The sequence below is a fragment of the Chiroxiphia lanceolata genome, chromosome 3 (genome assembly GCF_009829145.1).
Source record: "Chiroxiphia lanceolata isolate bChiLan1 chromosome 3, bChiLan1.pri, whole genome shotgun sequence".
NCBI lineage: Eukaryota > Metazoa > Chordata > Aves > Passeriformes > Pipridae > Chiroxiphia > Chiroxiphia lanceolata.
Genome location: NC_045639.1, coordinates 32,182,269 through 32,304,164, shown reverse-complemented (window position 1 = coordinate 32,304,164; position 121,896 = coordinate 32,182,269). Strand labels below are relative to the sequence as shown.

The 121,896-nt window shown below is 46.1% G+C and overlaps 3 protein-coding genes and 1 long non-coding RNA gene across 6 annotated transcripts; 2 read left to right on the top strand and 2 right to left on the bottom strand.

The window, feature by feature from the left end:
* The first annotated feature begins 938 nt into the window (after positions 1-938).
* RSPH9 (radial spoke head component 9) lies at positions 939-19,403 on the top strand. 2 transcript variants are annotated; one of them, XM_032682516.1, is made up of 5 exons: positions 939-1,178; positions 1,345-1,507; positions 2,060-2,189; positions 2,685-2,831; positions 19,138-19,403. In XM_032682516.1, exons 1-5 carry the CDS (start codon positions 952-954, stop codon positions 19,296-19,298), a joined length of 828 nt encoding a protein of 275 aa, XP_032538407.1. In that variant the 5' UTR covers positions 939-951; the 3' UTR covers positions 19,299-19,403. The 2 variants fall into 2 exon arrangements, with proteins under 2 accessions (XP_032538407.1, XP_032538408.1); XM_032682517.1 differs by lacking the exon at positions 19,138-19,403 and adding an exon at positions 5,294-5,391 and having other exon boundaries at positions 942-1,178.
* A 1,981-nt stretch (positions 19,404-21,384) lies between these two features.
* On the bottom strand, positions 21,385-44,426 carry MRPS18A (mitochondrial ribosomal protein S18A). 2 transcript variants are annotated; one of them, XM_032682518.1, is made up of 6 exons: positions 44,298-44,426; positions 44,100-44,131; positions 40,501-40,605; positions 31,727-31,850; positions 30,840-30,906; positions 21,385-22,118 (listed from the first exon to the last, which is right to left on the bottom strand). In XM_032682518.1, the coding sequence occupies exons 1-6, from the start codon at positions 44,395-44,397 to the stop codon at positions 21,974-21,976; spliced, it is 573 nt and encodes a 190-aa protein (XP_032538409.1). In that variant the 5' UTR covers positions 44,398-44,426; the 3' UTR covers positions 21,385-21,973. The 2 variants fall into 2 exon arrangements, with proteins under 2 accessions (XP_032538409.1, XP_032538411.1); XM_032682520.1 differs by lacking the exon at positions 21,385-22,118 and adding an exon at positions 27,457-28,021 and having other exon boundaries at positions 44,298-44,419.
* Positions 44,419-45,088, bottom strand: LOC116784033. The gene is given in 4 exon segments (XM_032682211.1): positions 44,419-44,813; positions 44,815-44,955; positions 44,957-45,010; positions 45,012-45,088. Coding segments are annotated over 4 exon segments (666 nt in total). The 3' UTR covers position 44,419.
* Positions 45,089-56,065: 10,977 nt separating this feature from the next.
* On the top strand, positions 56,066-61,398 carry LOC116784198. The gene is made up of 3 exons (XR_004355994.1): positions 56,066-56,132; positions 60,514-60,694; positions 61,008-61,398. It is a non-coding gene; the product is annotated as an uncharacterized LOC116784198 (long non-coding RNA).
* Positions 61,399-121,896: the final 60,498 nt, after the last annotated feature.

Here is a 121,896-nt window from a genome sequence, read left to right as displayed (position 1 = left end):
AAGTCATTTATTTATAGATGTATATGAGGTAGATAAGATCACAGAATCATAGAATGTTAAGGGATTGGAATGGACCTTAAAGATCATCTAGTCCCAACTCCCCTTGCCATGGGCAGGGACACCTCCCACTAGACCAGGTTGCTCAAGGCCTTATCCAACCTGGCTTTGAACACTGCCAGGTTTAGGGCATCCACAACCTCCCTGGGCAACCCGTTTTAGTGTCTCACCACCCTCATAGTAAAAAATGTCCTCCTACTATCTAATCGAAATTTCCCCTCTTTCACTTTGTACCCATTACTCCTGGTCGTATCACTGCAGTTCCTGATGAAGCATCCCTCTCTGGCTGCCCCGTAGACCCCATTCAAATACTGGAAGGTTGCTACGAGGTCTCCAGGCAACCTTCTCTTCTCCAGGCTGAACAGCCCCTGTCTTTGCTGGGAAGGTGCTGCAGTCCTCTTATCAACTTCGTAGCCCTCCTCTGGATCTGTAAGAATGACGCGGTAAGCAGTGAACTTCAGGAGTTTTTGTTTTGTTTTATTTGTATTTTTTTTTGTTGGTGGCGGTTTTTTGTTTGTTTTTGGTTTTTTCTGGTTGTTTTTTTTTCCTGTTGTTCATGTAAGAAATGAGGAAAATGTGGTATCCTAGCGAAGGTGCAATGCAATTGTATGCCCTCCTGCTTTTTGGACTCTGCTTTGGGTTTAGGCCTCTTGAAACTGAGGAACACGTGTGCAGCCTGCCATCCCTAGCTGCGTCCTTATTGTGCTCAGCATCATCTCTGGCTGCCGGGCGGGGTTAGCTGTGCACGGGGCCGGCACAGGCAGCTGCCCGCAGGCTCCCAGGGCGCTGCCTGCTTTCTCCTCGTTGGCGGAGGCCCGGCGTGACCCGCAGCCGGCGCTCGGCCTCCTCGCCGTGACCCGGGGCGGGCGCCGGTCGCCCGGCAACGGGGCGGCGATGGAGGCGCAGTCGCTGCCCGCGGCGCTGGCGCTGGTGGCGGGCGGCGGCGCGGGGCTCAGCCCGGAGAAGCGGGCGGCGCTGGGGGTATCGCTGCCGCTGCTGCAGCACAACTACCGCTTCGAGCGGGTCTGGTTCTGGGGCTGCATCCAGGGCGTGCGCGGCGCCTACTACATCGCCGAGGGGCTGCGCCCCGACCGCGCCGCGCCCCGCATCCGCCTCTACAGGTGCGGGGGCCGCCCTGGGCAGCTGGGGCCGGGGGGCCGGTTTGGGGCGGTGGGGAGATAAGGGAATCGAGGGGTGCTGTCCGGATCTCCCGGAGGGTGCCTCTCCGTGCCCTGAGGGGCCTGTTCTTTAACGGGCTCGGCCCTGCGTCCTGCTTGTCGTTGGCAGCTTGAACTGCTTGGATTGGAACCTCCTGATACCGGCGACCAAGGAGATGGTTGCGCAGGCCGAGCAGCTGAAGGGCCGCTTTCAGGGTGATCCTTCTTTTGAGTACAACTTCGCTGAGATAAACCCACAAGCTGCTGAGACATTGTTTGAAGGTGGTAAGGAGGTAAATACAGCAAAACACTTTCGAACTCTTGTCTACAGTCGTGCCACTCGCACTGGACAGGTGGTGGCTCCTCCTCCTTGTTGTAATTAGCAGCCCGAGTCTGTAGTCAGGCAGAAGATACACAATTTCCTCTTCTTTGTCATTGTGTAGCAACAACTTCTTGATTGTCCTCTTCAGTTATTTCTGGAGTTATACGGGGCTCAGAAACAGTATATATTTCTTATGCTTTATTGTGCACAATTGGTACAGATTCTCACTTCAGTTTCTGAAGCAGGTAACTGCAGGCACCATTCTTTATAAATGAATAGAGAAGTCGTAAGTAGCTTAATTGTGAGGGATAGTTATCTCTCTGGTGAATCTAAACTCTCTACCCCTAGTCAAATTTTCTGTCATATCTTATGAGAAAAAAATCTGATTTGTGGTTCTCCTCTTAGTTCCATTGGGTTTCAAGCTGATGAGTCCATTGTGGTTTCTACTGTCACCTCCAGTTTATTTTCAGAAACAAAAACAAGGAAATTCCTGCCTTTAAAGTTTCCCTATTTTTCCTTAAAGCCCGTGATCAAGGAGGAGGCCCGCCTCATAGCTACGATAGAACAGATAGACAGAGAAGTTGGTATCGTCCCCCGGGGGGCATTTGTGAAGACTCCTCTTGGGTCTGTGCATGAAAACAGACACTTTGAAGGTAAATTCTCGTGTTCTTTATCTGTATCAACTGTGCTTTGATCACAAAGGCTGTAAATTAAGACAACTTTCTCTAACTGATGTTTTGATTTCAGTTTTTTTTTCCCTTGAGTAAGATGAACAGGGAGGAGAGAATCCAGTGCCACTTATGTTCAGGTGCATGATCCAACTATGGACGGGGAGAGAAGAATCAGTAATGGCTCTGATGTTTAAACCTGTAGTTTCATATGTCTTTATAAACTGTAGTTTGGGTCAGTGTTTAGCAATTTGGTGTCCATTGCTTATCTGGACTACAGTCAGTATGGTCCGCAATGCACAACATCAGGGAGTGCTGACATCTCTTTCTGAGAAGACTGTAGTCTTCTGCAGAGTCTACAGGAGAAAGATTGTGATTCTGCCCTATGCTGTGGGAATTAGAGAAACAAAGTTATACTTGACTGTATAATGAATGTTACCCTAGTTCAATGCATTAATGGTCACCAATGGCTCTTTGCAGGTCTGTCTTTGGCGGAGGCAAAAAAGTTAAGTTCCTATTTCCATTTCACTGAACCTGTTAACCTGAAGAATAAAACCCTGCTGGAAAAGGCTAACCTGGACCCATCCACTGACTTTCTGGATTCTCTGGAGCATGATATCCCACAAGGTAAAGGGAAGAAAATCAACAGATACAGTAAAAGGGAAGGCAGTTTGAGTAGTCTAGGAAACACTGAGGTTACTGGTTTGGATTACTGTAGAGGCGGTATGCTTGGGAGAAGCTTCTGTGAATCTGTAAAAGAACTTTATCCTTTACTAAATATTGTAATTAAGTCTCATTTTAAGCAATTCTAATTGCTTACAATAGTAAGATGTAAGTGTACTAGGGCTGTCACGTCCTCGCAACAGGTCTGACCACACCAGCAGTTAACCCCTCTGCCTAAATGTCATATTCTCTCCTGACTTCTGTAAAGCCTGTGGCAAACTGGTATCCCTATGGGGAGAAATAACTCCACCTCTGATAGCAGGGAATTTATGTGGTTTGAAGTATTTCACACCTCCTGTCCCACCCAGCACCGCTCTTCTTTATCTTAATGGGCTCTCATTAACACCAGGCTGGTATCTCTGAGAGGCTGCATTCAAAAGTTCATTTGATAAACTATGTTAGAAATGCTGGAGTGTGGAATAGTCTGTACTCTGGTAGGATTATAAATTGTGGAAGGAGAAAAAAAGATAGCATACTGGAATGTATTTTCAGTTCACAACTCTACTGTTCTGCTGGACAACCACGAAATATATTTAAAGCCTCTTCCAGGGATTCCTCTGGTAGGATATTTCTCTGAAGAGATGGGAATGACTTGTTATTTGTTTCTAATTGCTTTTTGTTGATGTGCCATACTTTTTTTTTTGATTGGACCAAGTGCTTGTACATCTTGCTGTCTAGGAGGATTCTATGGACACAATCAGAACTTTAGGTTTGCTATTTTATTCCTACCCTGGAGTAGTAGAATAGGATAGCAGATGACCTGTGCCAGATGGAACTGAGTGGAGGGACAGTGAATTGCCAGTACTGTAAATAGGTTTTCAGGCACTCTCTCTCCTCCTCTCTCTCTTCCCCACTTCCCCCCCCCCCCCCCCCCCCCCCCCCCGCTTGTAATCTTCCCTTTGGCAAAAAAGAATTGAGAATAAACCTAGTGAGCTTCTGCCTGTATTCTGAACATTTTTGACTGTACAGAGCATAAACTGCTAAAATCTAAACCACTATTCAACTTACTGGGAGTGTTCTTGATGCAATCGTTTTCCAGAGGTGTAGTCTGGAGAGACTGCACATTTTTACATACACTGGCTCATTGAGGTGACCTTTTTGGCTCAAAAGATTATTGCAAGGGGGGATTAGTTCCTAGATATTTCCAAAGAAAATTTTAGCTGCTGTTTTGCACAGTAGTTCAGGTGTTGCTATTGTTTGCCTCCTCCCTGCTCCCTCCTTTATTTTCTCCCTCTCTTGTCATAGGGAGACATGCTGTGTGTTAGATGCGAAAATGGCAGTTTTGTTGAAGTCTTTAAATCAAATTTGCCTTGTAGCTTTATTTTACCCAGTGGCAGATAGAAAGTGGGGCTCAACTGTGCCGTTGCTGCGTTTGTCTTCCTGTGGCAATGCAAGGTCTGTGTAAGCGTGAACCTTCGCCCCCTTCCCAGGAGGGTGTTGCTGTTAGCACAAATCCCTCAGTCTCCCCCAAAAAAGTTACCTCTCAGAGACTACCTGAACTCAAGTGTAGGTGAGTGCTTCTTAATGGAAAAGATTCATCATGGTGCCAGTGCAGCTCTGGTTGTTCTGTCCTGCTCTTTTTTGGGCTAGGAATTGATGGAATGAGCTTGTCAGGTGAAGGAAATAAGACAGGAATTTGTTACAGCAAGGCATGTAGCCTCTCTAATTGCACTCTATCACATGCAGATAGGAGCTCTGACACTAAAGATCAACTCACCCTCCTTTAACAAGCATTCAGATTGCCTAAAAGTACTGGTTGCTTGTGAAAATGTGTGTGTGGGGAAAGAACAGCGGGCAGACACAACCTTTCTGCTGATTTTATCAGCATGGCTCTGCCAAAGTCACTCGCTCCTGGTTGTGAGGCACTCAGATTCTGGTTCTTGGATTACTTTCCTTCGTCTGTGACAGTGCATGTTGGTTCCGACAGAGCAGAAAAAGCAGACAGTGCTTTTTCTATTTTGTGATGTGTTGTTCATAGCTCTGGCAAATCTCATTTTGACCTGAAGTTTTTCTTGCCTTTCCTGGTTAGATCCTCTCTTGAGCAGTTACTGTCAGAGCAGAAGTAGGAATTGTCAAATGGCATCTAGAATTGTGACTGAAGCCAGAATTGTCTCTGCCCTCAACAAATACACAAGAAGTGGACTGCGGATACGCAACATGGGAGTGATGTTCCCAGCCTCTAATAGCTAGAATTCCCCTAGCATCCTAAAAGACCTAAAGAACAGGACTGAGAGATTAAGGGCTGATTTTAACCTGTCTAAAAGTAATAACTCTGTTGAATAGTTTTCTCTATTAATTGGAGACTTAGCATCTGTGATGGCTGTCAAGGGGGTAACTGTCATAAAATGTATGGTGTGTCATTATAGGAGAGCAGAGGTGTCTTACAGAATGGAAAGTTGGAGGCAGAAAGAACGTTTTATATGACAGCTGAGAGGTGGGAAGAAAGGAAGTTAAAAGTGGATTGAATAAAGGCAACAATGGTAAAAGCAGAGTTTAGTGCAAAATTGGAAAACCTGGAGTTTTGTAACAAAACTGTCTGCCATCCTTATCTTTGCCAGTGATATCTGTGGTGTTTGCAGGTTCCAAATTCTGTCTGTGTGTCTATCTATGAGGTTATCTGTGCACTTTTAAGAGTGCAGAACATATTGATGCTCCTCCTTTAATCGTTCTGTGGGTCTGTCTGTTTATTCTTGATGTCTCAGCTTCCACAGACAAGTGACTGTGTGACTGAGCTTTTATTAAAAAAATACATTTTTAAAAATGATTGTAGAGAAAAGTGTCTTGCCTCAAAAGCATGAACATGGAGGGGTTGCAATGCTGATCTTCTGACACTGCAGTATTAGATCATGTAAAGCTTTATTCTGATCCAAGTGGCCAGCTGGTCAGAACGTTGCATGCTGGGATCTGTAGGTTTTGCTGGCCATATGTCTGCATTAAAGATAAGCTTGTTTGCTCTGGTCTAAGCAGACAATCTGCTCAACTTTATGCACAATTAGATGTGGCCTTTCAGCTGCTGGCACACTGCCAGCCTGGTCCTTTCTGCTGCATGCAGTTTGGAACCCTAAACTTACTATTTCAGGAACTAGGGTTGTGGCAGTTTTACATATGCTTATAGATAATGGAATGGCAAAGCAAATAGCAATAATTCCTAGCATGCCTACAGCATTTTCACTTGATGATCTAATGTTGTAGAGATATGAAATAATAGTCACTTGTCAGGCATTGATATGATGGGGAAAGTGAAAACAGAGGGTGAAGGTTGATTTTACTGTGACCGCGGTATCAGATCAGACTGTGCTCCACTCTGCAAGGGTAAAGAAAGGGGGCGAGAGAAAGTCTAAGGTACTGGTGTAAAGCGGAAAGCTTGGGAGGATGTGAGACGGGTGGAGAATGCAGTTCTTTGGCGCTTTCAAACTGCAGTTCAGAAAAACACTAACTTGACTCTGGGGGTTTGTTACAGATTACTGACTCAGATCACTTTGATATGGAGAGAAGGGACACTGACAGGACACTGTTAAAAACTGACAAACTGATGTAGGTGGGGAGGTATGTCTAGATAGGAAAAGATATGAGTAGAATTAGGTTTTATATGAGAAGACTTTCTTCAAAAGTCATGGCTCCCAGTCAATAAATAGCTGCTTTTGGCTGAAAGCCTACCACAGTTCACTTGCGGAATAGGAACAGAAATTAGAATTTAAAAAGACACATAAAAGGAAATGCAGAAAGTTTGGAACAATTAATGACTTATATAAATTGGAATTTATAATGAGTAGAAAATGACAAAGGGAGCCAGAATAACCTGGAGTAGTCCATGACAACGGTAAGGCAGATTTATTTCAACTATACTGAGAAGAAAAGAAAGCGTAGTAATGCTATTGGAAACTGTCACTAAATGGTGATGGTAAAAAGGCTGGTAAGAATGTGCAAGGGCAGCAGTGCTCAATATTTTTTTCTGGTTTGTTTTTGGAAAGAATATGGACTCACATTAAACAAAGACAATAAAATACTCTTTCAGACAGCTTTCTGTTTGCTAAGAGAGGGAAGAGTTAAACAACCTTGTCTGTGAGTCAAAAGAATTCAAATGGCAGTCAAATAAGTTACTTCTGAAATCATTATCTCAGGAGACTTGGGGCCAACTAACCTTTAATAAATCCCAGCATTGCAGAATTTTCCCCCTAAACTTAATCTTCATTAGTAGTTGAGATTCAGAAATTGCCAAATGGATGTATTTCTGGAAGGGGTCAGAAGGGGCTTCAGGTGGGACCAGTGCTAGTATTGATATTCTTCAACTTACTTATAAATGATCTAGAAGTAAAGGATTGGTGGAGAGACAAATAATGACAAGGGCAGGATAGATACAGAGATCTGGAAAACTTGGCTTACTTAAATACAGTACATTTTGATGTAGCTACCTGCAAAGTCACATATCTACAAGTAAGGATTAGAAGCCAGACTTTTAAATTTGTATTCTGGAAGCTGTAGCTCTGAAAAGAAATCCAGGCACAACCCACTGAATATCAGGTCCCAGTCTGATTCTGAAACATAAATGGCTAATTTGATCTGCAGATACATAAACAAGGGTGTAGCAAATAGGAACAGGGAGGTGACTGTATTTTTGCATATACTGTTAGTGGAATCAGGATTGGATTACTGCACATTGCAAAATTGGAGAGTTGCAGAAAAGAGACACAAAATGATTCAAGGGCTGGTGAGATACATAAACAGTTCAATCTGTTTATCTTGCGGAAAACACCATGAGAATGGCTGTATTACACTGTGTAAATACTCTGTGGAGTTTAAGTATTAGGTACTGAAGATCTATTTATTATAGCAGAGAAAGGCATAACAGGGATCAGCAGCTAAATATTATAGCCAGAAAACCTAAAATGGACAATGAAATGATTACGAGCTAGCAAGGGTAATGGATGTGCCTCTGTCTCTTGGTAGCTTAACATCATGCTGGATATCTTCCTGGAAACAGTGTTTCATCCAAATGCAAATATAAGTTGGTAGTCCCAGACGCGAGCAACTGAGTTCAGTTTAATGGGCAGTGGTATGGAGGAGTCCAGATTCCTGGTATGTCCGGCCATAAACTTCATGACAACCATGGAGGGTGATGTTTAGCTTGGGCTTCTTCATTGTCAGTGACAATAACACAAAGGTGAGAATGGGTTCCTGAAACAGTGACTGTAAGTGCAGGTCAGCTGGCTTGCTTTCTGAATTATGATTCATGAGGGCTCAAGAGAGGACTAAAAAGATTCCTGATTTGCTGCTGTCAATTGTGAACGATAATCTGGGGAGCTGAGACCTCTCAGATGTAATTGCTGACTCTAATGCCAGGAGAAATTTTATAGCATCAATCTAAATGGGTATAGAGTGGCAGGATGCATCATAGTGAGTCTTGTCTACTTGCTGTTTAAGATTAAAGTAGAGGAAAAGTGCCTAGACAGAAGATCATTTCAGCTCCTTTACCATTTTGACTGTGGAGGAAGTGACAGCCACTTGGTCTGTAGCTCTATTTCTTCATCTGAAAGTACAGTGGTTTTGGAGCATTCCTTATATAGTATTACAGACAAAGGGATCTGTGGCTATTTCTTTGGCTGAATACTTTGGGCACTAGCCTTTCTGCAAACTCGCTGAACAGTAGCGTGGGTTAGAACGCTAACCTCCTGTCCTCTAAGCTTCATTGGCACACTCTTTATCGGTTTAGCAAAAGCTGGTGCTTAATGGGCCCTTGAAGATAGAGGGGTTGCATTTCTAAGTGAGAGATAGTCTCTGTGGACACTCTCAAGGGCCATTTTGGTAGCCCCACTTGGCTGTCCCAAAAGCCCGGGTGCAGGAAAGAACAAGACCAGGAGGCACAAACCTGCTTTATCTCCATGCATTAACACACCTATTTAACTCCCTTTCGGCCCTCCCCCCTTCCTCCCCTCCCCAGCCTTCAAGGCTATTAATCCCCTATCAGCCTCGGACTTCAGCCATTTGAAGAGCCTGTGTCTGCAGAGGTATTTACAGCCCCAGGCCGCCAGCAGAGCGCAAGGGCCCGTTATCAGGGCTGTAAGACAAATGGCTGCCTATCTCCCCAGTGGCCTTGCAAAATCCAGCAAAGTGCTATGCTGTGCTGGCCACCTACTTTCACCCAGCCTCCCTTCTCTGCTAACATTTCACAGATGTGACCTGAGCCCTCCCCTTTCATTGCTTAACAATAAGCAGCACCTCCCCAGCTCTGTGAAAGCCGAGAGCAAGAGCACTTTACTTCTTAGCCTGCCAAGAGCCACACGGGGACAAGGCTTTTCAAGCTGTCTCACTGAAATCCAAACTAAAAGACTCATAATAAATGAGAGGGCAGTGCTTCATGTTCATAAGGATAAAAACAGGTAGCCAAAATGTAGACTGAAATATCTAGCATGGCCCACAGCTATCCTCATTCCTCGTTGGATTTATCCTAAGGCTTGGTTTATGTGTGAAACTGAACTACAGTATCCCGTGGAGTTACCTGACATTTATACGAGTGGTTTTGACAAACAAGCCTTAGAACAGTGTTAGAGGAGTAGAACAGATTAGTGTGCATCAAAACAGTCGAATTTCAGATTTGAAAACTGGACCCAGAAGCTGGCCCAGTGGGTTGTTAGTAAAAGCATTGGTACCTGAAGTTCTCTATTAAAACTGAAATCGGCCATCCCCAGAAATTTCAGGATGGCTCTAGCTGCTGTCTTCCAGCAGGGTGCACTATGGTGCCAGCAATGTCAGTGAGCACAGAAAGGAAACCACAGAAAAGTAAAACAGAAAGAAAAGCACCAAGAGCAGCATCAAATCGAGAAGGTATGGCCTGAGTTTCTGGACTGTGTATGATATACTGACCTCCTGAACTGCAGGTATAGAGAAGATACTCTCTCCCTTCCAAGGAGGCAACTTCTGGAATTGTCACTGGGTTTTTCAATAGCTTTCTTATTATCATTAGCGATCATAAGCATGCAATGGACATACACAAATACATAATTGTGTCCCCTACATCCTTCAAAAGTAGAGGCACTCTTCATTTTTGCTAGTGATGTGTGGACTGGGAAGCTTTAGAGGCCGTTAAAGCCATTGCTGCAGTGACCCAGGAGAGTTACCTGGGAACAAGAAAATATGTCACTCCTACAAGCTGGGGTGCTGCCAGCTCAGGAGTTCAAGATCAGATTGGAACCTCTCATGTGGGAGCACAGCAGGAGGACTCCAGAACCAGTCAGTATTATAGCTTTTGACTGCCTTGATTTCTGGAAAGGAGACTGTTCTCCTTGGGCTTTGTATCTATGGTTAATAAAGCAGTGCATTCACTGCTTTTGGGTCCTAGATCTATATCACCTCAGGGGTCTTGTTTAATCAGAGATCTTGGATGAGTTTATACTGGAGCAGGGCTGCCCATCAACTGAGAGCTGTGGTGGAGTCCTTTGCCCTCCTGACTGCTGTAGTGAAAGAATGAGGACAGAAGCAAAGTCTTCATAGCTACTATCCAGGGTTTGTATTTAAAGTTTCTTTTCCCCTCAGTGAAAGAAATCATGACCCACCCTGTCTCCACCTCAGCTCCTGGTTCGCTGGATATGAAAAGGAGATGAACTTCTTGCTGAACTGCTGGGAAATGCTGGTAAAGCCTTATAGAACCAGAAGTTGTAGTTTTATCACCACATCAGTCAGCCTTGGCCTAACCCTTTCTCTGGGGAACGATGAAAAATTACTTGTGGGGGAAATCCTAGGACATGCTGTGTGTCACTGAAGTCAAAACGAGGTCAGCTTTTCCTAGGAGTGATCAGTCTCTGAAGGGGCTCCATGTAATGAGTGGCAGCTCCTGCCTGCGCAGCCGTTGGCATTGGTGCCAGCCCTAAATACAGTTTTGCTTTGCTGTTTGCTGCTCCTTTGGCCATGGAGCTCTTGCAAGGAGGAAGTCAATGGGCATTGTCTTGTTTCACTGTACACAAACATCATATGGATGGAAATTGTGCACACTGAAGGGGTGCAAGGCTGTGTGTGGAAGGAGAAGGACAAGGGACAATATACCTATGGGTATATTTGTAAAGCAGTTGTGCTGTGCAGAGATGGCTAGGCTATCCCAGGCACTGAAAGATGCTCAGCCATCTTTAGTGTTCAAAATTAGCTTGAGTATCAACACTGCACTGTGCTGTGTGGATATGCTCCATGGGACAGTCTTCTCAGAAAACTGTAAACTCTTTGAGTAATTTGGTCCAGAATTCATACCTAGTTTAGTACAAAAACATCAACAGTTTGTAATCCATGCCATCTGTTCCTCATCTCAAGCTCTTTTAACTAGCCCTGTTAATTTGATGATGAGGTAGGAAGTACGACTGGGGGACTGACAGGGTTTGTGGCCTTGCCCCTCCTGCAGGAGAGCAAATTGGATGTGCTCTAAGCATTCAGTGGGTTTTGAATACCAGCATGGACTGCTTTGTGTTCTCTCAGAATTCAGAGATCAATGTGAGGTTCTTTGCCCCTAATCCAGCCCCTGTTCATCATTATCACCTCCTCAAAGTGGCCAGTGCTTTGTTACCAGGAAAGGAAAAATCTTACAAGGTGGCCATAATCTCTTCTGAGAGTCAGACAGATATTCTCCCGTGGGTAAGAAAGTGACAGTGACCGAAAGCTCTAGGGGGAAGCAGGCTAGAACAAAGCTGTCCATTGCATCCTTTCATCAAACTGTTAATCTTTCTTTCAAAGACATCACATTTGTTTGGTGACAAAAGCCCCAAAGAAGCTGAATTGAGCCTGAAATCCTGTAGCAAGATTTAGAGGAAGCGTCTTTCATTTGGAGCAGGGAGGGGCGAGAGACTCCTTTTTCTTCTTACCAGCCAATGGGCTCAGAGAAGCCCACGAAGGTGACGGATTAATGCAGGGGCTCCCCAGGTAGATGCTACGTGACTCCTGGCACGCTCCAAAAACGTTTCCACAGCGACCAGCTGAACAAGAAATATGGAGTGTGATGAGATCCAGCATAAACTTGCTTTGGAAGGAGGGTGATTTGCCACTGAGCAATTTCTAAATTTACTACAGAAGACCCAAGACACAATGATCTGTACTGTAGTTGTCAGAATACAAATAGCAGGGATTTTAATCAGTTTTTCCTACTCCTTATAAGTTTTGATTGCTTATTGTCTTGCTGTTTCCTCCAGTGCACAGCCCCATTCCAAATCTTTGTTCTGGATGCTTTCTGTGCAGCCTGCATCTTTTTCTTAATTAGAATCTTTTTTTTTCTTTTGTTTTATCAGGTGGATTTAGGACTAAGGGGCAAACTAACAGGGCTATAAGGGAGGCTGTAATTTGATGTGTATTCTGTGCTAGCTTTTTCAGTCCTTCCCATCCTCTGCTGCTCATTTATATCTGTGTATTGTCCCTTCTTTTGTGTTGGCATTGCTGGCTGTGCAGCCAGATTCCAGCTGGAAAAACATTATTTTTGTCTAATATATTTTTTAGTCAGATCATTTCACTGACCTGGCTCACTGAGCAGTAAATAAACACTTTTGTGGTCTCTGTGATGGAAGAGTGATGAGGGCGGGAATAAGGGTTTGAGGGCAGAGGCTGCTTCAACTGGATTAAGCAGCACTGTTGTCAGATTTCTAAGAATGGCCTGAATTTCACCCAGTACTTGAAGGTACCTGAATGCTGTGCATCTAGGACAGCACTGCAATCTTTAGTCTTCCTTGTCAGCAGAAAACGGGTTCTTCATGTATAAATGGCAGGTCCAGGCCAGTCTTAATCATTTCTACTGCAGACATGTTCCCAGTGGGAGAGAATAATGGAGAGGAAAAGCCTCTGAAGTAAGATCATTTTACTTTGAGGTTTGGGAATGGTTGTATTTGTGTGTCAAGGACACGGCAGGCATTAGGACCATGCAAGAGCCACTTGGCAGCATTTGACTGTTTGTAAGCTGTGCTTTTCTGGCTCTGGAGGCTTTTAAAAATAGTACTGAACCTGCAACCAGTCTGTGTTTTTATTTAATTATTATTAAATAGTTATACGGGGAATTGGAAATATTGACAGCAGTGTTAACATATGGGGTGCAGGTGGTGTGTCAAGCAAATGAAGGAGATTTAGTTTGCAGCCAGTAAGTGGCACGAAGGAGTTTGGGCCCCACATAGGAGTGTTTGGATGTGTCCTTATGGCTGATAGGCTGTGCGTGAAACGTCCGTGTGGCACAATTTGTTGAGAGCCAAAGCACGGTGACCTTTTCTCACAGCTGCTCTGCTTTGCAATTTGTCTTTGTTTGTTACAGACAGCAAATTAGAAGTAGGAAGCTCTTCCCAGCTTAGGATTTTATGCTGAAGTGAAATGGAAGCTAAATCCTATGGGTGTAGTGAGGCTTTGTCAGAGCTAAGTGCTTGGGGTCACACAGCCAAGAGGAGCTGCTTTTGCAGAGTGAAATGGTTATGTCCTTCTCTGGGTGTTAAAATTTGTCTATAACTCCGTACTTGACTCTCTCTCAGGAGTAACTGCAGGAACATACGTTGTAACTTGCTCTTGTGGCAGCATATTGTGTTAACAGTAAGTGCAACCACGCTGTAGCTGCTTTTCCTTTGAGACTTTTCCTCCTTTGAAGAGGAATTGATAATGTCACTTTTATGACCCTCTGTGAGCTTTTGTGATGTGGAGCCTCTCTATCAGGCTGTCTAGCTCTTAAGGCTGTTTCTTCTCAAGCTTGCACTGAAATGAGGCATTGCTGAATCACTTCCAAAGCAGCAACCGTTATAAGAGGTCACACTGAAAGTGGACCAGTTACGGCAGGAAAGTTCTTCTGCAAACAGCCCTCCTAAATGGATTTTGTTTAAAAGCTCATGTCTCACGCACCCTATTGCCTCTGTGGATTACAAGATTCAGCCCATAGCTGAGGCAGACATGGGGGATGAGACAGGGATTTCTATTAGTGACTGGAAAGGAAGAAGCAGCTGAGGAGGTTGACTTTTGAAATTCAGCCCTGGTGTCCTGGCAGCTGTTGAAGGGCCATAAAAAAGGCAGTGGTTTAACACTGGGTGAGCATCAGGATCTTCAAAGTATTTTCTTGTTTGGGAAAGATGTAAGGAACTCCTCAGAATTCCTGCCTGTGTTTGGAGGGGTGGAGGCTGTAGCCTGGTCCAAACAGGGAATAGGAAGCTCCAGATCTTCATCCAGCAAATGCTTTTCCCATGCTCTTTCCTCCCACACAGCAGCTCCCTCCCTTCCCTTCTGGAGCAGCAACAGGCAATAGTTTCAGCACAGACAGTGCTTGGCTTTCTTAGGTTTGCTGGGTGCAGCTTAAGAATTAACTTGCTCTTTTAAAAAAATGTATTTTGAAGATTGGGAAACTCAACCAGAGCAGTTACTGGTAGAAATCTCTAGCATGAGAGCAATGACCTCCAGTTCCCTGCACCTCACTGAACTTTGCATGATGAGTTAACTATGCTGCCTGATTTAGGGGCAGCACAGGCTATAGCTTACACGTAGATAAAAGTTAAAATCAGTACTTAACTCTAGGAAATTGAGATTTTACTTGCTGGCTTCTAGTTCTAGTTGTATTCCTTCCAATGCAAATAACAGAGCTTTAAAATCTTTTTTTCTAGACAATTTTTATCTAGGAGTATTGGTGTACCTTACAGATTGATGCTTTGAGCTTCCCAGCCTCCCATCCCAGTAAGAGACTTATTGTCTGACATAGGGACTGCCATGGGATATTCTCAGCCAATGTTAGAAGGGATTTGAACCCAGCAGCCTGCTTCTGCATTTTTATAGTAATACGGACCTACAGCTACCTATGCAATGATTTTACTCCAAGAACTATTTGCAATAGCAGGGAAGTTTAAAAAAAAAGAGAAAGAAAAAAAGAAGGATAAACCTAGCATTTAATTTTTATAATTCTCCTAATCTCTTTTTATATTGTATTATTAAATGCATTTTTAAGACTTTCTCTTGAAGGAGAAAAAAGGTATATTCATTTTGAGCCATTATTTCATATTGTTCATTAGATAGTGATTAAAGTGCTTTTAGAGTGATTTATGACATCTGTATTTCAAACTCCTACAAGAAAGGTGGGCCTGAAAAAGCATCTTGTTTGAATATTGTGAGATTTGAGCTGTGATGGAGAGAATACAGTTGCTTTGGATCTTTCCAAGAGAACAACTTTCTCCATGTCTCGTGAGTTCAAATTTTGTTTTCTGCACCATTTCCTCAAATACAGTTAATATGGTGAGGTATGGGGGGAAAAAAGCATGGAGATAACAGGCTATAATTTCTTCCTTTAAAGAAAAGGACCAAAGAATCCAGATAAGTTCCAGAACTTTAATGTGATGTCTTCTAAGAAGACACACCAGCATTTTGTATCAAATGCAGTTTCTGAATGGGTTTTGTGCGTTGTAAAATCCAGTTTAGAAAAAGTACGTTGAATAAATCATCTTTGATAACTGGGTTAGAAAAATGTCTCCAATGGTCTGGTTAGTAAAAGGTGGAAGGTGGCACTGCTGCTACTCTTTTGCTCTGCAGAATAAAGAGCAGCTCTAGGACTAATGATCATTCTGGCTGAAAACAGGAACTGAGTGAAAATGACATTACAGTTCGCAGCAGTCTCTTGTAATTTTTTCCTGTTCTCAACCTTTGTTGTGCCAGTCCAGTTGGAACTGGCCTTAAGTAACCTGCTTGCTTTGTTCAGGTCCTCATTTCACAGAAAGACCTATGCAGCATCAGCAAAACTTTATTGTCCATATTTGCGTAGAATTAGATGCAGAATGAAGGGCCAGAGAAGAGCTAGAAAGTTTAACAATAATAATATTCCCCAAAGGTCTCACATTTATGAAATGACAAATATGAGCCCTTTGAGAGTTTGCAGCTTGGACAGATGCTGGGGAAATACAGCAGCTGCACATGACAGCCATCAGAGATCTAGAACGAAAGTGAATGGAGATGTCTTCAATTACATCTGTCCACTTCTGCCAGGTGTGAAGGTGCATGGGAAGTTCCTTTGATCAGCAGAGTTAACTGCTGATGAATATTCCACTGAGATTGATAAGCCTGTGTGTCACTGGGTAAGTGCTCTGAGAAAATCATGGATCCACGTACTCTATTGCCTCAGAGCACAGATATGGGAATTTAATCATGCTGAACTTGATTTACTCTATCTCCTCTGTGAACTTGTCCAACAAAAAGATGTTTGAATCTAGATATAATTCTAAGAGCATTAATATCCCTGTTTACCCTCTCACCTTTCCCATTTGTCATGCTCCAGGCATCTCTTTCTGTTCTTTGTAAATAGTTTGGGGCACAGGGTTCATGTGTGTACATGAACACATATATACATATACAAGCTATCACACGTACACAGGCTGTTGGATGCTTCCGGTATGTTGGGAGGCATTAGCAAATTAGATAATCCCTAAAGGCCTTCACCACCTAGCAAGGCAAGGCACAGTCCTATTCTCGACAGACTTGCTTCTCAGAGGACTGGTCCTAAATCAAAGACAATGAGAGTTCCTCATTGCATTATCTTTTTGTCAGAGAAACTTTTCCCAAAGTTTACAGTGTGTCATCCTCCCCTTTCTCGCAAACTAACCTGCAGCAAGAACTACCAGTATTTAGATAAAGGGCTTGCAGATCATTTCTCCAAGTTAAAGCTGCAAGAACCCTGTACTGGGAGCAAAGTCAATTCAAAGGAGAAATTGAGAAAGTTATTGGTCACTATTACATTTAGATCTATTTGCTTGCCACTTGTTACTAAATACCCCTATACATTGTCATGCTACTACCACTGGCAAATGCTGAAAACTTCTAGAAACAAAGTTCAAGAAACTGAAAGATTGTCCTTTTGACAGCAGATGGCTGTTAGTGCTTCAGTCACCGAATAATGTCTTGTAGTGAAGTATTCTTCATCTGGGTTTCCATGCTATCCAAGTGGTGAAGTTTCTCAAGAACATGCAGATTTTGTTGGAGACCCATTCAATCAGAATTTGTAATCCCAGTGGCTGAACCATAATATGTATTTTTACTCCAGGTATGAAAAAGATCCAGACTAGTTTGTGTGGCACTGGAGAGACTGGATGGGAGATTCGGGTTGCCTTGTATGTGAAACCACTGCTTGTGAAGACAGCTTGTGTTTTAACTAGGACCTGCTCAAAGAATGTCACAGTGCAAATAATGTTGAAAGATGGCACACACCTGTATTGACCCTCCCATATTAAGTAGTGCTCTGCTTTACTGGGATCCTAGCTGTTTGTCTTTAGTGGAAACGTGGAGTGGAGTGAGTGAGTGAGTTCTCCAGAGCAGAACTCTCCTGAGTCAAAAGACTGTGAAAGTCTCTTCTGTACTTCTGTCTGGCAGCTAGAGTCAGTCTGTCAGAAAGGAGGTAGGCATTCTTGCTCTTCACTGAGTTCCGTGTTTGCACATGACTGAAGAGGGTACTTTGAGAGGTAACATAAAAGATGACACAGGACTTGGGCATATTATAGTATAACAAATCTGTGGAACTTCCTACTGAAGGAGACATGGGAAACAATGGTCCAAGAAACTTTTGAAAAGTACACAAATACAAAGAAAAGAGACAGAGTAACAGGTGAGCAGCACAAATCACAAGACCTGCTATTACAGTGCTTTGAATTGTGTTGTTCTTTTCTGATTCTGCAGCTACCATGTAAACATTTCCACTCAACTTCTTCCCTCAAGCCGTCACCTACTGTAGTTTGCCATGAACTGTGTAAGAGACTACATGTACCACAAGCAAGTATGCAAGAGCCCAGCACTACACAAACATGGATTGCCCAGCTAGCTGCTGCCTTGTGGCTGCCAGGCAAGCCTAATAGCCTGTGCTTCCTTGCTGGCAGACCAAACAAATACCTTCAGGAGCTGCAGTCAACCCTTGGACCTCCTGGGGGAGACCTGTTGTAGGAACTTGCGGTGTTAAAGCCTTTCAGCCCTTTGTCAGATGTGACTAAAATTGGCCAAGAGTCACAAGTGAGTGGGAAGGGGAGAACTGGCAGCTGACAGCAATCACAGAAGCCCTTCTCCAGGCTAACCATGACATGAGTAAGCATGAGTCATAGCACAAATTGATGAGCCTAAAATTATCTACAAGGATGAATATCGCCTAACTGGCCCGGCACATTATGGGCTTTCTGCTTACTCTGGAATTGGCAGATTTTGGCGTTGGGTGCAGATAGGCTGACTGCTTGACTCCAGGCCAGTAGTAGCCTGACAGCTCCAACTCCAATTTTTTAAAAAAATTGGGCGTGCTCCTTTTTCTTTTAAATGGAGATTCAGCAGGAACCTTCTTCCCTATATTGTAGCCTCTAGGCACTACCGATTTGGTGCTGAAGCTGGTATTTTCTTCTCTTGGAAGCTCCTAGCCCTCCAGCATTGAATCCAAGCCAATTCTTCATCCCCCTCCCCTCTGGCATAGTTCCCAGGCTGTCATGTCAGATGCAAAATAAATACTCAGTGGCTCAGAGCTCCTTGTATCCAGAAAAAACTGCATTTTCACACTGGCTCTGAACCTCCTCTGCAGAGCCAAAGCAAAACTAATGTGGAAACTAATCCCTTTGCCCCTACCACGCACATCCTCTTCAATGGTGGAGCCAAGAAAGACTGAAGAGAATTAAACTTTTCTGTAAATTTCTCAGAGATAGGAAATACCCTGCTTTTCACTTTCTCCCTCTTTCCCAGTCACTGTATCAGGAAAGCACCTCTCCCCACTACTAATGCTAAAAGTTTATTTTAAGGACAAATTTCATACCTATGTAGGATTGCTATAGCTCATCTTGGATCTCTATAGCTATTAGCCAGACCAAGTAGGTGGCAGAGCTTGTTAAGAGTAACTGCTGCCCACTCAGAAACAGCCAAGAATAGCTGGAGCCTCTCCTGGGGATCAACTATACAAGTCTGGAGCTCAAGGGGTCCCTTCCTGTGACGCATATGACATTACCATCATAGCCATGGAAATATGCTACTATGTGAACTGAGACACAGACATCTGGAAACAAGGGCAGCCTGTAGTGCTGAAGTGACAAAAGAAAAGAAGAGCATCGAGGTTGCTGGTCTCCCTGACTTCCCTCTTTTCAGGTGTCAGAAACGCCAGTGCAGCCTTGCGCACTGTTAACTGGTCAAGCAGAACCCATGGCAGTCCTTCTTTCAGCTTAGGGATAGCTTGTTCCAGGAACGCTGCCTCTTTCTCTTGTCCAGTGATTCACTTGCACATCTTCTCGCACAGGCTCCTGGAGTGTCCAGCTAGAGAAGGGAGGTGCTGTGGTGGTGCTGCGGAGCCTGCTGTGGCTGGGACTGACGTTCTACCATGTCCCAATGACCAAGCAATACGGCTACATCTACTTTGGCACTGGTGAGAAGAATGTGGATCTGCCCTTCATGCTGTGACTCTCCTGTCTGCCACAAGGACTCAAGAACTAAAGAACATTTTGATTTTATTGTTAGGAGATTTTTGTTTACTGCTTGTTCTAATAAATGTGTGAAACCTCTGCACTTCGAGCAGGATTCTTTTGTACCTGGACTCTGGCCCTGATTCTTTTGTTGGGACTTCACTGAATGCAATCTTCCCCCAACTCCAGATTGAATTCCCTGTAATGTGTCACTGCAGATCCTTTAGATGGTAACAAATGGCATTTTCTTCCATGACAGGTGAAGCTCTAGGTCAGAAATCAAAACTAGGTCATCTGTCTGATTACAAAGACACCTTGTTTACACAAGAACTAATTTGGAGACAACATGAATGAATACCTGCTGTCACGCACAAATGACAAAACCAGAGTTGGAGTCAGAGTAGAAAGCAGATGGATATTGTAAGGGATCTGTACTAAACCCTGAACTCTGGAAAGGCATATTGAAGAGAGGACAGTATTTAGTTTTTCAGATATTAGGTTTCACCAAAATTAGAGGGGTCATGGAATCATAGAATATGCTGAGTTGGAAATGACCCACAAGGATCACTGAGTCCAACCCTTAGCCCTGCTCAGGACCATCCCCAAGAGTCACACTGTGTGCCTGAGAGTATGATCCAAATGCTTCTTGAACTCTGTCAGGCTTTGTGCCATGACCATTTCCCTGGGGAGCCTGTTCCAGCACCCAAACACCCTCTGGGTGCAGAACCTTTTTCTAATATCCAACCTAAACCTCCCCTGACACAAATTCAGGTCATTCCCTCAGGTCCTGTCACTGGTCACCACAGAGAAGAGATCAGTGCCTGCCCCTCCTCTTCCCCTCATGAGGAAGTTGTCAACTGCAACGAGGTTTCCTCTCAGTCTCCTCCAGGCTGAACAGACCAAGTGCCCTCAGCCGCTCCTCATACGGCTTTCCCTCAAGGCCCTTCACCATCTTCATTGCCCTCCTTTGGACGCTAACAGCTTAATATCTTTTTTATATTGCAGTGACCAAAACTGCACACGATATCCAAGGTGAGTCTGCCCCAGTGCAGAGTAGAGTGGGACAATCCCTCAACCAGCTGGTGATGCTTTGCCTGATGCCCCAAAGGACATGGTTGGCCCTCCTGGCTGCCAGGGCACTGCTGACTCATATTGTCAGCGACCAGGACCCCGAGCTCCCTTTCTGTGGCACTGTGTTCCAGCATCTCATTCCCCAGTCTGTCTGTACATCCAGGGTTGCCCCATTCCAGGTGCAGAATCCAGCACTTTCCCTTGTTGAACTTCATATGGTTGGATTTCTCCAGCTCATGGCACTGAACTGTAGAAAAAAAAAATAGCTGTGGGCATCACCTGGTCTTTTGTAACATGTGCTCGTTTAAGTTCATCTCAAGGCAATGATTTAATCCAGTGACTTTTCCATTAGCAAAGCTTGCTGAGCAGAGCTAGAAGACATAGAAACTTCTGTAGGTAGGAGAATAAAGAAGAATCTTTTCCTTTCTGAAGGGCTGTAGGTTTCAAAGCTTTATAAAACAGAGACAGTCAGCCACAGATTTTATCTCAATATAGTTAATGAAGTCTTGGCCCTGTCTCCCAAAGCGCAAGGTCTTGGCCAGCTCAAGGGGCTGAATCTAGGGCTTCCATTTTGCAAAATAAGGCTAAAAAGAATAATTTTATTCTAATTTGATTTCCTGGACAATATGGGTTTATCCTTACCTTTTGTTCCTGCCCATGCTGTAAGGTATTAACAGATGATTCTGATAAAAGCAATTCAAGGTTAAGTGGTGTAGTACATAAAAAGCTGTGTTTTGTAGCCCCCAGAAAAATACTGAAGAAATGGAACCAAATCAATAATGACCCTGATAAATTTAATGAGCCTTTCATACCAGGCCCATAAGCAGCAGTGGACAGTAGGTGGAAGGTGCATATGTGTACTATACAGGGAGAGAAATGGTGCCACCTTTTATTACAAGATGGACAATAAGGCACATCTATCAACTCCAAGCTATCCTAGGAAGCAACCATATCACTGACATGGAAGACTTATGACAAATGTATTTGCAAAGCGGAAAAAACAGGCCAAGTCATCAAGGATGTCAACACCGTGTATTTCTCAGATCCAGGAGTGAAGCACAAGCCAGGAATCCTTAAGGGGATATGTAAGACACATATGCCTGTCTGCCACAGCCACAGGTGTTCTGCTGCAAATGATGGATAGTACAGATAATAATAATAATTATAAAAAAATTAATGTCAGTAGTCATGAACAATTTCTGTTCCTGCCAAGGAAACCTAGTGCTGAGGGGACTTTTTCTTCCATCAGCGTTACAGCCCAAATGGTGCAAATCTGAGTTGAAACACATGTTAATTGGGAAACACCATTCACTGAACATCCTTTCCCAAACCCATACGTGGAACATAAAGAAACAAAAGCCTTCAGATCCTTTCTGGCTTTGAGGCAGAAGTCTTTGCCCTTTGCTTTCTTCAAATCATTCTGCACACTGAACTTTGCTTTGATGGATCTTGTATTCTAGAGGAACAGATCACAGCTGGACACAATATAGAGTACTAAGGACAATTTTGGAATAAGAAAATTGGAGATATTGACAAACTTGGAAAAATAAAAAAGCAGACCAGTGCAAAACATGTGCTTACTAACTATGCCAGTTCCGGCCACTAGTGGTTTAAATAGAGAGGCTTTCGTGTATATTTTACATTATCCTTCAGCAAAGGGTGTCCGATTGGAAAGGGCTTTTTGCACCACTTAGGGCCCCTCTTCCAGATGGGCTTTGCGGATCTGATGGACCAGCGGGTCAGGTACCTGTCAAAACAACACAAACATGTTTCAGTTGGAGACTGATCACTGAGAAAGGGTTTCAACTGAAGCAGGAGCAGGCCTATTTATAAAAGGAATAACCATGAGCAGAGCTCTCTTAATTCAGAAGGGACTACTGGAAAGCAATTTTTGTTTGTTTTGGAATTTCTAAGCTCACCTCTGTACTGAACCCACTGGCACCTGCTTGACTTTCAGTCTCACAAAGCAAATCAGGTGTAGTCTCCAGGCTGCTGGCAAGTTGTCCACCTGCAGCTAAACTAGAGTGCCAAATCCCATCATTGCAACTAAGTCCAAGATTAAATGCGTTCAACCTCTAGGGGAAGTGTTATTTCAACAGCTGGTCTCAATAAGGTAAACTAATTACAAAGGCTAAATGCTGTGAGAAATAAAGTCTTCAAAAAGGGAATAATTTACTTTTGGGGGATAATTGGTTATTTCTTATGCATGGAATGGATTTCTGGCCTAGTCTTGTATTTTCATATGTCCAAATTTGCTCTAGTGTTCTCTGTACAATAGTATTGTTGCAGCTTGCTGGTGCAGGAAGTCAACACCAACAGTGTAAGAGGTATTAAAATGGAATTATCGTCACAACTACAAATCTCTGTGAAGAGTAATGTCTGGCAAATATCCTCTGTTTTTTACCATTTGAAGTTTTAGACCTGGCTTTGCAAACGGGCAGGGGATTTGAGATCCAGAATCAGTTACTGGAAATCTTACCCTGTGACTGGGTGGCCTGGAGTTTTGTTAGGCTTTAAATCTTTTGCTACCAGTAGAGAGGGGAACAGAGGTCCTTAGAGAAAGAGGAGTCTTTTCAGACAATAAAGATCCAAAGTAAAACCCTAGCATAATCTGCACAAACAATGCTCCAACAAATTAGAATTTGGAACAGACTGATAAACTTTATCCAGAGATGTTTGCATGCCTCTGTTGAGTAATCCCATGGTCTTAATGTAACCTCAATCAGTCATCCTCTCCCAAAACAGCTTTGTTACCTTTTATTTGCATTGTGCAAATCTGAGATATTAAGAACTTTGGATAGAGACCATGTAATGCATTTGTTTGAAGGCATTTGGGACATTCCTAAGAACTACAAAGGAAGCTTGCTATGCCAGGCAGCTACAGAGTATGTAACAGCCCATCTTCCTAGCCCTTTTATTCCTCAGCACTCCCAAACAGCACAAACTGAAAAATTAATCACATGTGGAGCTTCCTGTCTCTGAAATGAAGCCACTTCCAAGATGCTTTGCTTTTGCTTTGAGGAGTTTACCATAGTTAAAACACGTAGAAGCAACAGCAGGAGGGGTCTGGGTGACGACACAGAGCAAGATCCAGCTACTTCTTCTCCTATTTGTGCCTTCAATTAGTCCCTTTTGACCTGTAATGCTATGCTCATGCATTAGTGGAATCCCTTACATAACAACTTTGGGACAGGAAGTAGGAGAGAGTCTCCTGTCTCTAATTTCACATGCAAGGAGAGTTCAGAGAGACCAAACGCAGGTCCCTAGTTCGGAATCTGGCAAAGAACCACAGCAAGGCAACTCCTCTGGGAGAAGCTGTGGGGGTATTAGACGGGCACATGGGCTAGGTCCTTCTTTTCATATTCCCCTTGCTGCAGGGGGACAGCTGTAGCACAAGTTTTGGTATTGCAAGACTGCACTTACAGCAAAGGAGGAAAAAAAAAAATCCCGAACTATTTTAATGCATCAGTGTGCCAAGTGCAGTTCTGGTCATGTGTCCACACGATTACGGGAAAGTGTTCCCGTGATAATAAATGATCTCACTGGGAGAGAAGTGAATGTGTGAATGTGAGATACACATCAATGCTGTGTGCAGGTTTAGACAGACAGTGGCTTTTTAAGAAATCCCTCTGTTTCTGTGTGGGGGCTGGAAGTGCACACCCCAATTCTGCATAGGAAGGAGGATTTAGTAATGGCCTGATTTTAAAGCTTTTGTTATTTCTCTTTTGAGCAGGTCTAATCCAGCCCTCTGGTCCAGGCTTTTGGCTTCCTTTGGGGACTGCAGGCTGGGGCTTTTCATTGTTAACTGAAACAGACATTTGGACGCTTTCCCTTCCTGGAGCACATTTGGTTTTAGGGCTTTTAATACTTGCTTTGTCCCAAACTCAAACTTGTCCTATTTTGTTTGCTGGCTTTTTTTTTTTTTTTTTTTTTTTACCTTGATTCAGCAGTGCAAAAGCCTGATCCCTGGGAGCAGTCAGTCTACAAACTTCCTTTTCCTCTCTGACTAACTCCAGTTCCTACTGTCTCACAGACTTTTTTTTCCAGAGAGTGAAAACAATCCACAAAACTCACATACGAGAGCTTCAAAGGCCAGCACATGGGACTTTTTTGCAAACTCTGCCATTCATGTAAGGTAGGGTACCCCCTTTTCTAGCCAAGTCTCCCAACTTCTCATTGTATCCAACAACATGGTTTGTCTTGGTGAGTTTTTATAACCACCTATAAACACACATTGATGGATGGTCTGAGTATTGTCAGAACAGACTCTCCACGTGGATGCCAAATGTGGCTGGTCCGCTGTCTCCTAACCCGTTAGCTCGGTGTGCAGAGCTCCCACTCTGGGCGCAGGGGGACAGAACTGCCAGTCTTGGGAATGGTGACTCACCTCAGGGCTCTGCTTGCCCCTGAGTATGGTAGGGTCCTGAGCAACAACAAGAATCCCTACACTCCAGCTGCAAAAATGAGTAGTTTGGATGAACTGTGATGGAAATCCTGATGGGATTTCCCTGATGGGAAAAGGCAAGATATAAGCAGGATGGAAACAACTGTGGTTAGTCTCCTGCAGTCATTCTAATAGCCTAAAATCTCTGTAGCATGTGGAAGTCTGTTTCCATGGATTTTATTTAGTGGGCAGGAGGGCCCCGAAGTCTTCCTCCTGAAGGTTGCTACTTAACTCCCAGGAGTAGGCACAGGGCTTCCATGTTCTGGGTAAGGGAAATGGTGCAACTGCAGTCCTGCACACAGCCCAAGCAAAGGCCATGTTGGTGCAGTTCAAGGCTGAACTTCTGAACCCTCACTGAACTTTTTCAATATGGCTTTTGTTTGGATTAAGAGCAGAAGGCAGAGGGCTACAGACTGCAGGAAGCACTCGATCAAAGTGCTGGCAAAACTGCCTCTTCCCTGCCACATCCCTTCCCACGACACCTCTTGGCTTTGCTCACCTGCAACCTTTCTGGCTCTTTGCTTTTGAATTCACATGCTATGCACAACACAGTTTCCACGCAGATGAGAGAAACCACATGCTGCTGGAGCAAAATGCTGATAGCAGTGAAACCAGATTCTGCTCCCAGGGATGAGAGGTGTCCACAGAGCCTGAGAACCTTGTAATTCATAAAGAATTCACATGGAACCTGCTTCTTTCCTAACACACAGCAACTCCTCCAGCTCAGGTGATGGAGGAGGGATTAACTTGGATATTACCTGTGCCAAGTTATGCTCTTCCAGCAGGAAATTGAAAATGGAGTGGCAGCTGAGCACTCAAAATCAAGTACTCCATAATCTTACAGCACCTCTTGCTGACAGAGCTCAGACTCAGGGAACCTGTAAAATCCCCTAGTCCTTTTGGAAAGGGTGTGTGCAACAACTTTAGAGTGTTGTGCTTTAATCAATATTTTGGACCTGCCAGAAGAAAATGAGTGCTATATTCACATTAAGAGAGCATCTAGATACTGTCTTGAATTCAGGGACTGTTCTGCATTGAATGTTAGTCCACATTACCCACGTGACAACCTCCATGGTGAAAAGAAAATCACTGAGCTATTCAGGTTTCCATTACTTAAAGGAAGAAGTTTGACCTACAGCTGAGCTTGGCTGTTTCCCAATTGGTTCTAGCGTGTAGTGTCCTGCACACACAAGACTCTGGACTATGCGAACAGTCTGTCACCCTGCACAGTGCTGGTGAGACCACTGAGAACTCCCTCAGCCTCTTGGGCTAGTGAAAATATTTTGTTGCTGCAGCACTTAACTGGAACATATCAGGCTGGAGCATGAATGGATGCAGAAGTAACAGCAGGAAGTTATAAAAGGGAGAATTCAGGCTGAGGATGAGGGGTCAATCCTTGGCAAGACAAATTTGCTTGTGGAACCATCCCTTGGAAAACAGTGAAAGCCCAATACTGCAGAGAAATCTAAGGTATGCAGAAGGGAATGTCCAAAGTTCCTACAATTGAGACAATAAAACCACTTCAGAAAATAGAACAGGAATTATGCTTTTTGGAAAACATCATTCAATAAGCACCAGAAGAGCACCTTCTTGAGAGGAAGAGGGGTTCTGTATGATAAATCCACACTTCACAACACTAAATCAACGACAGGTCAGCATGCCTGACCCTTGTTAAAACAAGGCAGTTTGCTGATAGTTCCATATGGTGGTATGATACCTTTTAATCCCAGCTAGGTGCTAGCCAGTGCATGCCAGATTTGAAGCAGGTTCACTTTAATCAGGGTGACCATGACATGGGCCAAACATCCTGGCCAAGACAGCCACAAATGCAGCAAATTAATAGCTGAGGAGTAGCTTTTCTGGTGCTTTCTGGTGCTGCATACATTAACACAGCTCCTCAGTCCTTCTTTGTGTACTTCCTTAGCATCTTTGCCCAGGAACCATAGGGTTCCTCCTGTGCAGATGGCCTGTACGTTGCCTCAGGGACAAATCAATTTTTCATCAGGCTGGTTTGTCTCTCTTTTAGCAACAAATGAAGCTGCTCTCAAAAATACTGACACAGCCCTGGAAGAAGCCTGGCCAAAGGGAGGACCAACCAGAACTTTGCAAGACTGGAGAGAAATGAAAGGGATTGCTCATCCAAATGAAGTATTCTGCCAGACTTCAGGCAAGCAGGGGTTGCTGCTGTGAGTCTACATGCAGTAAGTGAATGCTGAGGTCTGCATTACAGTAGAGGTACTGGGCTTTTGACTCCCACTCCAAGTTACATTTCCCATGATGAATCGCCTTCAGTCTCAGGTGGTGTGAGTGGAATCAGTCCTGAAGGTTATCTTAGGCTTTCATCTTTGTCCTGGCATGCTAGCAGCTGATGCTGCAGTCTACCATCAGCAAGACATTCTTCAGCTCAGTGTAACTGTAAGGCAGGCAGTCCCCAGACGGTAGGAATACTCACAGAATTATGTGGGGTAACATCTGGAGCAGACAGTGACTTCTCAGAAGTCCCTCCCTTACAAAAGTGAAAGATTTCTCAATTCAGAGCAAAGAGACAAACAATGGATTGCTTATGGGGTAGGGCAATGAGAGGAATTTCAGGGGAGAAGGGTGAGCACACAAAAGTACAGGTAAGACTGAAACACTGCCCTTCAGCAGCACAAAGTTTATTGTCCCAGTCTTGACACAGAATACACCTTTACAGTGTTTTATCTATTCTTTTCAACTTGCACTTCCTTATTTTAGAATGGTATAGCAGGAAATGTGTCTTCTGTATGTAAAGCTTTCCTCCATGTGCAATGCAAGCTCTGATGGCAAGAGAATAAGTGCAGATGAGAGATGGAGAGCAGAAGGGAGGCCATGTGTCTGGGAATGGCCTAAATTCACAGTATATTAGATATTAGTAGCCACCTGTGAGGACTATCCGTCTCAGTTTGCCACCTTGATCCTAGTTTATCTTCCCCTCTGTTTGCTGGCTTGGTGCTTCATGACTACTTTTGCCTAAGTAGGACCAGTCTCCTGTAGAGCCAAGGAAGTGATGTCTTTTTTTTACCTTTGAGAGCACCAGTGCACAGCACTGGGCAAACTGTTGTTCCAGGATCCCTGGCTCCCTCAGAGATCAGGTAAAAGATTCCTCAAGCAGCTGGTGGCAATTCAACAGTTCCAGCATCTACAGCATGGGCACTTCCATCTGCTCCTAACTGGTGAGAGTTATTCTGGAGGGGGAGGGGTGTAAAGAGCATATTTCAACACCACACACAGAGTAGACACACTAGTGGAGTGAGAAAAAAGCCATCACTGCAGGAAGAGATGGAAAGTGTAAGGGCTGGATAAACTGATGTTAAGGAATGTACATTACCTGTGTTCCCATCTTGGAAAAGCTTTAACAAGGGGCCCAAGTGTATTATGAGGCCCCTCTGTTTCTCCCTGTTGGCATTCCCAGGGCTACAGCAGCAGTGCAAAATGGCACTGCTACCTCTCATCTAAGCACAGTGGTAAAGATGGTTAGAACAGCCCATATAGCAATCTCAAAAAGAGATGAAACTCAAGGATTTGGAAAATACATCACTTTGTGTAATAGCTGCTATTACTCTATAGCCTACTACAGCTATTCCTATAGCCTACCTGCTATAGTAGGCTCTCTGTAGATCCTGCTGATCCCTTCTTGAACTGGTACTTAAAAATCCAGCAGACACAAACACAATGAAGGAACAAGCTAAGTTCGGTGAGCAGCTCGATATTATGCCAAACAGGTTTAGAGGATGACCCAGTCATGTTCTCATGGCATTGAACAAAGCAGCTTGTTCTACTCCAAAGTCCATACCCAATTCTGCCCCTGTTCTTCTCTGTCAGCTCACCTGCATTTGGCAGCACCACAGGTTGGGTGCTTCCCAAGTTTACTACAGACTTACAGGAAGCTTTAGAAACAAGTACAGAAGTAATGACAAGGTAAGCTTGGACAAGTCATTTATGTGGGAAACTTTTGATAAGAGCTCTGGCCTCATTCCCAAAATAAGTACTGGTTGTATGACTTCAGCATGTAGGTACCCTTCAGGCTAGAGGAAGGAAGCAATTTGTAACTCCTGCCTTATGTGGTGCCAGCTACTGCTCCAGAGAGCAATGAGGGAAATAGAGGTGGGGGTACACACAATCAAAACTCTTACAGAACCGCAATGGCAAGATTTTGCAAGGCTCTAACACACAGAGCTTTTCCCTTCCGTCTGGCTCAGAAGAATTATGAGGGACCAGGAGAGCACTCCTGAAGTACACCTGCACTCTATCCTGGTTTTTTGACTTGTTTGTTTAGTTTCAGGCTCACCACCAAAACTTTCAGTTTGATTTCTTGATCCTATTCTCTTGTCTCCATCCAGACCCCAAAGCCTGCCTATTTCAATGCTGTTCCATATCCTCTGCAACAGCTCTGCTCTTTTTTTCTAAACTCTGCTTCCACCCTGCTTCCTACATTCCCTCACTGGGAAGAGAAAAACAAGGGTGGTGTAGGGAGGGACTAGCAATGCAACAGGAAGAGCTTGGATACTAATTTCCAATTTAAATCTCTTAATTTAAGAGGTGTAGCACACCTACTTGCATGTAGAATGTATCCGGAGGTATTAATTCCTTGTTCTCACTAGAAGTCTATGGAACAATTTGTAAGAGTCAGGGAATCAGACGTGGAGTCCAGCAAGTTACTGCACTTACCATTTCCAGTCTCAGCCTGCTAAGCAGGGTTGCAGTGTGAATGCTAACAAGATAATGTGCTCTACCCCACAGCTACAAGACAGACAACAGCTACTAAAGAATCCCCAAGGCTCATAAGACACAGGAAAGAAGTTATCACAGTTGAAATATCTGATGGCTACATTATGCAGCATGCCAGCATCTAAGGGACATTTCCAAGAACCTCTCTCAAATCTCCACTGCAGAGAGTCAGACCTGAAGTGCAGGAGTCTCCAGCCATCCTCAGCCCTGCGCTCCAAGCTCTCCCAGTAATGGACCCACGGCCTCTGGTAACCCCATGGCTTGCTAATGTGAGGTTCATACACCGCTCTGGCATCCCCTTGGAAACCAAGTGTGAGGTTATAAACAGGGGATCAGCACCTCCAAGTGCCCAGCACAGAGCAGGAGGCAGCCACAGGCTTTCCCTTTGCCCACTAAAGGCCAGGGGCCATTGAGGCTGGGGAGGGGAAAGAGATCCTGTTGCATAGGAAGGGCAGACAGAGGGTGAATTGCTGACTGCAGGAAACGGGGATGGGGCAGAAGGCAACAGGCTTGTGATGGGCCCCTGCTGGCTGCTCGGTCCCCCACTCACTGCTGTTACTCTGCCTGGGTACCCTCCTGCTGTTGGGGGGCTAAAAAGGCTAAGAGAGAAGGCACTGCTCAATCTGGAGAAAAGAAGGTTCAGGCATGCCTTACCAATGTTCATAGTACCTGAAGGAAGGGTGTAAAGAAGACAGAGGCAGGTGTCAGTGACAGGACAAGAGGAAACAGGCACAAACTGAAATGAGAAATTCTCCTTGAACATAAGAAAACACTCTCTCACTATGAGGGTGGTTCTCTGGAACAAGCTGCCTGGAGAAACTGTGGAAGGTCTATCCTTGGATATACTCAAAACCTGACCGGACACAGTCTTGAGTAACCTGCTCTATGTGACTCTGCTTGAGTCACATAGCTTGGACTAGACAACCTCCAGAGGCCCCTTCCAGCCTCAGCTAAGCTGTAGTGCTGTGACTCCATCTCTGTGGTGTCCTCCTGTGACTGTCTTACTGATTGTTAGTGATGAGGAGGTGAGCACGGCTGAGGAAGGGTGGGCAGACCCTAACATGTGTGGCAGTTTTAATCCTGTTTGGATAAATGGTTTGTATGAGATGTGGCTTGTCCTTAAAAGACTGGCTAAAGAATATTGTGACAGATCTTACTTCTCCAAAATGCTATGAGTACTCTTTGTAAACCCTGTTGCCTGAGGCATGTTTTACCCCATTTCCTCTTCCAATCTATTCCTGAAAAAAGGAAATGTGGAAAGACAAGACTACTCGCCTGTTGAGCTTGGGTCTCTTGGGAATATGCCCTTCAGGAAGTGGAGGTCTGTGGTTTGGCAACAAACCTGAAACAGAAAAAGAAAGGTGTGAGAATATTTTGCAGCGCCTCCTTGCTTCTACAGCATTCAGAAGTCACATTACACCTCGTAAGCCAGGAAACCCAGATTGCTACTGTGACAGCACAGCAAAAGTTCAAGTACAGTAGAAAAGGTATTTTGTCTTTAGTCACTGCTGAACCTGCACCTCAGCCAAGACAAAGCTGGGAGGTTCTGCTGGGTATAGGAAGGAAATACAACCAAAGACACTGTCACTTGGGCTCACTGCAGAGGATTTTTCAGAGGACATAGGGCACTGGTGTCCAATTAGGTTTCATTTCCAGGATGGAAAATCTGACTATTAACATTCTCAGTCCATTTAACTTGGATACAACTCAAGTACCAGTAATAAAGATCAGCACGATATTCTGACTGTGACAACCTGCGTCCCAGTCCCAGGGAAAAGTAAAAAAGCCGTCACACGGCAGATGGTAGAGAGCTGTATGTTACTAAAGGGGTAGGTAAGCTTACACTAAATCACGTCATTTCAGAAGCAGGTGTTTAATCATTAGTTAACAGAGACTGAGCCACTTTCCAGATCTTTCTGCAATGGTAGTTTCAGGTACAGGGATAAATGTCTGCTGCCATGGTAGGAGTCAAGACACACTAAGTAAGCAGAACAAGTAGTCTCTGCTCCATCACCCTGTCCCAGTATTTGGACAGTAATGAGTTTGCTGGGTGACTGGACAATGACATCTCACTGAGCTATACCTACTGGGCAGGAGACGCCTCTCAAGGGGTTCTGTAGGTACTCCACAGTAAAGGGTTGTCTCAGGTGGAGGTTAGGTACCTGCACGGTGAGCCATCTGCACACAGACAGCAACCTTCTTGTGCTCCTCCAAACAGAGGCCTGTGATCCTTCGTGGCAGCATCCCTCCATCAGAACGGATAAACTGACTCAGCAGCAAGACATCCTGACGGAGGAAGAGAAGGGCAAACCATCAGTGCTACAGCTACCTTAACTGCTGGTACTCAAGGTGTTGTGCTGACCCTTGTGCTGTGTAAAGAATTCAAAACAATTCAAAACAAAACAGTGATTCTTTCCTACGCATTTTGTCTGCAGCTTGACAATAAGTGGCTTTTGCTTGCTGTCACTTGCTGCCTGCCAGCTTAGCTCAGTAAGGTCACTCAGATGGCTTGAGTCTTCCCCTGACTTCATTAGTGTAAACACATGATGTCAGCTGCAATCCCTGCTCCTTCACTGTTTCACTACTTGCTCCAAGATTCTTGCTAAGATAATGTGTCCTAGGTACTCAGGCACAGTTACACAAGACCCACAGGTGGACACTGTTTACACAACTTGAAATGCCATCACAGCTGCTATCCTAAAGGTCACAGATACGTTAGACCACTTCTGGTCCCCTCCTTGTTCCCTCAAAGCAGGACTGTTCTCTGCTATCTACTCCTCAAACTTCTATCCAGTTTCCCATAGTGGAACTTCCCTCACGTCTCTCTGGAAGGGTGTAGAGCAGGGCAATGATCCAATATCTTGCATGAGGAAGTTTTTTGTAAGAAAAGAATGTGTGCTGATGAGAAAGGCCTAATAGGATAAATTGCTGCCTTCAGTCCTTCAACTGTGCATGCATCTTAATAAGATGGGGCTGTGACAGCCATGCTGGATGGAAGGAGCACTCAAAGCATGCTGAGGGTTCATCTGTGATTAGACTACACTGCTGTTGACCTTTCCAATTCCTTCATTCATGGCTAGGCTTCGCAAACGAAGATTTGGGAAGGACTCTACCCACATTTGCTGCAAGCACGCTGGTGGCTAAAAAGGCCAATGCGAGATAGACAAGTCCGGTTGCAAAAGGCACAGCAGAAAGACTCCTTAGGTGGTATTGGCAAGACATGGTTCTTTCTACGTTGTCTTTTCTCCTCGAGAGTGATCCTGCGTGCTTTCTCAAAAGAAGCAGCAGCGTTATAGATAGTGTGTCTCCAGACCTCCTGATTGCAGGCCAGAGTAGACCAATGATCTAGAAATGTAAAGCATTCTTAATAAAAACAAAATTAAAGGGATCTCTAGGATCAGATAGTATCACAGGGCTGGAATGACAAACTTTTAAACACAGCAGCACCAGCTGTTGCACGAGTGTCCCATTAAATGTACATAGTACAACAGCCCAGGATTCAGATATGTGCTCTCCATTTCCACACACAGCACCAGTGCAAAGGTACCTCTCAGGCCAATATAAGAAGCCCCCCTTGACATACTGATGTCAGCATAAGTTGTCCCAAAGGGCCTCTGGAGACTCTCTGCTTGTTTTTTCCCCTTCTGTTGACAGACTTGTTGCTGGTGAGAGTTTACTTCTCCATCGCTGCTGTAAATATGTTCATAGTTGAGGCAGCAGAACCATGCAGAGGCTGCCCGCAGTCTGAGGGGACCTGCCACTGAGCACTCAGACAGAACAAGATTTCAAATGAGGCATGTCAGAACTCTACACCCCCCTGTCTAGGGCAACAGGCAAGAACAAAGAGTACTTGTTGCTTTTCACGTTGGGTGAGCCTGTTCACAGACTCACAGACCTGCTCTCACCCCCCATCTTTGCTCTTTTACAAAGAGCTCCCTGGAGCATTCCTAGCTTCATTTACTGCCCTTGCAAAAGCAAACAATCACAAGTGAATATAAAATGAGTATTCAGAAATCTAGCTAACTAGGAATTATTCATCCACCTCCACAGCACCAGACCACCTCAGCTGTGAAGGGGGCTGGAATTTAGGATGGCCTTCTGGTAATGGCCAATTCTGACAGACGCTGTCATAGAATCATCGAATTGTTTGAGTTGGAAGGGACCTTAAAGATCATCAAGTTCCACCCCCCTGCCATGGGCAGGAACATCTTCCACTAGACCAGGTTGGTCCAAGCCCTGTGCAACATGGCCTTGAATACTTTGAGGGATGGGGCATCCACAGCTTCTCTGGGCAACCTATTCCAGTGCCTCACCAACCTCACAGTAAAGAATTTCTTCCTGACATCTAATCTAAATCTTCTCTCCTTCAGTTTGAAGCCATTACCCCTTGTCCTATCACTACATGCCCTTGCAAATAGTCTCTCTCTGTCTTTCTTGTAGGCTCCCTTCAGGCACCGGAAGGCCACAATTAGGTCACCCTGAAGCCTTCTCCTCTCCAGACTGAACAATTCCAATTTTCTCAGCCTTTCCTCACAGGAGAGGTGCTCCATCCTTCTAATCATGCTGGTGTTTCTCCTCTGGACTGACTCAAAAGGTTGATGTCTTTCCTGTGCTGGGGACCCCAGAGCTGGATGCAGTGCTCCAGGTGGTGTCTCATAGGAGAAAGGTAGAGGGGCAGAATCACCTTCCTCCACCTGCTGGCCACACCGCCTTTGATGCAGCCCAGGACACAACTGGCTTTCTGGGCTGTGCACACACATTGCCAGCTCATGTCCAGCCTCTCATCCACCAGCACCCCTGATTCCCTCTTGGCAGGGCTGTTCTCAATCTGTTTATTCCCCAGCCTGTACTGATACCAGAGGTTGCCCTGACCCAGGTGCAGCACCTTACTCTTATTAAACCTCATGAGTTTCCCATGGGCCCCCTTCTTGAGCTTGTCCATGTCCCTCTGCATTGCATCCTGTCCTTCAGGTGTGTCAGCTGCACCACTCAGCTTGGTGTCATCTTCAGGCTTGCTGAGGGTGAATTTGATCCCTTTGTCTATGTCATTAATGAAGGTATTAAATAGCACTGGTCCTAGTATGGACCCCTGAGGGACACCACTTGACACTGATGTCCATCAGACTCTGAGCAGCTGACTACTACCTTCTGGATGCAACGGTCCAACCAACTCCTTATCCATCTAACAGTCCACCAATCAAATCTCTCTCTCTCCAATTTAGAGAGAAGGATGTTGTGGGGGACAGCATCAAAGGCTTTATAGAAGTCCAGATAAATGAAATCTGTAACCCTTCCCTTGTCCAGTGATGGGAGTCACTCCATCATAGAAAGTCACCAGGTTGGTCAGGCAGGACTTGCCCTTGTGAAGCCCTGCTGGCTGTCTTGAATCACCTCCCTGTCCTCCATGTGCCTTAGCACAACTTATAGGAGGATCTGTTCCATGACCTTCCTAGGCATGGAGGTGAGCCTGACAGGTAGTAGTTCCCAGGGTTCTCCCTTCAATCCTTTTTAAGATGGATATAACGTTTCCCTTTTTATAGTCACCTGGGACAATTGTTGCATTACAAGTGTTACAGACACAATTTAGAGGGGTTTTGTTTGTTTTGGTTTTTGCTTTGTTTTTGTCCTTCCCCCCTCCCCTCATTCAATAACACCCTCACTAATACCATCATGACACATAATTTCCCTCTTCCCTCACCTGGCTTCCTTTCTGCTTCTACTTGTTTACAGTGAAATGTGTTCAGGCTGATTTTCAGATCTAGCTCCTTTGAAAACATGGCACATTATGAAGGCTCACTGACATTTAGACCCTGACTTTAGTGTCTCACTGACATCAAATGACTTATCGGGCACCCTACAGAGTGATGCTGTATCCAAAGAACGAGAAAAGCACAGCTGAGCAACAAGCAAAAAGCTCCTGGGAGGCCGTCGATGGTTAAAATGGAAGTGGAGTGTCCTCAGCCCAGCTGACACATGGCCTTGCCAAGGAGAACAGTAACCAGGGAACCAGATAGTGCCAGCTGCATTGGTAGAAACCGGATGGAGGCCAGCCAAACAGTCCAAGGTCACTGACTTTCAACCACTCCTGAAATACACTGGATTGGATTCAGGAAAACAGGGCAAAACTTAATTCCCTTTTTTAGCCATCTGGTTCTTTAAATGACCAACAGCTCAATTTGCCATTTAGGACATACCACTTCCCTGAATGAAAAACGGATGTTCAGCTCCAAGTGCCTAGAAAGAAAAAACCTGCTAGACTTTGCTACTAGCCTGCTACATTACTCTGTGGAGAGGAGGCAAAAAGGAGCTAATGGCAAGTTGGAGGCAGTTCCAGTTTTTGCACTCCTGAAAGCCTAAGTAGGCCACAGGCTATTGTGAAGGGCGTGTGTGTGGTCCAAGTGATTTCTCAATATTACTACCACACCTCATGGAGTCACAGGCTTGTTATCAACTGTTTCCATGCAAAGGGGAGAGGTGGGAAGCAAAGGGAGATAGTCTTTCCTTTTCTCTCTGTGGGAGAAAAAAAAAATCAAGAAAATCTGTTCTCTGTTATGATCTCTGACCAACAGTGTCACCAACTGACCAACACCCTGGTGTGGCAGTCATTTCTTGACTGAAATCATCTATGTCCCAGCTGCTACAGCTCCAAATCAGAGTCATGCCATTCGGCTTAAAATGCTGCACACTGGACCGAAGGTTTGTCCATTTCTGAAGATCCCCACAGTTAACAGGGCAGGTGCTCTCCCAAAGTACTTGCACAGATGTATCTTACCACTGGGAGAAAGCACACAGGTACAGCCAACTTCACTGGGCAGCTGTGGAGGGAAGTGAACAAATATGTGGAGCGGTCAAAGAAAAAAATGTCTGGCAAGTTCTCATGGTGCCGTCATGTTCCATGAAAATCACATTTTGTGCTAGTGGACAGCCAAGCCTGTAACCACGGATTTGCTTTAATCACTGGACAGCTTCCATGAGGCTGGACTCAGATTCCCACCCCTGTGATCTGCAGCATTTGATGAAAACAACTTGGATTGAATTAATAATAGGCTAATAGGCAAAGCTTAAAGTTTGGTTTCCCCTAATTGTTGCCAAAGCAAGATGACATATTTACTGCCTACTCCAACTAATGATGTCTGAAGTGGATAAGGGGGGAAATGAAAAACAAGTTTAGCCTTCACTTCTAACAGGACAAACTTGCTAAATGGAATGCTATATACCGCATGTTCTTGTGAATGGATGGCAACCAAAATGCGAGGCATCTCTGCATTTCAATGTCTGCAGACACTTTGAAAAGCAGGATCCTTAACTGCTTATATGTGATTTATTAAAACCTTAATTTACCATGAGAACAGTTCTGTCTGTGCAGACAAATTACTACTGTACTGGACAAGTCCACCAGTCATTATTTCCAGTTATACAAGAGTCTAGTTTTGCCTTTCTCTCTTACTCCTGGGAGCTGTACACCATTCTCCAGGCATTTCAAAACTAGATGGCAGTTTTCAATCCAGTTGCATCCTTATAATGACCAAAATAATTTTTTTATCTCCAATGGATGTGAAAAAAAAAATCAACTGAGATCTCAGTTTCACTGGACGGACACACACAGACCACAAACTGTGGGAATTTATATCTTAAGCTCTGTTATCCTGAGCCACAGGAGAGGCTAAGGATTGAACTGGCAAAGACAACTGCGGCCCTCCACACCACAGCTGAGGCAGGTTGGAATCATGACCTGCTAGTGCTCACAATGCCTGTTCAGTTGATTAATAACTTTGGAGACACTGGTCCCCCAGTTCTCTGACAGCCGGAGTAACTCATTATGCCACTACTTTAGACTGTGCTAGTTGCACATGACAAAAGGAAAGTCCTGTGAGGTCATATTACTCAGCTCCCTCAGGGGCTAATTCAACACTTCCCTTTTCATAGTGCCTCATTCAGTCCAATTACAAGCGTCTCAAGCAAAAAAGCTCACACTTTCCCTTCTGTGCAACCGACTGATCTCAGTTTATCAATCTCAAAGGAACCACTGTGATCCATCCATTCTGATCTCTTACCAAGCACAGCTTATAGGTTATGCTCTATGAACTAGGCTATATCTTTAACAAAAATAGCTGTTCTCAATTTACAGACATTTAGGACAATTAACCACCAGTGAGTAAATTGTGCCACTGCTTAACAGCCCACACAGTTAAATGCCTGCACTTTAGGATTTAAGCATTTCAAGATTCTGCTGCTCATCACTGCTGCAGCAAAGAAAATAGCAGAGACCACTTTTAGTGCAGAAAAGGGAGATTTTTATTCACCTTTACATTTAAAATCCTGAAAATCTGTAACCGGTACAAAGCATTCAAAACCATAAGGGACTTATGCAAGCAAAAGAAGTGGTCTGCTCCAGAACTGAAATTTCTCCTAGTTCTCACCAGCCCCACAGAGGGATGCTCCTAAATATGAGGGAAGAAACTTCTAGAGTTACAAAATACTAGTTCACACTGCTCTCTTTAACTTTTCATCCAGGTTCTCCTCTGCTCTACTGGAGTAGTACTGGATAATATATACACTAGATGCATATGCGTTCAAAAATTGTATGACAGCTGAGATGGACACGTTCCTAGATTGTCTCTCAGGACCACAATTTCTTAGAAATGATCTTAGCAATGATTCACAAGACTCTGGCTGCAGGATTTCTCCTCACATTTGGTTTTCTCTTGCCTCCATACTGAACAGTAAGAATCAGGATCTAAGAATCAAAGTGAAGTGTGGAAGAAAACTTGTAACCTTAGTTCACTCTACAAACACACGTAAAACTCATGTTTTACTGTGTCTGTTGGGACCCATTTCTAATCCTGGAATTCAGACTCTACAGCATCACACTGTCTAAAACCGTTTCTTTGGTTCTTCATGGCACGATTATCTCTACATGCAACAGTCTTCTACCACATACAGCATTAGAAACTGAGTCTATATATTAATTTCCAACTTTAATCCACTGCCACAGCTCATTTTACTCCTGAACATCAGTTTATAGTTTCTCTTGAGTTGTTAATATGTGGTTCATAGAATGCTTTCTGTAAATCTCTAGTTTAATGATGCTGTTGACTTCTTGCATATAAAAGTCACGTAAAGCTGCAGTAACCTTAACAAAGTATTTTCCAGTGTGATTGGTTGGTTTTGATTACACCACCATTCAGCAAACATGAAGAAGAAATGAGTTCCAAGAAAATGCTGTGTTCAAACACGGGCGACACAAAATAAACACAATCTTTTTGTAGTACTTTCCAAACCTTAATGGTATTTGCCATTTAACCTAATTTATTATAATCTGCAAATTCATTGTGTTTTAAGTTTCCCAGGTTGCTGAGAAACCAGACCAGAGAACACTAAATACTCTCCTGCCCACAACTAATTTCCCTGTTTAAAATTGCACCCAGCCTGAGTCAGAATCACTGACAATACTCAGATCTTAAAGCCTTGATTTCTGCAACACAGGCTTTTAAAGATACTAAACATATTTCATTTACATCTCATATCTGCTGTTTCACCTGTCTGGAGTAATTGCAAGTATTTTGTCTGGCACTTATTGTTGTACTCATGTTCTTCATAACTCATGAGTCATAATTAGTCCTGCTCAATCCATTATTTGTTTTTACTCCTAGCTGATACCATTTTACTTGGAATTTGCAACATTTTATTTACCAACCGGTAATCATCAGCATCATTCTCCTTCCTCTTTCAACTACTTATTATTTTGCTTGCTATTTTCAAACCATTTGGTGATTCCTTAGGTTTTTTTTTTCATGCTTTAAAAAAATCCTGTGAGTGAAGTAATATATTTGTTAGTAATTCCTTTAAGATCCTTCAAGATCTTGGGGCAACATGCAATCCAGACCTGTTGTTCTGTACCTAATTCAATGTTTAAGTAATTTCTACACCTGTTTTTTCCTGTTGTTTTACATTTTCAACATTGCCATTACTACACAGATATTAAAACATGATTTTTCTTTTCTGTGTGTGCACTAGGACTACATGCTTAGTCTTTCTGCAACAAATGTGGCTTTCAGTCCCCTTCTCTCATTAGTGGAATTTCTTTCTCACAAACATTTCTTTTCCTCCAATGTATTTATATCTCTCTAATCCTATTGACATTAACTTATTCTGAGTTTTTTTAGCTTGCAAGGGGGGAACTTATTCCCTTTGTAAACTCTGTGTTTGAATGACCTCTTGTAAAGTTACATTCTGCATCTTCTATCTCACGTTTCTTATTCTAAAGTGTTCTTAACTGTTGTACTTCTGTTTTAAAGTACTACAGGATTTCCTTCCCATAGTCTAGATATAGTGTTAGTTATCCCCTCATTAGTTAATGAACCTCTCATTAGCATTTCCTGCAAAAAGCTTGAATAAAACCTGTTTTTTCTGTTGCAAGGTATGCAAAAAATGTCTGCTCTCCTTTGTACTCATCAACACTTTTAAAGGTTATATGAAACAGTTATTAACTTAGTGGACAATGACCCAATGAGAAATCGTAGTGCTTGAAGTCATATAATTGATCTAGCCAGGTCTTTTGGCCTCTCTGGAGTTAGAACACACCTGTATCCATTGACTTACTGCTGCATCCCAGTTTGATTCTCCTGGAAGTGCAATGCTGAAAGGCAGCTGGGCACAGAAGAAATACATGGCCTTCCCAGAGCAGATGGCCATTTGTATAATTCCAAATCTCCTATTTGATACGAGCTCATCGGTTTTTTTCCCAGGAACACCATCAGCCAAGGCAAACAATTACTCCATAGAAAGCTCTTGTTACACCCAAGAGAAGCAGAGATGCAATTAAGTATCTTTACTACACCCAGCAAAAGATGAGAGGGGCAGGTTGTGCAGTATGTAGATCTGAGGGCCATCTGATCTAGCTATGAGGTTGGAGGAATTCCTTCATTAAACTTACCACATAATCGTACTTGTGCTTCAGGTTCCAGCGACAGATGGGACACTGGCCAGAGGGGTTTGGAGGAGTTGGTGCTTCAGCATCCTCTATAATTTTCCCTTCAATCTAGGAAGAAATTTAAAGGATATAGTGATCAGGCATAGCTTAGACCTCTACCTGCACCTGTGACTAAAGGAATACTTTTCGTGAAGCCCACAATATGTTGATCAGTTCTCTGAAGATGTAAGGAAAAGAGTATCTGCATTCAACTCACTTTTATATAGGTACACCAAGCACTTTGGTACATCTATGCCACAGACTACGGGGAGAAGAGCAAACCCAGAGGGCACAGAAAAACCTTTAGTAAATTCTTGAGTAAAGGTTACTAAACGTAACCTAGTTGACAGTCAGTGTGAAGTTATCATATTCACCCGAATTCAGTTTATTGCAGTACTCTTTTGAAACACCATGCCTTGAAGTTGTAGTGTCCCTTTAGCCAAAACCTTGAAAACAATTTTCTTCTGTGAATACAAGAATATCACAGACTAGCAGATGCACACTATAGACAAAAACATGCAGGGGCTTGCTAGATTATAAATCAGAAAGAGGGCAAATTCTGAGCAAAAGTTAAACTTAAGAAAGCACTGCTAGGAGACATCTGTGGAGTTTGTGGTTTTTTCTTTTTTTTTACATACATCAATATTTTATCCAGTTTAATTTGCTGGACAATTCTTTTTCGAGACTATAAGATGATCTTTTCTACATCACTACAAAGTGGTGATGTCTAACACTCAAGTTTTCTCACAAGTAACATGCAAAGAGATGTAGAAGGTGAGTAAAGGAAGAACTCGACAAATTTGTTTTCTAAAAGTAGATATGTAGGAATATAGGAATATGAAGTCTATCTACATGTGCACTTTTTTTTTCATGAGGACTTACTAATAGAAGCAAGAGCTATCTCAAATTGCAGCCAAATGGGCAGAAAACTCAATAAAACTAAGCCTTTTTTCTCCAAAATATTTTGCAAGCTTCCTCTGGTCAAATTAAGATTAAATGCAGATTCTGAGCATCAACTGACAGGCTCAAACAGTGCAAGCACCAGAGAGTTTGAAAAGAAACCCTGGGTGGAATGCAAGGTTACTTTTAAGAAACCATCAGGTTCTGTGCTGGAAAACCTGGGAAAAGAAAAGCAAGACATTTTCTGTAAGCCGGCACAGCAAACTGGCATCCAGCTGAACTGGCAGAACTCTTTCATACTCTGGGTTTGTGTCTTTCTTGTCTGGTGATGGGAAAATGGAAATATAAGTTATCTGTAGTTCAAGCACCTTGCTATCTCAAAGAGGCAGTATTGTCAAATTTTAAGTAAGATTCCTACCTCCCACAAGTAAAACAGTCAGTTTTACAGAAACAAATACCTAACTATGAATATAAAATGTAGGCCAGTATCTAATTTTTTATTAATCAGTAAAGTTATTTTTTGGGAAGCTGGTGTATTTGGTCTTGATTCTTGCCAGTCTGGCTTCAGATTGTACTTTGACTGTAATTTCATGCTGGAAATGAATACAGATTCAGAATGCTATGTCAAGATCACTGTTTCTTGAGATAACTTTCAGTGTACAGGCTTTAGCAATTATTCCCCAATTACTGAGGATTTCAATACTGCTAATTCACTCAGTTGCTATTTTTCTGTTAAACAACTTAAGAGTGCATAAAGAGGCTCTACATTCTCAGTATGCTGATGAAATCCAGATTTCTCTGGGATTCATTCATCTGGTTCATGTCAAAGACTCCTTCAATACTGATAAAAACAAGGACACATAGAAAGATAAGCACAGAAAGATGGATTCAAGAAAGACAAACGGAGAATTGGCAGGATAAATGGAGTGAGCAATGGATACACTGAGAAATGTATCAGCCCTTTGGTTTGTCAATTTACACCGTTTGTTACAAGACTTTCCTCATCTACGGGCACTGATGGATCCTAGACTGATGCTAGGATATTACTCAGCAAAACCCCCCAAATCTCCAGGAGGAATTAGTTTTATAGAGGGCTCTGCTAATGTAATGCATACCTTTTTTACAACAAACCTCAGTTAATGTTTTGGGACTTTGAGATTATAATTTACATCTCCTTTGTAAAGGGATGTAAATTATATTAGGCACTCACTGACTGAGTGACTGAGCAAAATACATTGTGTGTGTTGTTGGTGTGCACACTACCCCTTGTTTTGATTAGAACAACTTCAGGGCATGCTTGCAAGCTTTTCTCTTCAGGTTTCTGGGCAGAGATTAGTTGCCTGGCATTTCAAGGCAAGAAAAAGATACTTTCTATCACACCTAGTATCACACCTTAAACTTTTTTTTTTTGACAGTCTTAAGAAATCTTGTTAACTGCCATATGTTTTAGATATATAATCTCTAATAGAACGAATAACCTGCTCCATGCAGGTTTCAAACATGACAATGTCCACTAATACAAATAAGACGAAACTTTTGAGAAAATACATTTTTGACAAAAATACTTAAGACTTTCAAAGGCATGAACAAACAGGTTTTGTCTGTTTCATTAGCAAGCAAAAAAAGCCCATCCCATTCTTATTATTTACGTATATAGAGATTAGCATTTAGGTGCACTGTCTTCTAACTATTCCCAAATTATTCCTTCTCAACTCTCCTTATTTATATATTTCAAAATATCTGTGTTACCTGTCTCCAGTCAAGGCATAGATTGCTACTGGCATAAATAACGTGAGCAGAATATTGCAATCTCCTTGACAATTCTTTCAATAAAGTGCAATAGATCCGATGACGTTAATTAGGTAAAATTCGAATTCTACTGCTTTAATCTTTTCCTTCTGTCTTAAAGTGTAGCTGAGAAGATGCTCTTCTTCAGCAGTTACTTCAGAACTTCTGTTCTATTTTCAGGGGTTGTTTTCCTTTAGTATTTAAGGCCTTTCTTTGAAAATACCCCTTTCACCAAATATTTTTTCTTACCATGTGTGTTATAAGATGCAAGCTTTGTATCACCTGCAGTCAGTATGGCGCACACACAGTGGTTACCAAACACAACGTAGATCAAAGGCAAGAGATGCGCATGGCACACAGCCGGTACAGAGCCATCCTTCAGTGCCACATCCTGTTGCCAGCCCACGATGGAATGACAAAGCCACCAGGCCCTCTTTTGTGTCTGTACTCGAGACATTGTCGAGCGTCGTCAGTTTAAGAAATGAACCCTCTGAAGAACTGTGGTGTTTTGGGTTCTAAATGCCTCCAGTCAGGGCTTCCAGCTTCACCAGGACTGTAGTGAGGGGTTTGGTGCTCACAGGTGGCTCAGAGTGGAGGCACCTGCCACCAGCAGCAGGGCGACAATCCTGACCTTCGGCAGCCAAATCCTCCATTGCTTACCCGCACTCGCAACGCACCCTACCTTGGGTTTCCCTTCACACCCCTAAAAAAAGTGGCCCTTCAGCCCTTTTTTTCTTAACTTTGCTGGGGGAGAGAGGGAGGGGCGGGCGAGGGGGGGCGGGCATGGACACACGCGGCCACACACGACTGGAGGCTGAAGGAAGGAGAAGCGACAGCAAAGGCAGCTACTGAGAAAAAGGGGTACAGGGACTTACTGTGGTCGTGTTGCCTTCAGTCACCTCCACAACTGAAAAAAAAAAAGAGACAGAAGGACACAATGACAGTCATTCAGCCTGAAAGAAGTAGTATTTGGGGACTGGGAGAAGGCGAATTACAGTGACCGCAACCATCTCTCCGCGACCGCGGCGAGACGGCGGGGCAGCGGGGCAGCGTGGGGCCGCCCCCAGACTCACCCTGGCGGAGGGCCCGAGCCGGCGGGGCGGCCCAGCCGGCCCCCCAGAGCCCGGCGAAAAACCGCCTCAACCCTCCGCCCAGCAGGCTGGACGTCGCCATCTTGCCGCCGCCGGCGCTGCCGTCACTCCGCTTCCGCCGGCGGGAGGGCGGTGCTGCTGCCGCCGCCATTTCGGGGCGCGTCCCCCCCGCCTCTGTAGCCAAGGGGCAGGACGGGGCAGGAGGCTCTTCTTCCCGTGCCCAGCGCCTTCCACCCGGGGTTTTCGTTTTCATTAAGTGCCGCGTCCATTCTGTCCTTGAACACTTCCCGGGAATGTGACTCCACCACCTCCGTGGGCAGTCTATTCCGATGTTTCACCACGCTTTCTGTTAAGAAATCCTTCCTGATGTCCAACCTTAACCTTCCCTGGAGGAGCTTGAGGCCGTGTCCTCTTGTCCTGTCGCTTGTTGCGTGGGAGAAGAGACAGATACTCAGCTGGCTATTACCTCCTCTCAGGTAGTTGTAGAGAGCCATAAAGCCCCCTGAGCCTCCTTTTCTCCAGATTAAACAACCCGAGCTCCCTCAGCTGCTTCTGATAGGACTTGTGCTCCAGACCGTTCACTAGCTTAGTTGCCCTTCTCTGGATTTGCTGCAGCACCTCAATGGCCTTCCTGAATTGAGGGGCCTAGAACTGGACACAGGACTTGAGGTACAGCCTCACCAGTGGGAAGAATCACTTGCTTAGTCCTGCTGATTCCTTATACAGGCCAGGACGCCATTGGCCTTGGCCACCTGGGCACACTGCTGGCTCATGTTCAGGAGAATGGAGGTGAATTTGGATGTACTGCTGCCTTTGTGTTATGGAAGTCTGAGCTACACTCCTGCCACAGCTTCTGAGTCTCTCCTAGCTCTCCAATGAGAGGAAGACCAAGGGGTGGTTTTGCTTGAACTATATGGCTGCCCTATTTGGATGGGCTCTGGGGTGACTTTCATTTCAAGGAGTGTTTCAGGCCTTCTTTGGGATGTGTGAAAGGGGCTTGTTTTCAAATAACCACATTTGTATGGATCCTGAGGTCCCTGCATGTTCCCATGGTGGTTTGTGTATTTCAGCATGTGAAGATTTGAAGCAGCATGTTGCCAGGATGTAACTCTTGTAACTAGTCTGTTCAGTTTAAATGCTTTCCATTTTTGTTTTAATATCACTTGCCTTTGTCAGGCCTTGGGCAGCTTGTAGGCTGCTGAGAGGTCACTTTTCCCGTCATCTTTCTTAGCATGCCTCACCTCTTGGCTTCTTCCACCTGCCTTTTGTGGAAGGTAGCCTAGAGGTGCACGCTTAGAGCCTGCGTAGTCTGCTGAGACTTCAGATACCAACAAACAGTTCATCTTAGATGGTAATTCTGCATCTTCATAAAGAGAGTACTTCGGTTGAACTGTACTCGATGGGAAAGGTCATTCATGGGGTTTCTCCAAGTGCTTGTTTGCATTCTGTCACTTCAGCAAGCGAAAACTAACTGAGTAAATTAAAATCACTTGGGGGTCATGTGCATTGATGGAAAATAATGCCATTCAGTTCCATCAGTGGTCAACAACGATCATCCGAGGTCTTTTGTACATTTTCTGAGCTTAAAGCTAAAATGTGGTGTAAAATGTAAACTGTCACATAAATGTAAAATTTATGGTAAAATATAGTTTGCTCTTCCTGTCACAGTAGGTCTTCCACCTCCATTCTCTTATGTGCACTTGCTTCTTGTTACAGTCTAGTTTGCAAATCTCTTTATGTGGCAGATCTATGCACTTAACTCTGGGACTTTCCAAAGAAGTGGGAATGAAGGCAGGGCTTCTGTCCAGGCTCTTGTGCTTTATGCCAAGTGATGAAAACAGGGCCATCACGGTTTTTCAGAGAGCAAATTGAGTAAGAATGCTTGCCGGAAGAGATCTCTTCCTCTCTTGCTGCTTTATGCTATATAATGATTTCTAGAAGCAGGGTAATCTTTAACTTGTCCAAAATCTTAAACATAAGAGCCAAACAAAATATTTACTGCCATCCAGTCTGGGAATATCATCTTTATGAGGAGAAGGAACATTGCTATGCACAGTGATGTAGTGATGTCACATTTTTATGAGGGTTGGGTTTTTTTTCCTTTATAAAGTGACTTTTATCCAAGTGGAAGGAGTTTGTCTGCAACAACATAAGAGGAGAGTTTATTCAATGTCTTAAAATAAATGCAATTTCTTCTGCTGGCCTCTTGTGATTGAGAAGGCTAAAGGGGTGGCTTTCTTCATGTCATAGAAACCAACAGTTGATAAGCACGGTGCTGGCTTATCATCGTAAAGATATGTAGACAAAGGGTTACTGGCTGTCCAAGAGTTTCTCCATGTCGTGGGACTTTTGAAGCAGATTCTTCAGCAGCAGTGTGGCTTTTGGTCAGACAGGAAGAGGCCAGCAATATAGTGGTAGTTCAAATACAGTAAGTACTCCACTTCCTCACCTCACCTTTAAAGACGTTGTCTCCAAAGGAATTTATGTGACACATAATTTAATGTAAACAAGGAAGATAATTGCTTTCTTAAAAACCTGCACTCTCTGGATTGAGTGATTTGTGTCCTCTCCCGAGATGTGGTTTGCTTTCTTTTTGGTTGGTTGCTTTTTTTTGTCTTGTATTTTCTACAACTGTTAGCAGTGCAGACCATTGAGTCCCAAGGAGACAAACAAAACGTGTGCCAGTTTGAGTTGAAGCCCATAATCTCTTTCCAAATTTGGAAATTTGACATATTTCTGATTTCTTGCAGATAATTTTTGAATGTGTTTATTTTATCAAGCCCTTGTGTTCAAGGGCGAAGAAATATAGCTTTGAATATTATGTTCATGTACACAAGAGAGAAAAGAAAATTATTTTCTTTCTGTAAGCCGGTTCAGCCATGGTCTGTGATTTGTCAGCACTGTGGAGGGTCATCCAGTTTAGACAGAACTGGACATTTCCAAGGAACAGAACAGGATGTCACTGACCATTGAAGAATTAGTCCTTTTCCTTTTGAATAAAAATTAAACCTGTGCTCCCAAGTGTGAGTCTGCTCAGGAGCAAAGAAGTATCATATTTTAGATTAGAAACTTATGTCCCAGTTGCTTATAGCCTCCAGAGATTTTACGGGACTGTTCTCAAAGAAATTGTATTCCCTTGTTTCAGATGCTTTGGGATTACACATTGTAGACGTTCTGTAAGGCTCTGTTTTCTTTTCATACTAATTTGTGTTCTGTCCTTGTCTGAAAATGTTTTGCCGTTTTTCTTATAATGCCTTACTATTTTCTGCTTCCAGCTACGAAGAAACTTTTCTTGTCCTTTGGGCCTTTTCTGGTCTGCTGGATGCTAATGGATGACATGTATATCTGCTCCAGAGCCTTACCCATGCAAATAGCTTGTGAAGGCTGAGGCTGTTCCAACCAAACATGATTAAAAGTCATAGGAATAGAGATGGAAAAAGCTATTAGGTCAAGTAGTTCCCACACGCACCCCCTGAATCGGTACAGGTTTGTTTCCAATGGTACATTTTTGGTGCTTTCCAGAAGGGGTCAGTGCAGGTCAGCGCTCGCTTTGAATCCAACAGCCCTTCCCCCTTCCTGAAAAATTAGGAAACCTGAATCTAGTGACATGTAGGTTGCAAAACGTCTAGAATTTATGTTATAGCCTGTAATTTAATGTTGGGTGATCAAAAGCAGAAGAAATGTGTTCAGGTCCAACAACTTATCATCCAAGACTTTAAACAAGGAAAATTACTGAGCTCTTCAGAATTACTTGTTAGGTATGTATGTATATTAGACATTACAGATCCTGAGAATTGTTCTGGGGATGCTTAGTGGTAGTGAGAGTGGCACAGATTCACAGGTTTATCCTGTTGGATTGTCCATACTTAGAAAGCATGTATTACAATGATATTTTGTAGTTACATAAACAAAAGTCTGGATAATTAAAATGAAATTTCTGATCATAAAAGACCAAAAAAAGTAACAAAACCCCTTTTAAGTCTAAAGAAGGGAAGAGAATAACAATCATGTTTCACTGAAAATACAGTTCATCCTACCCAACCACTGACATACAGGAGCTTCCCTGAAGATTGTCCAGTGTCACGAGTCTGTTAGGGCGCAGAGGCTCCTGCAGGGTTCATTGCACGCATGTGAACCGAGTGTCCTGGTCGAGAGTGGTCACATCTCATCAACAGGAAAGCCTGGCCTATTCCACACAACAACAGTGTCCCCCAAATGCCTGTGTCCATGAAGAAGTAGCAGCTAGCTTCTGAAATAGATCTCAGAGGATGGAGAGAATGGTATTGGGACAAAAATTAATAATTGGAAGTGGGGAGGGGGATGAAAAGGTGGCTGGAGATGGTAAGAAGGAAATGCTGCAAAGAGAGCAGAGGTAGATGGCACTCTGGTAGAGGAACGACCGACTCACTTGAATATAACTTGTTTATATTTTTAAGGTTTTCTTATTTTCCCAGTGGATATGGCTATTTTTCAAAGTAAAATAACCAAGTAATAATTTCATTACGTTTCCTTCCAAGATTTCAAGCTAAGTGTAAACAAGAAAAATCCAGTGGGAAAATTAATCCAACTTCCTTTTTCAAGAGTGCTTCAGTTCTGTTTCTCCCCTCACCACTCTCCTTATGTATTTTCATTGCTACTGTTCTTATACCCAGTATCTGTGGCATTGTTGACATCAGCTGCAATACCTCAGTGATGGCATTTATCAGAGAGAGAAGCCTTTAGGATCACTGAAAAGCACTTCTGATACAGAAATGATAAATACTAATGACTTTTGATGCTTTGGGAATGTTCCATATGGGCAAGTCAAAGTGATGGAAAACAACTGAAGAACTTGCATTGGATTTAATCTCTGGCAGTTAATATTTGGGCTGCATGGGAGAATCATAAGGAACAAAAATTCTGTAACAACACCATGGCAATCAGACAGGCAGACTTCCAAAGCTTTAATTTTTCCAGATGTTAAGTGCCTTGATTTTCCAGCTCAGGTGAAGGAGAGACTTCAGAAAAACAGACAGTAAAAAACATTGGATTTGTAAGGGTTGGTTGGCATAAAGACCACTGCATCGCTGAGTGTTCAGATACCAGTGTGCTGAAACACAAGCAGTGCTAATATGCATTAAATGAAGTCAGAGGCTTTATCTGGGACATAAATCAGGATATATTTTATAAGTTTTAAAATACATTTGTATGTTTTTACAATAAATATGCTGCATCTTCAGATGCTTCCAGGCTGCATTTTAACGAATGCCGAGTTTGCCTTCAATAACAGACAAGCTTGTAAAAATGGCAAGGATGAGCAGGAGACTCAGAGTCCGCTGGTTCATTCACATTAGGAAAGCCCTGGGGTGGTCTTTCACTGGGGAGCCATGGAAGCCTGAAGCCAGCTGTCTGCATCACTGTTCTGTGCTGTTGGCTGCAGAGTGTAGAGCCTTGACTCAGTTTCTCTTTTGTTGTCACCAAAGCTTGAGATTTATTAGAGAGGCCTTGGGACAACGTAGACAAAACCAGTCATGTTCAGTCCTTCCTTCTGCCAAACTGATGTATCGCTGTAGAAACTGCTTTATTGAGTATTTAGTGTGGACATCTGTAAGCTTCATATCCCTGTCTCTGAGTGCAGGAGGATCCACAAGCTCAGCTATCAATCACTACGGTCAAGAGTTATATGAGACTGGCTGAGTGCAAAGCAGGCTCTACAGCCCCTTCCAGCCAGAGATCAAACACCTAGACTTTTAGTGAAGTGGTATTTTTTAACCAGGCATGGAGTCAAGGCTGAAATAGTTTGCAGGAGAAAGTGCCAGCTGGGTTTATACTTCATGAAAAGAGTAGAGGCTCTGTTATAATGACAAACTTTGCAATCCTCTTCTTGCTCATCTTCCCATTTTTCACTCCGTGAGATTGGAGTGGGGGAAGCCCATGCTGTGCTCTGATGTTGGACCATGATGGGACGTGATGGGGAGATCTCCAGCAGGGTTTTACTCTTATGGCTCCTCCAGCCAGATGGCTTCAATCTACTGACCAATTCTCTGTGCTTTGTGTGAGGTCTGCATGCAATTTAAATGGAGCCTGTTCTCAGCTAGTTTTGCCTTTTCTTTGCCCCCCTCCCCCACATGCACATATATTCCCATCTGACCCTTTTCATGCTTCCCCCTTTCTTTAGCCTTTCGGGGAAATTGTGCTGGCACCATACAACAAATATATCAGCTGGATTCGCCTCAAAGTCCTTCAATTTTGGAGGCTTTCGGTCATCTAACTCCTCCGAGTATTTCTGAGAAGAGCGCTCCCTTAGCCAACTGTGCTGTTGATGTAGTTCTCAGAGTGGTATTTCTTTGTGATGCTGCTGTTTTCCAGCTGTTTAATAGTTTAGAACATGGCATTTCATGTACACACCTATGCGTGCCACCACCGTCAGTCCCAGCAGATTTTTCTAATACACAAAGCACTGTTATCTGAACTTCTAATCATCTTTGCATTCTGCAAATCTGGAAAATATGCATTTGCTCTCTAGGTTATTCTTTTTAAATTTTCCAATATTGTTCAGCGTGAAAAACCTCAAATATCATGACAAATAAAAGCAGGGAATGCCCTTCTCACTGCATTTTTTTCACTTAGCACTAAAATTGCACTGAGTAGTAGACAATAGGAGACAGTCTTATTAGGCAGTCTTGTAAAGAGAAGACAGTAGAAGACAATAGAAGAGTGATAACCGTACAAGACAGTAGGACCTCTCTGTTTGTTTTGTTTAAGTCGTCATCAAGCTTGCTTCCTGGGCTGGCATGTGGGAAAAAAGATCAGGTGGGCTGGAGTGATGATTGTTGGTCTATTAAAATCAGTTTTACTTCATCCCTAACTGTCTGTGCTTTCTGCTTTGCGGTCTTTTGTGCTGCATTCTTAGTGAATTCTTTACTTTTATTAATCGTCGACCTGGAAGAGGCTTGGAGGCTTCTAGAAAGCTATAGTGTTGTCCTCCTTGCCATCAGGTGAAAACACAATATACTTTTGCATTTCCCTATGGCTTCCTCTGTGAGTCGTAGCTGGCTGGATGCCTTATCTGTTTAGAGACAGATAAAGGAAAAAAGAATTTCCCTTGGGGAAAGAAGGACATGGTAGTATTTTTTTGATACTTTCCAAATCTCCTGGTACATTGGATTATAGGATCTACATGGGTCATGTTGTGCAGTTTAAAGAGCTGTTTCACTGATGAGGATTTCCAAAGTGTATTGCAGTGTGGTGCTTTTTGTAATTTAATTTCTGTCAGTTCTTTCCGGGAAAGGCATTCTGTGTCTGTTTGTGTGAGTGACAATGACAACCAATTCCCATTTTGATATCCGAGACATGAAAATAAAATCCCCTCTTGAGCCCAAAGACACTTATTTCTGGTACCCTGCAGATCTAGTATATAAACAAGAAGGACTCTGCTTTTGTATGTGTCCCCCCCAAAAACCCAGCAAAACAAAACTGTTAACTGTAATCTCACTGAGTGAATCTGAGAAGAACATGAGCTTGGCATGCAATAAGAAAGCTGAGGCAGTACCCAGCAAAGATGAAAGTGATATTGATGACCGTAGTTTAATTGGGTTTTCATAAAACATGCTGTTCTTCACATTTTGGCTAATGCTTGATAGTTTCTTTTTATGAGTCTGGCAAGACAATGAAACTTCAAACCATTTGCTTTGCAACTGGAAAAATGAGCCAGAGAGATATTCAGAAGAGCACTAGGACTCTTTGTCTCTTGTATTAAGGAAAAGCACTTCAGCAGCAAGGGACCGAGAACCTCCTGCAAACATACAAGCACAGTTTAGCAGTAAATCAGCTCAGCTGCAATCCTCACCACATGATATTCTGTAGTTGCCACTGGGGAGAATTCTGCTCATCTCCAGACAAGATTGTGACTTGAGTTAATATTTATTTCCGTTTTTACAGATGTGCTGTCCAGTGATGGATGGGGTGTGTTAACCTTCTACTTTTTCACACCTGGTCCACACCTGTTTGGGATCTCATTCCCTGTCCTACTGGGCAGCAGCTCTTGAACTTTGTTGGATCCTGGATCTTGGGCCAACTGAGGGTGGTGAAAAGCTTTGAAACTCTTGGTCAAGGGACTTTTTGTTTTTAAAGTCAGAGAGGTTGGTAGGTTTTGTTTTGTTCTTGAATGAATATTCATTCTCATGACAAAAACATTTCACAATAAGTTGTTTTCATTTGACAGCTCTTTGGCAGTACATGTGTGAAATAAATTGGTTTTCTTGTAGTCCAGTTCCTAGTGGTCGAGAATATCCCTGTCTCAAAAAGGCTTTGGACTTTTGTTGCACTCATTGACAGTTTAATCAAAAAAGCTGTGGACTAAGTATTCCTTAGAGTCTGAACTCTCTAGGGAACGTAGAAGTCCACCCCCCAGCACATTGTGAAGAATCTTGTCTTGCCTGTGCAGCTCTTTTTGAGTAAGAAGGGGACTTTAGACTCCAGGGCTGTGGATTCAATAGCATGAAATTCAATACCAAAATTTTAAAACAAAAAACAAATGGTATTGTTTTGAATCCTTTTATAGCATGTTTTTTTCATTTGCACTGCGGGAGCTTTAAATATTAGTATGCCAGCACTAGCCAAATTTAGGTTGATCGAGACTAGAGGAGAGTTCAGAGAAACCTAGCTAAACTTACTGAGGAGGAGGCTCCATGGCAAATGAAGTTCCTTGTAGAGTGCCAGAAGACAAAGCATGATCTGGGAGAAAACTAATTTGCTCAGATGTCTTGAATTGCTCTAACTTAATTCTTCTAGTTTAGGAAAAGATCTGAGCAGCACTACTCAGTGCATTTGTAGTATTACTGTCTACTTGACTGGGCAGTGTGTGAATGGCAAGTATGTGGAGAGTCACTGTAGTTATTAATAACATAACTGAAAGCCAGAATAAACATGATGTTTCAGGCTTTTAAACTAATGTCAGTTCAAATTTGGATGGTGGACAGGCTACTAAGTGGATTTTAAATCCTCCTCTGTCTAGTCTGGTAGCTTTTTCAGGAGGTAAAATACTGAACTGTGGAGACCTTGGGACTGCTGCAACAGAGCGACTCACATATTCCACATCTGCTGGTCTCTGTCTGTATGGACTAAAGAAGGTGGTGAATTGAGACTGAGGTACATAGAAGAAGCTGTGCTGTGAATGAGGGATAAGAACAATTGGGATGTCATAAGCAAAGGCCAAGGTGTGCAGCAGAGATGGGTTGTGGGATCACAGACCTGAGGGGTGTTTAAATTGTGAGTAGACCAGCATGTCACTGTTGCACTGGGGGCTATCGATCAAGGCTCAAAGATAGCTCCTGGGCAATATGTTGTGGTCCCAGGGCAGAAATAGTAGGGGAGCTGCAGGTCAGCAGAGATTGTTGTGGTGACGCCAGGGAAGAATAGAGAAAGAAAGGGAGTTGCCAGTCAGGAATGAGGGATGCTGGCAGAGCTCAGTATTTGGAGTAACTGGTTAGTGCTAAGTGCTTTCTTCTTCCTTGGATGCCATTATGTGTCAGTTTTTCCTCGCTGGGTTTCTTTTTTTTTTTTTTTTTTCCATTTTCCTTTAAGAATCTGAATCCCCCTGAGCAGCAGGTGATCCTGACTATAATGTAGAGGAATAAGCTTGGGAAAGTTTTGTCAAAAGAAAGCGGGTTATAAAAACAACTCTCTCTGCATGGCTTGAACCTGTCAGCATGACGCTACCGACGATGCAGCTGGAGGGGAATGCGACAGGCTCCACAGCCCTGAGACAGAGCAGCCCACATGGCCTGCTGATGTTATGGGCCTGGCGTGGATTTGGGGAAGGTGTGCCCGCTTTGCCAGGTGGGCCATGCATGGAAGTCAGATGCTAAAGTGGCTGTAAGCCTATAATCAGACTAATCATTTTGAATCTCAGTTCTGCCAAGAGCTTGAGAGGGGTAAGGAAAGTGCCTGAAAGTCCTGCTGGGCTCATCTCCAATGTACAGGGTGCTTTTGAGTGTCTGCTTTGGGACTTATCTTTTGGCCCCTCACAAGATGAAAGGACTCTTTGTAAGGATAGTCCTCTCTGCGTGTGGCTGCAGCATGAAGTTGTGCTGGTGTCCAGGTGTGGGGTAGTCAAATAAAGCTAGAAAGAAAGTGGCCAATGGCTGGGGAAGTTTGTGTGAAGTGGCATGGGATGCTGGTCTGCCCAGGATGTCTTGCTGCTCGGCTCAGTGTCAGTAGCCCTAGAGCAGGGGTTGCTGGAAACATTTCCATCCAGACAAATTGACTCTGTTTGTTCCTGTTGGCTTTGTTCCTTTCTCTTTTGTGTTCCAGAAAGGGAGAATTTACCCTCTGCAAATGCAGGGCTTACACACAATTTTCCCGGAGCTCATTTAGTCAGCCAAATCAGCAGGAGCTTTTTGGAAATGACAGGAGCCAGCTGAGGTCAGTTTTGATCTGGTAAGAACTTTCCTAAACCAGTATTGGTTGGGAGTCACTTTCTTTAGACCAAGTCAGTAGGAACTAAAGAGAGCTGGCTGAAAAGGTGTAATTCCTGGTGAGGAGTTCTTGGATGAAAATCACTTCCTAGATGAAGGAGTCAGGGCTATGCTGAATTATTTGCTGCTAGAAGAGTCTTTGTTCTCAACCAGCTGAACTAGACTAGTCTCTTTAAGTTTTTTTCCAACTTTCCTTATTGTATACTAAGACTCTTTCCAAACAGACGGCAATGGACCTATAGCTTTTGTGTAAGGAGTATCAGAAGTTATTATGCCTTTTGTGGGTGCCCAGAGGCCAGGCTGGAACCTTCTCTGCTCACAGCTGCTGTCTTAATTCCACTGTGTGGTCCTCAGTCCAGTTGTATGGAGGCTTCTCTTGATCTTCAGAAATACTGCAGGAAACTATTTTCTCTCACTGTCCTCAGAGCTGTCTATTTGGAGAAGAGGTGTCATATCATAGCATGACACACGAATATATGCAGTGCTATCTTCTGGCACATTTGGCATGCCATGTCTCTAGCTGTGCAGTAGTGTATGTGAGCATGTCCTTGTGTATATCAGTTGAGGTAGCTCACCCTATCTCCCGGGATGATTTTGCATTCTGTTTTCTGGGTTGTTACATCCCGATGATGGCATAAATTTTCTCAAAGTGCTTCCAGGCTGTCCTGCTTCTCATGTGTCATGTGATCCATGTTCTTAAGTGACTAGCTGGAGATGCAGATCTCAGCTCAATTCTCTGCTTTGCCACAGGCTTTCTGTGTGACCTTGACAAGTCATGAGGTGATTTTTCCAACATGTTTTTCTTGTGAGCAATTAAGGGGCACATTTTTAGAAGCAGAAGTCAAACTTCAAGAAAAAAGCAAGAATGAGCTTTTGTGTGTTGGCCAGTCATGAAGTACACAGTACCTACTTATGGTCTGTGTGTTTTTATTTGAGAAATAATAGCTTAATTACCATATGATCAGGAGCATAGCTACATTGGCAGAGACACCTAGGGGGAATATGGTCTGCATGTCTAGAAGCCTTACTGCTGGACTGGGCATTGTTTACTGCCTCCTTTTCCCAGCCTAGGGCCATTTCCTTGTTTACTGAGTGATAAAAATGAGGACACTATAGAGTGCATCAGTCTGGAGACATCTGCATCAGGAGTTTTTCTGGCACAGTTACATCAGCAGTCCTCTTTGGCTGGGTGAGCTTTGCGGTGTGGGACAAGCCTTAGTCTTTGAGTTCCTCAGGGACTTAACTGGCTATGGTGTATAATTGTGCCTCTCTTCCCTATAGGTCTGTATGAAGATGGAACACATTAAAATTAAGAGTTGCACAAGTTGTAGCTGAAGGGACCATTGAAAAACTTTGATAGGTACAGTATCATTCAACTAAGATTTCATAAGATGTTCAGTTCATAAAATGACTTGAAACATGTGCACTTAATAAGTGAATGTGCAAACATGCAGAAGGTGGAGAGAAAGAGCAGTTCAACATTTCCCTAATTCTAAATGTCCTTTGCAATGCTACTAAAGACACTTGTGTTTATATCCAAGGAAGAAAAATGTAAAACAGAAAAGCATTAAGGTGATCTGTTTACTTTTAGCTACTCACCTGTCTTGCACAGTGTTTTGGTTATTGGAACTTAGTTTTGTCTCTCAAACAGAGTAAAGTCATTGAATTGCGGATTCTCAAGGGGCAAGTGTGGACAATGGCATTTTCCTGTAAATTTGAGGCCTTTCAGCTAATCTTTATTAGTCTCTGCTATAGGGCTAGTAGTTCTGAGACTTAGTAAGCAATTATGTTTCTTTCAAAACAACATTGGGAAATGGGTCCAACTTTATGCTTGAAAGTTACTGCTGGTGGAAGCTCTGTAACCTGATCCATTTCTCCACAGATAAGACTGTTTTTCCAGTGTGGCCTGTAAAAGCAGCTCTTTCTTTTGGCCTGAAAACTGATGGCCCAATTGACGTACCACCTTTGGATTCAGGGAGAGGCCCTGATCCCACTGTTTTCAGAAAAAAAACCCCATTCCTTGTGGCTGCTTCTCTAAAGTCAGCATTTCACATCAGTGCATACTTGGCCTTTATATCTTCAAGGCATCTTTTTTTTTTTTCCCTTCCAGATACTTGGGAACAGGAGGTTCAGAATGTTTGGTGATGAAAAAGCAGTGTGATGCCAGGGGCTGTATTGCTGGCAGCATAACATAAACACCTTTGACTTATAAGCTGGTGCCAAATGAAGTTCTCAGAAAGCCACGGAAAGACTACCTGGAAAATCAACAAATGTGTTACATGCAAATGAGCCAGCTTCCTTTCTGTAGTTCTCAAAATGAATCCTTCTTCTGCAAGGTGGGTGCATTTTAGGGAGTGGTAAGTGAACCACACCTCTTCTTCCAAATTTTTCTCACTGACCCTCTACTGGGCCTTAGTTCTGCCAAGGAAAAGCCTTTTAAAGTTCAGTGTCAACAGTCAAGTGTTGTCTGTTCTCTGAAAGGACAACATGTATCTGAGGGATCTAAAAATATCATTCAATGTTGAGAACTAGAGAATTTATGTAGTTTATAGGGACCCAAATTACACAGAGCCAGTAAAATACAAAAATTAATAACTTTGTCCAGTAATTAATTGCTGGTAGCATGTGAGGACAGTTTTCAGGAAAGACTAGTTTTCATTCTTGGTTTCCTGAATTGATATATGTCTGTCCACTTACCTGCCTACCGCTGCTGGACAAGCACAAGACTATTTTGAAGAATACAGACCCTGAGTTAGATTTTGAGTTAGATTCTTTGCATATTAGCTATGCCATGCACAGACAGCGGGGGGAGATCATTAGGAAGCCAAATGCAATTTTCTTGTCATATGGGACAGTCACAGAGTGAGTTATGGTATGCTATGGGCAGTTTTCTCTTATGCTATTGATGGATAAACTCCATGGACTCTTAATCTATGAAGAATCAGATAATAAAACAGAATTCTGTCAAGAGCTCTGCTCCATTAAGGCATCTCTCCCCCACCAGGAACCACTCCACTGTCCCTTTGCACTCACAGTCCTGACAATAGTTATGCAAAATGGCAGGGATGGAAAAAAGACTGATAAGTGGTATATACTTTCCAGGCCATTTCTTCCATCCCATCTCACTCCCTCTGTTTTTATAAATGGCAGAGAGGGACTGGACTGTAGTGTACAAGTCATGTTACTTTTTGTTGTTGGTTTTTTTTTCTAATAGTATACATTCTACACTGAATTGTGGTATAAAGTGCAAATGCTCTGTAAAGGGCTTTTTTGCCCTTCAATACAAAGATTTCAGTCTGTGCCCCTTGTACAGCTCTGCCTCTCTCTTCTAATGGGAGGCCTCAGCATGGGGAAACACATCCTAAGAAAGCAGAACAACAGGGCAGGAATTAGTCGGATGCAGAGGAGAGCAGCTCGATACTAACGGCCAAATAGGCTCTGACAGCCTCACACCAACGGGCCACTCTCCTCTATGGGAAGTTTATGAGGCCTTGGCTTGTGTGGCCACCTCCACTTACGAATGAAAATCAAAACCAGATTGATGTCCCCCTCCCAACAGCAGCTGCCTGATTTTTTGCATAAATCGTGCTCCCCGGCCCCTCTCCAGGGGAGCTCCATAAAATAAATGGATTCATTACATGCGGATTTCCTTTTCCTTCTTCTCTGGAGAAACAAAGAGCCTATTAGACGCAATATGGAAATGCACATATGCATGCACACACGTGCAGACAACATGAAAATGTGCACGTGCACATGCAGCATATAAGCTCCCTCCCATCTCTGTACCCAGACAGTGCCATAAAATACATGAAAAAATCCCTTCTCCTTTACAGCTCTGCTGAACACACAAGCCTGTATTCATTCACACAGATCTGCAGCTTAAATTCTAAACTAAAAAGGACAGGAAAGCCCAGGGCAAGTTGCTCCTTCCAGAAGGTGGAGGACTGTGAGTGCACTGAGTGGAGGTTATTTCCTTTTGCCAAAGACTCCCCCAGTGCCCAGGAGCTGTGTTTTTACCAAGAGCATAAGGGCCCCATCCTCCGCAGAGCAGGGCTCACAACAGGCTGCACGCTTGGGACACCATAACCGCGAGAGCTGGGAGGCTGCCAGCTTTCTCTCCAGCTGAAATAGAGGAAGGTGCTTTGTGGCTGAGAAGAGGCAGAGGGATGAAGGTAAGGAAATGGCTGGGTGCCCTTCATTCCTCTCATCTCCAGGTGGCGGCAATACTGGCACAGGAAAGAACTGGAAAACATACCTTCCCCGGAAAGCTCTGCCTGTGTGAAGCAGCCACAGATGCAAATCTCACACACCTGTATACCAGGGTGAGGGATGCACTGGAAACCCCTTGCTGAGCAGGTTACATGAAGTCAGGAGGTGCGATCACCTTCAAAATGATGCCCTAAGTCACTGGCACCAGGACAAGACTGTAGTACGTGGGCACGTTCACATTGTATGCTAAACTTGGGTCAGAGCCCGAGTTTGAGCACTAACTTGCTTCCCATGCAAATTGTGAACGCCCCAACCCTCAGGGCCAACTCCCTACATCTTCAGTCGGAAAGCCTTTGGGGCTCTAAAAGCCCAGCCTCAACAGGGTGCTGTGCTATAGAGCCAAAATTACAGCAGCAGTGGGAAACTGGTTGTAACCTTTACCAGCTTCTGGCTACCATCTGACAAGGGAGCCAGGGAGGAAAGGGAGGAGTAAGAGGAGAGCTGTTTTCGCTCCCTGGCACCAAGGGATGCTATACCCTGAGACAAGGGAGAGAGACTCAGAGCTCAGCTAGAGGATGGGAGGCAAACACGGTGGTGACATTTGCTGGGACAAAGCTCAGGACCATGCTAAGGATATGCCATTAGTGCCTGAGCTGGACTGAGTTTTGGTGTTCAAGGGAACATCAGTCTCCTTTTTTATCCAGAATCCATGCTGCTGTGGAGCACTTTTTAGTCTTTTGGCCTTTTTAGGAAGCAACGGTGTAAATTTAGGAGGGCACAGCAGCAGGCTGGAGGCAAGAGAGACCCATTCAAAATCAAGGGGTGGGGAGAGCAATGTAGACAGCAAAAGGACTTCAGATACACAATCCAAGACCTGAATCTCTCAAATCATACACATCTTACACAGTAGTGTAAGAAGATACTAGTGTTTTTCTCAGGCCTTCAATATTGGGCTTTAAGGTTGCAGTCAGGTTCCATTGCTAGCTTTTCCTGGCAGCTGTGAAGAGTAGGAACTTTCCCTTATATGATGTAAGTTTTCATATAATTGAGTGAGTCTGGGAGCTGGAGCTTTACAAAAAACAGTGACTCGAATGGGATGTCTGATGAAATCTAGGAAGTCAGCAGCATGGGGGAATGCAGACCCTGCAGAGGAGGGCTTCTGAAGAGCTGCTGAGCAGAAACCTTGCATCTGAGAGAAGCTAGCAAGAACTGAGACATGAGGGAGCTCAAAGCAGTTCACATTGCCTTAAATTCAGTATTCTAAGCCCCAAGGTTTCAGACATTTTAAGCTGGACCACAAAAATTTGTGATAACTCTAGAATCATGGGTTTTTGTAAAAGAATAAATGCTGCATTTTCTCTCTTTGCCTCTGGGCATTAGAGTTGCCTTCAAATAGCTTTTTGTAGTTTTTCCCTGCATTGAAGAAAACATGTTGCATTAGTATCACAATTTTTGGTTTTTCCCACACACAAGAGGACTAGAAACTTGTCTTATGCAGATAACACTTTTCTCACCTAATCATCTGTCATCAGGTTCTGGAGCTTTAAGGAAAAACAGGACAAGTATAATGAGATCCACAACCCATCACAAACACTGGCAATGCTACTTCAAATGGCTTCACTTCACTGATGTCAGCAAGGACTTTGTATACACAAATATGGAGATTGCAATCTTGATCCTGGAAACACTGGAACCTTGAAATGGTAAAACTGGGTGAGCCCTAAAATCCATTTATTCCCATATCCTGTCTCTGATTATCTGATGCTTTCTCTGATGCCTTTGCCAGATGCTTTAGGGGAAGGTGCAAGAACCTTGCAGCAGGCAGATGTAACATAATCTGTTCAACACTTGCCATCACTTTCTGGTTCCTGTCTATTAGAGATGGGATTGGGACCAGGAATATAAATTTTAGCATCTTTTCTGAAAGCCTTGTTAGTGATCATTGTTATGCTTTTTTGTTTCTTCTCATCCACATCATTGTCCAGTCTTTTTAGAAAATTGTTTGCTTAATTCTTGGCTTCTGCAGCTTCTTGTGTTTGGTACAGCTTAATCCAATTACAGATGAGTGAAAGAAATTAGTTACTTTGATGAAGTTTGGACCAGTCACTTCTTCATCTGATTGAGTATCTGTTCACCCTTGTGTGTCCAAGGACAGCAGCAAGTCTTTCTCGCTGTGAGTGTTTTCATCAGGATGTCTTGTGGTTGCAAGAATACATGGTGCTAGGGATTTGTGCCAGTGAGTCTCTTTGCTTGAGTCTCCCATGTACTTCATCTGCTTGCTTTCACAGACCCCGCTTCTCCCCAGTGTTTTTCTCTCCCTACACGTTACCTGACAGCTGAGTGTTACCTGAGCACTCAGGTTGAACTGAGACAGTCTCTGGTCTGTTTCCTGCTGTGATGTTTTGCATCAACATCTGCTCCTCTTTAGACTATAAGGTCTGTGGCAAGAATGAGCTTCTGTGTATGTATGTTTGTGTCTGCAAACCATGATTTCCGCTGGAACCTGTCTGTTCTGCTGTAGTGCGTACAATGATTAGCAATAATTCCTAATTAAACACCTAAATGCACCCTGCTCTGCCGTTCACTCTTTGTGACCTTGGGCCCAGGCTTTGTGGTGGGGCTCATCCCTGGAGCACAACAAGGCCAGTGACTTGGAAGGAATGCAGCACTCCTGATTCTCCATGGGAAAGCAGAAGGCACACTATTCTCTCTAGAAACAATCCTGTCTCTGGTCTCCCTCCTTTGCCCTTATCTCCAAGGGGATTTGTAGGCAAATAGGATCAAAGGCTCAGAGATGCGAGATAGACTGCCTGAATATTCACTGGCAGGCAGGGATAGGTGGTGCAGTTCAAGCAACCCATCCTCAGCTCACAAGTGAGCAAGGAGGAAGGATAGAGGCAGGGGATCAAGCCCTGACCCTTCCCTGACAAGTCACTCTTTTTTCTTACACTTGGGAGGCACTTGCTGCAATTTCTGGAACCAATACCTCCCCTCTGAATGGAAAATCCAGCTGGAGATGTGCCTGTGATATCTGACACTTACAATTCACGGTATGTTGGTTGCTTCTGCAAATTGGATTGGGAGCACAAACATCCCCTCATGACTTGCCAGCCACGTGTGGAGTTCAGTAGTCACACTGTGTGTGGGCTCCTTGGAGAGGAGAAAACTTTCCAAGCAGCAATGGACTGCGATGAGGGTGAGAGGTGGGTGCAGGTAGGGGTGATGACTCCCCAGTTTGGATCTGAGCAAAGAGGTGGGTGAGGTTTGATAACTTGCATATTTGCTCAGACGCAGGAGCTGGTGGGTATTTGGAGGTGAGGAGCTGAGCAGCTGGCAAAGGAGACGATCTAATGGAAGGAGGAAGGAAGATTTTGTCTCTGCTTGTGTGTGGCTTTTTTGGCTTACTGTTTTTGGCAGTCTGCCTCCAGGGACTGGAACTGCAGAGTTCAGCCTGGGCTTCCTCCTGGAGAATAGCTTGTGGCTTTGATCAACCACAGCTATGTTCCTCCATCCCTGCCTGCTCCCTGAGCATGGAGTTTGGCTATTCAGACAAGTGGCAGCTCGCCACAGGCCCTGCTGCTGTGACAGCCCTGCCAGAGCCAGGACTTGCTCTCCGGGCAAAGAGAAAGATGCTGGTAGGCCCAATTGCTTCTGTTGTGTGATGGGTTTTCAGCTTCAGTATATCAACTCTGCTGCCCAGACCACCCTTCAAGTCCCCATGTAGCAGGAAAGGGCCAAAAGAGCCTTGGAGACAGCAGTGTCCTGGCTCTCAACGGAGACCAGGCGAGTTTGTAGGGGAAGGACAGAGACAGAAATGACCAAGGCAGTTGGAGGCGACCATGCTGCATCTGCCAGCCTCTGTCTTCTATACCTGGCCTACTGAATGCAGCAGAAGGCTCCTCCTGTGTGTTTGTCATGTCCTGGCAAATTATCTATGTGTAGTCACTCCTTCCTCAACAGCTGGGGTGTGCAACAATAAAATCTGTCTGCATTTCAGACAGTGCTGTTTTCAGGTTCATCTATTCCCTGTTCTAGCTGGTGATCCCTGGAGAAGAAGGGTATAGTAATTATGGGAGAGTAATATTCAGGCTGCCCTTCACACCCACCACATACACTATGCCATGGGTTAGCTGATCTCAGGAATGCACGTTGAAAACCAGCCCCAGGTTGTCTTCTTTGGGCTGCAGCGCCCATCACTGTGATACTTGGATACCACTCAAACTGTTGAAGGCATGAAATCTCAAAGCTTAGAGTTCTTGCTGGCCTCTGGATGGGCCCACTGGCCCAGCCTGCATCCAGACACAAAACCCCGTCTATCCTCTGGTTTGCTGACAGGATGTTTTTTCCCAATAGTTTGAAGGTAGACTCAGGTCTGGCAGTCTGCACAGCCTACTAAAAAACAGTCTTATAAAATGTGAACTAGGAAGCAAAACTCAGCATCATAAGAGAAAGAGGAGGAAACCACCAATTAGGAACAGCTCCTGAGGGGATGCTTTCTTAGGAGCCAGGAGGCACTCTACCAACAGGGCTTTTGGAGCAGGATGGGGCTGGCTGGGGAGGGCAGAGCCAGGGGTACCTGACTTGCACAGAGCCTTTCTGCACTGTGCAGGAGGGCTGGTCCTGCAGCCCAGCAGTTGCTGCGCCTGAAGCAAAGCAGCAAGAGATTGCACCCTGGCTGGGGGAGGACTAGCACCCAGGAGTAGGGAGGAAGAGCAGGAGGAGCACCGGAAGGTACAGCCCTCCTTAGCCTATGGCAACCAGCTAGCAATGAGAAATTCCTTCCTCCAGAAAGCAACTTTGCCACAGAGTAGCTGGGAGTAGCTTTCAAAGCTCTCCTGATAGCCAAGTTTCCTACACAATGGCAAATGTGTGCCTGACCGCAGGGCAGCTGCAGGCAGGCAGAGGCTCTGTGGCCCTGCAGAGAGCAGAGAGAGATCCTCTCGTGCAAATCTAACCCACAGCTGGTGTCCACCTCCAGAGGTGGCTTCTTACACCGTCAGATGTAGGTTGGTAGAGAAAAAAGACACAAGGTCTGAGCTTTGTAGTCAGTGCATCCTTCCTACAGTTCGGTAAATGCCAGGGGATTATTGTTTAGGTCTTGGCCTGTTGGGCTGTTGTAGCTGACTGGGAGTCAAGGTTATTGTTGGTGGTATCCGAGTGTGGTTGGTGGTGGGGGCACACTCTCGATAAGGAGTGTTGAGACACTGAGGACTGAACGACCAGGATCGGTCTTGTTGACCATGTGACTTCTCCTGGAGACGAGTGGGTGTGCAGTGTGGCTTTTATTTGCTCCAGTCTATCTTGTTTCTCAGTTTTCCTGGAGATGACAGCTTCTTACCAGCTTAGGCAATGGGGTCTGCGGGGACATTAAGGTTATAAAATACTTGCTTAGGGTCACTGGGTGCTGCCTACAGGAACTGTCCATGGCCTGTGAGGAGAAGCGCCTCCAGTGGGCAGCCTAAAGCACCTGAAATCCCATCTGCTTTTTGGGGTGCTGGTGGAAACTTTGTAGGAGATTTGGGTCCCACTCTTTTCTCAGCAATGAGGTGGCTCATCAGCTGGCTTCCCTGACAGTTTTTAGTATCGCCTGTGGTCACCATTTACTACCCTGTAGGGTTTCAGTGCTTTGCTTCAGCTCTTTAACAACTGGATCTGTGCTTTGGGAGCAGCTCAGCTGTCCTCACCGATCCCCCTGAGTGAAAGGACACATAAGCGGTGCTTCACGTCAGATCTGCCAGGCACAGGTCACTGCAGTGGCCACCCAGAGCACCATGGGCAGTGTGACACAAAATATTTTGAAGATGCCATAAGTGAGACCTGCTTAAATATTTGCTTTGTGAAGCAGGGACTGAGATCTGAGACTGGGACACTCAGTCTTTAGTGTCCCAAACATTTTCCCCATCCTGAAAGTTTCTGTGTGGAGGTGCTCTCCCTCTTCCCAAGGAGCTATTTCATGTTGTGTAAGGATTCAGTGCTCATTAGGTGAGTGATTTGAATACAGGCCTCACCCTGTCAGAGGAATCACAACAGTGTAATGAATCAGTCTCTCTGGTCCATTTGATGCTGACTATGAATCTGGGTCTCCCACAACCTAACCTTGACTCTTTTTGTGGTCTGTCAGCCCTGATAAGTTTCTACAAAGAGGTTAATTTCCAGTAAATTTTTTTCAATTAATAAACTAACAACAAAATTTGCTGAGAAATGTCAGGTAAGATCTAGTCCAGACCTAGTCCAGACATGTCAGCCTTCTGCCCAGGAAAGAATTTGTACCAGAAATTATCTTGCACTGATGAATCTCATAGATGTGTTGCAGAGTTGCCAATAAGTGTTTTGCCTACTAGCACAAGCAAGAGAAAAAAGAAACCAAAAAGGAGCTTTAGTTTGACACACCAGGTAACAGAAATCAGGCTGTGTAATATTTTCTGCCTGACTACCCTTACCTAATATGAGCAGCATGGTGAAAAGGGAAGCAAGAAGCGGGTAGAAGTTAGAAAGATATCTTCTGAGTCATTGCGGAGTGAACAGGAAGTCCTGATGATTCAAGATTTGGCACTTTCCCTTGCTGAACCCAATGGCACATCCTAGTGCCAGGAGAAACTAGGCTGTAGGAAGTGCAATCTTTTGGCTGAGATAACAGACCTGTGATTTTCCTCTTCATCGATAGGGAGTCCACTGATATTTTTCATGAGAAAGTAAAGCTCTGTTTATAGTATCAGGACTGAGACTGTGTGTGGAAGTCCTCAGCATCTCACTTTCCAAAATGCTGTGAAAGCTCTCCTCATTTCAAGCCCACCTTCTTCAGTGATGGTGTGCACATACATCAACTTGTTAGTCTATTTGAGGAGCTAGTTATCTTACTCATTAGAACAAGTTATGTTTATTCTTTTTAATATGTTACTTATAGCATTTATTTTTCTCTATCTTTGAAGTGCTGAGATGCACAGCCACTCTTATTGGCTCTTTGTGGGCAGCGCTGTTGTTAGGTGTGTGTATATTTTGCTCCACATATCTGTGCTCTTCTAACTTCCTTCTGGAAAGCAGCATTAGTGGGAGAAAGGTTCCTGTGTCCCCTGTTGTGGATGTTGTGGACCAGCATGGGATGTGATGATGTTAATTAATAATGGCAACCATTATTCTTTGCTGGTCATTTTCGGAGCAGTGCTCTGCTATTGTGCTTCTCCAGCTGTCTCTCCTCCTCTCCCTTTCTCCTCTGCCCATTCTTTGGCATGTGCCTGTATGTCTCACTTGCCCACTGTCCAGGTACCTTTGGGGAAGCACAGCTGTGTCTACATCTAAAATCCTGCTGAGAATTGTGGAAAGTATCCCAGCAGTGATGAAAACCTTACATTTCATAGCCAAGTCAACAAAAAGGAAGGGCTGTGCATGGATGACTAATTTAATTTCCCTTTGCCTATAGCAGAATCTGCTAAAGGATTTGCAGTTGGTTTCCCCTTTAGCCAGGGTGTCTTGCTGTGAACCTGTTGAAATTGCATACGTGGCAGCAGTCACAGTTGTTGCACTGGTGAGCTAAAGAGGGCACTTGAAGCTTTTGAGCAGCAAAGGTAGACTCCTGAGAAAGAACTAACATATGGAAACCATGAAGACCATCCCCGGCCTGCTGGCTGTTGTGGACCTCATCCCCGTTGCCTCTGCCAAGCCCAGCCATAGGAATGATGTCAGTGAGTTGCTCTGTGGGGTTCTGGAGAGCAGTGAAATGTGCCCAGTGAAGTCAGTGATGACATTTCCAGTCCTGGAGGGTTACACGACCATGGGTTGCCCCCACGCCTATTCCATTGGATGCAGATCTGGAAGCAGAGCCCTTCAGCTCCTTGAATCCAACTCATTGTATCTGGGAACAGAGCCAAGGGGGAATGGAGGAGACTTCAACTGGTGTCAATTGCAGCTGCATGTCTGCTTAGCAACACAGTTCTTTGTAAATACATTCTCCATGGCTCTGCAACCTCTGCTGATTTTTTTTGCTGAACGAATAGGCCTATGTGGGAGCTGGGGCCACCCCTAGAATCACTGACCCATTGTGGACAAGAAAATTTTGGAAATGCTGAATCTATCAGGCACTGGGCACTACCAGCCATCTCCCAGGTGCTGCTTCTCGTGACTGAACAGCAGTGGTTGCTCTGGGTCCTGCAGCAAGAAAGGCAACAAGCCTCTGCTCATCTTCTTAAGCAGCTGCCCAGTGTCTGGTGCACTCTGGCTGCATCTGCTGAAATGAGTAAATGTCAAATGGTGAAGACTTTAAGATCAGACAAAGCTTTGAGGCGAAAAAAACCTTACATTAGACACAATGTTACTGTAGATTCAGTTTGGGTCAAAGACTTCCTCCATCCTTCTGAGATGTACTCGATGTCAGATCCACATGGCATTGAGCTGGGCATGACCTGAGGACACTGTGTCTATATTTTGAAGGGGCAACGTGTATAGATGAAGTCAGCCACACTTTTTGCTTTATCCCTAGGTGCCTCCACAGCCCCCGCTGGGTTAAGTGAGTGGAACAAAAGCTCTTCCAAATACTGATGCCAAATAACCAGAGCAGGACTCCAGAGCTCCCCTTCCAGCTCTAGGAGAAGAATTGACCTAATGTATGAAGCAGGTTCCTGAGAAGCAGGACTGCTGAAATCATGTTGTAGCAGTGGGAGGAGTTGAGGTTGGGTGGCCAGGAAAGGGAACAAGGAGCCAGGATTCACAGACTGTAGCTCTATCCATAATGGAGAGTCTCTTTCTGATTGTGGCGGCAGAGAACTTGGGTCAGGACTTATCAGTATTATAGACAAGCCACCCATAAGCTTTGTTTGCCTTTGATTCCTGTCTGGGTTCATTCAACTTTTGTCTGAGGCTAGATCTGAACTCACTCCTTTCCTTTGAAATGGTTTTCTGTTATCGGTGAAAAGGAGAAAAAAAATTACTTAATCGCCTCGCTGAGTAAACAGTTCCCACTCCTTCCTCAGAAAACAAAAGCTGAAGATTCATTTTCCTCAGAACCCATGGCAGATGAATCAGAAAGCTGGGCTTTTTGTGTGTGTGTCTGAGCTGGGCTGACAAGAACAAGTGAGCCAAATGGGGATGACAGAAATGGTGTCAGAAGCTGGTACCTCCATGCACTGGGAAAGTGCTGGACATGAACACAGCTGAGGAGGAGGGACATCTCCAGCTCTGGGCCTCTGGATAGTTCAGCTGTTGAGTCAGATGGGTCTGGGGCTTTACAAAACAGCGAGGGGGCAAGGGTGAGCAAAAAGCCAAGAGCGTGCGTGTGCGAGAAAGATGTCTCACTCCTGGCAGCTGGCCAAAGGAGTGGTTACTGCAGCCCTTGAGACACGCTTGCAAACACATATGCTGGCTTGCACACGTGTGCTCTTGCTCACACACACGTACCACTAACAGCATATGGAGGCTGCTCCCAGCGGCCAGCCCTGCTTCATGCTAGTCCCTGTTAATGACCAACATCTGGCGAGGAAGCTGGGGTGGAGAAACAGCTGGGGCCAGTGAGCCCTTTCCCTGGCGAGGGGTGAAGGGGAAGGCTGAGGGCTGGGCTGGGCTGGGCTCCACTTCTCTAAAAGCAGCCTACAAACACTCACTCCTGCTTCCTCTGTGGAGAGCAGAGGTTGAGCAGCTCTCCGCTTTCATGTTTTGTGTGTTAAAGAGCCACCAAAAAACAATTGTTTGAAACCAAAGGTCTGTGGCTGCACCAGGCCATAATAGCCAGGGCAGGTTTTGCCAGCCCAGACTGCTTTTGCCAAGAGGTCTTAGCTTTGATGCGGAGTATGGGAGCACAGATATCCTCAATATATGTTGTTAGGAAGGATTCATTATACTGATAAAAGGATTTTTCAAAATTAATATGGGCTGTTAACAGATTTGGGTTTGTCTGAGCTTCCCGTTGGCAAAACTGGAGAGGAAACAGCATCTGTCTCATGGTCCTGCAGCAGCCCTCTCTGCAGAAAAACAGTGGCGTTTTGGCCCCCGGGGAGGAGCATTCACTGGTGTGAACTGGTGGGGCATGCTGACCCTGCTAGAGGGTGTGTGGGTTTGCCCTGCTGCTACCTGAGTTTGTCCTGCGCCTTGTGTGCTCCCCAAGGTCTGATGATAACTGAGGTGAAGTACAAAATGCACTGGTAGGGAAATATGGGGAAACTTTGCATTTTTTAAATTACAGCTGTTCTTCATCTGGGAGGACTCTGCTGCCAAGCTGGGTGGTTGCCCCATCCCAGCTTCTTAGCAGCTGCACCCCATCTCACCCTTGGAATTTATCTGCAGGGGCCCAAGGTGGCAATTGCTAAAATCTTGCCCAGTCTGGAGAATCCCCATCCTCCCCAGTGGAGCTCTGGGCAGTGGAAAACTTCCCCAGTGTGTCAGCCTGCCTGAGCCTGGACTGTGGCTACCCTGAGACAGCTCTTAGGAAACATACCAAAGGCTTTCTGGGCATCAGAGAGGTGATCTTATCCAGCTCTGCTGTTATCATTGCCTCCTCCTTGGGAGTATAGGAGAGCTGTCAGAGGTGAGAAGAGAGAGATGAGGGGTATGGAACGGTAAAACAAAGGGAATAGATCTTTTACAAATAAAGAGCAAATTTTTGTGGTTGTCATCTCTGCCTGTCCAGCATGGGACTCCAGAAGAATGAGGCCTTGTTTCCTGTAGCTGAGCATGCCTGTGCTTCCCACTGGCTGCACGTGCTGGAAGATGCCCTGCCTGACATGCCACTGAGCTGAGGGTCGGGGGGGAAGCGATGGGGCAGTCAGGGCTGGGAATGGTGCACCCTGGGAACACACTCCACAGAGTGTGGTGCTGGGCCTGGGGAACTGAGAGCCTTACCAGCATCCTTCCCCCTCTCATCATCTCCCCGCCATTCGCCCTGCCTGTAAGACACTGGCTGGCAAGGGCTGAAGTGAACATCAGAGTATCTTTTGCCCCAGCAATGTCCTCAAACCAGAGCTCTCCTCCAAGTGGGGTCAGTGAGGCCAGACTCTGCCCTGGATCTCTGGCTTCCAGGTTGAGTGTGAGACCATAGAGGAAGGCTGAGGTTAGAGTGTGGCCTTGTATCTAATTACTCCCCCAGATGTGTGTAAGCATGGTACACCATCACCGGACATATTCCACATGTCCTCACTTGCTCACCACTGAGTCACAACAGACTGGAAAAATACAGCCCACTCTGATGCTCCAATAGAGATGTAAGTGCTCTCTAGTAATACATGAGTATTGTACGTGAGCAGCCAGTCGGGACAGTCGGTATCAGACATTTCCAGCTTGAAGACTGGGATGTTTACCGTATGACTGCATTCAGTTCAACAGGGAATGACTCAGGGGAGACCTTTATGACATACTCAAGGCTGTTTTGGGATGATGCTCATCAAGTTCTGAGAACACCATCTTGACCTCCCCCTTTCTTCAAGCCTGTCAGACAAGTGTTGGGCAATTAAAATCCTAAATCACAGGTATTGAGGAAACAAGGGAAGTCTTGTTTTATCATGAGACATTTCTGCTAAGAGGGAAGGAATTCATCCTGGTGGATGTTTGGGAGAAAGCACTCATGGGAGCTGATCTATCTGGGGCACCGTGATGAGATAGTGAGTTGGTGATCGGGAAAAAGGCAATGCCTCACCACCATCCTCCCTTCTCACTGGATAGTATCCTATGTGGTGGCATCTGGACACAAAGTCCTGCTGAGGGGAATCCTCCACAGAGGACCAACCAGCTCCTGTCTCAAAGATTGGGAGGGGGCACTGGCTCCTCCTTCAGAGCTGGAAGAATAGCACATACAGAACACCTGGGCTGACAATTCCTCTCCCCTTGGGAGGCTCTGGATGCTGCCAGTGCTGCTAGCTGTGCACAGCTGGGTCACAGATGTGTTGCTGTCGGGCACACGCATAACATGCCCATGTCTTTGCTAGTGGGCTCTGGAGAGAGGCAAGAAACTGGATATTCCTGGGCTCCATGGCCTTTTCTTCAAAGGCCTATCTGTCAAAGGAATCAGTGCTGACCCAGCCATGGGATCAGCAGGAGCGTTCTTTAAACCTTTACGTCGGCTGTTTGCACTTGCAACTTAAGGCCTTAAGAGCGCTACCGCAAGGGGAAGATGGTCTGATCTCCTGGCTTGTTGGACTGGGAGGACTGGAGAGGCAGAGCCTCTACCTGGTGAAGGAATGGATTCCTGTCATAATCAACTGGTGGAAAACCATTCTATAGCCCGCGGCATTTACACAGAGTAGTTAGGAGGCTGCAGGGTGTTGCTGGGGTATAGTAAATACTGTGACTGAGGCTGCTGCATCACTGTTCTCTCCCCTTGGCCTTTCACAGGCAGAGGAGACAAGGCAAGAGTTCAGTGAAGGGAAAGGGGAGGGAGCTAGGTGGACATCCTGACAAACCCTTGATGGCACTGAGCTGCCATGCAGTTGGAGCAATGAGTAGTTTAGTGCTTCTCTGTGTCCCTTTGAGATGGACAATGGTAACCCTCTGGCTCTGCACCTCTGACCAGCTTGATCACAGGTGCCATTTGTCTTCAACCATCATGTCCTACCAGATGCTGCTTTTTCCTTGCCACTGGTTCTTGTCTCTTACTGTTTAGATCCATCCACCGCCAAAAGCAGGTCACAGAATAATAGAATGATAGATTCGTGGAATGGTTCAGGTGGGAAGAGACCTTAAAGATCATCTAGTTCCAACCCCATTGCCAAGGGCAGGGACAACTTGCTCAGAGCTCCATCCAACCTGGCCTTTGACACTTCCAGGGATGGGGATGCCGAGTCTATGTGAGCTGCATGAAACTCCAGTGCAGCGGAGCGCTTCAGTGTAAGGTCTAGGGAAGACCTCCAGCTGGAAAGCACTGCAAGGCAGACTCACAGGGCAGTTTGGCATTTAAACTGCTGTTGAAACTAACTGACTTGTCTCTGAGGTAAAGCACTGGGGTGTCTGGTCTGCTCAGGTCTGCTGCTGGAGGACGAGACCAGCTAAGACTCTTTCAGAGAAATGGTGGAAGACAAAACAGTGTAGGAAAGAGTCCGAAGAGTTGGCACTCAAACTCAAAAACCTTATGTGAGAGCATAGCAAGAAACATGTTTCCAGGTCAGCTCCTGACCCTTCTGTGTAAGGGCTTTCTATGATTTGCCACGCTGCTAAGTTGCTGACCAGTGGGTTGCTGTCTCAAAGGTGAATTTTACTGTAGTCTCAAACAACATGTGAAGTGGCCAGTGTAAAATTTCTCTCTTCCTCAGGATTGTGAGGAAGGACTTCATCATGTGGGGCTGTGGTCACAGGTCTGAGGTTTTGCTGGCTGTATAAGCCACCAGCAAGAATAAGCCCCCGAGTGAGATCCATCCCCTGTGGGATCCAGGGACTGACCTGACTGGTGTGTTTTGTCCATTGATATCCAGGTCTATCCTGAGCATCTGGACCCAGTGAGCAATAAGTGAGAGGAGCCTCAGAAATGTGAGAGGGGAAAAAAAATGTGGAAGGAGACATGGATTGAGGTGAACCGATAGCATCATTCCCCCTGCCCCCCCCTCCGCCCTCCCCTGGTTATTCCTTAGCAAAAGGGGGCATAAGCTTGCAATGCTGAAATGTCTTCCTCCCACCATGGTGTGTCAGGCTCAGAGCCAGGGGATGTGCTAGGATTGTTTCTAGCCTGAGAGCCTTGGCGTAAACGGTTGTCTGCATCATGGATGAGTGTCCAAGTGTGTGACTGGGTAGGAGTGAATCGGGCTGCTGGGCCAGAGCGGTTGGTTTCATGCTCTCTTCATTCGTTATTAGCTTATTGCAGAGTCAAGATGGTGTGTCAGGCTCTGGGAGCTTTGGTGAAAGCACTCGTGAGGGCAGGGGGCTGCATTTAACCCTGCAGGTGGTTAAAGTATGCTGGGAGGCTGAAATCTGCGGAGACAGCCCCATTTCCCAGCTCAAAAACCGACCGCGGTTTTCTGCCAGCGTGAAAGGGTCTGTGTCTGCACGGGGAGGAAGAAGGAGGAAACTGCACGATGCTATTCCTTACGTGTCTTAAGGAAAGGACGAGACAGGCAGAGGTTTCCCCCGCGTCTGCGATGCCGGCGCATTCCCCAGCTGCAGCTGAAGCCTGACGCCGGGCTGGCGAAGCTGCTCTGAGTCACAGAGTGTCTGCACGGTGCTCGGTCGGCTCATTCCCGAGGCACACAGCACAGCGAGCGGTGCTCCCGCACGCCTTCACCAGCGCTCGCACGGAAACTGTCCCTCCGGCCACCCACCTCTGAATCACAGGGTCCTGGCTTCGAGCAGGGGGGATTTCCCAGCACCCAGCGTACGGGTTTGCGTGCGGAGAAGCCTCCTTGCAGGCAGCTGGAAATTGTCCCCAAACGCACATTTTTGGACAACTCGGGGCTGAGAATGTCCCTGAGTGGGTGGAAGTTCCCTGAGGAACTTTGCTGTGTTTTGTGGGTTCCGTCCCTGCAGTGAGCACAGGGACAGAAGGCATTGGACTTGCTGCCCCCCCGGTGAGGTGTCTTTTGCTCAGGTGTATCTTTACTTTTTCCTGAAGTTCAGGGTGTCTCCAAAGCCATCTCCCTCCACAAGGTGGACAAGCCCTGACACTGTTACCCTGCTGAGTGGGTGTGTGAAAATACCCTGGGTTTCTGGGGCTGTGTGGGGCTGTAACACCCTGACACGGGCCACTGCAACCCCTTTGGTGGGGGTTTTCTCATCTAGTTGCTCTTGGTGTGGGCTGCAGGATTAGCAAAGTGAGGGCATGAGGACTTTGCTTGCTACCCTGTCCTCCCCGTGGGTGCTCCTTCCCCGGCCTCCTGCCTACTCCTTCCAGTACTGGGCCCTCTTTCCCTGCATTTCCCAGGGGAGAAACTCCTTTCACATTTCCTGTGCTTTCGTGGGAGATGCCAGGGTTGCAGATGAGACATAGTGGCAGCAGGGACCTGTCTGACTGTGATGCTCTGGGCATTTGAGTGGAGGACGCCTACTGCACCCCCTGAACTGCTTCTCACTCACTGCCCTTGGGAGGAAAGAATATTTTAGCATCAGCCAGGCATGGATACCAAACAAGCAGCCTGCAAAAAGGCAAATATTTTGGCTACCCCAACACATCTGTTTAGAAGCAGCTCAACCTCAATTTTAAACAAAATGGGAAAGAAAATACATTAATTCAAGCCATGCCCTTAGGAATACAAGCCCTTGGCTGAGGCCCAGCAATGGCAGCCTCGTTGGGAGATCATGTGTCACACGGCGGAGACAATCACCACGGCTCTGTTGCGAGCCCTAGTGCTACTTTTGGGCAGGTTTCATGTTCCCTATGGAAGCTGAGGGAGGCTGTACATGGCTGCATGAATTCATGGCACTCTTGCAAGAGTACATACTCTCGCAACATCACACCTCCCCAGTGTCCTCCCCACTTTCCTGCATAGCAGCCTCCCATGTCTTGGGAAGGACTCAATGTCCGGGGTTGGCCGCTCCTGTTCTTTTTCATCCTTTGTGGGAAGGATCCAACCCTGGGAGATCCTAAAATGGATCAGCTGTTTTCCCAGCAGCCCCTGGCTTCGTGTGTGGGACTTGGTTTATCAGATTGGGAACAGCTGATCCAAAGACTTTTGACAAATCCGTGAAGATTCAGTGAAGCTTAGATGCTGCTCTCCTGATGACCTCCTTTGGTTGACCCTAGACCTTGTTAATCTCTGATGCACCCAGAGGCAAGCCTGCAGAAACATCTTAAGATGGGAAACTGTGTGGAGTGAAAAAGGGAGGTTCCTGAGCTTCTCATCTGCTTCTCTAGTGAGCTCTGTAACCCTTCCTGAGCTTAGTGGTCTTGCAGGTATCTGAGAGATTTAGGCTGATCCCACAGGTGAGGAATGCCTGAACTGTGGTCGTGGCATGGCGCACAACCCCACTAATACACCACTGCCAGCATGTTTACTGCTGTGTTACCCTATGCCCTGTGTGCCCCACACCACCAGTGTCTTCCCTTCCTTAGAGTGGAGGCAACACAACCTGCCCAGCTGCCCCAGTCTGGCATGCGGACATCTGTGCAAAGGGCTGGAGGAAGGCCAGCCCCCCCAACTACTGAAGCAGGGGGCTCTCCACCCTCTCCCTCTGCCAGCAGAACAAAGCATGTGAGCTCAGGGATCACTGGGGCCTGGGAAGCCCAATGTACAGAAATGAGGATAGGGAAGAAACCAACTGCCCAACAGCCCACGGGGTACCCCATACTTCAGCACTCAGCATTGAGTGAAGTCCTGAGGGACAGGAAGTGGCTTCTAAGCAGGGTTGCACCAAAGACCCACTGGATGCCCCTTAGGTGGTGATGCTTGGTGGTATCATTGGGTCTGTCCTAGTGTCATCTGGGATTGGCATTCCCATGGGCTCCCGGGCCATGCTGGAACTGGCCATGCTCTGACATGAAGAAAGGCAATAGTTAACTTCTGTGCCATAATTATTCTTACACAACCTTCTCCATAGTGTGCAGCCAGCCTCCACTATGTAATAAGTACTAATGTCGTCTTGGGCAGAGGCGAGGGGGGCAGGGAGTGCCTCAGAGGAAACCCTTGGCTCGCGTCAATCAGTGCAACTTTTTATTTTACAGATCAGGCTGCAGAGTGCTTCCAAGTATGAACAAACCTAAATGAAGACAGCTGGCAGAGGCTCTTGTCATCTAATTCCTTCCAGATGTGCAGTCATATGCTGCAGTTTCTGACTAATGACATCCCTGAGAAAAGCCCTGGGGATGCAGCAGTGATGGGGTGGGCGAGGGGCATGCCAGGAACCTGTTGGTGGGCTGATAGCACTGACTCCCCAGAAGCTGCTGCTTGGAGACCCTGGGGAGGGACCCTCTGCTCTCCCTCTCTTCCCCTTGAGATCAGCAGGGCTCAGCAGGTGGCACGGGGCTGATTCTGCCATGCTTGGGCACCCAGGCAGCTCTCCACAGGTGGGTAAAGCTACTTAATCCAATAGCAGTGTCCTGCAGAGGTACTTTATGGCCTGGAAGCCAGAAAACCACACATAGTAGGGTTGTGCTGGAGCAAATTAGTGATGTTTTCTGATAATGAATTGAGGTTGAAGCGTTTATGCTGCTTCCCACTTGGGAGCCCATTCAGATCTCCCTGCGTGATGCCTCTCTCTGCCAGAGAGATGTCTGAGAAATCAGTCTGGGTGGGAAGATTTGTAAATCCTGCTGTGTCCCCATGAAATATCTGCCCTGCGTGTCCCCATTTTATGTTCCTGCACAGCCTGGGTTGTATTAGAGCTGTGCACATTCTCCAACGGGTTTAGTTTCCTCATCCCCTGTGGGGGAGACCATGCTAGTTTTATCAGCTGGGGCATAGGAGACACTCTGGCTTGGAGATGGGTCAGGAACTGGGGAGGACCAGCCCTTCTGACTCCAGGAGGGAGATAATGTCTTCCCAGAGTATTGCCTCCTTCACACTGTCTTTCAGAAACTGCAATCTGCCTGGGTTCCATCTTGATGCTTAGGAAGAGGAGTTATTTTGGGTCTTCCCGTGGTCCCTGTTCTCTCCCTCTTCCTCTCCACACCTTTGTAATTAACCTCTGAACCCTGGCTAATCCCAGGATTAGCATGTCATGGGCTATTGGTTAGGTCTCCCACCACCCCTTCTGTGTCCTAGCATCCCTGACAAACTTGCAGGGGGGTCTGGAAAGCCAGGTTACCCCTGAGGAGGGAGGAAGCTTGTAATGGATGTGCGATGTCAGGAGCCTGGCGGGTGGTGAGAGATAATCCGGGGGTCACGTGTGGCTGATAATGATCTCCTGAAGCCTGGGAGCAGGCTGGAGGGGCACAAAGAGCCTGAGGGGCTGTGGCAGCCACTTTAGCCTCCCTACCTTGGCCCCTTCTGCCAGGCAGAGTGGGATGCAGAGGAAAGGAAAATCCTGGTGGGCTTTCAGTCGAGGTGTAAATATCTCCTCTGCCTGCAGGTTAAGGCAAAGGATTGGCTTGTGACTTTTGGTGCAGCATCTCCTTCAGGACCTAGTTATGCATGTGCTTTCCCTCAGGAGGGTGTCCTTGGGCAAAGGGAGAACTTGTTCATGGGGTTTATTCAATATCAGTGCTTTAGATGCACTCCAGATTGGTGGGTGAACTCTCTGCTCCCCTCTCAGCCTTCCTCTGCCTTGCCTATGTCTCCCTGGGGGCACTTCACAGCTCCCAGATGACTGATTTTCCAGGAGACCCTCAGAGAAATTCACGTTTAACCTAGCAGAGGCAGTGCAATGACCTCTGTCACTCCACTTCTCCTTCAAGATGAAAACTCCCAGCCCTGATGAACCATGCAGCAATACACTCAATTTAGCCACGAGAACTGCTTTTTACGTCCAGGACATCCAGCTGTGTAATGGACCACACGGTGGAAATAACAGAAGTAGCAATGGACTCGTGCTGGGGTTGGCCCAAAGGAAAACAGAGACTGCAAGGGAAAACCTCATAGATAGTGGTCAAGACATGAAGAAAGGACCAGGTGCCAGTTTACCTTAGCTGAGGTGTCTGTGGCTTTCAGTGCCTCTTAACTCCCTAAATGCCTACGCCCTCTCCTTTTGGTGTAACTCTCTGAGCTTCTCTAGGACACCCCTGAGGCTGGGGAGAAGGATGAGCCCAGACACTGGAGTAATTCCTTGCCACAGTGGTAAGGTGCTGGGAGCTGAGCCTGGTGGGTGCTACCTGAAGGGGAACAAACTCCTGGGAAGGCACCTGGGTTTGCAGTGGTGTGGGATGCAGGTTTCCTTTCTCCCCGGGGCAGAGGAGCAGCACTTTCAGCTGCTTTCACTGTGCCACAAGGAGAGGAAGGGGGTGGGGAGCTGCTCTCCAGAGGCCCCCTGGGGTGCGAAGAAGTCGGCATGAGCTGGCAGTTTGTTTGCACCTCTCATTATGTGAAACTGGGACTGGGACTGAGCACTGGAAGCAGCAGGCATGCTCACAGAGGAAGTGGGCGATAATCTCATGTCCCTGCTGCACAGTATGCTGTGTGTGTACAGGATGTTTGGTTTCCTATCGATCCCGTTCAGAGGTAGTGGGGATGGGGAGCTGCAGAGACAGGCTTTGTGGTTTCTTTAATCTGATCGTTTCCTTGTCTCTTTCTTATATTTGCAGACAAGTGCGTGTGTGAGGCACCCGAAGTGATGAGTTGCTGTGCTCTGCCTCAGCACTGGCTGTGTTTGCAGGGAGGTAGGGTGAGGGCTGTTTGTCTCAGGAGTGACTCAGGCTGATGAACCCAATTCCAGTCAGGCACAGGAACGAACACTTCTCTGAATGGTGCTATTGACTCCTGGTTCCTTGTCTGGCGCTGCTGCTGGTGAGCTCTCTGCTGGATGAGCAGGATCAATGCATAGGGCAACATGTACTAACTGGACAGAGGATACTGGTTTCCAGCTCCAGTAACCAGAGCATCACCTTATCTGGAATGTCCCAGCCAAACCCAATGACGACGGCCCAACTGCAGCCATGCTCTAACGTGCGTGCGTCAGACTGAGCAACGGAGGCCCCAACCTCCCATAGCCCACGGCAGTGTTCCTTTCTCTGGTAGCACTTCTCCCTGTGGTGGCTTTGCCTCTTCTGACTCTGAGCTTCCCTCTCAGCTCCTTTCCCTTGCCTGGGCCTCCCTCATTCCTGGAGCAGCAAGGTGAATCCACATGAGGACAGGACTGTGCCAAGGACTGATGCTAAAGGTACTGTCTGTAAACTGAGGCATACTGAATTGACGTTTTCTGCCTGCAGGATTTCACTGTGGGGTGGCGTACTCCAGGTGTGATGGAAAATGGAGCATCACATCATGCTTTGCTGAAATAACACATCTCCTGTGGGAGATGCAGACTCTGAGCATCTGGAGGATAAAGGACTGCATTATGAAAAGACATGAGGGATGTGCTGGAGCACTCCTTCCCCTGTGACCTGGGGGGCACCTGCCAGAGTGGGAAGGATAAATCAGTGGAGCCCTTCCCTCAAGCTGAGCAAGCTCACCTGAGCAGAAAGATGCCAAAAAGATGCCAGACAGCAGCCCAAGTCACAGATAGGTGAAGAGTAGTAACTAGGGCAGGAGAGCTGTGATATCCAGCGGTGAAGCAGGACAGCTGTGGAGAGAAGAGGCACCACACAGATGAAGAGGCTGGACTGGCAGCATTTCTGAGTCCATGGGACCTCATCCCCAGGAAGGGGCTGGCTGCTCCCTGCTTACATGGGTTTCAGTCATGCCCCAGCTCCCTGACTGGGGAATAGTCTAGAGGGAAATCCATGGGACTTTCTCATCTCCTCACCCTTCCTAGCAGTGGTAAAGGGAGTACTGGGGAGGGAGAGTTTAGGCGATACAGTTACAAAGTGCAAGTACCTCTGAGGACATCAGACCCTGCCCCATCTGATTGCTGTGATATCAACAGGAGCCCCAGGTGTGCACTCTGAGCCTCTGAGCTATGCTTTGTTTGTAAACACTTGTTAAGAAAACAAACAAAAAAAGAGACTTTTGAGATTATCTTGGTCCTGCCACATCACCAGGTGCTGGAAGAGCTCTGGCTGCCCACAATGCAGGACCTGGGTAAGCCTCAGGCATGCCACTGGGGAATCCCTGGCTGCAGAGAGGAAGAGACACCACCAGCTTCTGTGAAACACCTTCATTCATTCCTTGCTGATCCTGGCAAAAGGTGGCGAGGGGCTGGTTTTGATCAGAAGCAATCTGGCGCTGGACCTTGGTGCAGCTGGTAACTGCAACCTGCAGCCCTGAGCTGCGCTTGGCCCTGAGGAGGTTCTGTTGTGTTTGCATTTGAAAGAGCCTCTTGTGCTCCTGGGCTTGCAGTTGAACGGCTTCCAAGGTGGCTTACTTTTCTCTCTTTTTGTCACCATTATTACTTTTTAATAAAGTTCCCTGATTAGATTCTGAGGCTTCATGGTAAAGCGGCCTTGGCAATAATTTCCTCTCCTTGGCCGCTCACAGTGGTTTCCAGGCCAGCTCAGTGCTGCTGCAAAGGGAGACACAGTGTGGCTCCCAGTGGGGTGAGAGGAAGCCCAGGAAACTGACTCTGTCCTGATGCCACAGTGCTCTTTGGGAGATACCAGATGGGCCACGACATGGTGGGGAGCAGTGGCGTAGGGGCTGAGTGTGGTGTGGGGAGTGCAGGTATGGGATATCCACCCATGTTCATCTCCTTGACTTCATTCTCCTCTGGATCTTCTGTAGGGCTTTTTCTCCAGTCCTTAGAAAGTACTGTTTATCAATATTAACTGTGTTAATAGTAACAATAATTAAAACATTGGCATTCGTATCAATGCATAGTTTCTGTTGCTGTTTGCAGAACTGAGGACAGAAGGAACCAAAGTCTGCATAGAGAGATGACACTGCAGGTACCATCAGGTCTTCTCTTTTTACCACCTTCTCCATTTTTTTCCTTTCTTCAGAAATGAAAAAGCTATTCCTGCTCTCCTTTATGTACTGGGGCTGCCTGAAGGCCAGTGGTGTGGGGTTCCACAGGGAAGGCAGGTAGATTGTAGAAGCTCAGGCTGGGTTGCGCTTGAGTCCTGCCTTGGCAAAAAAACCACAGTGACAATCATAGCTGACTTGGGGAGACACTTCCAGTATATCCCTGGGGGAATTCAGTTGTTGCAGGAAGACAGGACAAGTTCAAGGCTCATTTGTCCAGTGTCCAAACTGAGTAGGGTGGAAACAGTGGTGTAAATGAATCAGAGAGGTAGAGAGGCATGAGAAGAAGAGGCTTTGGGTTCCTCACCAAGGAGCCTCAGCCAGCCTGACTCACCTAGAGCCACTGGCAGACAGAAAGGAGATCCTGGTTTGGGGTGATCAACAGCCAGGGAACCAAAAGGACAGGCATACCCCCAGCCACAGTGCCCTTTTGGGGCACACAGAACATGGGTATGTCTCTGCTGGCATTTCCCTTTGCAGAATGGTGAGACAGAGGCACAGACAGGAAGGAAACATGCCTTGATTGGAAGATGTCGTGTTAGGGTCAGGTGCTGCAGTTGCTGGTCTTCCCAGAGAGAGGGCCACTGGTACTTGGAGGCACCACAGGGCTCTTGTCTTTATGGGCTTTATTGATCAACAAGGTCTTTGCAAGCCTGCACTGCATCCAGGTTGCCCTGGCCACCTGTTCTCTACTGGCTGTTAATCCTCACTAATATGCTTGTCTAGAGCCTAAAGGCTCCTAGATACTCCTGGTTACTAGGAGTCTCTGGGGAGGATGGAGATGCTTACGTCATTATTCACCTCTTCTCTCTCTTCCTCTGCCTTCCCTATTGGGGTCCTTTGCTCTTTGGCTGTGTTTCCCTCACTGCAGCACCTCAGCTCCCTGCTGGCCTGGGGGAAAGACCATTCAATGCTAGCATATGTTGCTTTGCTTGCCTTCATTTGCTCAGGCCCTTCTCTTCCAAGCTGATGTTCTGATGATAGCATATCTCTCCCTCCTTTTGTCTTACTCCCCTTTCCCCTTTATTGCATGTATTTCTCTCCCTCTCTCCATCCCTGTGACTGAAACTTGGCAGGAAATTCAGAAACATGCTCAGTCATGAAAATGACTGCCCCAAGAAAAGGCCAGAGCACAGCCTGAAGCAGTGGAGATGGGGATGGGCTCTCATATGATCCCTATCATTTCCACATTAGCAGGGAATGAGATCACTTCTCCCCTTGCTAGCAACAGCCCCTGGCTGGCCCCAGTAAACTGGCAGCACTTGCCTACCTGAGTGGGAGATGGGATCTGCTGGGTCAACCTCCTTGATGCTCCCACGCTACCTTTTGGGTTGGAAGATGACTGTCAACAAGTGTTTTGGGTAGTCCCTGTAAGAGGGGATAAATGGGAAGTGGAGCCTGGAGGTTCAGGGTAGATCCCTTGAGCTGGGCTCTGGAATCAGCATGCTGGTGTTAGATGGCAGTGTCTGGGTATGTGTGGGCATTGCTGGTGTGTTTGCATGTGTGTGTCTGTTCACACAGACGCAGCGGGATGCTGCTGAGGCCAACTTACATGTCCTCATCATGTGTGCTTTCCATGGGCAGAGGTTTTGTCTTTCCTTGCTGCTCCATCCTTCCCCCTCTCAGTGCTGTGTTCCCATTCAGAGCCTCATGACCAGCTCTGAGCCCCAAAATGACAAGACAGGAGGCAAAACAGGGAGCAATTTGCTGGAGCAAGTGCATGCCCTCAAGAAAGGGAGCACCGTGGGCTTGCTGGTAGCTGGAAAAGGAAATAAGCATACTGAGATTGTGGAATGAATGTTGCAGGGAAACCCAGAGAGGCTCTGATGTGTCTCAGTTTTCAGTCTCAGGTGAATGAAGCACAGACTGAAATGCAAAGGGGTCACACTCCAGGCAGATAAAAGGGGTGATGGTGCAACCCTTGACACCAGCTGAACAATTAAGTGCAGAACATATGGAATATGTCTAGTGACCAAGAAGCAGTGTTAGCCAACTGCTTTATAAAGTGCCCCAGGTGGTGCTGTTTAGCCACTGGAGCCAGGATCTGCACACTTTGGCCAGGGTCAAGTTCTCAGGGCTGAGTGTGTGGCTGTGGCAATGGTGGGTAGCTGGACACATGCAATCAGGAGAAACCTCATACAGAGCAAGGGGTACTGTGGGAGCAGAGGTGATGCTTTGCTGAAGCTGATGCTCTAACAGTGACCCTGCTACTGTTTTCCACTGGAGCAGAGAGGCGGGACACCACGATAGATGAGACCTCATGTTACTGTTTGTCAACAAGTAGGCTAGCAATCAGTGATGGGGTGTGGCATGGCAAGAGAATGGTTTGTGGTAGCTGGCTGGACCACTTCTTCACTTTACCAGAATGAAGCTTCACTTCACTTTGGTGCAGCTCTGGTGGAGTCTCTGGATCTGGATGTACAACAGCTCTGGGCAAGGCTGGGCTTTGATGTGCTGTTGTTTTGTTCCTGCAGCTTCCCTATGAGATGTCTTTCAGACAACATCCCAGCTTCCCCATGGAACAGTGCAGTTCCAAGACATCATTAGGTCTAGAGCAGATGTAAGGAGAAGCCACAGCTGTTCCCAGCAAAGACTGCCCTGTCTTGGGCTTGATGGGAGTGAGGTGATGCGAGCAACCTGTCCAGAGCAGGTTTTTGGGAGTTCCTGACTGGATAAGGCAGATCTGAGGAATGCCAGGAACAGGCAGTCTTCATAAGCCATCCTGCTCCCTTGTTCTCCAAACACATGGATGCTGGCCAAACCATATGAGGTTGGCTCGTCAATACTCTTGGTGTAAAAGTGCCTTGTGGGTTCTGTTAGGAAATCTCCAGTGTCCCCCACATGGGATCTTGGGCAGCCTCAGCTCCCTCATTGACTTCAGCCTACCACCAGCACACTTTGAGGGAAGCCAGTTTAAAATGCTAGCTGAGATGGCCCTTGGAAGTCACTGCCTCCCGAGCGGAAAGGAGCTTTATGAGCGTTACTGGAAGCTGCTGTGGCTGAGTTACCAGAAATAAACCACTTCGATTTGAGGCCAAGTGCTCTCAAACCACTGAATTTCCCACTCTGGTAGCAGGGCCACCTTCCTAGTGCTTTTGCTTCTCAGCAGGGACATATTCTGTAAATGCCACCCACTGCTCTTGCTGATTTGGGTGGGTGGCAATGAAGCAGGAAGACAATGGTGGGTGCCTTGCTTAAGGCTCTTGTTAACATAGATTATATATATATTTTTTTTAGGTAGAAATGCCTTTTCTGGGAACTGGGTTTTAAAAGAAGCAGCAAGAATAACTCCTTTTCATTCACAGACAATTGTAGGACTGAGGGGCAGGAGATAGCTGGAGAGAGAGAGTTCTGTCCACAGTCCGGGTGCAGAGGATGTGTCCCTGGAGAGGCACAAAAGCCTCAAACGGACACTTTGCATGCAGGGGGGTGGCAGGATAAGTGGTCCTTAGCCAACGCATCCCTGCTATTCTCCTGCCTGTCTTCAATTTTAAATAAACTGCAAATATGACGCACAAGCTACGTGTTCACCTGCTTCTCATCAGGAAGCATGGGGGCTGATGCCTACACAGCCCTCAGCAGATGGGATTTCTTTTTCTATCACCCCGGGAAAAGGGGCCAGGGACCTGCCAGCCATGGCTCCTGGAGGGGGGACTGAGGCATGCTGCATGCAGAGAAGGGAGTCCTGAGCCCAATGCTTTAATCCCACATTAATTTTTCTCCTCCATGGCAATACTTGGTGAAGAGGCAAAGGCTGAGAACAACAAAGATTCTATGTGGCTCAGGGCAAAAGTTGTGACTGGTACCACCTCTGTGTTAGGATAGAGTGTCATCCGACAGTTTAGGACTCTGGTAATTTCCCTTATTGAGTCTTTGACCTTTGTGGAGACAAAGAGCCTGCCACCAGATCCTCTTGGCCAGTGCTGGGGGTTGCCTTCCCCACCAGGCTTCTTCCTCAAGGGTAGGGTTTTTTGGTGGAAAGAGAGTGGCAAGAACCTTCTGTGGCTGAGGCAGGCGTCCTATTAGCAGCACGTTCTCCCTGCTGCACTGTGAATGCAGCCAGCACGGCCTGCTGCATGGCCAGTGCACTGAACTCACCAACTTGGCCAATATCCTAAACCCAAATAAAACAGTCAATTGCCAGGCAGTGCCTGGTTTTCTTCACTGGAGTCAGGGAGAAGGAATGTGGGTGGCTCTGTGTGCTGTGGCTGTCTATGCCATGGTGGTGGTTAGCCACTCTTGGTGCTGATTTCCAGCCTTGCTGGGGGTTGGGAACCAGCACAAACCCTTCCCTGGGGTCCCATGTAGTCCAAGCTGGGATACAGGGGGCAATGATCCCAGGCTGAGGCAGTGCCCACCTCTGGAGTGGGTCGAGGTGATGTTGGAGGGTATTACACTTGGTGTAACATGTGGTAGCTCACTATGCACGTGGCACTGCCTTACCTCATCATATCATCCCGTAGAGCTGGGATTACAGTTCCCAGCCCAAAGTCTGTCAGACCACATTCTCTGGCGCAGGACCTGTTCCTTATTATATCCCCTCTTTTCTGAAGCCCTTAGAGGTCTCTGAGGAGCAGGCCGCAGACTCTTCAAACTGTTCCTGCAGCCAACAGCCTGCTCTTTGCCGTCCCCAAGCCTCTCCTTGTGATATGACCAGCAATGTCTTTAGTGCATGATCAAATGGGCTGTTTTTCTCCATTGCATGGGGAGTGCAAGCCTTGACATGTGATGGGAATGGGTATGGATGGGATGGAGAATGATTTCTTGTCACATAGCAAGAGGAAGCCAGGTCAAGGAGGGATTTCCCTACCCTTGATCCAGCAGAAGGCATAGATGTTTTACCTACAACCCAAAATATCCTGGGATATACCCAGTTATCTCTCAGCAAAGGACGTAGCAACTTGTTGAGGGAGCGCTATCCACTTAAAAATGCACTTCTCTCAAATAGTTATTTCCATCCTCTTGCTGAGCTGTGACATTCCCAAGAGCCAAGAGTGGAGGAAAACACTCATGCTCGGCTCCCGGCTGGGTCGTGCGATGCGTGTGTCAGCACTTCGGGTGCAATCAGTTTTTCTTTGGTCAGTGAGTTTATTCCGTTGTTTGGGCGGGCCTTGCACAAGCCTTTGGGGGAGAGTGAAAGCTTTTTTAGAAAGTGGAATATATGACTGTGAAACCACAAGATTGATGGAGGGTCTCTGGCGTGGGTAGGAGAGCCAAAACGGCTCCTGGCTTTCAGGATATTAGTCACCGTCACTATCACTTTCCTGTCCCACTGCTCCCTGCTACCCACCTTTTGTCGGTGTCCTAATTCACCATGAATCATGTAGGATTTTGGGAAGACTGTTCTTCCCTTGCCATCTGTACAATTCATAGTGCCTCGTGGCTACTACTGTGACATAAAAAAACGTTAGTAAAATAACCACAACACACTCATTTTGGAAACACATGAGAACTCAAACTGACAGTTTCTGTCTATACTTAGGAGTAAAACCACAGGTCCTGGAAAAGCTCCAGCTGGTATGAAGCTTAGCACGCATAAGTGCCCATGAATATTTGAGGTATGATATTAGGAAAAGTTTTCTGTCAGACTAGTTAACACTGGGGCAAGCAACCTAAGGCAGATCCTTCCTGTGGTGTTTTCAGAGGGGCTTAGACTAATATCCCTTCAGATAGTTCTGGTGATGCTTAAGCAGGGTCTCTTTCACGTCTACACCTCTATGACCTATCCTACTTTCTCTCCTGGAAGACAAAGTTCTTATTCAATATCTTTGGTTTTAGACTTGAGAGCTCTGGGACAGCTTGGGAACTCTCTGGTGGTTAAGCTGAGCCCAGGGAAGGGGCTGCACCCATCCATGTCCATCCTCTGTGAGAGGTATGGCATGACAGTGACTGAAACGGCTCCTGGGGGAGGGCTGCAGAATATGAACTAGGAGAGCAGCGTAAAAGTGAGAAGAATGTGGCTGAATTTGTGATGCCATTTGTATTGGGTCTGGCTGAGATGGAGTTCATTTCCCTATAGCAGACCCCACAGTGCTGTGCCTTGCATTGGTAGCATGGAAGGTGTTGATAACAGTGATAACAGCAGTGTTTTGGCTACTGCTGAGCAGCGCTAACACAGCATCACCACTGTAATGTTCCTTCTCCAGTTGAGGGCAAGATCCTGCAAGGGGACACAACAAGGCCAGCTGACCCAAACTGACCAAAGGGATATTCCATACCATATGATGTCAGCTCAGATATAAAAGCTAAGGAAAAGAGGAGGAAGGGGGGGAATTCATTGTTTACTGTGTTTGTCTGTTGAGTAACCTCTACATGTGCTGAAGCCCTGCTTCCCAGGACGTGACCGGACATCGCTTGCTGATGGGAATTAGAGAATAAACCTTGTTATTTTCCTCTTCACTTGTGCACACACAAGCTTTCTTATCTTATCCTACGAGTCATTTTCCATCTTATTCTCTCTCCTCTGTCTGGCTGGGAAGGGGAGTGATAGAGCAGCTTGGTGGGCACTTGATGTCCAGCCAAGGTTAACCCACTACACCGCTGTATGCTGCAGGAGTTCCTGGAAAGGTGTCACTGGCAGAGGCAGGAGCTGTCCCATACAGCTAAGCACAGGATCAACACCAAGAACTGTGGCTTTGGCATGGAAAGGCAGCAAGCTCCACCACACCTGGGCACGATGGACTGAGCTCACTTGCTTGGGCATCCCATTGCGGGTGTATCCAGCATCTATCAGAAGTGTGGGGTCAAAGAATCTGCTCTGGCATCCCAGACACCATTATGCTTCCAAGAAGGAAAATGGCCCATTTAATGTTTATTTTTTTGTTTATTTGAGATGCCAGGGGGAGGCAGTATCATGTACAATACAAAAGCAAAAGGGGTTAGTCCTTCACACAGCCCTTGGGTAAGCATCAGTGGGTGCTAAAAATCTGTGACTCCTGAAGATTAGTCAGATTCAAGGCGTAAAAGACCCTCAAGGATCGTTTGATATGAAGACAGCCTCTGTCTCAGGAAGTCCTAAGCTTCAATCAGCCTGGGAGAGCATGCAGAGGCAATATCACTGTTGGCCTGTTCTTCTCTTCTCCCTCAGGCATCTATCAGCCAGTGTTGGAGTCGTAGTGCTTGGCTAGATGGATGCTCACTTTGACTCAGCACAGCTGTGCTTGTTCCTTATGTGTGGAGCCACAGGGAGACTGCTGTTGCATGTAGACTTTTGCCCATGACTCTCCTTGTCACATCGGATCATAAATATTTTGCAAGGGAAAGTTTCACAGAACCAAAATGGCATCCTCTTCCTTTTCCCCTGTGAAAATGTGGAGTGTCTCCCATTCCCAGGCTGTTGATCGGTGCTGTCCCTGGTCATGCAGCTGATGCCAGAGTGTATGCCTTGCCTGCTGTCCCTGAGGGCACCCAGAAAGGGGGCCAGGTGAAAGCTGGTCCTTTTGTGCAACTGTGTTTATACCCTCCTCCACACACAGCAGGAAGCCTGCCAAGAGGGAGGCTTCTGACCTGTGGGAGGTCAGAAGCGAGAGGATGCATGGCCCTTTGGCGTCTTTAGCTAAACACTGCATGATCTGTGCACCGCAAATTCCCCTGGGAAGAAACTGCACAGAGCCCTGTGGCAGGGAAAGAAGCAAGACAGTGTGTGCACAGGGCTGTGGAAAGCCTTCTGGGTGCCATGAGGGAGCTGGCATTCATGCCTGGTGAAGGATGAGTGAACTACTGAGACGAGGTCTACATTATGCCTTGAGAGGTACAGCTGATGCCAGCCCCACGGCAATGCCATACCAAATCCTGGTGGCACAGCAGGATATCCCCCACCTTGGTGCTGCAGTATGTGTCGAGGCTGAGGGTCTCACCAGGTGCTTCCCCAGAAGAACCTGTCAGGGATACCTGGGACTTGGTGTAGAGAGGCAGGCACAGTGCCTTGGTTTGGGATGCTGCCTTGGAGACACCCTCCTGAGCAGTGGCTCCTGCCCTGCCCAGTGTGCGGGGCTTGGCTCAGCTGTCAGAGGGTCCCTTGCTAAGACTGCTGGAGGAACATCTGCTGGTGGAAAGATCTGCCAGGCTCCTATTGTTAGTTCATCCCCTTTTACCTGGTGCTCTCCTTTGGGATCTGTGGCTGACACAGACAGGGTTTTGTTATGCTGCTTTCCTTTCCCCTCTCTGAGGGGCAGAAAAGACTGGGATGGAGCTGAGCAGCTTCCCTTTCACACCAGAAAAGATGACTTTGGTTAACAGAGAAGAGAGAGCCAGATGCAGCCACTGGCCAGGCCTCAAACAGGAAGCCGGGGCACCCCCTGCCATATTTGCACAGCGCTGAGTGCTGCCCTGGGGACCCCTGTTCCCAACCCTGTCCCTCTGCGACCTGCTACCACCAAATGGCTGCCCCCCCCCCGGCCCCAGTAGGGCTCTCCACACAACGGAGGGGTTGTGTGACCTGCCTGCTCCCAACTTGGTTGCTATAGGAAAGGGAAGAGGCTGGAGAGAATGTGTGGGGCCTATTCACGCCCCCAGCCCTGATTCACGGTGCCCCTGAGGTAATGTTTGCCTGGCTCGCCGTGATCTTGCCTGATAAAGGGGCCTCCTAAAAGCCGGGGGGGACACACCAGACTGAAGGGGCTGGGAGAAATATTTGCCTTGAATGCCAGTAACATGTGGAAATGGGGAGGTTGGGAGGGGAGTGGGGGTGGGGGGCGGGGGAGATGATAAGAAAGGACCCTTTGAAAAAGAGGAGGTGGGGAAAACTGTGTGCCGGGTGCCCAGCTGGTCCCACAGGCTCACCACCTCTGCAGGGTCCAGCCATGCATGAGAATATTGGGGTTCCCCTTCACTGCAGCCAAATGGTGATGTTGTACAGGTATAGGTGTATGGACCTCTACAGCGATGCTGTGCAGTGACCTGTATCCAGGGTGGTTTACTCCTCGGACTGGAAGTCCAAAGGCAGAATCGGCTCTGCAGCAGCATCAGGGGCTGTACAGCTTTCCAGAACTCACCTTTCTTTCTTTCTTTCTGTTCAGCTGTCTCATCCTCAATGCTGTCATTATTCAAATTATTACTATTATTATAATATTTCTACCTTTGTGCAGCCAAAATGCCCTTTGGGCCCATCTTTTTACAGGTTGTAATGGTTTTGTTTTGGAAAACACCTTTGGCTGCATGTGAATCCTGGAAACAGAAGTGAAATTCCCATTGCCTAAAAACAAGCAGAACAAAACTCCAGAGAGCCTGTAAATGTTTCCCTGCACAGAGTAGGAAGAGGAATTTTGTCACAGGGCAGGCAGTGCCCATCTCTTAAATTTTCATAGCTGTTCTTGGCAAATGTGCTGTTGGTACACTCGATATTCTCCTTGAGTGGCCTGATTGAAGCAAGGAGACAAGTATGTTGCTGCTGTCAGGATAATCTGTGATGTAGACTGCATCCAAAAGGCATTTTCAGCATTGCTAATGAGGCCTGGAGATTTCCTCCCTGGGACAGTGTTATCTCTGCTCTGAAGGAGGTGTGAGACGGTGGGTCAAGGGAACATCTGGACCCTGAGGTCTGGAGAAGCAAACCAAGCTGGGGGAAGGTGCATCGAAAAGGAATGGTCAAACTGTTTGTTCACAGGGCTATGTTTTAAATCAGCTGTAGCTGCTTGGCCAGGAGGCTTAGTATCAGTGGGCATGGCTGTGGAGAGAGCTCTTCCCAGTGTGTCACTGGGGTCAAAAGGAAACAAAAACAGGAGTGGGGTGGAAGGGGAAAAAAAAAAGAAAAATCAGCAAATATTATAATGGCATTTTCTCATGGGAAGGGAATATAGTCTTCAGCTCTGGTAAAAAAGAAACAGAGGGGGCTGGGGCGCTGCTGTTGAGAAACGCTGGGAGCCTGGGAAAAACATTTGTATAATGAGAGAAGGAAAAGATGAGGGTGATTTAGGATAAGAAATGTTGTCATTGGCTTCAACTAGAAGGAGAGCAGGTCTGCTCCTCTTTTTAAATGGCACCTATCATTGTAGGAAGAGAACAGACTCCAAACAAACCATGAATATGGTTTATAAAAACCTCTGCTTATACTGAGAAAAGAGTGCCTAGAAGTGGGTTTCTCAATCTTCTTTTTCTCAGCCTTTTCCTATTGCAGAGAGTAAGCCCTTACTTGGGAAAAAAAGAAAAAAATTAAGCCCTTGTGTATGTGTATCAGGGAAAAATAAAAGGAACATCAAAATGCTTGGCTGATGACTTTGGGAAGAGACATGGTGTTCAGAGAGGTGACTTCTGGACCTCTAAGGATAGTATTGGGAGAGGGGCAGAAAGAAGCAACATTACTTTTATTTGAGATTTAATACACACTTTGGCAGTCTTGCCATCTCTCTAAGCAGCCTTTGTACAGATGTTAGCCTACCAACTGGGGAATGCTGCCCCTTAAGCACTGGGGATATGCAGTGCATATCTGGGACTTACTGTAAACTTTAATTTCAGCAGTTTGATTGGGGTCCTGCCATTGGGTCAGTTGCTGTTAATCCTATATTTGTATTTACCAGATACATCTCTAGTTCTATTTTCTGGAATTCCCATGGAAGGAGCTCTCACAGGTGATGAAGGTTGCATTTCAGAGAGTTTAGCTTTCATTTATCTGCAGAAGAAACAGGAATCATAATACATTTGCTGTTGCTTAAGCTCAGAGTCTCCTCTGCCCCCTATTTTTGGTTAATTTCATATCCAACAAAGGATGTTTTTACTTTTGGATGAAGCTTTTACTTCAAAGCCTGTGTTGCAAGTGACCTGGTAAGGCTGTGCACAGTTTTTGAGCCCTCTTAGAGCTCCCATGGATAGCATGGATTAAAGGAAATAGGTCAGATTTCTAAACTGTAGCATACATGTTGCTACTGTTCCAGCTGGACTACCTATAAAAGTTGGAAAAGAAAATCAGAGTCCTGGAAAGAGGTTTTGTTGTATGTGCACTTCCCAGAACTCCCCTGAAAAGCCATCCAACTGTGCAGGCAGGAGTGCAGAAGCTTCAAAAGGTTTTTCCTAAATCAACCCAGCCAGCTGAAATCCATGGGAAAGCTTGTAATAATTCTGCTCATGAGAGGGACAGATAATGCAAACAAAAAGTGGAAGAAAAAGCATTTTTCTACATGATGTCACTCCCAGTATTATTTTACGTGAACATAAATAATGATGAGTTTGCAGCCCATTGAAACTCCTTCAGGGAGGCAGAGAGCTAGAACATGGCATGCTGTGGTCCTGAGCAGCCAGTCTCCACTGACCAGGCAGAGGGACTCTGTGTCCATCTCATGAACATTTTTGATCCCTGACTTCTGCGAAAGGGTGCTGGCTGCTCAAGCCAGGCTGGAACCTGGCCAAAACAACATCCTGATTCTGTGGCAAGTGCTCTGGGATCAGACCACACGTGATGAGTACCCCAGATTTGCGCTACATTGGGAAGAGACTACTGTCGTGACTCCTGCTGCGCCCTGGGAAAGTCACTCGACCATGGCTCACAGGAAAGAGAAAGCTTGCTTTCTCTAGATCCAGGATTTCCTCCTCAGCCCTTCCCCTCTCTCATGCGCTGCACCACTTCTTACCCCGCTCCTGCAGTCCGGGATCAAAAAACAACATGGAAGCATTGCATGGCCTGCCAGCCTTCCTGTGCCAACAAGGGGGCTGGTGCATGGCTGTCTTGGCCCTGATGAGAGATGTGCCCCTGCTTCTGCCCTACACTGCCACTGCTGCCTGCACGGCGCCAGCCTGCCAAGCTGCCCGCAGGACTGGGCAGCCCTGGCATAGACCAAGCACGGCCGAGCAGACTCCCCAGTGTGGGAAATTTCTAAAGAAGCAGCCTTCTATAAACCACATTTTCATTTAACTAGTCTAAATATACTTCAGTTTCAAAACACACACTTAAAAATAACTTACAGAAATATTTATGTGGACACTGAAAGGAACTTTCCAGCTTTGGGGATTCAGCCTGCAGCCCATGGCAGAGCCCGCAAGTGCCTTCCTGCTCAGTCACTCTTCACTTGTTATTGAGCCTCTTGTTTTGGGAGTGTTTGAGTCTCTTTTTCCTTATGTTATCTGCCTTCACTCCACCCTGCCTCATGGACTCACAGGGCTTTGCTTCAGTGAGGTCAAGACTGATATTGCAGGATAGTTTTTCTCACAGTCACAAACATCATAACTCTCTCAGGGATACAAGTTTTCTTTCTGATCAACACTGACTTGACCTGGAGAATTCATCTGCTCCTGTGGTGGGGCAAAGCATGTATCCGGGAATCATTACCTTCCCCCCTCTCTGTGCTCTTCATTCATTTGCCTGTCTCAGTTCATGTGTTGCTTGGAACAGACCTCAGCTTTTGGCAAATGTACGTCAGCCTTGCACACTGGGCCTAAAGATGGGATCTTTAGGATGGTTTTGGAATCTTCTAGATGGTTTTGTAACCAAAATACATTAGTAAGGGTAATAATGAAGGCTCCTGCCTTGTGGTTTTCACCATCGCTTATTCACTGCTGTCAATATTTTCTTCTTTGACACTGTCAGCTATCGAGGTGTAGCAATCACTTCCCCTTGTCTGTGTGGACAATCCCCTTTGCTAAAGAAAGGCTAGGCTCTTACTAAAGCATCACAGTTAGGTCAAGTCCACAAGTCCATACCGTCTATCATATAGGAGAGAAGCAGTCTGATGGGTTGGGACAAAGGTTGTCTGATAAGGATGTGTTGTGTCATTTGTCTTCATATCTTGGCTTTTCAAGAGACATCCCTGTAACCCAGGAACACCTTCGAGGGAGTTTGAAATGTCTCAGTTTTTTGTTTCACCAGATTTTATTTTTAGTTCATGATACAATGTTTGTTCAGTACATATTGCAGCATTGATGAGAATCTGTCCTGTGTTTAGCAGGAACAAACAGCCTAGAGGAAGGTGTGCTCGCTGTGATGAAGAGTATTTGGATTACAAGAGAGGTCAGGTGACTGCAAAACCCATTGAAGCTATATGAGCATTCAGTCTTGTTTAGTGCTGCAGGAGGAATTGTGCTTAAAACATGAAACTACTGGAAAAGTTCTGCTACAAGAAACATTTGTGTTGCTGTAGAGACGGTAGCTTGCACAGGGAAAAGCACAAACACTCGATCAAAACTAGTTCTGTGGTATCTTTTATGGGACTAACTTGTGACACTTTAATGTGTCACCACCAATAAGTTCCTGGTTTTTATTTTCAAAGTAAGGTTCAGCACCCTACTGGTTTGTTAATGATTTTACCTTTCTCTCTCCCTCCGTATTTCTTTTATATGTAAAGGCTGGAGAGGGGTTTGTGGGTGAATGTATTTTAGTGTTTTTCATCAAACTATAGCCTAAAACTTCATACAAAGCAGTGGGAACAGACTCTAGGTCACCAATTAAATGCAACTAGCTCTGAAATGTCACACAGCATCTATTTAAAACAGTCCAAACTCCAGGCTTGGATTAAGATCCGGGCATTCCTAAAAACACAGGATTAAACTGAAAGCTCAGATTTCCTTTAAAAAAGAAAGCTTCTTGCTCTTTGCCTGCATAGAAAAGATCAAAACCCTGATCTAAAGAGAAGCAATGCAACAGCTTCTTCTGGGGACCACAAACCCCAAGGGCACAGTTCAGTGTTGCAGTTTGCCTGGCAGCAAAGATGGGCAGAAGTTTCTGTCCCCTGCACTGAGGCTGTCTGTGCCTTTGGTTTTGCTATTGCTGTCATCTACAAGCTGCATCATGGAGAGGGTTACAAAGGGGCAAAAACTTGCTTTAATTTTAGAAGCTTTCTTTTTTCTTAAACCCAAACCATTTCAGTGAATGAGCTCTCTTTGTGGTCATGTACAGCGATGTAGTGGTACCACAGGGGGTGAGGGACAAGAGGAAGGACAAGTTGCTGTGCAGGGTCAGGAACACAAGGCTAGCGTAGGAGCTTCATAAAGCAGCTTTACTGCCAAGGAAAAATTGTCATCAACATGCCCCTGAGAAGGCAGAACATTGCAGCATGGATTCAGGAACAAGCAGCCAGGCTTGGGAAAGGCAGGAGACTTTTAAACCAGCTTTGTTTTTGGAGAAAAACAAATCAAGACTCAGACCCTGAGATAGCAGCTCTGAAGCAGATGAGCTGTCCTACTCACCTCATTGGGGTGTCCTTTACAAGGCTCATCTATAGGAGACCCAAGCAGGCACTTGTAATGGCCTCTCATGGTCACAGTTGTTCAGGGCTTCATTTGCACTCCCCCCAAGAGGGTCCCTTCCACAGCATAGGCCTAATAGTGGCCACACTAGTAGCAGGATGGGGAAGGCCTGGGGTGGGAGCTCCTGAATCACCAGTCCGACTTGGAGCAGGGCACCTCTGTTCCATGAAAGTCTCCTGTCTCAGTGTGGCACTCCTTGAGCCTATACAGGTTTCTGAGGAGATGACAGCTTAAACTTGGCATGCCTAGGAACTGCAGAAGGATGTTGTTGTGAGAATTAGACAGCAATTTTCTTTCCAGAGCAGTCAAGGGTGTTGCATTACATTTACATTGGGAGTGAGAGCAAAGATAGCGCTGTAGGCAGGGATCCCCAGGGACTGCTGTGTAGGAACTCCAGGGAGCCCTGCAGCAGGGGGACCAGCTCCCACCATACTGGCAAGACAATGCCAACCAGCACACCAGTTTTAGACTAAGCCAGTAGAGGTCACAGTAGGTCCAACAAATTCTCCATGCCCTTGTCCAGCTCAGCCCGCCCTCACATCTTAAACAGTTTACGACTGACTGGTATTAAACCCTCCTCCTACTCAACAGCCTGAGCAAACCCAACAAAGCCAGCTTTTGGCTGCTGAGTACCTTCCTGGGCAGAGCAATTAGCTGCTAGAGACTTGGGCCGTGGCTTGGTTGCAACTCTTTTCCCCAGCTTCTGCTGCAGGTAATGTATGATATCTTGGTGGTAAAATCAGTCATGAGGGTGTGGATATGTTTTCTTCCTGTCATTGCACTAGATGTGCCAGCCTGTCAGGCTTCTTTGTCTTCCCAGACCTCTCACCTTCATCCCTCCTCTGCCAAATTCATGCCCAGTCTGGAGGATGTTCCTGCTGCCTGAAGGTGATCTGTTCTGGAGGGGACAGGTTCATGTCTGCTTGTGCTACGTCATCCCCATACCAACAGCTGCTCTAGGAAAATCTCCTGAGCATGTTCATGACATAATCTGGGTGGATCCCTGTTGTTCTGGGCTCTCTTGGGGTCTTCCACAAGACCGGGGACGTTCCCTTGTGGAGGGACATGTACTGTTGAGGCAGGTAGGTTTGCAGTCAACCAGGTCCATGTCCCTGCTCAATTACAGCTCCGTAAGGAAATTATAGGCATGGCAAATGCAAGATCAAATGTGTAGTTCTGTATACAGAGACACTGGGGACTTCCTTCCTCCTTTTCTAGCAATGGTATCTTGGGCAGAGAAGAAACAGAACTCAAAACCTCTATTTTTCTTAAGTGAATATAGGAGCCATGAAGCTCTATATGCCTGTGCTGAAGGCATGGTTTGTAGAGGGTCAGGTTGTAGTTGGCTGAAGTCTCCTGCAGACTACTGGACCTCTTGCCAGGGCACATTCCTTGCAGAAGACTTCCTTGGTACAATGCCTTGGTGGCTTTGGAGCCCACCATGGCTATGACGTGTGGCACTGCCTGATGGCCCCAAACACATTCGTTCTCTTATGTAGAACTTGACATGGGGTAGCTGGGTAAGTGAAACCTGGTAGCTGGTTCCTGAAGGTCTCCGCCACTGGAGGGGGACAGAGGACCTCGCTGCAGAGGTAGGTCCCCCCATGCCCCTCCCAGGAGAGATCCTCCCATGCTGAAGGGCTTTCATCCAGTTCATCCTGGTGGATGGGCCACTGCTTGCAATGCCGCACCCTGGAGTGGGTCATCGCAGGATTGCGCTTTTAGCAGAGGAGGGGCGCCGTTTGGCAAGAAGGCAGCATTTCACACAATAGCAGTGTGAAACAGCAGAATCCTCTGAACACTGCTGAGCCTGCCACCATGGGTGGCCCAGCACATCCAGGGAGGGGTGTTGCACAGGCGCCTGGCAGGGGTGGGGACTAGGGGCTCTCTGAAGAAGAACACAAACCTCCTCTGAGCTTCAGGTATGCTCCTGGTGGTCTCTGAATTACAACTGCTTTCTCATCACCCTTGGCCCTCAGAGGGCCACTTACCATCTTTCCCATTAGTCCATGGCTTGAATTGCTTGAGCAGAGAAGTACTGATGCAGTGCCCAATCCCTAGCCAATCTGCAGATGCTTTCTGCAGATGCTGGGGGCGATGTGTGGTGCATCAGCTACATCAGTGGGTTCAGTGCTGGGCTGGGCTGGCCAAGACCACCTGCAAGAGGTGCCACACAGGGACACCATGGTGAGGTGAATGCTAGGCTCTGAAATGTCACATTTTGCCTGGCAGAGCTTCCTGTGCAGCAGAGAGTCTCTCCAAGAAGACATGGTCTCAGCTCTGGTCAAGAGGAGGCCACCTGGGCAGCTCATGCCTTGCTCACTCACTGGTCTCTTGTGCTGCCGTTGTGCCAAATACCACAGAGAACTAACTGGGTGGCAGCTCCCCCTGCACATTTTGAGAGGGTGTGGCAAGCTGGGAGTGGCTTTCCCACACTGGGGTACTCTGAGGAGCAGACACTTCTCTCCTGACCAGCTTGCTGTGGCCAACGAGACCTGATCGATGAATGAAGCGAGGTTTGGCATGCTGCCGTCAGGCTGCATTGTGCAACAGTGCATGATGCAACTGAACTTTACATAACCTGATGCAACACCTATAGCTGGAGTTTAAAGCTGCACGTCCTGGGTCATTACTGTATGGTGGATATACCTCCCTGACATATACATGCATGAGGTCAGCCAGTGTGTGGACAGTAGCACTGCTCTGGGCAACTCTGGCTTTACTCTTGGGTTTGAAATTGCTTCAAACAAACAAACAAACTATGGCTCGTTTAGGGTGACTAGATGAAGGGCAGAGGCATGATCCACATGTATTGCAGGCAGCAACTGTGGAAATGTCATCCGTGCAGCTCAGCTTGTGTCCTCCATTCCTATCTGCAACTCGTCCAGCCCAAAGCCTCTTTCTACACTCCTGCCCTTCAGCCCTGGCTCGTGCAGCCCTGGATCCCAGCTCTGACCCTGTCCTGCAGCCTCCTGATGCCTGTGACAGCACAGTTCTTCTTTGCAGTCTCTCTCCTTCAGATGCTCTTGAACAGCTTCCTCTTCACATGTGAAATAATGACTTTGAGCTCCATGCTGTGTTAAATAGGTTGCCTTGCACTCTGCAGAGCTGATGCTTAGCCTGGTAGTGATACTCCTCTCCTGAGGCAGGACACCAACGCTTTACAAGACAGTAAAATGTAAGATAATTGCTTTAAAACTGCCCATGGCCTGACTTTCACTATTGTCCATCCTGGACTTCAGGCCGAAGTAATTTTCCATCTTTTCTTTGGCATTTGTCATATTTAACCTAAAGGAAAACAGAGAGGAGTTGCTAGCCTGTTGTTTTCTGTACAAGCAGTGACAGTTTACAGCTGTTGTGAGGTCTGGCATGTGCGTGGTGCCTGAGCAAGGCAGGGGAAGCGGGAGTATGTCAGGGAGGAAGGATGAGCCGCACCAAATAACCAGTCACGGTACTCCCTTTTCTCTCTGCAGCAGGGGGATTCTGCAATGCCCCTCACTGCTGTAGCATTGGACTGGTCTAGGCAGCATAACTGCCAACAGCAGTAGCTTCCATGGGCTTTTCTGTCTCTCCCTCTGCCTTCCCAGCCTGTCCGCACTGGGGGATTTGGTTCCCATGCAGGCAAGAGAAAGAAGCAGAGCCTGGAAAAAGCCAGGTCTTCTTTTTGAATGAGGATCAGGCTGGCACAACCTCAAGTATTACCTGGCTTTCCCTTCCCCCTCAGGGGAAGCTAATCCCAGGCATCACCAAGCACTGCCAAGTTTGCAGGGAAAATGCCAATAGCAGGAGCAGCAACTCCAGCAGAAACCGGACTGGAAGGGGACAAGCTGGTATCCCCTTTCTGATGTGACTCTGTACCTGTGACTCACTGCCATCTCAGATACCTTTCCAATCATGCTCTTGTGCCTGCAGTCAGTGCTTGGGTGCCTGGTAAAGCCTCTTTTCAGCTTTTTATGCCAGGCCTCAGTGATGTAACACCCCAGGTGAATTTCCACATCTCTGCCAGAATATACTGCAGTGCCAGAAGGGAGGCCTGAAAAATGCCTTTCCCTACTTGGGGGCCTGGATTGTCCCTGTGTATTGATGGGCTATCCCTCCAGTTTCCTCCTTCCCCCAACATACACGGGCCCCTTTTCTCTGCTCCCTATTGTGCCCTCCACCATTGATGAAGCCGAGAAGACATTTGCTTGCTTGGCTGTGAGCAGAGACAGTGCTTGCAGAGTTAGCAAGCATCATGAGGCACCTCTGCCCCTCTCATGTGGTGCCAGGAGAGATCCCCCATGGCATAGGGAGGGATTATAGGGCACTCACTTACAACCATCCTGTCAGCTGACTGCTGCATTCGCAGTGGCTTACAGGAAGGCTGAGTCCCCCCGAGTGCTGCATGGTGCTGGTCTCCTTACTCCCATTTCTCTATCAGCAAGGTAGGGACTGTGAACCAGAAAGCAAAGGCATCACATTGTCCCTTACGGCGAAGAGAGAAGAAAAGAGGTCAAAGGCCTGAAGCTGTGAGCAGAGACATGTTGGCAGAGGTGTGAGCTATTTGTGTGCTGTGGTGAGGCCTCAACACCGCTGACCACGTACATACAACAGCCTGGGTGTTTGAACTCCACCCAGTGAGGATTCACTGGTATGAGAGTAGCACCTGGCATGGAGATCACCAGGTGCCCGAGATCAGTTCACTGATATTCTGGGAGGACGTATAATCAAAACCGTTCTTTACATCCTTGAACTAAACAACCTCCAGGAAGCAAATAAATGGTTAAGAAGACAGGCTAAAATGCTGAAGGAGAAAGCAATATTTGCTCCGTGCTCATGGCCAAGTTGTAGTGGGAGAGACTGTTGTGTATACTCAGTAAGCGCTGATCCGTGACCGTGTGGCTCTTCGTGTTATGTCTAAGTAGGAAAGAAAAACGCAAAATGGTGATCAGAGTGGGATTATAATCCAGGAATACAGTGGCTGCTAAAAGGATAAAGAGGAAACCACAGAATAGTGGCTTCTGTTAAACCGGGGGGGAAATGCTTGCCAAAATGGTGGAAGTTTTCCCAAATCCTCTCTTCATAAAGGCAGTTGTGATGACAATGCATTTAAGATCCTGAAAAACTCAATTAAAAATGAAAAAAAAAAGAAAAATTAAACAATTTCTAAATATGGGGGTGGGGGATTTAAGGAAATTACTAGTGTATTGCCAGTTTGGAGAGAGTTTAAATACTGTGTCAAGGGAGCGGTTAGTGTGTGGTATGTAAAATGAAGCAATACAAAAACTGTTATTAACTGAGTCTGATTTGCCCTTAAAATGTGCTCTAGGAACTGCTGTGTCAAAGGATACAGCTACTCCAGAAGACAGAGAGTTGCAACAGCATCAAACATCCTGAAACAAAACTTTCATTGTTCCCCCTTTGGGGGACAGTCACCCCTTTGGAGTGAAAGTCCTTCAGGAGAGTATCAGAACTGAAAACATTCATGACAGGAAGCTTTGTTGAAGCAGAAACATGCTTTTATTTCCACTGTGCTCCTGAGAACCTATCTGCATAACGACCAGTGTAGAGGCAGAATGGCAACATTGACAGGACCTGGGATCCTCTCATGGGTTACTGAGAAAGGATGTGGTGTCAGCAAGGAGGAAAGGGAAGGCTTTCCATTCTGTGGTGGTTCCCTAGTTGCTGTGAACAAAGATAGGTATCCTTCGCCTAGGTTTGACCAAGCAATACCTATTAGCCATGTGGGAATCTAGCTAATGGAAAAAACCCCCCTGCGAATAACGCACATAAGATTTTGCTCCAGTATAATAGGCCAGCACTAGGATAGTTTCCACACCTTTGTTCTGATGGAGGGTCACGGAGCAGCTATTGCAAAACATTTTTAACTTTCAGAGCAATGTAGGCAAGGATTGGTGGAAATGATGATGAGGGATGTCTGCAGAGGTACTGGTGAGGCTCTCAAGAATGGCTGGACAGCAAATGAGGGAAAAGTGAATTTTCAAGAGGCTCAGCCGTATGCTGTAGGTCTTGTAGATTATATTCATAAATCACCAGTAATGCATGAGACTATCCTCAAGGCACCTCAACTACAAGATATGTCACAATTATCTTCCTTTCTGGGGATAGGCAGTTATTACCAAGGGGTCTTGCCCAATACATCGACACTATTACACTCCCTAAATAGACCAGTGCACAAAGGACAGAAGTAATGTTGACCCACACGATGTGCCAAGGCTCCAGATGAAGCAAACAACTTTGCATTAACAGAAAATGAAACTCTGCTTGTAAAATTAGCTTGCAGCACTTCACCATGGGCCTGAAACACTGATGCTGAAAGCCAGCCGTCAGGGTAAAATACTCAAAAGACCTGCATTTGGGGATCACTGGCATCCATTTACAGCACTGTGCTTACACCCAGAGAACAGACCCACGTGTCGTCTTGGGAGGTCAGCGGTTTAACCGCAGCTTATCTGAAGAGGAAACAATTTACTCTGGTTGCAAATGTCGAACACTGGCTTCAGTGTTAGCAGTAACAGCCTAGTTAGAGACAAGGAGGTTTTCTGGGCTGCTCCCTGCTGTGGTGGTGTGGTAGGAATATGTAGTGACTGGCACCACAGGCACCTGAAGGGTGACACGTACCTTGACACATTATGAAACTGAGAACAAGCCAGGTCAACCTAGGCATCTGATGAAAGGATGAGAGGATGGGCTTAGCATGCAGCATCTTTGAGCCTTCTTGGCTGGAAAAAGAGGACTGAAATACATGTCCAGGTTGCCTAACGTGTGGCACCAGAGCAGTTACTGTAATAAATCTCAGGTCTACTGTACTCCAAGAATTACATGATGACCCTCTGGGAATAATAACTATGAAAGCCCTGGCTGGAAATTTGGTTCAGTGGCCAGACACTGATACACAGATAGGAGAAATGACAAAACTATGTCAGGGGTATTAATAAAGCTAGTTGGGAAATTTTCCATCAGAATAATTCTCCGATGGAAAATGCCCTTTTCACTAACTCAGCAGTTTCTGTCAAAATTGCAGATTTCCATTGGGAAAATCAAGCTGATGCAAAAAAGCTTGGCTCTTCTTTTGCGAGGAGAAAATAAAACTACCTAGAGTGTTGTAGGCAGACTAACAGAAATTGCCCTTCTGTGCAGCTTTCAGACACCCAGCCTTCCCCTCGGGTACAGAAATCAGAGATACAGCTGAGCAGTCAGAGGTGCAAGAAGGCTGGAAGATGGGAAGTCACCCCACTAAGTTTTTGACAGCTAAACTGCACCAGAAAGCAAACATATCCCTATCAGATGGACAGCCAGGAAGCCAAAATTTTTCATTCTGGTTCTTTTAAAGCACAATTTTTGTGTAACTCTAGTAAAACCAGCATTTTTTATTTTTCAGTCTAGTATTTTCTTTAAAAAGAAAGTCAGCTACAATTGTTTTCTTTCCTGTTGGAAGGGATTTCTATTTCCCAGCCAGATTGGGGTATCAGCAAACACTACACTTGCTTATATATTCTCCTTTGTATTCTCAGGAATGGCCAGCTGCTCTAGGAAAGCAAACTTAGAAATGGGCCATTTACGGGACATATGTTTTTGATTGCAGGAAATGCCCCTCGTAAATGGCCTGAAGTGCTGCGTATGAATGCTACTAATTTAACACAGACTGGGAAAGTGTTAAGATTAGTATTTTCATGGGCAGGAATTCCTACTTGCATTGTAAGTGATGAAGGGTCACTTTTTTTGATGTTCAAAATGTTGTGTGCTTTTATCTTACCAAATAGTATCAACCTTGTCACATAAGCTCCTTGCTGTCCTGCCATAAGAGGAGCAGTGGGGAAATTTGTTAAAACATCCGATTCAGTGATTCAAACCAGAAGTCTGGATAAAGTGGACTTACAATAAAAAGCGATGAATTCTCTTTTGGCCTGGAAAGGACATGTTAATACAGATCTCTACTTCAGTCATCCATGGTTTTGGAACACAGATTTTTCTTGCTTGGACTTGCTAGCGCCTGATTTCCAGGGGGGCGTTTGTTTAAAAGTGATAGGATCAAATGGCCCCACATAGTCATGCATGAGTCTGCTGCTTTCAGATTGGAAAAAAAAAATCTGCACAAGAGGTAACTGTGAAAACTTTGAGAAATTTTAAGCAAATTATTTGATAACCTTCTCCTCTGTTTTATCAGATGGAAATGGCATTGGTAGCCTTAGAATTAATTAGAAGAATAGAGTAGTTAAATTGGGCCCTCTTGTCAGACATAATAATAGTAATTGTCAACTTTATGGAAAGGTCTGTGGTTATGCTAAAGTAGGTCAGCTGGCAATTATTCAGTTAGCAACAGTGGGGTCGTGAGGAACCTTGGAAAGACCAAGACCATCTCCAACATGTCTGCAAGCTTTTTTAGACATCTGATTTAAGGCTTTCACATTTAGAAACATTGGTTGGAATCTCCTGGTGCTTCAGTTCCTGGTCAGTAAATGGAAATACTTTTGTTGCAAGAATGTAAAATTTGACTGGTTCTTGTCATGAAGGACATTGGAGTTCTCCGGAATTTTCAATGGAGGTGTTATGTGTTGCAATCAAATGTTTGCTTCATGCTTGTTCTAACACACTTGTATGTTGGTTTTTGGAAGTTCTGTTTCTCTCTGGAGCTCTGACCTTGGAAATCAGAATTCAAGAAGGAATGATATTCACATGTAGAAATGGCCTAATGACTTGGTGCTCCTCTGCACAGCTTGGTAGCAGGGTCAGCATCTTCAGTGCTGTTCATATGTCTTTGTGGCAATGTTTGTCCTGCTTTAGGCCTTTGTTTCAGAACTCCCAAAACTTCTGTTTTCTGTTGTAATTTAGGATCTGTCTCTTTCAGTAGCTGGACATAGCATAATGGTAATCATCTCTGAGAAGCGTCCCAAAGGAGCATAAAGGAACTTTGCTTTTCCTCGCTGACTTCCAGTTTTCCCCTGTTCTCTGGCAGAGCTCACAGTCTTGGTCGCTTTCTGTCTGAGCTTCAGGAAGGCCCTTATCCATCAGGGCCAAAAAATTCTTCATCCACCTTTTCTCTCCCCTTGTCTGAGATTTCACCTCTTGCAAGTTCCCCACCAGACCCAGCTGTAAATAGATTAATCACTTTTCTAGCAGATAAAGATCAGCAAAGCCATCATAGATGAGGCCGGGCTTGACTTCCTGGTGCAGGGCCAGCTAGTGTATGATCTCACCTCACGCTCCAAAACATACCATCTTCTATCAGCTTCCTCACTTTTGTTAGCAGAAAGCAGTTGGACAGTGCTGGGTTAATGGTTGGACTTGGTGATCTTAAAGGTCTTTTCCAGCCTAAATGATTCTATGATTCTTTGACTTGTGGTGTTGAGTCCTCTATCACAGGCCAATGCCTGAGTAAGTATAGCTGTTTCCCATCTTGGTAGAAGGCCCCAGGGTGTCCAAGAAGGGATCATTTACATGAACTCAGAGGGCCCTGAGGATGTTTTGTACAAGTACCTGTTACATCCAGTGCAATGCAGCCATCATCAGCATCAAATCCGTGGGAATTTATTTGTGTATATGTAGAGTGATATGCTTGTATGTATTTCTGAGTCATGTCCTGTCAGTACTTCCCGCACCAGTTACATCTGTGGATTAAATAAACAGGAAAAAAAAACCCAGCAAAAAATTATGGTCTGTAGAAATCTCAAGGACCAGGATCTTCAAATACTCCAAGTTCAACAAACAATCTTAATACAAGACTCATATCAAGTGTATGAGTCTCTTGCCCTTCCTCATGGCTGTTCTGCGTCTTAACTAGAAGAGCACAGGCACTTTGGGGAGCTCTGGCCCGTTTTCTGGGATGTGCTATAAGACATTCTCTAGTCAGAGAAAAAGCAGACTGTCTTATTTTTGTCCCTCTTCCCATTCCTCATGATCTTGGTCTTACATGGGGGTAGCAGCTGATGCATAAGGCTTAGGACAGCTGCATAATTCATTGGCAGGATTGCTGAATTTATGGAGGGGATCAGGTATCAGAATAACGGGGTTCTGGACTGGAGGAATTAAGCTCACAATATTGAGTTTTGGATGTTCCAGTTGGTGATATTGCCAAAAGGGACATGAAAAGTGATCTCAGTTCAGTTTGGTGCAGTGCAATAATTAATCTGGGTGAATATAGACAATTGTGATAAATAAGTCTCTATCTCAGATTGCCCATATAAACCCACTAGCAAACTTTTTTTTCCCCTTTTGATTTGCATGAAAAAAATGCTGAAAGGACATTCAAAAGTTGGGGGTTTTTTTTGCCCTGGTGCATAAGTCACTGGCTACAGCTTGATATAAGATGTGGTGGGGTGCCGTGGTGATTTTAGTGGCCCAGAGAAACTTCTCCAAGGCCTGCCTGACATGTCTAATGCATGCATTTCAGCCTTAAGGAAATGCCAGATTTGGGGTCAGGAAAGTATTTCTATCCAAATCAGACTGGTAGGAACAATTTTTTTAACCTGTAGTGCATGGCATAGTCTGCTTCCATTGGCCACCAGAAGATGTTCCTGTGAACTGCAGAGAACAATGATGTATTTCATGATGTGAGCGATGGAGGGGATGGAGGTGAATGTCCTTGTGACCTCTGGATCGGAGTGCAGTTGTAGGAACTGGGACTGATGGCCTTGGTGATAGTATCCAGTACAACAGTTCTGTAGGTGACAAATAGCTGTCTGCCTCTTCTGTGTCTGGTGTCAAAAGGATGCATTCTGCTTTTCTTTCAAAGTCACCTGCATTGTTTGCAAATTTGTTGTCTCCTCCACTATACAGAAATTCAAATATAATAGAAGTTCAATATAGAGCAGCATCCCATTCACTTCCAGAAGCAACACGTCTGGGCTTTTTCACCCTGGGTCTCATCTGCTACGGGACACGTTCCCACCCCTGGGACTGTGACAGGTGAAGGGAAGTGAATAGCTCCCACATCCTGGGAATGGACTCTACACGTCAGTCACTGCTAACCTTGCAGCAGCATGGCCAACATGACATTGCCTTTGGCAAGGGGAAGGGTTTTCCTTCTTGGAAATGTTTCAGAAAGCAGTAGTATCTCTGTCATGGCAGGTAGAGCTCCTCCCTGGCCTCTCACTAAACCAAGCCATTGTCCATGTGCCTATGAATCACCCCAAGCACACTAAGAAACACAGAGATGTTGTGTCATGTGAATTGAGGGGTACGAGAAAGAAACTAGGGGAGTTTCAGGGACTGGCTGTGCAAGTGGTCAGGAGCAAGACGGCTACTTATTGTGTAAGTACGGCCTTGTCTGTGCAGAGGGTTGTATCAGTGAGCGGACCAGCTACATGGGGCATGCACTGAGGATTTCCGCAATAATCCTCACCACAGGCCAGCATGCTGCAGCATTCTCTGCTGCTCCCTGTGGAGGAAGTGGGAAGGATGGTTGGCAGGATCCACACAGCTGCCTCATGCCTCCTCCAGTTTGTCTCTGCGCTCCCACCGCTAGCTTTGTGCTACCCCTTCAAGAAGGCTCTTTATAGCTGTCACCCAGTGACTCCTAAGCCCATGCATTAGCTGGAGATTTTTGTGATGTGAGGCTGCTTTTGGGAGCCTTCACTTGAAGGACCTCTGTGCTCCTTTGTTTTCTGTTTCAGAGGAAACCTTGATTGTTTGAACAATGGCATGTGGCTAGGATGACTGCTGGCATGAATTAGGAAATCCTCCTCATCTGCCTGTGAGGTTCTAGATGATGTCCCTGCTCACAGCACATTTTATGGATGGGGCTTATTTATCTTTTATGGAACAAATTCCTCCCCATCTGCTCCCATGTAGGTTTATACAGCAGTAACTTCAAGACTGAAGCTCTTGCCTACTGTGTTAGGTGTGAACACAACTCGTGTAAGGTTTGCCTGCTGTTTAGCTCATGCCAAATTAGGCATGCTTAGCTCATGCTCAAATCAGGATAAAAGCAGAATTTTTCAGTGGTGAAGGCAACTCTTCACTGGAGCACTCTCTTATGGGTAATAGTGTCTTCTTTGTTTCTTGATGTCTTTGGAGTGAGACTGGATGACCTTCTAGAAGCTACAACTTGCCAGATGCAAATAGTTTGAATCAGCAAGGGAAGAACTGAGACTCAGTTTCACAGCTTTCTTTATGTATGAGGTGCAAATCTGTTTTGGTCTGAACACCCAAATGTGGGCTTTGGCCCCCATCTGAATACAACAGCGAGCTACTCTTTGCTCGGGCTGAGAGCTGGTGACCATGCAGCAGCTACTCAGACAGAAGTGCTTTGGTCCTGCCAAGGGTGAGCATCGACACAGGATGCGCATTGACACTGGATGCTGTGGGGACACAGCCAGCCTGGGGTGCAGCTAAGTTGCAATTTGCTGTCTGAGTAGGAGCTAAGGTCCACTGCATCTGCCTGTGCCAGTAAGCAGGCTGCTGCCATATCCTCCCAGGCTCTTCCTTAAGTCTCTTTTGGATCCCAAGTCTATGAGTATGAGGAGATGTGGCTCTCTGTGCAGGGATTCCCATGCAATACCAGCTCTGACAGCTGGGCAACAGCTGGTTGCAGATGATTGCCAGCATTAATAAAGGAGGCTATGTGATGGATTCCCTTATGTAGGGGTTACTAAACAAACAGAGCTTGAGGAAACCCGGCCTTGTCCAGGAGCAAATGCAGCACAAAACCTCTTCTTGTTCTGACAGGCCAGCAGCGGGTCCTTCTCTGCTGCGATTTGCAGATAATCCCGTGTACAACAGCTTCAGAAACTGATCTGGTGAGAGCAGTTCCTCTGTGCATCCCTGACCAGCCTACTAGTTGTGAGGGAAACATGTGTGTTGAAGAGCAAGATGATTCCTTTGGGGCCTCCTAAATGATTTTGCAGTGCCTTTGGGAGAACATGGGGTAAACTGTGGCAAAGCTCCCATTCATCATATACTCGTTGGCAGAGATATGTGGATATAGCGGATGAGAAAGCTTGCCCAGGTCTCTCAGGATGGTCCCAGATGTATGATGATGTCTTAAAAGGGTAGTGGGAGGAACAACAGGCCACAGTTTCCACTTTTCTGCATCCATGGGCAGTGCAGTCCTCATACTGGCCCCCAGCAGGCCCCCGTGCTCATGAGGAGGGTGCTACCCATCTCCCTGGGTCCGAGGTCTCCCTTGAGAGAGGTTCCCTCATGGTGGGGTCTGAATGACAGTGTCCCAAAATGCACCAGACACCCTCTCTTGAAAGGTAGGCCCTTCCTTGGCAGATGTCCAGCTGCCTCCACATGTGCCACTGTGCTGCAGAGCTTTGTGGGCAAACTTAAGGGTGCTGAGTACCAGCAGAGAAGGAGGAGGATCCTCTGTGGTCTCCCTTTCAAGACCCCATTTCTCCAGCCTTTCTGATTCCCCTCCTCCTTGCTCTGGGTTTCCCTGACCCCTCACAGCCTGCTGTCCCTCCCCAGCCCAGCTGTGTGCTGCAGCTTGCCCACTCCTCGCCAGGGCTGTGGAGGCTGGAGGCTGAAGCTGGAGGCTGGAGGCCAGAGCTGGCCAGGAGGTTAAAAGGCAGATGGGAGTTTGCGGCTGTCCCCTCTCTCTGCTGGAGTGAGGGAGGGCAAGTCACTGACCTCCCAGCAGGAGTGGCACAGGAAACCCGTAATTACATGCTTGTGACAGCAATGCTGGATCTTGTTAATCACGCTGCTGCCATGTCAGAGTTGCTGCCTCTTGGGATTAGGGAAAACAAACAAGCTGAAGCGACAGTGGTGAGTCTGTCCAGTGATTACCCAGCACCTCCCAGTGCAGTGCCCCCCACAGCACTGGCTAGTCCAGCAGCGGGAAGAGTGTGACGGGGGCCAAAGTCTCAGCAAGCCCATCCCAGTAGAGCCTAATGTATCCAGCACTTGCAGTGGCAGGATGGAGTCCTCTCCCTTTCTCAGTATGTCTCTAAGCACACGACAGTGGTGGCTGACACCTTCACCTCCCCTTGGAAATTGAGTTTTTTCCCCCTGTGTTTTGTAGGAGTAAGCTGAGACACAAAGGAGACTTACACAAAGCCCTGTGGAGAGTCAGGGGTAAAAGTGGGCTTTAAGTGCAGCAATGCTGCTTCCACACTCTGGTGCCTCGACCCTTGCTCTGTTGCTCCAGTGCTTCCTCTCAGCCCTTCTCCTCCACTTTGGAGGGAAGCCCTGGTGTTCTGCCCTGCAGTAACCCTGTCTACTATGCTGGCTGTGTATTTTTCCTGGTGATTGCTAAATATCTCCACTTTTCCAGTATGAACTTTGTTTGAGCAGTTTCCTGTCCTCATGAAGTGACTCCACCTCTGTTCCCATCCCCACCTCTTGGAAAAAGTCTGGACATCCTTTTCAAAGACAAGCTTTACATCACACTGACCCATCCTGCAGAGCAAATGGAAGTCAGTAATTTTGAGCTCAACCCACTCCTCTGCTGCCCTGAGCTAAGCCAGAGTATTTTTCCTCTTTCAAAAACTTGTCCTGCTTTTTCGTATGTTGGAAAAATAATAATTAAAGAAAAAGCCTGCCCCAAATTCCCTTTCCCTTTTTGTAAACTTAGTCCTTTTGTAAAGCCCCTGAAGTGTTTATTTTCCCCCTCATCCACTCTCCCCTCCTTGGTGGAAAATTTCCCTTCTTCCAAGTCCTCACAATGTTTTTCCAGCACCATTCCCCCTCTCTGGGACCTGAGGAGATGTGTCAGCCTCATGGCATGGGCATGCTAAGGAAGGATCCAATATATTTCCCAAGGAGAGGTAGGCCACGTAAAAACCAGAATGGCTCAGCCCCGGGGTGGTGCAAGGTTTGTGGGCATGGCTGCCTCAGCAAAAACAGTTAGGAAAGACAAGGTTTGGGCTAATTCAGCTTTCCCTCCTCCTGGATAAAAGGACTCTGCTTGGGGCTGCTCTAATGGCAGTCCCAAGGTGGAGGAGACTCTGTTGCCTTACTAAGCTTTGCCAGGTTGTATTGTAGTGGCCAAACCCACACCATATCCTTGTGAGGTCCCCTGTGCCCCAATAGCCAGCATCCAGGGAAGGCCACTGATGTAGGACAGAACATCCCTCTTGCAGACAGTCAGGCCAGCATGGGAAACAGAGAGTTTGGGACCTGAGGATAAGCAGGGCCCTGGTGCATCCCCAGAGACCGAGGGGAGTGAGCCTCAGACTGAGGGCTCCAGGCTTCAGCCAGGCTCTAATCCAGTGTACAGCTGAGAGGATCAAGAGATAGAAAGGTTGCTCACTGTAAATCCTTTTGAAGTCTGTTCCAACTGTTTTGCTGGAAACTTGCTGGCTTGCATGCCAGAAGGGATGCTAAGCCAGGCAGCCACAAGGAGCAGGGGGTGTGTGTCCTCCATGAGGCCCTGGGCTCTGAAAAACCACACACTTGCTCCAGGGGCCACTGCTGCCCGAATGCCCCAAACCCAGCAACAAATGATGACGATGACAGGGGTGTGAAAGCATCGGGATTGGTGAAGCCCCTCTGCTGGAGCCCCACAGTCCCATGAGAGGGAGCAGGAGGTCCCCAAATGCCAGGACAGCCCAGATGAGGAGATGGCTGACACAGGAGCAACTGGGTGGGCATGGTTCCAGCTCCAACCCTCTGTAGCTGCAGGTTGCAGGATGGCTTGCTGCTGGCTCTGCCTTTACACAAACACGCTTTGCTTCTCTTGACTTTTCTCTTAATGAACCCCTTCTCTCGCGGCTGTTGTTTTTGGCCTCCAGATGATTCTGTGGTTTTCCTTCTCCAGCACGTGATACAAACACTGCTCACCGGCTGCTACCTCCAGGTGATGGACACCTGTAAGTGGCCCCATGTGCCCATACAGGTTGGAGTTAGTGACACTGGGACACAAAGTCATCACCACACTGTGGACTTGCTTGGTGTTTTCTGGACTCTTGGTGGAACACGACAGGACAATTCACGGGGGTATGAAAGGGGCCTGCAAAAAGGAGCCAGTGCTCCCTGAAGTAAGAGTAGGGAATGTAGGAGAGGGAAGTGAGATAGAGGCACTGGGCTTGCTGTGGGGCTGGACCGTTCCTAAGCAGCACAGGCCACAGAGCTAGAGCAGTGCTGCAGCCCCACTGCATTTTCCAGTAAGGTAGGGGTGACCAGAGAGAACCCCCTCGAATACTGGCTCTTACAATTGTACATCGCCAGCTTGAAGTGTACAACAAATTGATAGAGTAAGTAAGAATTATTAGTAAAGAAAAGCACTTGTATTTAACAGCCCTTCCCTTTCTCCCCCACTTCCAGCTGCTTATCCTTAAAATTCTTCTTGAGACACAACTCTAAGCTTTTCTCTGAAACCACCAAGACTAGAAACTGCCTTTTTTTTTAGACAAGTCCTGAAAATTTTCTTCCCTCAGTGAAAGAAGGGGCTTTAAGGAAAACGCACGCTACCACAAACCCCATCCTAATTTGGGTGCTTCTGCCCACTGTCCACATTCTTCTCTCCCTGTTGAAAAGAAGAGGCCCCTCTTCGGATCTGTCCTCCCCAGTTGGTATATGTCCCTGCTCCGAAGGACAGTGCTCCCAAACTGTGGCCCAGCATTGTCCGGCTGTTGACCCCCACTGGTGCTGCCCACAGCATCCAGTCTCTCTGGCCCCTCTCCCCAGCCTCCCTACTTTTTCACGAAAATGCAAAACATAGTTCTGTTCCCTCTTCTCCCTGTGCTTTCCTCTCCTACAACTCAGCCCCCTTTGTCCTTCCTTCACCACATTTCCTGCAAATGCAGGTTTTGCAGTCTCAGAGCAGATGCTGCAGAAATCCCTGTGCACAAAGGAGCAGTGTTGATCGCAGCTAAATGGTATCAGCCATAAGGGACTCCCCTGGGATGGGGCAAAGCAGACATAAGGTATAGCTTCTATTCTCGGAGGCACAGAGTAATTTTCCTGACTGTGTGACACTGCACACTTTGTTTAAAAATAGAGAGAGGAACCTGAATCAGCAGGCACAGGAGATATGAGGTAACTTGGGTAAAACTTTTCCACCACACCAGGCACTGGGCACAGACAAAGGGCCACACCTGTGGTTTCACTAAACCATCTCACCTGATCTGGCATTGCCGGTTACAGACTGACAATGGCAAATTCCAGTCCTGCAAATCCTACCAGGAATCCCTTCCTGCATGTATCAGCAGTGCCCTTTGATCTGCCTGGGGACAGAGTGGCCAGGGCTTCCAGGCAGCCCCTGCTTCTCCCCATCCCCGACAGCCTCCTGTGCTGCAGGAGGGCTATGAGGACGTATTGGTGCAGGGTCTTCTGCAAGAGGAGCTCAGGCTTGGCGTTGACCTTGTCCCATTTATCTGAGTTATGTAAGATCTTCCCGTATGGGCTGCTGGCTACGTGACACCTAACTATTTAGGCCAGTGTAGTCTGTGACAAATGTGACAGTTTGGGGGAGGAAAGTAAGTACGCTTGTGCTGTCTCAGGAGGGAAGGGAAACAGCTGGATGCCATGCAGCAGGGTCACTCCTCAGCTGATACAAATTTTCCTGTCCCACTGCTTGTGGGAGATGCCCAGTTTCATCTGAGCTCAGCAGTTCTGCACCCAGGGCCTCTTTTCAACACAAGAGCTATTTAATAAATCACCATGTTCCCTCTTGACCATCCTGTTCAGGGCAGGACAGGGAGAAGATGAGAGGGTAACTCAGAGATCTGGGTCCTTTGCCTCTCCATTGTGAGTTCTGAGTTGGGTTGGGATTTCCCTGCGGTTTCTTCAGAGATAATGTAGTTCCTGCTGGAGCTTCAGTCTGCGTTTATGCCAAAAGAGCCACTCCAAAGAGAAGGAGCTGTGTCTGGTCTGCGGGCTTCGGGGTACAAATCCCTGGCAGCTTTGGAGGCATGAACTTGGGATGAAGCTGACAGCAGATGGGAAACTGGAGCTTATGGTTAGCATTGGGGTTGTTGGAATAAGAGCAGCATGAGGAGCTTGTAGTCACAGGGAGCTGTAAATCACAGTAGTGCTGCCACTGGTTTGCCTGCAGAAATTGGTATTGGGCTTCATCTATGTTGTTCTTGCTTGTCTGCCCCATCAGGAATAAATTAATCCCCTTTCTGAGCACTGTCATAGAAAAAAAACATTTCAAGACAAGGCAAGGGATCTTCTTATGTCTCTCCCTTTGTCATGCTGAGGGTGCTGAGTCAGCAGTGTGCCCTGGAAGCCAGGAGGGCCAACTGCGTCCTGGGGGGCATCAGGCAAAGCATCACCAGCTGGTCGAGGGAGGTGATTGTCCCACTCTGCTCTGCACTGGGGCAGCCTCATCTTGAATATTATGTGCAGTTTTGGGCACCATAATGTAAGAAAGATATTAAGCTCTTAGAGAGCATCCAAAGAAGGGCAACACAAATGGTGAAGAGCCTTGAGGGGAAGCCATGTGAAGAGCAGATGAGGTTACTTGGTCTGTTCAACCTGGAGAAGAGGGGAGACCTCATTGCAGTCTACAACTTCCTTGTGAGGAGAAGAGAAAGGGCAGCCACTGATCTCTCTTTGGTGACCAGTGACAGGACTTGAGGGAATGGCCTGAAGCTGTGTCAGGGGAGGTTTAGGTTGGATATTAGAAAAAGGTTCTTCACCCAGAGGCTGGTTTGGCATTGGAACAGTCTCCCCAGGGCAGTGGTCACAGCACCAAGCCTGACAGAGTTTAAGAAGTGTTTGGACGATGTTCTCAGGCACATGGTGTGACTCTTGGGGCTGTCCTGTGCAGGGCAAAGGGTTGGACTCGATGATCATTGTGAGTCCATTCCAACTCGTCATATTCTGTGATTCTGTGACTCTGTGTGTGACTGTCCAATGCTTCCAGTAATGCAGTGGGCGAGTTCCACTCAGAATGTTCTGGACCCTTCAGCATATGCTGTACTCAAATTTAAGAGGTGGTCTCTAAGTGTTCCCAGCAAGCCCTATTCTAAGTTTAATGTACTCCTGCCCTTCACGTGGCAGTGCCTTCAAACAGCAGCAAAAATATTTGGTTGAGAAAGAGGAGTGGAGAAAGCACCATTGAGAACACATATTAGTTGGCAGCAAACTGACCTCCTTACAGGTGCCATCAGATAGCCATGGCTGTAGTCCCACATTGTTTCTGCCACCACTCTGCTTCCCAGCCGGGGGCATATGTTTCCATCAGGCGTCGCAGCTTTGGGCCACAGTGATGGAGGCACAGGGATCCAGGGTGTGTGAGGTGCCATGTCTCCACTACTGATCTGTGGGGCCCTGGGGGGGATGCAGGCAACTTTCTGATAAGCAGATGCTGTGATAGCATAAGATGAGATGGCTTCTAGAAGATGACATTCATAACTGGTACCATAAGTCTGGCTGATTTTTTTGTCTTCCATAAAGCACTTTTTTCTGGAAGAACCTCATCCAAAACATTGCTGCCACTGATGTTATGAAGCATCAAGGGTCCTTGGCTTTCTCAGCCACTGGTGAGTAAATAGGCAGTCTTGTGCTCTCCTGACCTGGCCATGCTTCAGTGTTCCTGTTACAGTGCATCTGCAAGCCCAATGCACATGGGACCACCTGACAAGATCACACAGAATTGTTAGAGCTGGAAGGAACCTCTGGAGATCATCCAGTCCAACCCCCCTGCCAAGGCAGGGTCACTTATAGCAGGTTACACAGGAATGTGCTCTGATGGGTTTTGAATGTTTCCGGGGAGGGAGAAGCCACGACCTCCCTGGGCAGCCTGTTCCGGTGTTCTGCCGCCCTCAGTGTAAAGAAATTCTTCCTTATGTTGAGATGGAACTTCTTGTATATTAGTTTATGGCCGTTGCTCCTGATCCTGTTTCTGGGCACCACTGAAAAGAGTCTGGCAACCGTGCTCATGACACCCGTCTTCTCTTCTAAAGACTAAACTGACACAGCTCCCACAGTCTCTCCTCATTAGAGAGATGCTCCTTGTCTTTTCTTGCAGAACTGGGCACAGCTCTCCAGATGTGGCCTCACTAGGGCCATGTAGAGGAGCAGGATCACCTCCCTCAACCGGCTGGCCATACTGTTCCCAATGGACCCCAGGATACCATTGGCTCTCCTGGCTGTGAGAGCACACTGCTGGCTTATAGTCAACTTGCCATCCACGAATACTCCCAGGTCCTTCTCAGCAGAATTACTCGCTACTAGGTCAGTCCCCATCCTGAACTGGTACTTGTGGCTATTCCTCCCCAGGACTCTGCACTTGCCCTTGTTGAACCTCATCAGGTTTCTCTCCGCCCAACTCTCCTGCCTATCAAGGTCCTGCTGAATGGCAGCACAGCCTTCAGGAGTACCAGACACTCCCCAGATTCTGGGGCTGGCTGCACAGGACATCCTCCTGAGCACAGGAGGTTCAGCCCAACTAGGCTAGAAGAGCTCACATCACTGTGAGCTGTTGGTGAATGTTCCTCCTGTGTGGGGTTTTTCTACAAAGGGAACACCTTACAGCACTTGAAGAGCTTCTCTGATATCATCTTGGAGCTTGGAACTTGATATCAGCTGATATCCAGCTTGGAGCTAGGTCTTCAATGTCACTGTTTCTCCTTACCATCCTTGAGAGAATCCTTTACCCTGAGACATTAGTTTTGGTTCAGTCAGGACCATGTCAGCCTTTTTGTTTTTAAATGGTGAAGAGATCAGGGAAAGCCTATCAGAAATAGGAAACGTGATATTGTAAAAAGTTCATTTGTTAGTGTAACTTGAATTTGCGCCGATGTTGCCATTCGATCTTCAAGGCTGCCTGTCAAACACCTTTCATCAGGATCAAATTCTCTTGAGTTGGAATTTGCCTCTGGTCAGAATGAGAACCACTCCCAAATACCACTTGTCCTGATTACACCCTCCGTGTCAGTGACAGTGGTATTGAGGCTCTGTACAGGGCCTCTTACCTCTGTTTCCCTGCAAGGATGCTCATGCAGACCTCCTTGTTTTCTCTCTGGACTGTGGCCCCTCTATAGCAAATATCCCTGGAAAGTTTCCTTGCCTCTTCCGGATTTGTTGCTTGTGAGAGATGAGAAAGGAGCCTCATGCACCCCATGATCAGGGCAGGCTGGGGCTTGTTGGGAGCACTGAGACAGGATCTCCTTGCTCATCCAATTCATCTATGCCACAACCATATGCTGTTATTAGGTGATAATGTTTTGGTATCTTCATTGTGTAATTAGTCATATGCTCATAAACAATGTAAATAACCTCTAATGAGTTGGTAAGTTAATCATTCAGTAATGACTTTGAATGTCAGGAACTGTCAACACAGAGAAGCAGCTACTTTTAAGCATTCTTTTTCATTTTCTGTTCATTTTCATTTTTGTGTTGCAAAACCAGCTAACATCCTTGTTCCTTCTTTTTGCTAACACTCTGCAGGCTATTCTGCTCATAAGCCACTTGAGTGGATTTACTCATCAATTTATCCAGAAAATTTGGCTGCACTGTTTCGTGCTACTGCTGATATTTTTTTTAAAGACATATAGCAAGTTTCTCTTCTGTTTTGTTTGTTTGTTTGTTTTAAATTTTATTCTAGTGTTGATAGTCATGGATGGATCCTTGGACCTATTCTTCTTTGATCTTGTTATTTTTGGAAGTCTTTTTCAGGGTAAACATTTAGGCCAAAGTCTTACTTAGGTAAGAGCTGCTCTGCGTGTAACAGCAAGAATTTCAAAATGGCTGGGGCAAGAAAACAAGTCTGAAAAAACCCAAGTCAGGTATTTTTTTCCCCCACACATTTGCTGCTTTTCTTTAAACACCCTTCCAGCCCAAAGAGTCACCAATAGAAGTTTGGGAGTAGGAACTCTGAAGGCTTAAAGGCTCTGTTGTAGACATGAAAACAGCAGCTTACCATGTTGGATTTTAATTATTTTATTTTTAAACAAAGCTCATTAAGATTTTTTTGAGTCTGATCTGTGGTTTTGGATGCCTAGAATTGCCATTACTGTGTTAGAATGATGCTTTACTGTCTTTCTGTTGTGCTTTTCTGTTGTGAAGTTTCCTTCTGTGGCTGACATCCCAGACCCTCTGCCAGCTTCCCCCCAGCACTGCCTGGGCCCTTGGCCTTTGGCATTTCCTATCATAACACTGGTAAAAGAGCATCTGAGCACTTTTCAGAGCTTCAACTTATAACCATGGTTAACTATGCTCCCACTTTTTTGTAAAACAGACCATGCCATTTTTTTTTTTTGCAGATACATTTACAGATTGCTGATACACATATTTGTATTTTTGGACATATTTGTGTATTTCTGGAGTGAAGCTGCCATAGTAGATAACCAGAGAAAAGCAGTTCTGTTTGGGAACAACTTTGAAAGATTTCTAATTAGCTCTCAGCCTGTGTTGGGACAAAGCCATGATATTTCAGCTATTCTGGCAGAGAGTGTGTTGTGTCAAATTTCCATTTTTTGTGTGTGAAATGTGATTTTCAGACCGAAACTTACATTTTTCAGAGCTGAAATATGAGGGGTGCATGCTAGTGTTTGTGCCTAGGGAGAAATGCCCTGATTCAAGTCTCTGCCTTATCTCATTTTGAGCAAAATATCTTTCCCTCATCATGCACAACCAGCTATGGGATGGAGCCTGATCCAAGGTGTTCCCTCTGGCACTGACCACTGGGAGTCTGCTGCTTCTTTCTGTCCCCATCAACCAAAAAGTGCATGTCCACAGAGGATGCACAGCTGTGCTGTGTCAGACCAAGGGTTCTTGGAGCCCAGCAGCCTGTCTCCAACAGTGGCTGATAACACATACAAACAGCACTATTTGAAGGCAAATGTGATATGTTTCCCAAATCTTCCCTAGCGTCCCACAATTTGTACTTTGAGGACTTTCTGAGGAGACCTAGTATATTTGTTGCATTTTTTTTTTCTTTTTCTACACATTTGAAACCCTGTGAACTTGTGGTATTCGCAGCATCTTGTGGCAAGGACTTCTACAGTGTAACTACCTGTTGTGTAAACAAACACCTCCTACTGCAAGTTTTGCTTGCCAGTTTCTTAGATGCCCCTGGTTCTTGTAATGTACTTTTACAATTTCCTTGGATGAGTTTTCACTGAGGCCTTGCCTCTCATGCTTTTAGTTGCAACTGAATACACTGTGGTACACGCTCACCCTAAGGAATGGGAGAATGTCTCCTCAGCAGGCAGAGGTGTATGTCTCTTTTATGTACTTTCCAGGCTCTTTCACAAAAATCTGTGAGCATGATGCAGCTGTTGGTTTGTTTTTGCTTTTTTTTTCTTCTTGCTGATGAGCGTGACTAAAAATGTTTGAAGCCTTTACACCTACTGGGGTAATTCTATGTCTCTGCACATTGGCTTGATATGTCCTCCCGTCAGGCAACCCCAGTGAAAGCCTGTTCTCAGTAGGTGGCATTTTGCATTAAGATGCCTTCTGCCAACAAAGTCTCCGCAGACACAGGCCCTGAGATTGCAATGGATATGATCTAGGACAGCACACAAACACATGCTTAACTTTAATCCACACATGCTTAAGTTCCTTTTGAACAGAGCTTTGCTCTACATTTGTTGCTAGATGTCTGTTAAAGGACCAACAAAATCCAACTGCTGAGTTCCTATTTTACATTTCTCTCCTTGGACAGCAAAACCAGCATGTATATCGCTTTTGGGAGTCCTCCACATGGCCACTGACACCTAATGCAAGAGTTGCCTGGATGATAACCAGCTTTATTAGCTGTTTTATATAAGCGACAGACACCCTGGGTGGTGTCGGATCTCGCCTGAGCTGCTCCACAGCCATCCAGCTGCTGGCCTTCTCCAGCAGGGCTTCACAGTATCCCCCCCAAATATGCTCCTAGCCAGCCCCAAAAGGGTTGCGGGAAGATGGTTGTAGCTCTCGGTTTGCGTGTCACTGCACTGGGATGTGCGGTGAGCCGTGTGTTTTGGCAGCAAAGGACCAGAACTGTTCCTAGAATGCCAGTGATGCCTTGTTGTGAGTTGCTTGGCCCAACCTGGTGCCGGTTTGCGTAATAGAGACAATATGTCTGTTATCACCAGAGATCTGAAGCTGTGATTGGGGCAGTTGTAATAATGCACAGCCTCCACACTCAGGTGCATTGGGCACGGAGCATTTGTTCACGTTCATGTGCTGGGGACACACAGTGCTTATGAAATGTTAGTGCACTGCTCCATGAGATACTGCACCAGGAGTTGAGTAGTGCCTGCTTGAACCTTGGTTCTGGAGCTGCTGCAAAGATGTAGTGCAGTGCAAACTGATACATCTTGCTGTTTTGGGCTCTTCTAAAAGTATATAATAAATGTAATGCACAGAGTACTGTTTTTCATGGCATCTGGGGCACAGAGACATCCCTACCTGTGTCCCATTGCGGCAATGGTCTGCCCTGCTTTCCTCAGTAACGTGTTTCTTGTGATTCAGGCAAGTGAGGAGTTATTCACAGCTTAGTTGCCTACCAGTGTTCCCGGTAGCTTAATTCTCTTGCAGAATTTTCCACTCCTTATGTGAGGCAGTTAAAATAGAAAGGGAGAGATGGCAGCACTCTCTGGGATAGGGAGCCAGCACAGCTCACTGATTTCAGAGCGTACTGAGAGGTAAGGAGCCAATCAGAGAAATTTTTCTCATTGCTTCTTGCTGTGGATATTTTCCATCTGCTGCTGGGGGTGAGTGGGATGAGTGGGACTTTGGCAACAGACAGGGCAGGAAGTGTGTATTGCACAGGGGACTTGACTAAGCGAAGGGCCCTTGGAATTGGCAGCTAGGGCCAACTTGGTGAGATCTTGGCTGGGTTTCTGGTGACCATGTGGACCTGAGGAGTCATGCCTGCAACCAAGTGAGTAACACTTCCAGTCATGTAACTGGGGCATTTCAGCCCTGGTCATATTTTTAAGCAGCCCATGAGTTTATGATTGATTGTCATCTCAAGTGATATATTTATGTCTTGCCTCCAGATGAACTCTCAGAATTTCGTTTCTTGCAAATCCCCAAAGGTTCAAAGTCAGAGTTAACTTCATTTTCTTGGCACGTGTTGATCACCTCATTTATGGTCTTGGTATTGAATCTCATGCATAACCTCTTGTTGCTGGCCTTGGAGGATGAGTCTCACACTTAGAAGGAGGTATCTACTGGAAACAGGATTTCCCACAAAAAACTAGCAGTGTTCTAGCTATTCTTGCAGATGTTCCTCAAGTAAAAGCCCTTGGCTGGAGCAGTGCAAGTGAGGTGAGCATGCAGAGAGTGAGACCACAGCCAAAGTGAATTCCAACTTTCATTCAAGCAGAAACCTTCAAAGTATTTGGGCCTTTCTAAACAGGAGTGTATTCAATTCTTCCTTATTAAGTCAGTGACACAAGAGAATGCCTTGTGTGTTCTCCATGGGGATTCAGCCTCTCCTTGGCCTATTGTCTAAACTTTTATCAATGACCTTTTAAAAGAGTGCTGAAATTCAGTCAGACACAATTAATAGATACTTTGCTTACACTTGACAGACATGCAAGGTAAGAATGAGGATGTTAGCATGCCAGCCATGCGAATGAGAATGTTGTCACGCTAAAGCATTCTTGGCTGGCTCTGGTAGTGTCCTAAACCAAAGGACAAACCACAGCATAACCCCCCAAAATGTTCTAATGCTTCGTGGATATTTTGAACACCTCCGTCTCAGAGTGGCTCCCATGCTCAGCACTGCACAAGCCAAGTGGCTGATGTACACACAAAATCCTCTTCAGCAGGCAGGTGCTGTTGGTACTGAGTACTGACACTCAGTAGTCCCTGGAGCGAGCCTTACCTGGCTGCATGGAAGGTGTTGGACAGGCCTGGCTATGTGGTGCATCTCACTAATTGCTAGCAGTTTCCCATGTCCTGTATACATTGCCAGTACCAATGACCAGACCAAACACTTCCAGACATTTTCAGAGAGACTTCTTAAAGTTTGAATACCTCAATTCCCAGCCTTTGTATTGGGTTCTTTATTCATGTGAAATTATATATGTGTATATATACATATGTATTCCTTTAGATATATATTAATTACTTATGTATGTATTACATGTTGATGTAATCTTTTTTGATTTCAGTAAACATTTCGATAGTGTCTTTCACAGGAACCTTCAAGACAAAATGTCCAGCACACAGCTGGATAAACACATCATGTGGTGGGTGAGCAATTGGCTCACGGGTTGAGCACAGAGGGTAATAGTGAATGGGGGAAATCAGACTGGTGTCCTGTCACTGCAGGGTTCCACATGGCTCCATCTTAGGCCCTGTGCTCTTCATAAATTACTTGGACACAGGACTGGAAGGGATACTAAGTAAGTTTGCAATTGATACAACATTGGGAGGAGCTGTTGACTCACTTGAAGGCAAGGAGGCCTTGTCTTCAAGAGAGACCTGGAGAGGTTAGAGGACTAGGCAATCCCCAATTGTATGAAGTTCAACAAGGGAAAGTGCTGGATTCCACACCTGGGATGGGGCAACTTTGGATGTACAGGCAGGCTGGGGAATGAGATTCTGGAGAGCAGTGCCAGGAAAAGGACCTGGGTGTCCTGGTCGATGGCAAGCTGAACGGAGTCAGCACTGCCCTGGCAGCCAGGAGGGCCAACCATATCCTGGGGCACATCATGCAAAGCATCGCGAGCTGGTTGAGGGAGGGGATTGTCCTGCTCTGCTCTGCACTGGGGCAGCCTCACCTTGAATTGTGTGCAGTTTTGGGCACCACAATATAAGAAAGATATTAAGCAGTTAGAGAGCATCCAAAGGAGGGCAATGAAGATGGTGAAGGGCCTTGAGGGGAAGCCGTGTGAGGAGCGGCTGAGGGCACTTGGTCTGTTCAGCCTGGAGAAGAGGAGACTGAGGGGAGACCTCATTGCTGTCTACAAATTCCTCGTGAGGGGAAAAGGAGGGGCAGGCACTGATCTCTTCACTCTCATGATCAGTGACAGAACTCGAGGGAATGGCCTGAAGCTGTGTCAGGAGAGGTTTAGTTAGACATTCATCCATGGATATTTGGGTGCTGGAACAGTCTCCCCTGGGAAGTGGTCACAGCACCAATCCTGCCAGAGTTCAAGAAGCATTTGGATGATGCTCTCAGGCACATGATGTGATTCTTGGGATGCCCTGTGCAGGGCTAGGAGTTGGACTCTGATGATCCTAGCGGGTCCCTTCCAACTAAGAATTTTCAGTGATTCTGTGATTCCGTGATACTTATTTCTTTGCAAATATTTCTCCAGAAATGAAGACTAGTGAAGTCCTTATCTACTGTTGTGTGCCATTAAGGTTGTAGTGGCCTGTCTGTCAAGTTCATGGCCCCATTCTGGAAATGCTGGTCACGTCTTCACTAACGCCAACCTTCTCTCCAAAGAGAAAACAATTTAAACAAAGCAGATGGACAAACTCTGAGGGAGGAAATACAAAAGGGAATTGTTCCTCTGAGATCATGTGAAAGGTCCTAGAGAGAGCTAGGAAGGGAACTCAGTTCTCTCAACCCTT

Bases quoted from the DNA above. Each gene is read 5' to 3' on its own strand.
- RSPH9 (XM_032682516.1), top strand. From the start codon at position 952: ATGGAGGCGCAGTCGCTGCCCGCGGCGCTGGCGCTGGTGGCGGGCGGC. The intron at 1,179-1,344 runs GTGCGGGGGCCG...TGTCGTTGGCAG, and splicing joins CCCCGCATCCGCCTCTACAG to CTTGAACTGCTTGGATTGGA. The intron at 2,190-2,684 runs GTAAATTCTCGT...GGCTCTTTGCAG, and splicing joins TGAAAACAGACACTTTGAAG to GTCTGTCTTTGGCGGAGGCA.
- MRPS18A (XM_032682518.1), bottom strand. From the start codon at position 44,397: ATGGCGACGTCCAGCCTGCTGGGCGGAGGGTTGAGGCGGTTTTTCGCC. The intron at 40,606-44,099 runs GTAAGTCCCTGT...ATTTCTTCCTAG, and splicing joins CTGAAGGCAACACGACCACA to ATTGAAGGGAAAATTATAGA. The intron at 31,851-40,500 runs GTAAGTTTAATG...TTCCTCCGTCAG, and splicing joins AGCACAAGTACGATTATGTG to GATGTCTTGCTGCTGAGTCA.